The 131,625-nt window shown below is 60.9% G+C and overlaps 8 protein-coding genes across 14 annotated transcripts; 4 read left to right on the top strand and 4 right to left on the bottom strand.

Moving 5' to 3' along the window:
• The first annotated feature begins 29,361 nt into the window (after positions 1–29,361).
• On the top strand, positions 29,362–34,274 carry LOC132075601 (rac GTPase-activating protein 1-like). Its single transcript, XM_059476183.1, has 16 exons — positions 29,362–29,548; positions 29,673–29,875; positions 29,959–30,095; positions 30,277–30,355; positions 30,543–30,596; positions 31,202–31,279; positions 31,634–31,754; positions 31,979–32,169; positions 32,380–32,541; positions 32,690–32,785; positions 32,857–33,058; positions 33,135–33,240; positions 33,388–33,520; positions 33,595–33,700; positions 33,807–33,924; positions 33,998–34,274. The coding sequence occupies exons 1-16, from the start codon at positions 29,464–29,466 to the stop codon at positions 34,047–34,049; spliced, it is 1,923 nt and encodes a 640-aa protein (XP_059332166.1). The 5' UTR covers positions 29,362–29,463; the 3' UTR covers positions 34,050–34,274.
• Positions 34,275–34,961: 687 nt separating this feature from the next.
• On the bottom strand, positions 34,962–39,726 carry GMPPA (GDP-mannose pyrophosphorylase A). The gene is made up of 12 exons (XM_059476448.1): positions 39,614–39,726; positions 39,448–39,545; positions 39,258–39,361; positions 38,680–38,872; positions 38,459–38,518; positions 38,200–38,330; positions 37,332–37,466; positions 37,063–37,160; positions 36,882–36,928; positions 36,692–36,784; positions 36,432–36,600; positions 34,962–36,343 (listed from the first exon to the last, which is right to left on the bottom strand). Exons 1-12 carry the CDS (start codon positions 39,654–39,656, stop codon positions 36,243–36,245), a joined length of 1,272 nt encoding a protein of 423 aa, XP_059332431.1. The 5' UTR covers positions 39,657–39,726; the 3' UTR covers positions 34,962–36,242.
• A 1,023-nt stretch (positions 39,727–40,749) lies between these two features.
• SPEG (striated muscle enriched protein kinase) lies at positions 40,750–78,948 on the bottom strand. Its single transcript, XM_059475907.1, has 41 exons — positions 78,540–78,948; positions 66,522–66,611; positions 65,880–66,261; positions 63,320–64,842; positions 62,244–62,387; positions 61,280–61,462; positions 59,438–59,649; positions 59,091–59,179; positions 58,713–58,894; positions 56,373–56,633; positions 54,946–55,104; positions 54,620–54,809; positions 54,240–54,469; positions 53,939–54,058; positions 53,430–53,534; positions 53,109–53,315; positions 52,860–52,983; positions 52,306–52,478; positions 51,452–51,564; positions 51,099–51,267; positions 50,922–51,015; positions 50,368–50,568; positions 50,159–50,219; positions 49,881–49,958; positions 49,551–49,723; positions 49,419–49,445; positions 48,950–49,102; positions 48,688–48,730; positions 48,531–48,599; positions 46,200–48,396; positions 45,924–46,076; positions 45,734–45,850; positions 45,487–45,654; positions 45,109–45,231; positions 44,757–44,921; positions 43,902–44,574; positions 43,575–43,814; positions 43,279–43,502; positions 42,728–42,803; positions 42,323–42,472; positions 40,750–42,083 (listed from the first exon to the last, which is right to left on the bottom strand). Exons 1-41 carry the CDS (start codon positions 78,946–78,948, stop codon positions 41,876–41,878), a joined length of 10,458 nt encoding a protein of 3,485 aa, XP_059331890.1. The 3' UTR covers positions 40,750–41,875.
• A 2,396-nt stretch (positions 78,949–81,344) lies between these two features.
• Positions 81,345–86,779, bottom strand: DES (desmin). The gene is made up of 9 exons (XM_059476042.1): positions 86,166–86,779; positions 84,660–84,720; positions 84,389–84,484; positions 84,138–84,299; positions 83,926–84,051; positions 83,027–83,247; positions 82,844–82,893; positions 82,410–82,492; positions 81,345–82,288 (listed from the first exon to the last, which is right to left on the bottom strand). Exons 1-9 carry the CDS (start codon positions 86,714–86,716, stop codon positions 82,247–82,249), a joined length of 1,392 nt encoding a protein of 463 aa, XP_059332025.1. The 5' UTR covers positions 86,717–86,779; the 3' UTR covers positions 81,345–82,246.
• Positions 86,780–93,385: 6,606 nt separating this feature from the next.
• DNPEP (aspartyl aminopeptidase) lies at positions 93,386–98,507 on the top strand. The gene is made up of 15 exons (XM_059475959.1): positions 93,386–93,414; positions 93,545–93,620; positions 93,697–93,785; positions 93,859–93,972; positions 94,295–94,420; positions 94,559–94,689; positions 95,049–95,133; positions 95,566–95,673; positions 95,912–95,989; positions 96,320–96,403; positions 96,690–96,850; positions 96,997–97,036; positions 97,370–97,471; positions 97,829–97,996; positions 98,392–98,507. Exons 1-15 carry the CDS (start codon positions 93,409–93,411, stop codon positions 98,440–98,442), a joined length of 1,419 nt encoding a protein of 472 aa, XP_059331942.1. The 5' UTR covers positions 93,386–93,408; the 3' UTR covers positions 98,443–98,507.
• Positions 98,508–99,300: 793 nt separating this feature from the next.
• On the top strand, positions 99,301–110,400 carry PTPRN (protein tyrosine phosphatase receptor type N). Of its 2 annotated transcripts, none has more exons than XM_059475909.1 (23): positions 99,301–99,424; positions 101,081–101,131; positions 101,323–101,436; positions 101,672–101,777; positions 101,899–102,097; positions 102,255–102,579; positions 102,789–102,905; positions 103,023–103,102; positions 103,178–103,464; positions 103,921–104,007; positions 104,127–104,206; positions 104,430–104,494; positions 106,765–106,977; positions 107,139–107,348; positions 107,439–107,586; positions 107,751–107,824; positions 108,117–108,194; positions 108,327–108,446; positions 108,558–108,724; positions 109,792–109,845; positions 109,957–110,021; positions 110,110–110,183; positions 110,284–110,400. In XM_059475909.1, exons 1-23 carry the CDS (start codon positions 99,328–99,330, stop codon positions 110,353–110,355), a joined length of 2,883 nt encoding a protein of 960 aa, XP_059331892.1. In that variant the 5' UTR covers positions 99,301–99,327; the 3' UTR covers positions 110,356–110,400. The 2 variants fall into 2 exon arrangements, with proteins under 2 accessions (XP_059331892.1, XP_059331893.1); XM_059475910.1 differs by having other exon boundaries at positions 103,023–103,057.
• Positions 110,401–111,164: 764 nt separating this feature from the next.
• On the bottom strand, positions 111,165–116,763 carry DNAJB2 (DnaJ heat shock protein family (Hsp40) member B2). 6 transcript variants are annotated; one of them, XM_059476258.1, is made up of 10 exons: positions 116,520–116,763; positions 115,586–115,674; positions 114,388–114,497; positions 113,890–113,943; positions 113,627–113,743; positions 113,361–113,450; positions 113,132–113,237; positions 112,931–113,001; positions 112,483–112,704; positions 111,165–111,552 (listed from the first exon to the last, which is right to left on the bottom strand). In XM_059476258.1, the coding sequence occupies exons 2-10, from the start codon at positions 115,648–115,650 to the stop codon at positions 111,542–111,544; spliced, it is 846 nt and encodes a 281-aa protein (XP_059332241.1). In that variant the 5' UTR covers positions 115,651–115,674; positions 116,520–116,763; the 3' UTR covers positions 111,165–111,541. The 6 variants fall into 6 exon arrangements, with proteins under 6 accessions (XP_059332241.1, XP_059332240.1, XP_059332236.1 ...); XM_059476257.1 differs by having other exon boundaries at positions 113,627–113,746; positions 116,520–116,740; XM_059476253.1 differs by having other exon boundaries at positions 111,165–112,704; positions 113,627–113,746; positions 116,520–116,760.
• Positions 116,764–127,177: 10,414 nt separating this feature from the next.
• On the top strand, positions 127,178–130,963 carry LOC132075734 (tubulin alpha-4A chain-like). The gene is made up of 4 exons (XM_059476410.1): positions 127,178–127,218; positions 129,234–129,456; positions 129,591–129,739; positions 129,922–130,963. Exons 1-4 carry the CDS (start codon positions 127,216–127,218, stop codon positions 130,891–130,893), a joined length of 1,347 nt encoding a protein of 448 aa, XP_059332393.1. The 5' UTR covers positions 127,178–127,215; the 3' UTR covers positions 130,894–130,963.
• Positions 130,964–131,625: the final 662 nt, after the last annotated feature.

Consider the following 131,625-nt stretch of genomic DNA (forward strand, 5'->3'; position numbering starts at 1 on the left):
CTGTGCCAGCAGCGCCCACGGCGCTGAGAACGTGCCCAGCATGGCAACCTGGGGGCTGGGGGGTGCTGGGCAGGCAGGGGTGCCTGGGGCATTTGACCAGAGAGCAGTGGGGCTAAGCAGGGGGCAGAGTGGCATGAGGAGGGAAAGGATGTGCCCTGTGCCCTGTCACTGCACTGGGAGCCAGTGCCAGGCAGGGAAATGCCCCTCTGCAGGCAGGGCAGCGTAGGGTGTGAAGGGGCTAGAGAGGCAGCTGCAGAGGCTCATAGATCTGGAAGTTCTGTGCAGAGCCCTCAGCCCCTTCCCTACCTCCTTCAGAGTGGGGAGCCACCAGTGCCTTGAGGGGACACCTCAGGGCAGGCCAGGGGATCCAGCATGTGGCTAACAGGCCACCTGGCACAGTGAGCAGGCCATGCAGCTGAGCAGGCAGCACCATGCCAGGAGCATTTCCTCCCTCCCACTGGGAGGCGATTAAGCTCAGCCAAGCTCAGGCTGGCAGTGGCCATGCCCACACAGCTGCATGTGTGGCTGCAGCTGCCTCCTCCACTCCCGGTGCAGCCAGGTATTGCACCCTGCTGCACCACCGCCTGCTCCTGGGGCAAGGCCCCGCTGCTCCCAAGGCACAGGTCTGTGCCAGATCCCCTTGCACCCTGTACCACTCCCAGGGGCACATACTGAGGCCCACGAGGGTGGTGGCACCTGGTCCCCCACTGCCTGCCCTGGACACGCACCCACCACAACCACGGGTGTCTCCCCACAAACACCGGGCACCTTGGTGTGCAGGGCTATGGTTTTGTGAAATATGGCCCCTATAAATCCCGTCATGTGCGTGCCATAATTCTAAATATATTTTCAAATATAGTTCAATTATTTTTCCCATATATCATGGGGAAATTGCATTGGCGAGTGGCGGCACTAAGCAGGGAGCGCGTGGCGGGGCGGCATTAATAGGATTGTGCATGGTATTATGCATGAGGTCGTTCAGGACACAGTGGGGAACCTCCCGTGCTCCAGAGAGACGGGAAGGAATAAATCAGGCTATTAGCCCAGCACCTTGCTCAGGTCTGCAGGGGATTAATCTCTACAGCGTGTAGAGATCCCAGCTGGGCTCTCTCCCTGGGAAGTCTCCCTGGGCTGTTCTCAGAAGCTCTGTCCCACTCTCTGCCCAAAGCACCAGGGAGCAGAGGCAGTGCTCAACGTGCCAGACTCACCCAAGTGGATGTGACAATCTCTCTGGGGAGCCATTTACCATGACCACACGCAGGGCCGTCCCTGGGCTATGTTTGGAGACACTCTGGGAAAACCCTGAGTATCTTGGCCCTTCTCTGGAAAAGCCTCATCCTTGGCTCGAGCTCACAGCCCTCGTTCCAGCCCTGTGTGAGGCCCTAGCAGCCTCGTGCCCCACGCTGCAGGTGGGCACCATGGGCACTCTTGCTGCACCTCTCTGTGAGACAGCAGCTGGGCCAGCAGCACCTGAGAGAAGCCGCAGCCCTCAGGACAGGCGCGTATAATCAGCCAGGACAGTCACATTTCCTTCAGCTCGCCATGAATATTTATGCAATTTGTGCAGAGCTGCCAGAGCCAATCTGCTGAGCCAGAGGGGAGATGGCAGCCTGGGCCCCTGGGTCCCCTGGGGAGCTCCCTGGGGCTGGTCCCTCCTGTCTGGGCTGCTGCACACCCCTCCAGGACACCACTGCCAGCAGTGAGGTGGGATGTGAAGGTCCTGGGAGCAGTGTCCTTTGGAATGGATGTAAGGAACCTCTGTGTCCAAGGTGAGGCTGGAATCTGCTGTACTGGGTTTGCAGAGGGAACATTTGGACTAGCCACTAACCCCATGAACAGCACCAAAAGCAGGTCCTGGAAACTGGGCCTGTGGACTGCTCGCCTCCTGCCTGTTCATCTGGGAGACCCTGGAAGCATTAGCACCATGTGAGCTGCTGCCAGCTGAGGGGAGCCCAGCATGCAAGCAGCAGGAGAACTTGGTTCTGTCTCTCCAGGGTGTCTCTGTGTGAGGACAACTGGAATTCCTACAGAGGCCAGACATCCAGGGCTGCCTGTACTCTGGTAGCACACAGGATATTCATTCCCATGCACAGGGCTTGGACCTCTAAGAGCAATGAAGAGGTTCCTAGTGCTTGGCAGATGCCAGCCTGGTTCCTGGTGCTTGGCAGATGCCACCCTGGCTGGGTCCTGGGGTGTGCCTGTCCCTGCAGTGGTGCCCCAGAGCAGGCAGGGGGTGAGGGACCTGCAGGGCCAGGGCATGGGTGCTTCCCAGCAGCAGAGCTGGCACTGCCAGAGCAAGCAGCGAGTGCAGGTGAGGTTTACAGTAAAGGGAAAAACAAATTATTAATCATGAGAGCAGCCCCAGCCGGGCTGTCAGGGCCGCACGGGCTCATGAATATTCAGCATCGGGCTGAGCACTAAATCTCATTTAAATGTCAGGGACCATTAGGCAGACAGTGAGGGGGCTGGGATGGCAGCTCCCCACTCTGTGCCAAGCCCTGCATCAGACAGAGGGGCTGGGACTGGGGTGCTGGCACCCTGCTGGCATGGCTCACAATAGTGCTCTGTGTGTCCTTAGGCCAGCACCTGGGTGCTCCTTGGGGGTGTCTGAGACCCCCTGACACCTCTGTTTACCCCAAATATCTCCTGATTTCTGATGGGGGCTGAAAACCCACACCAAACACCCTACAGATGCTGTGAACTGCATGCTTGGTTCCCATCTGGCAGAGGAACAAACCCTAAAGGATCACCAAAGGATCACGTTCAGCCTGGCAGGACAGTTTCCTGGCCCCTGGCATCCCAGCCAATCCTCCTTACTCCTCAAAGCACACACAGGAGCAGCTCCACGTTCTTCCCTGGACACAGAGCTGGAGGGATGCCAGAGGGGCATGCAGAGGGATGTCTGGGAGGACTGAAGCCATGCCAGGGGGGTACAGGCAGCACACTTAGGGCTCTGCACTCTTGGAATTCTCCTTTGGAGCCCATTCTTGGTCAGTGCCCGGGCACCATCTCTGTTGAGCCACCTGCCATCCATGCTTGGGGTGGCTGGTGGCTCTCAATGGTGCCCACAGTGGGGCAATGGCAGGAGGCAGCAGCAGGCAGCAGGAAGGAGCAGGCACGCCTGGGCACTGCCTCCCTGTGCTGGCACTCACACTCTCTCCAGCTCAGCAGGGGCCTGGCAATTACACGGATACGTTTAAGCTCTTAATCCTACTGAAGATTATTCCAAGGTCGGGGCACCAGACAGGTCCCCATGCGCTGCAGGCTGTGGCGCATCCTTGCTGCCATCTGCCGGGACAGCCCAGCTCAGGGCATGCTGGCACCTGGCATACAGCGGCCCTTGACACGCCTGGGCCACCAGCATCCCTCCATCCATGGAGCTGGCCAAAGCCTTGAGCCTGCTGGCATCTCCTGAAGGCTGGACTGGGTGACCCTGCTGGCATCTCCTGAAGGCTGGGCTGGGTGACCCTGCTGCCAGGCTCTCCCAGGTGCCACTGGTACCTCCCCTGGCTCTCCAGCCTCCCAGCTCCATCAGCTACCTGGTTTTGTCTCATGGTGCTCCATGGGAAGCATGGGTGGCCTGAAGAAGAGATCACTCCAGCAGGGCACAGGAAACATCTTGGAATTGTCATGGATGTGGCTGGGGATCCAGAGCTGCTGTGTGCCCATCCAGGGTAACACTGAAGCTCAGAGCTGCAGAACAGTGCCTTAGCCTGGGTCTGAAGAACCTTGGCAGCCACAGAGATGGCTCACAAGCTCTAAAACTTTTATAAGTGCTGGCATTGGCAGGTGATGATCTGAGAGCAACAAGTGGCTCGAAGATGATGCAAGCCAACCTGGGAGCAGATCTGAAGCCCACTGCAGAGCACGGCCATTCACTGCAGCAGCTCATGCCCTGGGCCATGCTGGGTCTCCCCCAGACCCCTCCAGGTGAGCAGGGATGCTTTATGGGGCCATGGCCCCAGCCCCAGGCAGGCAGTGTGATTGATTATAACTAAAAGGAGGGAACATGCCCAAGACAGGCAATAGGTGCTCAGCCTGGGCAGTGGCACACGGGATTCCCCCTCCTGCCCTCTGCATTGCTCATTGGAAACCAGCACCCACTCCTCAGCATGGCCTCGGTTCCTCCCTGCCCGTGCTGACAGCTGATGGAGCCCTGCAGGACCTCGCATTTCCTCCCTGGGAAGATGTGTAAATGCTGCAATCCATCACTGTCCCATCTCCTGTGGCAGGCCAGCTGGCCAAGGACGGGGCTCTGGGATGGGTGTGGTGTCTGGCATTACCAGCTGGAGACAGTGGGACTCCCAGGAGTCTGGGAGAGAATGATGCATGCTGTGTCTTTGTGTGCTGTGTGTGACCACACTGCACCATTTGGATCCACAGCTGACATCAGGCTCACCCTGCTGGGCAGGGCAGAGCCCAGAGCAGCATTTTGTCCGATCATCACCTCCAGAACCCCAAAATCCCGTCAGCAAGGTGCTTCTCCAGCTTGGCACCCCATTCCTCCCGCTGCAGGGTGTGCTGGTGACCAGCGCTGGGCTGCCCTGCTCTCCCCTCCCAGCAGTGCAGCCACCCCACACAGCACACACAGACACAGCAGGGCACACACGCTGCACCCCCTCCTCCCACACGCCAGCCCTGCAGCTGCTGCGCCCCAAACCCCTGCACCTCCTCCTACCATTGCTTGGGAAGGTAGAAGAAAATATTAATGATTATTAGGAAGAGCTAAAACAGAATTGCAAATGTTATTTCTCTGGTAGATGGATGATAGCAGGATGGATGATAGATAGCTGGATGGATGGATCTCTTTCCCTCCAAGCTGTAACCCCCTTCCAATCACTCCCTCCGGAGCACTGCTGTCACCTTGTCTCTGCTCAGAAGGGCTTTTACTGGCTCACTGGGGGATGCACGAGAACAGGTTATTAATACATGGAGAGGGGGATGGAATCCATTTGACTTGAAAATAGCTGAGAAACTGAACGGCACTTCTAAAATCTGCTTTTAATCAGAAGGAAAAGAAGAGAAGTTTGAACAATTAGGGAGTAATGAAGAGCTTTGGAAAAAAAAAAAAAAAGCAGCTCTCTGAAGATTAGCTAAGATTTTTACAGCACTTCAAGCATTTAAAGAGCTATGCTGGTATTGAGCAAAACGATGCAAATATTCCCTGCGAAAATCAGAGGTGGTGGGATTGACAGTGAGTGCCAGAGCCTGGATGTCCACAAGCAGGCACAGCTCTGGTTTGCTGCAAGCAGCGATGCTGTGCTGTCTGCAAGGCATTCAGAGCAGGCCAGCAGCCGGTGACAGCAGCAGGTGACAGCAGCAGGGCTCACCTGTGCCCCTGCCCGTGAGGGCAGTGGGAGTGTGGCCAGGAAGCAGCCCCAGCTTGGCTGTGGGTGGTGGAATCTCAAGGAGAAGTGCAGCCACCACGCAAGGCTGGACCCATCCCAACCCTTGGCAAGAGCAGGAGGGGTGATTCCCTATGGGTTTGGCTCTTGTGAGTCCAAGGATGCCCAGCATGGGCAGGGACTGCTGACAGCACATCCCTGAAGGAGAGCACATGGAAAAGCTTCCTCAGGTGCTCCCTGAGGCTCAGAGAGGGGCTGGGCAGCCGTGACACGGGCATTCCCTGCCCCGAGCCAAGCCGGTCCGTCCGTCCCAGCCGAGCTGGCGGCTGCTCCGCGGTGCCAGTACCTGCCAAGGGCCCGTCACCAGGAGGTGAGCGCGGGGGCTGCACAGCCGTGCTCAGCAGCAGCTGGGTAATTTTCATGCTAAGTGAAAAGTAAAGTGCACAGACTCTTTATTAGAGCGAGCACGGTGCGGGGAACAATGAAGGCAGTGATGATCGTTAACTTTCTAATCGGAGGAGAAAAGTCCTCAATGCAATTTTTATGGTAATAACATCGACACTAAAGATAATTGCTCCCCGCGTCGCGCTTAGCGCCAGGAAACTGTTTGGGAAAAAAACATTAATTTGCAGGAACTGAGCCAAAGTTTCCTTAAGGCAGCTGTTCCCTGTGCCACCCCGTCCCCAGCCTATGCCGGCACTGGCCGCCGGCCGACCCCTTGCCCTTCCAGCTCTGCCTACCCCTCATCCCTTGTGCCAGCCGGGCTGGGTTTGCACCGTGCCGGTGCTGCCTTTCCCAGCATCGGCTCCTGGGGCTCAGCTCGGCAGGAAACGCTGGAGACGGTGCAGCCCATCTCTGCGGTGGTGGAAGAGGGCCAGGAACATTTTGGGTGATGTGATGGAGCAGCGCTCATGCCGCAGAGAAGGGAACGGGCAGGGCTGCCCCGTGCGCCGGGACCACCGCGAGCAGGGCGGAATGGGAGCTCGCCCTCCCTGGGGAATAATAAACACAGGAGGAATTACAGCCAGGTGACATTTTAACGAGCTGGCGTCCTGTGTGGCATTAATATTCCAGGGGCTGCAATTCCCTCGTGGGTGTTTGAGAGATGAAAAAAAAATCCCAGCCCAGTAAAATCAAATAAATAAATCTCTGCCTAAGCGTGGCGTCTCCCCCGCCCCCGGCGCGGAGCGGGTGGCACGCGGTGTGATTTCCCCTGTGATCCCCTGCCGCCGAGCAGGCAATCGGCTCATCTCCGAGCGTGGCGGCAGGATGGATGATTTATCCCGGCTCCCGGCGCCCCGGCTGGGGCGAGAGCGCGGGGCCGGGGATGATGCATTGGGCAGGAGCAGAGGTGGCGGCGGGGGGGAGGCAGGGGAGCAGGGTGGGCGCACAGGCCACCGCTCAATTCTAAATTAATTTTAATATTTGACAAATCAAATCTACTTAGGTGAGCCGTGGGCCATGCAAAGGAGATTTATGAGGGTTTGGGGCTGTGGGTTGCACGTGCAGCCCTCATTGGCCGCTGCCTGATGGGGCTCCAGCACTCACAGCGTCACCGGCTCCCCCTCCCCAGGAGCAGGGATGCACACAGTGAAACAGCACAGCAGAGGCCAGAAAAATGTCCCAGAATCTAAGTCCTGGTTATTAGGCTGGCAAGAGTGACAGACCCATTGCCTGCCCCAGCTCTAAACAGAGCTGGCAGCCAGGGCGCAGTCCTGGCTATAGCTGGATGTGGTACCTGATGCCCAGGATGTCCCTGGGAACTCCAGCTAACCTAGGGAAGAGCAGCCAGCTCCAGGCTGGTGGAGCAGTTTCCCATGGGCTGGGGGGATTTTAGGCCTGTGGAGGGAAGAGCCATGCGGGGAGCAGGTGGTGGTGTGCAGGCTGTGCAGAGCCATTTGCCTGCAGGACCATTTCAGTGCCAGCTACATCAGGCCCACAGATTCATGGGCCCTGGGAGGTGACAGGAAACCTGATAGGTTTTAAGACAGCAACATGCCCTGAATCTGCAAGGTGCCTGAGCACGCGAGGCAGGGAATCCAAAATGTTTACAGCCTCAAGGGACTGCGGAGCAGTGAAGGCAGGCTGGGCTGCCTGGGATGAGATTTCCACGCTGGGGACAGACTGCTGCCATCCCTAATGTGCTGCTGGAAATCTCTCCCTCCACATGGGCGTCCCCTCAGCAGCTCTGCAGAACTGGTAGGGGAGACTCAGGGAAGTCCACTGCCCCTGAGCTAAACCCTCTCCTGTGGCAAAGCCCCGGCATGGGGGCTCTCCTGGATTGCAGAGGTCTCTCACAGTGATGCTAGAGAGGGTCTTTAGTGCTTTCTGCCTCAGAGCCCCTCACACCTGTCTGTGGGTGAGGACCAGCCTGCACTTGTTTCTTCTTGCTGATTATTTGGCACAGTCGGGCAGCCATGCCCCAGTGCTCAGGCAGGGAGACCAGGGCTGCCCTCCACCAGCCCTCTCCTGCAGGATGCTATTACCGAGATGCAGACCAGCCCCATGTGTGGCTGCAGCCTCAAGCTGAAATATCTCAAGGGACCTGCAGCATATCCCTGTATTGAGGGACACACAGTGGTCCAGAGCCCGTGGCAGGGCAGGCAGCCTCTCCAGCTCCTCCAGCAGCAAACAGGCAAGGGGTGCACAAAGCTCAGGCCAGCCCAGAAGCCCAGGTGGCTCCATTTCCTGTTCTGCCTGAGCCTCCCCCAACTCCCACTCTAACAATGGCAGAGCCCTCAAGCTGCCCCAGGTCTGCCAGGGAACAGCCAAGGGCCAGAGATGTGAGGTAGAGCAGATCCAGCCTGTATGCAGGGATGACATGTACACCTACACCTTGCAAGCCTTACAGTATAAAACAGAGACCACAAAGGTCTCAGAAGACTTTAAGAAATCTCTGCAAGTTGCCTGGACCAGTAGGGACCAGCTTTCAGAGGTGATGGATGTAAGGAGAAGGCAGTTTCCAGCCCCTGCCTGGCCCTGTGCTTGGTCAGGCTCCCAGCTGGGCATGGGTGGCAGCTGCTGCATCCCAGCATGTCCCTGCACAGTGGGATGAAGAAGGATGGATGGAGGACCATGCCTCTGGGCTGTGAGCTTCATCCCCACAATGGCACACAGCTCCTGACAGCCCTCTCCAGCCCACCTTCATCCCTACAGCTGCCCCATCCACAGCAAACAGTGCCAGCCCTAGTGATGCACAGCCCATGGGAAAGTGGGCACTGTGTTACATCTCCAGCTCTTAGCAAAGCGTATGTTCCCATAAAATATCTACATTTGGATGCAGAGATTTTCGGGTTTGGAGAACGCTGTGCTGATAATTAAACATCTGCTCTGCATTTGTCTGTCTTCCTGCCACGATGTCGCTCCAGCCCTCATTCTCCCTTCCCTGTCCTCTGGCAATCAGTCTGGACAGCATTCCCTGCTCAGTGCTCTGTGCTGGCCCTGAGCCACAGCATGCTGGGCCATGGGTGCTGGAAGAGAGATGGCAGCTCTGGGCACCCTCGGAGCAAACAGCAGCTCCACTGCCAGCACCCACAGTCTCTGAGAGGCTGCAGAGTCAACAGCCTTCTCTGTGGCTTGCACCAGCCCAAACAGTTCCTCCGAGCCCCACCAAGCACTGCCAGCCAGTGCTTGTCCATGCACTGTCCCCTGGGCTGAGCAGGCGGCTGCCACCGCCATGCTGCAACAGGAGAGCATCAAAACAATCTCCAAATTGATCCCAGAGACTCTCCTGTGAGCCCCAGCCGTGTCCTGCTAGGAGCAAGCGTCTGCTCTAGTTACTGTCTCCTAGGAGAGCACCGAGGCCTTCAGGCTGTCACAGGAGGAGCAGACCCAAACATGACATCTCCATGGAGCCCAGGCATGGCAGGCAGGGCCACAGCACCACTGAGCAGATGGCACCAGGACCTGGATCGATGGGAGCTGGCTGGGGCCCAGGGGGGCTCTACCAGCTCCTCCAGGGCTGGGCTGGTGCTGGGACGAGCTCAGCAAGGGGCTGGGTCCCTTTCCTAGCTGTGGTACCTGACCCCAGCTGTGCCCCTGCCTCTGGCCAAATACCCAGCAGGGCTGAGCTGGGGCAGACATCCCTGCCCACACTGCCTGCCCTGAGGAGCTGATTCCTGCTTGCCCTGAGAGCTGCACTCCCTGCCCTGAGAGCTGCACTCCCTGCCCTGAGAGCTGCACTCCCTGCCCTGAGAGCTGCATCCTGCCTGCCCTGAGAGCTGCACTCCCTGCCCTGAGAGCCGCACTCCCTGCCCTGAGAGCTGCACTCCCTGCCTGATCAACAGTGGCAAGCTGGGGCACCTGCAGTGCTGTGCCACATGGGCACTGCCAGCAGCCACATGCCCACCTCTGCCCTGGGACCCAGAGCCCTGCAGGGTGCCAGCATCCTTGGGGACAGCACCCTGCTCAGGGTGGGGTTCCAGAGCCCAGCTGGGCACAAGGATGGGGAGGCTGTGTGGGGAGCACTGCAAAGCACCTGGTGCAGCACTCCAGCCTGTCCAGCAGCATGCCCCCCCTTCACCAGGGCTGCCCTTCCTGCCATCCCTTGTCCCCTACCTGCTCCCTGTCCTGCCTCCAGGCCCACACACTGTTTGTCACACTTGTCACCATGGCAAGGGAGAGATTAGCCGTAGACCCTCCGCTCCTGCCCCAAGCCACTGATTCATATTCATGAGACTTCAAAGCATCTCTCTGGCTCTCCTGCACCAAACCTAATCCTCTACTGCAGCACGGTGCCAGCAGCCCCAGCCCTCCCCGCTCTCAGCTCCAGGCTGGGAGCTGGCAGCCCCACAGCCCTCCTGCCCTGGCTGGCCAAGGCCATGCAGCCACACACCCATCAGGTCATAGGGAATGCTCTGCACCGTGGGGTGGCTGCCGTGGGAGCCACAAAAACAGGGGTTAGGAGCACAGAGACGATGGCTTTTGTGTCCTCACCTGCACCTGCCCATCCCTCCAGCCCTCAGGGCTGTCCCTGCAGTGCCCTGCCTGGACTGTCAGCCCAGCAGCTCCACCAGGAATCACCAGCCCAGTCCCTGCAGGGATTGCAGTCATACCAACAGTCCTCTGTAGGGGATGGTTGATACAGGTGCCCCACAGCCCCCTACAACCCTGCCACAGTCAGCCAGCAGGCCTTGGAGGAGCAGTGCTGAGGGCAGCTGGGTATTCAGAGCACAGCCTTGCTGGGCACTCTTCCTGTGCCCACCTGTGACAAATCCTGCAGCACTGTACCAGCAGAGGAGTGACAGGGAATGTGCTGGAAGCATTTGGAGGTGCAGGCAGGACCACAGTGAGCTCCCAGCCTGCCCCTGCAGAGTTGTGGGGCAGAGGATGGGAGGAAAAGGCACCCAGGAGTGTTCTCCCACACCCCATTGCAGTGTGGGGCCACCCCAGGGCCACCTGCAGGTACAGCTCAGTGCCCCACAGCAGGATCACATCGGGGCCAAACACAGGCAGCCCCACACACACAGCCAGTGGTACTGTGCCACCTGCAGGTGCTGGCAGCCCCGTGCCAGTCCTGGTGCTGGTGCAGGGAAGGTTCTGGTTCTGCGTGCAGGCCCTGGCCGTGGGCGGGCAGCGGGCGGCAGGTCCCCCACGGAGCCATCTCCTCCAGATGGCGAAGGCCATTAGAGCCGCTCTCATGCGCGTGGAGCCATAAAGTTTATGGGGCTCATCATTTAGCTGTAATGGAAATAGTTAAATCTGTCTCTCTTTAAGCAAACTCTGCCCTCGTGGGAGCGCTCGGCGCAGGCAGGCAGAAGCCTCCAGTGGCCAGCGGGCGCCTCCGCTCGCCATCCGTCACCCACACGCCTGGCACATCCAACCTGGCACTCCCTCCTGGGACATCCAACCCTGGCACTCCCACCTGGGACATCCAACCCTGACACTCCCACCTGGCACCTGGGACATCCAACCCTGGCACTCCCACTTAGGACATCCAACCCTGGCACTCCCACCTGGGACATTCAACCTGGCACTCCCACCTGGCACCTGGGACATCGCTTCCATGTCAGGATGGGCACAGGCAGTGATCCCTGCACTACCAGCCCCGGTGCCTCAGTTTCTCCTCAGTACAGACAATGCTAGAACCAAATTTGGGACGACCAGGCAAGATTGGGACTGCATAAATTCCCTGGGAGCAGAGGCTGAGAGGTAATGTGCAGAGAGGCGGGCAGAGAGGGCAGGGAGCTGCAAGAAGGATGGTGCCTGTCTGCTTCAGGCAGAGCACCTGCAGCTGTGTAGGGGTGAGGTGGATTTGGGCAATGCAGAGCTGCCCCGCAGGGCTTTGGCCCAGCAGCCCCAGCAGGACCCAGCCTGGAGCCTGCCAGAGCACTCTGCACAGGGCAGAAGAGCAGGTGATACACCAAAAGCCACTTTCCATTCCTCACAGGCACCCTCAGAGTGGGTAAGGAGGTATGATCCCAGCACAGCCCAGGTTGTGAGCCTTGCAGCAGGATCTGGTCAGGGAGAAGGGTTAGAGCAGCCCCTCAGTGCCTCAGCACCCCTCAGCCCTGGCCTGGGGGTGTGGGGCTGAGTGCCCAAATGCAAGCTGCCAGTGTGTTTATGGAGGGCCAGATTCACCCATGGGGTGGGTGGGGGTGCTGGCCTGGGATGGGGTGAGACCCTGGGGCTGCTGCCTCTGCTGGAGACACCCATACTTAGCCAAGGTGGTGCTAGGAGCTGCCCCCCAGCATGCAAAGCATGATTAATTACAGAGTAAGTCATTAATATTCACAGCTAATTAAAGATCCTTATCATGAATAATGGAAATCACTCTCCAAATTATGGGACAAAGTTGGAGGAGGGGGGAAAAAGCCCTTTGAGAGGGGTCTACAGAGGGGCAAAGCTCTTGGACAGGGGCATATAGGGTAGGGGTCACACCCTCCTTGTGGGATGCACGGGTCTGGCAGTGTCCTGCTTGGGGTGCAGTGGTGGGCAGAAGCCAAGGCAGTGGGCATTGGAGCTGGCAGAGGGCTCAGCCACACTGGAACAGGTTAGACACGCAACCCTGCCTGTGGGTCTCCAACCTGCCACCCCATCATGTGCAGGACCCAGTCTCGCACACTTTGTGCTGACCCAGTGTTGCACATCCCCTCCTGGAGCAGGGATTGTCCTAATCCTGTGTCACACAGTCTCCAAGCCAGCTGGCCCCAGCAGGGTGAAGCTGGGATGGGGCTGCCTGGTCCTGGAGGGGCAGGTGGGAAGGGAGGGCATCAGCACTTTGCCTGAGCTCCTGTTATACAAATGAAAGGTTTTTAGTGGGAAAGTCTCTGGGAGAGTAATACATCTCCCATATTGATCGCAGGCCAGGGACCAAGGCACGGCTTAAACAGTAATTGATTTCTAGCCGCCGAGATGTGTTGGGGAGCATTGATTTAACAGCACTGCAGACACACTGCTACTAATCTGATTAAAGTATTTAGCAGAAATGTTATTCTTTTAAAAAAAAACAGAGGGAGGTGACGGTGCTGCCTGGGGCTGAGGCAGGCCTGTGGAGCAGGGACAGCCCAGCACCCTGCCAGCGGGGAGCTGGGGACACCTCTGTGCCCGTGCCCTGGTGAGGGTGGCACTGCCCAGGCACACATCCCCAGCCAGTTGTGCTTGCAGCCATTCCTGACGGGGCTGCCAAGGATTCCTGTGAGCCTGGCAGGATGCAGGCAAGGCAGAGCCAAGGATGTGTGCTGGGAGTGTGGACAACACGTGGAGGAGCGCCAAGGCAGTGACCCTGCCAGTGCAGCCACCAGCTGTGCTGGGGACAGGGCAGCAGTGGAGGCAGCCTGCAGAGGCAGCCCTGGGTGCAGGCATGCTTGGCTGGTGAGGCAAACACATGGGCCACACCAGAGCTGCAGCAGCCAGGGAGGTGCAGGAGCCAAGGCCTAGCAGTGCCTGTACTTGGAGGAAATACTGAGCAAGGGGACCGTGCAGGAACCATGTGCACTGCTGGCCTACAGGCCATGCAGCACCCCCATGTTCAGCCTTCCCCACATTGTGCCCTGCCACAGCTGGTCAGGCCATCTCCAAGAGCTCTGGCACGCTGTCCCCTCCTGCCCCTGTCCTGTGGGTGGTGATGGATGCTGGCCTACTGAGAATGGAACTCCCCCATGCCATTCCCAGCCCTTGTGGAAAGGTACCAAATGAGCAGGTGGAAGGGTTCCTGCCACTCCCCATCACACTCATCAGCCCAGTTAATTAACAGGCGATGTCAAACAAATAAATTATTCCTGCTTCCTATTGATTCTAATTTACTGGCCCCTGGAGAACCCAGGATCGTTTATCCCACCTGTCACCCCTGTACAGCAGCTGCACTAACATCTGCCCTGCTCCCTTCACCTCTCCTGCCCATCTAGCTTCAGGGCAGAGCTGGGCACAGCCATGGGGCCCACAGTGCCCCACATCGCCTGTTGTACCCCAGAATGCAGCTGAAGCCAGGTCTGCTTCTTCTGCTGGGAATGGCAGAAACACTGCTGCCAGCAGACGGGAGAGAAGCTGTCTGTCCATTGTTGTGGCACCCCTGCTTGCCTGGGGTTCAGCATCATTTAGGGGTTCCCTGGCTCCTGCCAGCCCTTTCCCCTCCCCAGCAGCACCAGAAAAGGTGTGGGTGTGAGTTGTGGCTACCTGAGCATCCAGGCCCCCAGCCCAGGCCATGCCCACCGAGACAGCAGCCGGGTTTCCCCGTTGTCCCAGAGCGGGGCCCCTGCTGCCCAGTCATCAGCCCTTGATGCCTGTCTCCTCTGCAGGAGGCTGATCAAAGCCTGAGCCCCTCCCAGCTGCCACCCCTATGGATGCTGGATCAATAAATCAATGCCAGCTCAGCTGCTGACTGCACAGTAAGCTCGGTTGGGAGATCCTGGTGAGGAACCTCCTGGCATCCACCCCTGCCTGCTCCAGGGCCTCAGCCATGGCTGATGTCACACTGGGCTAGAGATGCACCACACCAATCCAGGCTCTCAGGCAGGATGGGGATGGCTGCCAGCCCTCAGCAGCCAATCCTGTCCTCTGCTGGGGCCTGGGCAGCACCCAGTGCCACGTCCTGCTCCTGCCCTGGCCAGGGCACCACTGCCCAGTGCTGCCTGCACTGTAGGCTGGAGGCTGCAAGAGCCTCTGGGCTCACAGGCACTGGTGCGGGTGACAGCATATATGCCTTTCTCTGGCCATAGGGTCATCAGCTGGCTCATCTGAGGGATGCTCTGGGCTGCAGCCTGCCAGCACACAGCAGCCCTGGCCTCGCCACAGCTCCCATAAATGACAGACCTGGGGCAGCTGGAGCCTGGCCAGGGTCATGGAATGGGGTTGTGGGTGCAGCCTGCCTACCTGCCCACCTGCCTGCCTGCTGCTCCAGGCACTGGTGCTTTCCAGCTCTGGATAAGCTGGATTTCCTTGGATTGGAGAGATTAAATTGATCCCGGCCAGATGCCAGTAGCAGGCTGCTTGCCACATGCCTGTAGTGCGAGCCTGCCTGGAGCATTCGCTGCTTGGATGGGGGTCACCTGGCATCTGGCTTGGGAGGGGACACACAGAGCACTGGAATCACTATTGGCAACCCTGCCATGTGTCTTGTGCTGTCTGTTCTTCCCCAAGCCCTTGGATATCTCCTCAGGGCCCTTCCCCTGCAGAAAGGGGAGCAGCAAGAGCCCTGCTGCTGTGCCAAGGGGAGGGTGAGGAGGTGCAGGGGGTGCTGCTGCCAGGCCCTGCTGCCAGTGTGGCCAAGGCCAGGGAGCCAGCAGGTGACTCACTCGCCCTGGGTCATTCATCCCAGGTGGCTGGCAGGAGCAGCCAGAGAGCCAGGGGGGCTTCAGCTGCTTCAGGATGTCTGCCCAGAGCCGGTCCATCATCCTGGCCTCCAGGATAAATCCGCATGCCTGCTCCCACAAAAGTGCTCCTCATGGATGCAACCGGGCTGTACCAACCCTGGGAGGTGCCAGCCTCCCACCCCTGACCCAGCCCTCAGTGTGAGGACCGTGGGGTGCCCGGTGGGGCAGGGACACAGCTCCCACCGAGCCGGATGTGCAGCTCCCACCGGGCCGGGTGTGCAGCTCCCACCGGGCCGGGTGTGCAGCTCCCACCGGGCCGGGTGTGCAGCTCTCACCTGGCTGGGTGTGCAGCTCCCACCGGGCCGGGTGTGCAGCTCTCACCGGGCCGGGTGTGCTCCCCCGGCAGCGCCTGTCGGAGGAGCGGCCCCGCAGCCGGGAGATGAGCTCCCTGCTCATCCTCATCGCATGTGACGGGAGCGAGATTTATGGCTCCGAGGCGCGATTTGTGCGCGGCTCCAGCACACCGTATTGATCACTGCTGGTGGCTCCTGCTGCTCCCTCACCCCCCAGCCCCTGCCTGTTAACCCTTGCGGACCCGCGGGCCCCGGGGGCCAGGCACCCTTCGGTGCTGCAGCAGCTGGTGCAGCAAGGAGCGCCCCGGGTCCAGGCTGGCGGGGATGCCAGGGCCCATCTCCTGGGAGAAAAGCAGAATTTTTCCTGGCTGGGGCTCAGAGCAGAGCAGGCAGGGGGAGTCTGGCTGGGTTGGCACCTAGGAGCACCCCTTGGAAAGGAGAAGGGCCAAGGGGGCAGAGAGGGGCTGGAGGAGCCAAGGGCACAGGGATGGCAGTCAGTGATAAGGGAGCGGTGCGGAGGGGATGAGGCACCGTGCCAAGGATTAGCGCTGAGCGGAGGGGGACGGCAGGTGGTGACAAAGGAGCGGGTCCCAGGGGACAGCGTGCGATGGCCATGGGCAGTGCCAAGGGCACACGGACAGCAGCGTGCAGCAGCAGTCCCAGGGCCAGCTGGGGGCTGATGCCAAGGGGATGGGGATGGGGCAGCCGGGGGGGGACGGGGATGGGGCTGCAGGTGGCTCTGCAGCAGCAGCAGGAAATGATGTGTGAAATGAAGAGTTCCTGCCCAGTGCCCAGAGGGAGCGTGCAGCATACTGAGCAGGGCCGGGGCTGGGGAGGGGGCTGCAGGGGGCGCACGGCTGAGGGGTCCCCAGCCCTGTGGGGACAGACAGAGGGGGCTGCTCTGCAGCACGGGGCTGCGTCCTTCCTACAGGAGGAGCGGGCAGGGGGCTCCTGGCATGGCGCTGCTGAGGAGCCGCTGTGGGGCTGGAGGCGGCGTGGGGCACACACAGCCGTGCCAGATCAAGCCCTCAGTGCTCCCCTGCTGCGCCGCCCCAGCGCCGTGTCCCCGCACCCCCTCCCTGCTCGCTGGTTTCCCGCTGCTCCGCGGAGATAATTAAATCCGCTATTTCGGCAGGTTCCGCATCCCCTGCCAGGCGGATCTGCAATCAGCCTCGAGAGGGCCGGGGGCCACCCACCTGCGCCCTCCGCCTCACCGCCCCCACGCTGGGGCACCTTGGCTGCCCCGACACCTCTGCCTGCCTCGGGTCCCTGCCTGCACCCTCGGGGACAGTCCTGGCTGCTGTGGCAAGGGTAACACACGCCTCTCCTGTGCTGTCATGTCTCCTCTCCAGCTCCAGGGTCACAGTCCCATGCCAGCTGCTCCTGAGAGGTGACTCCTGTCCCCAAGGCCAGCCTGGCCGCAAAGGGACGCTGCCACAGACCCTAAGGAGGGGCAGGAGCTGCTCCCCACCAGCTGCCCAATGCCTCCAGCTTCCCATTCTTCCCCAGTTCCGATGTTATCATCTTCCTGCAGCACCCGGGGAAGATGTAAATAATTCAGAGAGGTGAGCTGGGGCACAGGTGCTCCCGCAGGCACGGCTGGGTGGCAGAGATAGCGCTGCTGTCCCCCCCGGCTGCCCAGGGCCCGCTGGCACTGCCAGCTGGGAGGGAAGGGCTTGGGTTGTTCACGGAGGAGAAGCACTGAGCACGTCATTCTGAGAGAGTTGAGCAGAGTCAGGAGGTGAGCAGGGCTCCCAGGGCCCCACACCGTGCTGCCCCCCTGCCCAGCCCCACACCATCCCTGGCCTGCCCAGCTGTCTCTCCTGCCTCCCTTCTGCCCCCAATCCACTATGCAGGGTGCCACATTGATCCCTGAAGCTGGCAGCTCTGGCTGTAAATTTTGATCAATAATTTAAGGGGGTAAAACTATTAATAGAATATTAAACTATCTGCTCTTGTGTGATGCATGAAGGTGGGAGTGAAGCTGAGGCTACCTGGAAGACCTGCACAGATACCTCCTGCTCCAGCCAAAACCCCCACCAGGCCCTTTCCAGCGCAGAGGGGAGAGTGGCAAGCACTGCTGTAGCTAATTGTGGGCTGTGCCAGGAGAGGGAAGGGCGGCATCCATCAGATAGTGCATTATTGATGGACTCCCAGGCTGCTATTACCTGCCAGCCCTGCTATTACACACACCATCACTCAGAGCGGGGCTCGGCCACCACGCCCGCCCCTCGGCGTGCCTTGCACCCTGCTGGCCGAGAAAACCACTGGAAGCAGCTATAATTACACCAGGAGTGTTCCAGATGCAGCTCCACTACCTGTCCTGCTGGCTACACGATGCATTGGTGCCGTTCAGTGCTGCCTGAGTTTTCCTCTAGGTGTTGTGTGCCCAGCCCCACCAGCGCTGTGCAAATCCCACGGCACATATCTGCCCCACCCCAGTGCCGTCTCCACTTTTTGCAACCAGGTTGGCCCCACACAGCCTGGCTGAGCCACGAGAGGAGGCAGCCCTGCCATCCTGGAGGGGGAGCCGGCTGTCACCAAGCAGGTGCTGCCCTTGGGAGCCGCCGTGCTGTGCTGCCGAGAGCCCAGCGCAGCCTGACTCATTCCGGGAGGATTAGCCCCTGATCCCCGCTGCCCGGAGCCAGGGAGGGCAGCTCCAGGAAGCGTGGAAGGGAAATCAGGGAGATTAACCTTGTTCCCCAGTGGGATGGAAAATGGAGGCACATCTGCTCATCTGGATGGAAGGAACAGCTGCCTTATGGGGGAGCAGATAAAAATAGGCTGACATTTACCTGCCAGCCCCAAGCAGGGCAGGCAGAGGGCACCACGACCAGCCTGTGTCCACAGAGGATGCAGGCATCCGCTCGAGTGCCAGGCACTCGTCACCCTCTGTCCTGCTCAGGCTGCAGTGTCACAGACACATTTTATGAAAAATCCTTTTGTTAGGATTTTTTCTCCTGAGAAGCTGAGAGGCCTCAGGAACAAAATGTAAACAATGATTATCTGCTGCTGTGGAATGCAACAGGTGGATCTTTGAATAGTCCATGTTGGATGTTTCTAATTAATGGCCAATCACAGTCAGCTGGCTCGGACTGTCTGAGAGTCACGAGCTTTTGTCATTCCACTCCTTTCAAGCCTTCTGATGAAATCCTTTCCTCTATTGTTTTCGTATAGTTTTAATATAATATATATCATAAAATAATAAATCAGCCATCAGAAACATGGAGTCAGATTCTCGTCTCTTCCCTTACTCTGGGACCCCTGCAAACACCACACTGCAGAGACAGCCTGGGGCATTCAGCAGTGTGGCTGTGACAGCAGGACAGTGTCACAGGGCAGCACCAGTGATGGGGAGTCCTGCCAAGGCAGGAGTGCCTCTGGGCACACACAAGCACGGATGCTGGGCAATGGCACACAGGTTGTGAGAAGGGGATTTGGTGTGTTCAGGGCTGCCTGTGTGTGGAGGTGGGCAGCAGGGCAGCTGGCAGTGAGCTGTGGCATGGGAAGGGCAGTGAGCTCAGACTGGTCTGGGGCCTGAGCCTGGGGCCAGTTGGGTGCTATTGCTCCTGGAGGGGTGGTGGTGAGAAGGGCAGGCAGAGCTGAGATCCACAGTAGAGGTGCTCAGGCAGATGCTCGAGGATGTCGAAAGAAACCTTTTACCTGGGCATCCTTCCCTGCAAGCAGCAGGAGGAAACCTTTTCACCTGTCCAAAGCGCTGCAGTCTGGGCTGCCAAGAAGGGCTGATGGCACTCTCTGCTCTCCTACGCACCCAGGGGATGCTACAGCTGCTCTGAGCACCTCTGCACTTACCTGTAGCAGCTTTGCTTTCCCATGCACAGATCAGAGCTGGGCATCCTTCTACAATGGCTTTAACATTTCCAAGCAGTGCTGGAAGCATTTCCTTGGGATGACACTTGCCTCTTCACAGGCATCTCCAAGCAGCAGGGCCCAGCCATAGTCACAGAGGTCAGGCTGCCTCCTCCAATACTGCCAGATTGGCATCACACCTCTGACAGGGTTTACCATGAGTGCCTGCCCAAGCCAAGGCACCGTCCAGCCCAGCCACAGTGATCCCAGCCGAGGCACCAAGAAGCCAGTGCAGGGGTGGGAAGGGTTAATGCTGAGAGAGCAGAGCCTCCCCTTCCTCCCCCTGCGCTGTGTTTTACAGGCCGGAGCTATTACCAGGAAATGTTCCCATCAGCACCATTGATCCCCTTGTTTACAGCCCAGTAATCCTCCGATGTTGACTCAGGAGCAAAGAGGAAAGAAGGGAAGGGAAGGGATGGTTCCCACTGGGGCATTGCCCCTGCCCTGCCTGCGTCCCACCCAAGCCTGCCTGACGCCCTGGGCTCACCCAGCCACACCCGCTGGGCACCAGAGTCTCTCAGCCCGTGGGAAGGCTGTGGAGGGTGGCACAGTGGCGGGAGTCCTGTGGGAGCAGCCACGGCCCCCATGGCTCACCCAGGTCCCCCCTGCCCAGCCCTGCCCTCCTGCACACGGCTGTGTCCCCGCTAGCTGCCTGACACCTGCTGGAAGGGCCCAGTGTGACAGCCCCGCTTTGTTCTCATTAGGGCGATGAGCAGAGGCGTCATGCTAGATTAGAGACCCTCCCAGCTCACAGCCCTGCATGTGCCAAGCTGGAGCAGCTGCCAGCAGGGACAGCCAGTGGCAGTGGGCACTCCTGCTCTGCCGGGAGAGGCTGCAGCCCCCAGGGTGCCCGCCGGGCAGTGGGATGGCAGGGCTGGCAGGATCATTGGTGTGGGCACTGGCCTGGCAGAGTCCTGCCCGCTACTCCCCTGTGTGTCAGCTGTCCCCAGCCCAGGAGGGCTCAGAGCCCTGGGCCAGGGCTGTAGCTCTCCCTAACCCTCGGCCCTACTGAGATCCCACAAACCTATGCCAAGAGCACTTGTGTGGTGTCCATCAGTGGGACTTCCATGAGCTTTTTACCTCTTCTGGCTCTGATAACACCAGGGGCTCAGCTACCTCCCTGTGCCCACATCCCAGGTATGTCCCCATGCTGACTGGAAGGGCAGGATTGTGCCTTCCTCTGCTCACTTACTCTACTGCCTGGATTCATCTCCTGGTACCTGCTCTGCCAGGAGGGAATATGCTTTGTTCCCTACTAAAACCCTCCAGGCCCGGATTTACCTCCCCTCCCTTTGCAAGCCCTCAGGAGCCTGGCTCTCCCCCAGAGCCCACGGCAGAGGTGAGGAGCCAGGCTTGCCAGACAGGCTGGTGAAGGCCGCGGGTCACAGCCTGCCTCTGCTGGGGCTGATCCAGTTTATGCCAATCCCAAGGCTGGGCCCCCAGCCCACCCTTTCTCAGTGCCTCTCAGCCTGGCTTCACAGCACAAGCACTGCCAGAGCCCCCCCCAGCCCAGCCTCGTGCACCCCATCTCTGCATGGGCTCTGCCCCAGCCCCAGCAAACCCAAGGTCTTACAGTCCACCAGAACTGGTGCCTGACATCTTTCCCTTTCCCTGATCCCTAGTCACTGGGGACTGGGATCTCCTTATCAGCACCACAGCAGTGCACTAGGCTGTAGTGCCAGCCCAGGGGCCATGCCTAGCCCTCCCTGCCCCCAGCATGTCCCACTCACTGTCTGGAAGTCGCTGCTGTTGCAGTCCCCCTTGGCGAACGTGCAGCGGACGAGCATCTCGCCCAGCTCCAGCTGGTGGCCCGCACGCTCATAAAACTCCTCCAGGTGGAAGGGATGGCTCTTCTCCTCCTCACTCGTGGCCAGCGTCCCCAGCAGAGCCTCCAGCCTGCTCCTCTCGGGGCTCTCTGGCACCAGGGGCCGGCCAGCGCTATCCAGGAGCCCCAGCATCTCCCCTGCCCAGTACAGGTCGTGGCTGGAGAGCTGCGAGAGGCGGACAGGGTTGAGGTTGCAGATGGTGACGGCGGGGAAGATCTTGTTGTGCTCCGTCTCCTCCTCCAGCTGGGTGCTGTGGGGGTACTGGAAGTACAAGCCCACACAGTTGGCATAGGCGTGGATCAGGAGGGCCAGCGAGCCCAGGAAGGCCAGCAGCCACAGCAAGTTGCGGGCGGTGTAGCGCCGGTGCCGGAAGATGTGATGGATGCCGTGGAGGGTGGAACGGCTGGCAAACTCCTCCAGGCTGCACGGGGGCTGCCGTGGGGCTGGGGCACTGCGTGCCGGCTGCCTGTCCCGGCAGTGCCCCGCGGGAAGGGCTGCAGAGGGCCAGGGGTGAGCCCAGATGCGTGCGGGAGGCCGCTGAGCCTCCTCCAGCCACATGCTGCCGGCCGGCTCTGCTCTCCGCGCCGAGCCCGAGGTGCCGGAGCAGGTTCCAGGCGTGGGGGACCGTGCCGGCCCCGGGCGGGGCGGCTGCGATGTGCGGCACAGCCGGGCGGGACCGGTGCCGCCCGCACCCTGCCCCGAGCGGGAAGCTCGCTGAGTGCCGAGATCGCAGATGTACTTAGCGATCACCACATCCTGCAGGAGCTGCAGCCAGCGCCAGAAACATCCTGCAAAGCTCAGGGCACTCTCACTGCCTGTCCCCCGGGATTGTGGGCAATTACTTGGAGTTCTGCTTCCACTTCCACCCCCTCCGTGCACTTAGTGTGGGTTCCCCAGGGAAGGGGGAGACAGGCAAATTCCTCATTTTCCCCCGCCAGGACATGTAGATGCCACCTGGGCAGGGCTGCATGGCCCTGGGCTCAGGAAAGATGCCTGGCCAAGCTTGTGTTGGGGGTCAGCCTGCCTTTGGCATGGAGATGTGGGAGAGCCCCAAGCTCTGCACCAGCTCTGAAGCACAGCTCATCAAGCTGGCCAAGGGGCCAAGATGTCAGGTGTCCCTCTTGCCACAGCTCCTGTGCCCTTGGACTCAAACACCTCCTCTGGGATCCCCAAAAGCTGAAAGAGCACAGGCAAAAGTGAGGGGTGGCAGAGCACATGGGAGCAGTGACACAGACCTCAGGGGCATGCCAGGTGCTGGCACCACCTGCATGCCACTACAGGACAATGCCAGGCTCTCTAGTATGGTGCTACCTCAAGGCCAGGACGTCTGACATGGTGGAGAGGCCAGCCCCACTCAGCATCCCTCACCTTCACAGTGCACAGGAAGATGCAAAATCTTTTATGAGGCCAGCGCTGAAACTGAAAGAAACAGTTGCTTGTGAGTGCTGAGAAGCCTTGTGTACCCAAAAGCTTGTGTCCCTTTCTGAACAATCTCAGTTGCTCTGGTAAAAGATGCTGCTTTCTCTTACTGGGCTCGCCATTCAGGACCTGTGTGAGCAGATCCCCCAGCCCCAGTTTGCTGTCAGGAGCAGAGCAGAGGCGCAGAGCAGAGCTGTGTCTGTGAGGCCAGGGAGGGCACACCAGCTGGGACAGCAGGCTGTGCTCTCCAGCCTCCCAGGAGAGGTGGTGGGGAAATCAGAGGTAAGGATGCTCAGATTCAGGGAAGAGGAGTTTCCCAGGCCCAGTGGGGCTGGAGGGGAGCCGGAGAACTGGGCTCTCTCCTGCAATGTTTGGCCCTGGCTGGGCACCCACAGAGCCTCAGAGTGCAGCAAAAGGCACTGCAGGACGCTGGCGGTGTCTGTAGCCATGGGCAGGCAACACTGGCCCTGCCCAGCTGTGCTCCCCTGGCCTGTGCTCCCCAGCACAGCTTTAAATCCATTAGCTTTGCATAATTAGATTTTTCTCAATTACCAGATTATGATAATTAACAGCTCATTTGTAGGAGGCAGTGCCTAATCCCGGCATCATGCCTGGCTGGATGCCAGCCTGGCTCTTGGCTGCTGGTACTGGGACAGTGGGCAGCAAAGCAAACACCAGGACAGAGCAGCCTCAGGAACGCTCCCAGGACCCCCCAAAACCTCTCAACCACTGCTGACCTCGACCTCCCCTTCACTGTCTGGGCAGCACAGCCTGCATGGAGGGATTGGTTCCTAAAAACAAGGGGAGTGAGAGCCCAGGCAGGGACAGCATCCTCTGGCAAAGGGAATCAGCAGGGTTTTAGAAATGGCTCAGTTGCCCACATGGCTCCAAAGATGCAGAAAACATCTAGAAAACATCCTGCAATGCCTCCTCCTACAAGCAGCCACCAAGGCAAAACATGGGAGAGGTTAGCATTGTGGGCTGGGCTGGCACGGCTGCAGTCATTAGGAGTCTCATTAATGAACTTTCCTAGTCAATAATGTTGTGATGAAGGACAGGAGAGCAGGGAGGCAGCTGCTGGTAAGGTACCAATCTTCATCACAGGAAGGCAGGGTAGTTCAGGCAATTACTGCCCATCAACAGAGCTTCATCCCTGGTAACATAATAGAGCAAATATTAAGAGAAAAATGCTGCTGAGGACCTCGAGGGCAAGGGAACAGGGAGCAATAAAGATATGCTTGGAGCTCACACAGAATAAATCTACCCAGTCCATCTTCATAGCATTTTTTTGGGTAAAATTGCTAAATAAATAGATAGTGAAGAGACAAGAGGTATGAAATATCAGGCTTTTATTAAAGCATTTGATATAGCATCTCAGGAAACTAATTCCAGTTGGTGGGGACAGCCATCCCCGACTTGGGCTGGGTGCAGCTGAGGAGGTGAGGCAGATGGGGTGGCCCTGGGCACAAGGGGAGCATGGTGCATCCTGTGCCACCAGAGATGGCAGTGCCAGCAGGGCAGCCCCTCTTCTCCCATCCTGGTGAATGTGCTGCAGCTTCTGCTCCATGCTCTGCCTCCAGGGGTGGCTGTGACAGGAGCACCAGTGTTACACATGGATAATCCGGATGCATCCCTATGGAACAGTGCCCATAGCCAGCCCAGTGTCCCCATTGCACTGGTTTGGGGCCACCATGTCCCCATGCCTGAGGCTGCTTCAGGGCTCATCCGCCCCTGCCATGGGCTCTGCTTGCAGAGCTCTGGCTGGGAGGAGGCACTGAGCGTGGGTAGCAGTCATGCCCAGCCAGGCATGACTGGATGGGATGTCTCAAGCTGTTCCCATGTGCCTACTAAGCGTGGCATTTCTGCTGCTCTGCAATGAGCCTCTCTAGGCAGGGGCTCTGGTCCTGCCTCTCCCCCCAGCATGGGCTGCAATTTTGGCTCATGCAGGCAATAAATCAGCCTGCTTGCCCTGAGGTGGCTGTGTGGCCCCTGCTGCTCCAGCTCACATTTCCCAGCCTCAAATTACTCCAGGCTGCCATAGAGCTGGATGATTTTGTGCCGCTCCTTCAAACACCTCCTGCTCTGTTTGTGTTGCCAGATTTTGCCAAAGCCCCTGGAGTATGTGCGTGTCCAGGCACAGCGTATTCCAGCACACGATCCCAACTGGCAGCTCTTCTGGGGAGCAGAGCTGCACCAGCCCCGACTGCTCAACACCTCAGGGAGTAAGATGAGCCTCAGCAAGGCAGCTTCATTCAACCACAATGGCATTTGCTTCTAGACTAGATCAGGGTCAGAGGTCTCCTGCCAAATTTTGACATGTTTTTCTCAGTGGGGGAGCAGCCCAGAGTGTGTTTTTTGCTGGAAACCACCTGGAGCTTTTTTCTTTAAGATAGTTTTTCTCAATGGGGTTCCTTTGATGCTCACACTGGGAGCGCCACATGCAGCAGTTACACTCCCAGCTGGAGTCTCCTCTCCCCTCACTGACGATGGGAGGCAATGGCAAGCTCTCTGATGGAAAAAGCCCTGCCACGGGCAGCGAGTGAGGGAATCCTTCCACTGGCAGCACTCACAAAGTGTTGGGGATCATGAGATGCTGGGGTAAGCTTGCAGAGAAAGGGCTCATGACAGCACAGCTCACCTCAGTGTCAGGCTGCCCCATAAGAAAAGCACTAAATCCATGAAACTAGTCAGACATCTCAAGTGGGTGTGATGAACAAAGCACAGTGATTCAGGGGCCAAGCAGAGAGAGGAGATCTGTGTTTGTGCAGCATCAGCAGATTTCCTCACAGCCCCCATTTTTGGGGCAGCAGAGGAAGCTACTAAATGAGGCGAATCCACAGTGGTCCCAGCAGGATCTGCTCCCTTGCATGCTATCTCCTCTCTCTACAGCCTGGCTTCTTCCCACACCAGCCTCTTTCCAGCTCCTTGCACTGGTGCTAATCCCCTAATCTGTGCAAAGCAATAATTTTCTGCATGGCACAGTGGCTGCTTTTAGATCTGCACCCCTCCTCCTCCAACAGCCAGTTCTCTTATCAGGAGCAGGTATCAGGTGAGCCAGGCACCATCTACTTCCGATAAACCCATGTTTTATTTTGCCCTATTTCCATTTATCTCCGAGCTCGTAATTATCCCTCATCTGGCGGCGCATTGTGCTGCCTTGCGTGCCGAGGCGCGGAGGTGACGCCTGCTCTGCCGGGCAGCCCTGAGCCAGAGCCTCCTGCCAGCGGGGTGCAGGGACCCCGTGGGATGGTACAGGGGGATGGGACCTGCCCACCATGCTGGCTGCAGAGCTGTGCTTCCCTTTCTCTGTTCCTGAGCTGCGTTGCCTTTAATCTCGCGCAGCGGTGGAGATGGATTTTCTCCCCGTGAGCCAGATGTGTTGCACGGAGCATAAACACCCGCGACAGTTGTTGTGCTCCTCGGTGTGAAGGCATCAGATGTCTGCATTAAAACAAAGCTCTCCACTTAATTACTCAGGCTGATAATTCAGCGCGTGGAGGCGGCTCTGGCTGAGAGCAGAGGGCTGGATCACAGCTGGGACTGGAGAGCCTTGGAGTGCACATTAATCCTGGCTCTTGCAGCCCTGATTAACGGTGCTGGAAACCTGCCCGCCCCATTCATTCCCAGGGGAAGGGTCTGTCACTGCCCCACCAGAGAGGGCCCAGAGTTGTGCCCAAGAGGCCCTGCTGGCCCTTCAGTAGCCAAGACACCGCCTTCCCAGTGTCTTCAGGGTGAGGTGGCTGAGGATGTGAGGCACCATTGCTCTGAGGGTACTGTGCTGCCCTGGGAACACCCACCCACTACCTCTGAAGGCCACAGGAGCTGGGTCCAGGACAGTGAAGTTCAGGCAGGACCCGAGGATCACCTTGTGCAGGAACTGCTGCCAGAGCACAGCTGGAGAGAGCTGGAGACAGACCACGGCCGGGCTTAGAGAAAGTCAGGAAGACCATGCAAGGCTTTCTCTTTGCAGCCAAGGCTGCTTGCTCCTGCTAACCTGAATTTCTCCTTCCAGGTCCAGCAAACACCTTCTGCAAGTTATCTTTGCTCCCCTCAATGATCACCAGGGCCTAGGGGGACTCCTGGGGGAGTCCTTCCCTCAACCATGTGCCCCTGGCCCATGAGCACCCACCTGGCTCTGCCAGTCTGTCTGGATGTGATGCTCCCTTGGACCTCTCTCCCTCCTGCCTATTCCCCAGCCCAGCCCCTCCCTCCTTCCCTCTCATCATCCCTCTCTCTCAGTGCCTGAACATCCCTCTCCCAGCAGAGAGAACCCCAACCCCAGAGCACCCCGTGGATCTGCCTGTGGGGTCCTGCCTCTCCAGGGAGACTGATTTCTTCCAGCCCAGCTCCAGCCCTCTTATCTCTCCTCCCAGGTGTGCATGCTTTGCTCTGTGGCTGGGCTGAGTGGGAGTGACAGACGGCATCCTGCCAGGGCCGAGCACCCATGCTGGTGTGGGCACGCAGGGCACAGGGGCACAAAGCAGCAGCAGGCAGCTGCAGGCAGCACCTCCCAGCGGGGCTCCAGGAGTTAAATTGTCATGTATTCAGGGCCACGCGCTGGCCAGGAATTACGCTTTTATCGGCATGCGGTGCTGCCGCCACTTGAATTGGGACTGGGAACTCTATTTCCGAGCTCACCCAAATTATTCTCCAAGAGATAAAGCGCGGTGCAGAGTAGCGCCAGCGCTTCATTAACATTCCCCAACCCATTCAGCTTTAAACGAAGATTGCCTGCCTTGGAAAATGATAAAATTGAACATGTGAAGCAGGGCATTATGTTCCATCAGCCGATATTATTTCCCACGCAGGGGCCGAGTGGAGACACAAACAGCTATTTATGCAGTACCTGGCCAAGCCAGGGTGGCTTAGGAGGGGGTAGCAGGCGGTGATGGGGACACAGGATAGGTGGCAAGTGCCCCCCACCCATCCCTGCGCATAGGAGGGGATGTCTGCTTGTTGCCAAGGCCACTCTGCCCTTCTGAGGGTTCTTGTGCCCAGGGTCAAGGTGGTCCAGGACCACAGACCTGCTCCATGCATTCAGTATGGAAAAGGGTTCAGGGGTGTGTGTGTGTGTTCTCATGGGCAGCACTGGCAAGGCTGGGGTATCTCCACCTGCTGCCCTGCTCCAGGAATGCATGTCCCCTGCTAGGGCTGAGCAGGCCCAGTGCTGGCTGCATATGCAGGATGGGGTCTTACCCCCTTGGCTGGGTGCTGGGCCAGTGGGATTGAGGAGCATCCACAGGGAGGGAGCACGTGCCTCCCCAGAGGCAGGCAGGGAGGGCTGAGTGGGCAGGAAGGGCTGAGCAGGCAGGCCCCCGGGGTTGCAATTGGATTTTGCTCGGCCATGCTGAGCCTATCGATCCAGTAGTAATTAAAGTCGCTCCAAAACCTGACTCATATTCAACCTTGGGAGGAAGGAGCTTTGCAGAGAGGCACCCTCTGTTCCCCATGGTCTGGCACAGGATGGAGCAAAGCCTTGCCAGGGTGCTCCCAGCCTGTCGCAGCCCCCAGTGGTCTCTGTCCCAAAGGGGGACCGTGCCTTGGCACTGTCTGGAGCCCAGGCAGCAGCACCCATCCAGCAGCATCGTGGCCAGTGTCCCCAGTGCCACATAACCTTGGTCACAAATGCTGATTAGGTTCAGCCCTTGGAGTGACACGAGCCCTATAGTTATTGTAGAGATCCCAGCTATTTTCTCACTGAGTGCCTGAGACACATCCCTGGCATGCAATAGTACTCTCCCATACCCCTTTCTTGTCACTATCTAGGCTCTCATTGAGGGACTGGCATAGACAGAGGAGCCTGCTGAGCCCACAGCCACTCCCAAGAGTCACCGAGGTGCTGGGATGGACCTGGTGCTGTGCTGTGTGTCCACAGGGTGCAAAACCTCTTCTCCAGCTCAGTGTCAGCTGGGGGGAGTGAAGGCCCGAGAGGATTCTGCGAGCTGTTCATGAATATTTCTGTGTGTGTGTGTGTGTGTGTGTGTGTGTGTGCAGGGACTTGCACGCCCAGCCCTGCCGCCTGCCCCGCTGCTATTCCCGGTATTCGTAGCAGGTCGGGACAGGCACCGGGGAGGGGGAGCTGCCTTTCACCGGCGCCCCCCGCACCCTGCCCCGACTCTCCTGCGAGAAAGCAGCGCCGCCAGGGCCCGGGGCTGCGGCAGGGAGGGGCACGGGCCGGGGGCAGCCCTGGCACCGCCGGGCAAGGGACCCCGGGCAGAGCACGGGCAAGGCGTGCAGCGACGGGGCTGTGCTGCGGGGAGGTGGCTCCATCTGCAGGACACGGGCCAGGCCGGGAGAGCCGGCGCGGGGGATCCCCGCCCGCCGCTCGGTGTGCGGGACACAGCGCGGGGGACAGCGGACAAGGACATCGGCTCCTCTGGCATACCCGCGCCGGTCCCGGGATGCGGGCGTGGCAAAGCGGTGCCCCCTCCAGCATCCCTGTACCCCCAGCGCCTCTCACGCCCCCTGGTCCCCCCGATGCCGCTGCACGCCCCGAGCTCCCCGCACCCACTGCCTGTGCACCCCTTAAGTGCTCTCATCAGGTACACCCAGAGCCTGGGCATCCCCTGCCCCCAAAGGCAACCCTCACCCTGCCCCGCAGCCCTGCAGCCAGTGCTGCGCCCGCACCCCGGGGCATCCCCCGCCTTGGGATCCCGGGAATGCTGCCCCAGGCCGGTGGGTGGGAGCCCTGTGGCGGCGGGAGGCGGAGGCGGGGCCGGGACGGGCTCCACCCCGGACCCCGGCCCACATAGGCCGGCCGGGAGGGCCCCTCGCCCCCTCGCCTGCGCCGTCCCGAGGCCCCACGGGGTATCCCGGCGGAAAGCGTGGGGCCGGAGCTGCGGCTGGAGACGTGCAAAGGGGGTGCCGGCTGCGGGGCCCCGATCCCGGCCCGGGCGGCGGGATGCTGCGGCAGCGTTGCGGGCAGCTCCTGGCCCGGCTGGAGCACGGGCTGCAGCTCCTGGAGCTCGGCGGCAGCGTGGAGGAAGGTGGGTGTGTGTAACCCTTCGTCCCGGGGCACACCGGCACCCTCGTCTCTGCCGCCGGGGCGGTCTGGGGAAGCTGGGGGCTGGCCCCCCGTCCCGAGTGACCACCCGCCGCTGTTGTGCCCAGACTGCATCCGGATCGCTCGGTGCTTTGAGGCGACACGCCAGAGATGCTGCCGGCTGGAGCAGGACGGGCGCCGTGCCCGCGAGCAGCTGGCCCGTGTGGAGGCCGAGCGGGCAGCGCTGGAGGTGAAGCTCAAGCACGCCCGAAACCAGGTGGAGGTGGAGATGAAGAAGCGGCACCGGGCAGAGGCTGAGCTGGAGAAGCAGGTCGGGGACTGGCCGCAGGGGAACCATGCGGGGCTGGCTGGGGGGCCCTCAGCCTGCTCACCACCACCCCGTTTCACTTGCAGGAGCGAAAACTTCAGCTGGTCCTCGAGTTGCTGATGCGGGAACCATGGGGCAGCGAGGCACTGAGCAGGGAGCAGTGCTCTGTTCTCAGTGCCCTGGCTGGCCGGCGCCTTGGGGCAGCCTTGGCACCGGGCAGGAGGTGAGCAGGTCCTCACCCCAAGCCCTCGGGCAGCCCTGGGGTCGGCTGTGCCCCTCTCCCCCTCATCCCTGCTGGGCTTGAGGAGCTGGCTGGGCAAGGAAGTGCCTGGACTCTGCAGAGGCATCAGCTGTGGGCTCCCAGCAGTGAGGGGGGAATTGCTCCAGCTGAACTCACTCTGCAGGTCATCTGCAGTGGACGAGTCGTGCCAGTCCCTCCTGTCCCACTCGGATATCAGCTATGACCGCACTGAGGATGACGTGGTAAGAAGTGTTTGGCTGTCAGTCTCAGGGCTTACCCCAATAGTGAGGGGGTCCTTTTGCCCCACTTCTGCAGTGGCACAGCTCCTTTGTATATCCATGGTTAGGGGTGGGCTGCTATCAGAGCTGGAGATGAATGCTGGGGATGCCCCTGGCCTGATGCAGCCCCAGACTCCCTGCTGCCTTTCAGGATGTTGATATGACACTGGTGCGGACCCTGAAGCGCAAAGCTCCGGACAGGCAGGTATGAGGAGATGCTGGGATGTGGCAGTTTTGAGGGCTGGTGTTGAGGTGGTATCTGTGCCTCTGTGTGGGTGAGGATCCCCCAGCTCTGATCACGCTCCCTCAATGTGCCCTTTGGGTCCCTCAGTGTGCATCCCAGGCTGGGGTGCTGGCCCTGTGCCATGCAAGGTGAGGACACCCAGATACTCCTCCGTCCCAGTACAGGAGGCTGCAAGGAGTCTGGCAGGGAATTTAATTTATTGATGCTGTGCTGGGAGCATCGTCTCTCGGCAAACCTCCCACGATCAATAGAAACTCCATTACGCTCCACCGTCACCCAGCTGGGCTCCTCAATAATTCATCACCATGTGCGGGCATCCCGCACCCCGCTCTGCTCACACCTCTGCATTGCAGGCCTGACCTGGCTTTCCCCAACCCCAGCGCTGGCTCTCACCTGGTGGGGAAGCCTCAGTCCCCACCCTGCCTGGTGTGGGGTAGGCAGTGCTTGGGGAGTAGCTGAGACTGGGACTTTTTGCTAGGCTGAGGCCACTTGGCTTGGGTACTCTGGGGAGTATGTCAGGGAGGGGAGCATCTCTGCCTGCTCTTCACACTGTCTTCTGTTTCCAGCGTGTGTCCCTGGCCCCTCAGGTGGGCCCTGTGGTGATGGCAAAGCGGCACCGTTCTTCTGTGGTACCCCATAATGCCGTGAGTAGAGACCCCAGCGTGCCCTGGGCAGGGATGGGGTGCAGGGGCTTTCCCAGTGCCAGAAGGCAATGCTGCAGCCCTCAGCCCTGTGGATGCTGTGGGGACAGAGCTCAGCTGTCTCCTCTGGGTGCCTGTGTCCTTCAGCCTGTATCACCTTGGTCCCAGTGGGGACAGCATCCCTGGCTATGCTGGACCACTGTCCTGAAGCCTGCATCCCCCTGTTCCCATGGTGGCAGCATCACTGGCTATGCAGGAGCACAGGGATGGGGATCAGGTGGACCAGTGATCATGTGGGAGATGTTGGAGAACTGTGGGGCTGCAGTCACATGTCTTATTGGTGTCCCATTCTGGCAGGTGAGTGTCCTCTCTGTGCCCCCTCCTGCTGAGGTCCCAGGCCCTGCTGACAACCTCCTGCCTGCTGTTCTGGTGCCTCAACGCTGCTCTCGCCAGGGACATCGTGTCTCTGCACATGCAGGTCACAGGAAGGGCTGAGGAGGGGTTTGATGGGTGGTATGGGACCAGCCTCAAGGTGCTGCTGTCACAGGAGAGGGAGGGGATCTGTTGGGGATGCTTGTCCCCACCATGGAGGTACTGGGGCCCTCTGGACATGCCAGATGCCACTCTCTCGTGCAGAGATTCCCTGGGAGGTGGGAAGCCTCCTCACATCCTAGCTGGTAGATGGAGTGGCTTGCCTTTCAGGTGTCCCCCCACAGCCTCCTCCCTCTGCAGAGCTGACCACAGTTTGGGGCACCAGTGAAGATCCGGTTTCCCGTGCTGCGGGGCAGGAGAGGCACACTGAGGGCAGCTCAGTGGGACAGCCAGCACCAGCCCCCTTCCCCTCACCCCCACGGAGTCTCCCAGCAGTCCAGCACAAGTTCACCTCCAAAACGGTGCGTGACCCAGCCTCTCTCTCCTCTGGGGAGGTGGGCAGGGGGGACAGTTATGAGGTGGGAGGGCAAAGCTGTCCTACATTCCCCAACCCCTTAGCTCCACCTGCCAGGGAATGGATGGAGACAGTGGGACCTGGCTGGGGGAAGTTAAAGGAGTGTTACTGGGTATCTGCAAGAAGGGGAGCCCCTGATCCTGTTCCCCCTCTCCAGGTGATCCGCCCTGAGCCGTGTGGTGTCTGTGGTTCCCGTATCCGCTTTGGGAAGACTGCCATCAAGTGCTGCCAGTGCCAGCTGCTGCTGCACACCAAGTGTCGGGAGCAGTGCCCCAGCCTCTGCACGCCCAGGCCTCAGCACCACACCTGGCCCCAGGAGGTGAGGGGGCATCACACCAGTGCTTGGGGGGCCTCTCCACATCCTTATGAGGCTTCAGGGCTACTGGCCCTAGGATGCTGAGCCTCTGCCCACCGTGGCTGCAGGCCTGGCTGGTGGGCACAGCGCAGGTTGGCATTGTTCTCCCCAGGGTGTGCTGGCTGACTTCGCGCCCTCCACGCCGCCCCTGGTGCCCACGCTGGTGGTGCAGTGTGTGACCGAGGTGGAGAAACGAGGCTTGACAGAGGTAGGGGCTGGGATGGTGAAGGTGGCAGTGCTGTGGTTCCCAGGGGCTGAGCCCTTCTCCTTGTGCCCCAGACAGGGCTGTACCGGGTGCCAGGTGCCGAGCAGCTGGTGCGGGAGTGGAAGCAGAAGCTGCTGCGGGCCGGGGGAGCGCTGCCTGCCCTCGGCACTGTGACTGACATCCACGTGGTGTGCGGGGTGCTCAAGGACTTTCTGCGGGGACTCAAGGAACCGCTGGTCACCTTCAGCCTCCGCCCTGCCTTCCTGAAGGCTGCTGGTGAGCAGGGGTCCCAAGGTGAGGGAGGGGAAAGGGACTGCTTCTCCCCTGACACTGCTCCCTGGCACCGCCACAGACATCCCGGATGATGCTGCCAGTGACACAGCCCTGCGCCATGTGGTGAGCAAGCTGCCCCCAGCCAACAGGGATACCCTGGCCTTCCTCATGCTGCACCTGCTCAGGTGAGTGTCTCATCCAGGCACAGGTCTGTCCCCATCTCCCCATCTCTCTGCCCCTCACCCAGGCTTTGTGACTTAGAGCAGGGAAGCTGCGGATGAGGAGCCCCTGAGCTGGGCAGCATGCACACACCCTCTGTTCCCCCATTGTAGGGTGTCACACAGCCCTGACTGCAAGATGGATGTGCTCAACCTGTCCCGTGTGTTTGGCCCTACACTGGTGGGATACAGCTCAGCCAACCCCACACCACATGCCATCATGGAGGACACGCCTCGGCAGTGCAAGGTGAGGGGGCCCTGAGGTGTGGGGTGCACCCTGGGCACTGCCAGTGTCCCCATCCTACACCTTTCTCTGCCCAGGTGGTGGCTCAACTCCTTTCACTGCCACCCAGCTTCTGGAGAGGCTTTGTGGAGACAGAGCAGGAGAACCTGGTGCCAGTGGCAGTCCTGGGAGGTAGTGAACGTGGTGAGCACAGGAGCCCCAGCCCCCATCCATCATGGCCTTCGGCTTCCTTGAAAGGTGTTGGTGTCCATGGCTGGGGTGAGATAGCTGTCCCCAATCTGTCCTGCAGGACCCTTCTTCCAGCCCATTGGCTCTCCGGAGCGCAGGTCAGACCAGCTGAGCCCAGCTGGCACCTGCTGCCTCCCCAGCACCCTGAGGAGCTGCGTGGGCAAGGCCAGCCGGCCCCCGTGAGTGCTGTCGGGCGTGGGTGGGGCCCAGGGGAGCTCGCTTTGTACCCCTGACTCATCTCTCCCCACGCAGGCAGGGGCCAACCCCGAGGAAGGTGGGCCGGTTCTTCCCTTCTCTTGTGTAGCCTGCAGCAGTGGCTCCCTCGGGACACGGAGCTGGCACTGGAGGAGGAGCAAACGCTGCAGGACCAGACAGCTGCCTGTGGGGTGACAGTGCCGGGCTCAATGCTCTGCTCTGCTTCCCTGGGGACTGGGGAGCAGAGCTGGCTCTGTCCAGCTGTGGTGGCAGGGACACTACACTAGTGCTTGTACTTTGAATCAGGTTTGTATTAAATCTTTGCAGCAAAACACACCTGGCTGTGGCTGCTGTCTGTCCTGCCCTGCTGCTGCAGGGTTGGGCTCACTGGAGCCTGGCTGTGCAGCAGACAGGAGCTGAGCAATGCTCCACAGAACCCGTGCTTTGGGAGGGCAGGCAGAGCCCCCTCCCACCCTGCTGAAGCCCTATTCTCCTGCTCTGGAGCCCTGGATGTGGGAGGCCCCTCTTTGAGCCCAGATTACTTGGCCTCAAGTAATTGGAGCTGCTGCCGCTCAGGGCAGGACAACCTTAAAGTGTTTCCAGACTTCCTGGCACCTCGGTGGAGGCCTCTTTAACTCCTTCCTCCCCTCCAACTCAGGCAGTGCTAGAGGTGCACAAAGCCCAAGCAGGGCTGGGCTGCACAGCTCCTTCCCTCCAAGAGGGGGAAGCAGGATCATGCTGTAACGGAGCAATGTCCCAGGCAGGGCTTGTCCCCCAGATAACTCTGCAGAAGGGGCAGCCAGGCAGAGGGAGTTTAGGGAAAAGAGGCATTACACAACAGGGATAAGAAATGCCCCTGTGCCACATCAAGCAGCCAATAAACCTTTGTCCCTACTGGAAGCCAGACCAGATGGGGCACATGAGAGAAAATTCATGTGCAACCCTGAAAGCAAGTACTTTGGCTCAGTTTTCTCCAGTGCAGGAGTGTACACCAGAGAGCAAGGAAATTAACACATCCAAGGCAGAGGCAAAACTGAAGGAGTTTAATGTTATTAAAGCAAAGGAAACAGCTAATCCCTGCCCAGGACAACAGGAGAACTGGCACAGGAAGGCACAGGGCTAGGAGCAAGGATTTACTCCAAATCCATCAAACTGGGATGGTACTGGATGGATGGAGAATACCTAATACAGTGCCTTGCTGAAAATGAGAGGCATGATGATGGGGCCCTTGGTGGAGTGCAGGGCTTTAGCACAGAGTTCAAAACCAGGGAGGTAAAAGGACAAAGGGCAGCATTGGTTACTGTAGACAATCTATGCCAGGCTCAGGAGGAAACTGCCTTCCATAAAATCAGGTTTTTGAGGCAAGTTGAGTTCTAAATCTGTGCCACTTGCTCATATGTAAGTTGATTGCTCTGGTGCCCAGAGGATGTGGCTAGTGACAAGGGGAGATATGCAGTGAGCCCCCCCAAGCTCCAGCCATGCTGGTGTGAAGGAGGCTGTTGGCCCACCAGGGTAGCAGGGGCTTGCTGCCCTCACTCTGAACCCTGCCTAGGCAGCAGGCACAGGTCTCAGCCTGACAAGAGCAGGCTTGGTAGGGCTGGCAGCTCTCCTGGCACGCACTGAGCCCAGGGGGCAGAGGTGGTACTGGGGGAAGGGGGTGTTCTTGCAGCTCCCCCCAGGGCCAGCAGGCCCCCAGTCCGACCCAGCCCTCATGTGTATGTGCCAGTGCCCTTAGGACAGCCTGGCACTGCTGTTTTCCCAGCAACAGGCAGGAGCCCAGCTCAGGCTGTTGCAATCATGCTGAAATCGTGAGCCTCAATCTGTTACTGTGGGGTGAGCTGCCTACACATGACAGGCACATTCAAAGCTCCCAGGTCTTAGAGATGGGCCAAGACCTTCCAGGGAGTTGCAGACAGCAAATAGTGTAGGGATAGCCTGGTGAGGAGTGGCATGGTGGTGCTGGTAGTGCCCTTTGGTGGAGAAATACACAAAGTTGGACCCAAGACACTGCAGGCAGCAAGTACTCCCTGCATACACACACAGGCTTGTACCAGGGCAACGTACTGTCCCTAAAGCCTTCACCCTGGCCCAGGGCTGGTCCCTGGGCTGCAAGAGAAGCAGCATGCAAGGCTGATGCTCATCAGCTTTAATGTCTGTCTGGAGCAGTAGTCAGGCACTTGCAGGGCTCCTGGCCTGCACCTACCCTTCTGGGGGTGCTGAGAACCTCCCAGGATGTGAGGCCTCAGTGCAGGCTCTTGTTGTGGGGCACAGCAGGGAGTAGGGGGCTGGTGCTGCCCATGACTCACAGGATAATCTGGTTTTTGTAGCTTCGGCTCAGCTCCTTGTGAGGAAGGACAATGGAGTTGAGAATAACGACCTCAGCCGGGATGGTGACACTGCAGCCTGGGAGGGGAAGGCAAAGGCTTTAGCTGGAAGGGAGCAGCTGCCTCGGTGAGCAGGCCCAGGGTGATTCCGCACAGCAGCAACATACCCAGGATTGTGATGGACGGCGTGAGGCGCCCGTCCCGGAACAGGGTCTCGCTGTCGATCTTGGCATAGGGATCGTTGGGGTTGGGGTCGCTGGGCGTCCCCTCCACCCGCGCCCAGCGCCCAATCGTGCTGTCCCAGCCCACAATGGTATTCAGGACACAGGTGTGGTCCTGCGGTGAAGGAGAGGGGAATGCAGGGTGCTGCTGGCTCCCTGCACGGGGAGGGGGTCAGCACCGACTCCCTCAGGCAAACCCCACTTACATGGAGCGAGGCGCCGTGCAGGACGATGGACTCTCGCACGCGCACCCCGGCGCCCACCGTCACACCCTCCCCTATGGAGACGTTGGGGCCCAGCTGTGAGGACAGAGGCAGGTGATGAGGACAAGCACAGTGATGCCCTTGGCACCCCTGAGCCTGTCCCAGCCCCAGGGTCCCCCCAGCCTGCACTCACCACTGCAGTGCTGTCGATGGAGGCTGTCGGGTGGATGTACACGTTCCCTGCAACACAAGGCAGTGGATTCAGGGGAGGCAGCCCACAGGAGCCCCTGCCTCTCAGATAAAGGGAGGTCCCACTCGTGGGTCCCACTGCCTCCCCAGGCAGCCCCAAAAGTGTTAGTGTGTCAGAATGGTACCTCGGATGACAGGGCCTCCAGGTTTGTTCTGGGCCAGTCTCTCTGGGTGGCTTTTGCTGTACTGGTTCAGGTAAAGGCGGCTGGCATAGATAGCAGAGCTGGAGGAGGAAAAGCAGAAGATTGTTATTGTCACTCTGGTGCTACCAGGGCAGAGGAGGATCCAAAATCAGCACCACCCACCCGCCCCCACGGCTCTGCCTGAGCACCCTGCACTCCCAGCTCTGGTACAGATCACTCAATGCTCCTGCTACAGCAGCTCCAGCACTTACCCAGCTGACTTGATCTGGCTCCAGAAGCCATCAGTTTTGTAGACATAGAGTTTGCCACTCCCAGCCAGGGCAGTGAAAACGTCCTGCTCTAGTCGGATCACTTCTGCACGCTGCCAGCCATTGGAATTTTCCTCTCTGGAAGCAAAAGCCATGTTAGACACTCACCCCAGCCATGGCCTCACCCAAGGACCCCAGCAGACCTACCCTCCCCAAATTCAGGGACTCTGACAATCCCAGATTCCCACCTAGCCACGTGCTTCTTCTCGAAAGTGGGGAGAAGGCCGGCTGCCAGGCTGGGTTGGGACAGCCCCACTGAGCCCCAGAGCAGCAGAGGGACAGCCAAAATAAGCTCTGAGCCAGAAGCTGATGGTGCAAGAGCCCCACCTAGTCCAGGTGGGTGTATGATCCTGTCCCCAGTCCAGAGCCTGCACAGCTGGATTTTAACTTGGGTGGTGGCAGAGGGGTGAGGTGACAGGCTGGCTGGTGCAAAGAGCTGGAGAGGGGAGGAGAGCATTCCCAGGTGAAAGGATTGCTCAGCCTCTAGTCTAGAGCTGAATGAGAATGGGGTGGGAAGAGACGAAGGGAGAGGGAAAGTCTCAAGCTGACCAGGAGCAGAGCAGAGGAAACAGCAGCCTAGAGAAGGGAGGGAAAGCATGCATTACCACTAGGATCAATCCAGCCCAGAGAGCAGCGAGTGCAGACACAGAGGGAGACTTACCCAAGGTAAGGACAGCTGGTGCAGGACCAGGAAACAAGTGAGTGATGGCAGAGGAGGAGAAAAGATAGAGAAAGTATGGAGGATGAGCGTGCTGCTGCAGCCCCAGGAAGCAGGGGGTGGGAGGGACACAGAGCAGGGTGAGGCACTCACAGTGCTAGCTCCTGTTGGTTCCTCTGGAAGACTTCACCAATGTGCTGGAAGATTGCAGGTGTGAAGAGGTAGATGCCACAGTTAATAATCTCACTGACAAACGTGCTGGGCTTCTCCACATAGTGCTGAACCTGGAGGGGAGGGAAGAGACATGAATCCCAGGGTGCAGCCCCTCCATCTGGCACCACACCCTCTGTGGCACCACAGACACAGCACCTGCCACCCACACTGAGCTCCACTCCCCAAGGCCCTCCAGTACCTCCTGTGTGCTTGCATTTGCCACAATACAGCCATAATTCAGTGCCTGTGTCCTGTTGGCCTAGGAAACAAGGACAGTGTTAGCAGTGGTGGAGCAGGAGGCACAGGGAGGCAGAGCAGATGAAACCCAGACCTCTGGGACCCACCCACCACAGGAGCTGCTGGCTTCTAAGCCCACGGCAGAGCACTGCAGCTCTTCTGCTCCCCAGCACTGCCACTCACTGTGGTACCCAGAATGACAAAGCTGTGCATGTCCCCATGCTGCTGCCGAAACTCCAGCATCTCCTGTAAGGGGAACTCTGAGCACACGTCTGCGTTGAGGACAAAGAAGGCCTCAGCACCACCTGACAGGATCTGGTCTCTGAAGTGATAGATGCCACCACCTGTGCCCAGGGCTGCGTACTCCTGCAGATACCTACAAGCCAAGCAGGAAAAAGGGAGGGCTTAGGGAAGCAGGTGTCTAGTGGTACCAACCAGCAGCAGGGCTGGGAAGGATTGGAGAGACATAATCCTGCCATCCAGTGATGGGTTTCATGCAGGCATTGCACAGAAGGAGACTCTGGCAGCTTAGAGCTGTGCTAGAGAGGCATCTCTGGAGCAGGAACCATTCAGGGCAGGGAACAAGGCAAAGGTGGTGGAACTAATGGGGGAGTCAGGCTGTGCTCATCCACGGTGGGACAGAGCCCACCTGACCAACGCCAAAGCGCTGACTGGGGGCTGCCAGGCTGGGGCAAGCAGGTGAGGGCTGAGCCAGGCTGTGCCACCGTGGGTGCCCCAGGGGTGAGAGAGCTCCTGCCCACCTGATGGGAACCTTGAACTCCTGCTGCGCCGATACGAGAAAGCGGCTGAGGGCCTCGTTGGGCTGGTAGAAGCCCATGAGCAGGATCTCCTTCATGCCGGGCACCTGGGGAGGGACGGAGGAAGGGATCAGAAAGGAAAGGAATGGCACTTCTCTCTTGGTTCTACAGTCCCAGCCCCCGAGTTCCGTACCTTGGCGCAGGCCTCGATGTGGTGCTGCACCATGGGCACTCCGGCCACGGGGAACAGCGGCTTGGGCACCTCGAAGGACAGCGGCCGGAACCGGGTCCCTGCGGAGCACAGCGGGGTCGGCCGGGCACTGCGCCGGCGGGGCACCCCGCGGGCCCGGCGCACTTACCCTTCTGCGGGCCCCCGATGAGGATGACGGCCTTGAGCGGCATCGCGGCTCCGCTCCGCTCCGGCGGTTCCGCACGGAGCCCCAGCTCCACCACCGAGCCCCGCGGCCCGGCCCGGCCCGGCCCCGCCGCCACTTCCGCGCACGTGGCTGGGACACGTCAGCGCCGCGCCGGGCCCTGCGCCGCCGCCCGCCCGCCGCCAGGGGGCGGCCGCGCTCGCTGTGAGGCGCCGGGGCCTGCGGGGCGGCTGTGCCGGGCGGGGGCGATGGTCAGTGAGGGGCCGTGGTCAGTGTGGGGATGGTGGTCAGTGAGGGGCCATGGTCAGTGTGGGGATGATGGTCAGTGCGGGGGCGGTGGTCAGTGCGAGGGCCATGGTCAGTGCGGGGGCCATGCTCAGTGCGGGGTGCCATGATCCATTCGGGTGTGCGGGTAGCGGCTGTGGCCGTGTGCGGCTGTGCAGGGCAGCGTGAGGGTGCAGGGCAGGTGCTGCGGCTGTGTGTGTGCCCCAGCGCTTCGGCGCGACCTGCGGGGACACCACGAGCTCTGACACGCCCTTGGACACAGGCGTGCGGCAGGCACAGGTCTGCAGCCACGTGTGTGTGTGTGTGTGTGTGTGTGTGTGTGTGTGTGTGTGTGTGTGTGTGTGTGTGTGTGTGTGTGTGTGTCGGGAGCATGTGACTGCCCGCAGGCACCGGGCGGTACGCGTGTGCCCCTGCCCGCCGAGGCCGGCACAGCACCGAGGGGCTGGGGGGACAGCGGGCTGTAACCGGAGCGGTCCCTGCCGGCACGGCACGGCCTCTTATGGGTAGCGGATATTTATAGCCAGGCATCAGGTCCCTCAGCGGCACCTGCCGTGCCCGCAGCAGGAGCCCTGCCCTGCTGTCCCGCTGTCCCAGCCACCATCGGGGCCTCTGGCACTCCGTATATTCACTCCATGACGTGAGGGCCATGTGAATCAGCCCCGTTGTGCTCGCCCCAGTGCTTCACAGCTTCTCTTTTTCACCAGGTTTCCAACATGGAAGTCCAGCCTCAATGGAATCCTTTCTGGACTCAGGTCCTTAGGTTTTGGGGCATGGACCCTCCCGAGATACCAGGGCCTGCACTTCACACTCATTCCCTCCCAGGAAGGCACTGAAACTGGAGGGGCTGCTCAGAGTCTTTATTGCTGCTCTGGCATGTTGCTTGCTCCAAACCATGGGGACATTGGCAACTCCAGAGCCCGGCAGAGAGGAGGGGACAGGAATGGGGACTGGAATGAGCAGACGCCTTCTCCCCAAAATCAATAAATAAAGCCCTATCACTACAGCAGCATGAGGAAGGTGAGTGCCCAGCCGCTGTTCCTGTGCCCCTGCTCAGGGCACCCCACATCGTGCCACCGGCCAGGGAGGGCTGAGGAGAGGGCACAGGGCAGGGCAAGGCACCTTGGGGTCAGGTGAGGGGTCTGGGACAGGCAGGTGGGCTGGTACTGGGGTACAGAGCAAGGTCTGGAGCTGGGTGGGCAGAGCACGAGCAGCGTGGGCCTGAGCAGACACAGGAGATGTGCATGGCACCTGGGTGCCCCCCTGCAAAGAGGGAGGGCCTGCCAGTCCCCCACCCTGGCATGGAGCACAGCCGACAGCCCCAGGGAAGGCACCGGCATCGGTCCTGGAGCCACAAACCCACTTGCCAGGACCAGGGCTGGGAGGAGCAGAAGGTGGGGGGCTGGCAGCCCCCCCTCCCAGCTGTAAGGACTGGGGCTGTGCTGGCTGGCAGGGGATTGTGAGCAAGCCCCTCTCTGCAGGAACCGCTGGAGCAACCTCCGTCTTCTGGTGCTGGTGTGCAAACCAGGGGGAGCACGAGGACTGGCACACCGTGGCCAGGGACAGCTGCGGGCTGCAGTGTAAGGCACACGGCTGATGGGACCCATGTGGCCAGGGCTGGCTAGCAAACTGGCAGCTCTTCCCCTCCCACCCGGGGCTTCCCGTGCCTCTCTATCTGCATCCCATTCTTCCCCCGACCCTCTGCCACATTCTCTGTTCCTTGCAGCAAGGCTTCCCACCACCCTCCCACTGCCGGACCCCACTGCTGGTCTGGCTGCGGCAGCGCCTCCTCTTCATCAGCACTGCCAAAATGACGCCGCTGGCCACCATCACCCCTGACAGCAGCACGTGAGGTCCATGGACTCATACTGGCGCGTCCCGGCTCCTCCTCAGCCGCCCCGTACTGCGGCCCATGGAATGTTCCTCTGGCTCCCCGGCCCCTGGTGGCCGCGGCCAGGGCAGCAGTTACTGTGGCCCTGGTGGCTGGCCGCCCTGGTAGGAGCGCAGTAAGACCTTGTGCTTTGTGACGGCTTCGCCGCGGCGCCTCTGGTGATCCACCAGGAATTCCTTGAGGCGGTTGGTGGTGAAAGTCAGGGTCTGGCGGCGCAGCTTCATCAGGTAGGCGTCCTGGAGCCAGGCATTGGCGAAGCAGTCCTTCACCGTGGGGCGGCTCCTGGGGCAGAGCCAGCTCTGCATCAGGGACTGCCAGGGGTGCCCTCTGCTTCTCCACCCCCCAAAGCCAGCCACCACCCTTGCCCTGCAAAACCCGGGGGTCCCAGCCCTCTCCAAGAGCAGTGATGGACTCCAGGCTCCCACTGAGGATATCTGGAGGGGTCCCATGTGGCAGGGGCTGGCTCAGTCACACACACAGTCCTGTGCCATGTGTCCTCCCTGGCTGGGCTGGGCACTCACCAGGGGTGGACAGTGAGGACCTTGCGGATGAAGAGGGCAGCAGTCTGCGAGACGTTGGGGTACAGCTTGAAGGCATCAAAGCGCCCTGCCAGGATGCGGTTCTCCGTCTCTATGGGGTCCAGTTCAAAGAATGGGGACCGCCCGCTGAGCCTGTGGTGATGGAGGGGGTGATGGGCTGGGGGGACAGCGATGGGAGGGTACTTGCTGTCCCACTTCCCCCCCATCCCTGGTTTGAAAAGCCACAGCTACCCAGGGTGTCTTCATCTCCCCATGTCCAGCTGGGAAGGGTCTAGTGGATAACAGCATCCCTCAGCCCTCCGTTAGCTTGGTGTCCTCTGTGGTGCCGAGCCCTGGGTGGGGCTGACTACACTTCAATGTTCTCATCCCCCTGACCCTTTGTCTTACATGATGTAGGTGAGGACGCCAACACCCCAGACATCTGCTGCAGAGCCCACCGGGTCTCCCTTCACCACCTCTGGCGCTGTGGGCAGGGGAGCAGGTCTGTCATATACACAGAGACACCGGCCCCAGCATCCCAGCACACATAGCATCCACAGTATCCCCAGCACTTACAGAAGTCCCAGATCCCCAGGATCCCAAACACCCACAGCATTCCCAACACCCATACAGCCAAGCACCCCCAGCAGCCACAGCACTCCACTACTGCACCCTCCAACACCCTCCCGACACTGCAGCACCCTGACAGAGCCCAGTCAGCCTCCAAGGATACCCCAACTGCCCCACAGCACCCAGATTCTCCCACTGACCCCAGCGATGCTAAAGAAATTCACAGACACACCCAGCACCCCAAAGGCCTCCCACCACCCCCAAGGACACAGTTCCTCCCCATTCCCAAGTCCCCCAGAGCATAGGCATACATGCACCCCTTTGGCAATAAGCATGCCCCAGTTCTGTCCCTGTCCTCCAGGCCACTACACCCGTGGTGCCCCACTCACACATGTACTCCAGGGTGCCAGCACGCCGCCCCAGCTGCCGCAGCACAAGTGGGTTGTAGGTCTGGGCACTGCCAAAATCGATGATCTTGAGGGCATTTGAGCCTGAGACGATAATGTTGTCTGGCTTGATGTCGAGGTGCACAATGCGGCGGCCGTGCAGGTACTCGAGGCCCTGCAGCAGCTGCAGTACGTAGCTCACCACATCATCCTCCGAGTAGCGGAACCTGGAGGCAGGTGCCATCAGCAGGTAGCCCCATACCAGCCACTGTCCCCAGTGGCCCTGTGCCCCCCTGTACCTGTCCACAATGCTGTAGAGGATCTCCTTGCCAGCACAGTTCTCGCAGATGAGCACCAGGTAGCGGGGGGTGATGTACGCCTCGTGCAGGGCCATGATGCGCTCATGGTGCAGCGCCTTGAGGATCTCATACTCCTGCAGCACGCTCTGCTTCCGCTCCGCCTCGTAGGGCACAATCTTGGCCATGAAGTGCTTCCCTGTGGCATTCTCCTTGCAGAGCCGGATCACCCCGAAACGGCCTCTGCGGCACAGGGCAGGATTCAGCATCCCTGGTGTGGGGTGCTGCAAGAACACCCCTGGCAGAGCATCTTGTCCTACCGCTACTCACCGTGCTTTCTCATCCAAGAAGGTGTATGGCTTCTGGGGGACACCCTGCCGCAGTGATGTGCTGTCTTTTGCCCCTGGGACCCCACTAGCAGCTGGGGGCTCCTTGGAGGGTGGGGGAGTGGTGGTGGCCTCCTGCGCAGGGGGTGATGTGGGGGGCATGGAGATGAAGGAGGTTACCATGTAGGGAGGCATCTTCCGTGAAGGCGTGGTGTTGGGGATGGGAGATGGTGTGGGGGCTGAGCTGGGCGTGGTTGACACTGGGGAAACGGCGGGGGTCTTGGAAGGAGACGGAGCCTGGGGCGGGGGGGAAGTGTCCATGGGGGGTGCAGGGGAGCCCGGAGTGGGGGTGTCTGTATGGGGAGAGGCAGCAGTCCGAGGAGGGGTGAACATCAGCTCAGGAGGCACATAGACAGTGATGTTGGGTGGAAGCTCAAGATCTGGTGGCACTCCCTCTTCATGGGGGGCAGGAGGTGGAAGGACCCCTGTGGGGGCACCCTCCTGTTCTGCTGCAGCTGCCTTCTGTACCACTCCCTTGTGCTTGCGTGGCGGTGTGGTGGGAGGGGCCCCTGCAGCCACAGGCTCCACGTGCTTCTCGGGTGTCTGGGTTGACCGGCTGGAAGCCACCTTCTCAGGAATGGGGACAGAAACATCCTTGGCTGGGGCAGCTCCGGCATCTACAGGGAGCAAAGGGAGGTGTGAGCCAGGTGGGGGTAAGCTAGGAGTGGGCTGTAAGTGGCACCTCATTTCCCAGAGCCCTGAGGGGAAGATGCCATGGGACTCAAGGATCCCCAAAGCACCCCAGAGGCCACAAGCAGCCCCATAGCCACCCCACGCCCATGGGACAGGGCTTGCTCACCTGCTGCCTCAAGATGCACCTTTACTGAGGGGTTGCTGTAGGGTCCCTGCCCAGCCTTGTTGACACAGGCCACACGAAACTTGGCAGTGCTCCCTGGAGGCAGCTCAGTCACATTGAAGTAGCAGTCAGTGATACCAGTGCTGACAATCTTCCACTCGTGCTCCCCTGCCAAAGCAGAAGTAAGATAAGGGGAGGGCAGACCAGGGACAGGGGCAGCCCACTGTCCCCTGCCGTTGATTTGGCCAAGCCACAGGGGACAGCGAGGATATTGGGCACTTTTTTCCTAGGTGCCCCTCCGTGAGCCCATATTCCTGGCTGTGGCTCCCAGGGGATGGGAGGCAGCCCCACATACCTTCCAGTCTGCGCTCCAGTGTGTAGGTGCAGGGGGCTTTGCTCTCAGCAGGCTTCCAGAGCACCAGCACCGTGTTCTTGTACTTCTGGGGGATCTCCGGGGTGCCTGGCCGCCCAGGGAGCCCTGCAAGGGTACACACAGGGTGGGCTGGCTGTCCAGTCAGGGGCAGAGCAGAGCTGCTGCAGTGAGAGGGCATAACAACACATGGGTTCAGAGACGTTGGAAACACTCATGTAAAACCAGCCTGTCCTATTTCAAAAGCTCCAGTCTCTTGCACGCCCCAAGAGAGCAGTACTCTAGTGACCTGCACCAACTGATCCCCAGCCATGTGCCCGACTTGTGCCCTTCCTGTCTCCCGAGGACCCCCAGCCTCCTTACGTGCCACAGCCAGCGTGCAGGAGCTGATGGCTGTGCCCAGGATGTTGGCAGCTGCACACTCGTACAGCCCTGCATCCTTCCTGGAGACCTTAGCAATGGTGAGCATCTGACGTCCGTCCTTGCAGGAGACGACGTTCAGCCCACTGTCGGGCTGCAGGGACCTCTTGTCTGTAGGGGGAGAAGAGGAGTGGGATGATACGGTGTCTGTCAGAGCCCACCCACCGAGGCAGTGCGGGCAGCGCCCCACCTTTCATCCAGAGGATCCGTGGGGTTGGGCTGCCAGCAGGAAGGCAGCAGAGGGTCAGTGCCTCGCCCTCCAGCAGCACCTGGTCCTTCAGCTTGATGTGGAAAATAGGGGGGAAATCTGGAAAGCAGAGTAGGGGGTTAGGCTGGGGTGGGGATACACACCCGCCATCCCGTCCTGGGGCTGCACCTACCCGATTCACTGGGTGTGTGTGGCCGGCCGGCGGCGAGTCCCTCCTCCCGCAGAAGGCTGGAGGGGATGCTGGGCTGTGAGGCCATCTTCTCCTTCTTGCCCCGGGAGAGCCCCCAGCGCTCCCAGCGGGACCTCTTCTGAGTGTCACCCCCACCTGTGGGCACCCAGGGCAGGTGAGAGCGGGGCCAGGCCAGGGCGGCCACGCCTGCCGTACCCACAGCGACTGAGCCGTGGGCTGCCCGCAGGAGAGCCCCGCGGGATCGCCCTCATCGCTCACCTTTGACAGAGGCAGCGGAGCCGGTGCTGGCCTCGGAGCGCAGGGACTCGGAGGAGGGCGCCGGGGCAGGGGCAGGCCCCGGCCGCAAGCTCTCACCCTCGGAGCTGGCGCGACGGAGCTGCCGGGAGCCCTCGCCCTCCGGCCGTTCATCCGACACGCTGCGGAGCCGCGCCGAGACCCGCTCCATGGTGGCACTGATCTTCCTCCGCACGGCCACCGCCGGTGACTCGCTCTCCCCACCACCCCCCGGCTCTGACTTGAGGCTCTCTGAGTCCCTCCGCTCCCTGGAGCTGGCCAGAGCCATGCTCCAGGAGAAGCGGCGCCCACCAGGTGGGGGGGTCTCAGTGCCTCCGTCCTCCCCCATGCTCTTCTTCCTCTCAGCCGGCGGGGTCCGCTTGAGGAGTATGGACATCCTCCGAAAGAAGCCCCCGTCCTTCTCCACCTCATGCAGGTCCTGCACCGACTTGGACTTGGCTGCCAGCCCGGTGGGCCGCTCCCTGCGCAGCTCCAGGGGCACGCCGGCTGGTGTAGGACGGTAGATGCCCTCGTCAGAGGCTGGGGGGCCGGCCAGGTGCCGGTCCTCGGAGCGGGAGCGGGTGAGGCGCTTCAGCCCCCGGGTGAGGGATGATTCGCGGCTCCGCTTGAACTTGGCCTCAAAGACCTCCTCCGAATCGATGTCCTGGATGACCAAGGAGCTGGAGGAGCCGGTGGGTTTCACCTCCCTCCTTGCTGCTGGTGCTGGTGTAGGGGGCTTTGCAGGGCTGGCTGGTGGGGTCTCCTTGATGGTTGGTGGAGGCTCGTTGGTGGTTGGTGGGAGCTCCTCTGTGGCTGTCTCCTCACCTTGAATACCTCCCATGACTTGCATCATCTTAGCATAGGAAGATTTTATGTGGGTTAGGGGAACAGGGGTTGTGGACTTTGGTGGGGTGGGAGCTCCTGTCCTGGCAGCCCCCTCCCCACTGGCTCCAGCAGCCTTGGTGGGTGTCTTGTCCTCCTGTCCCCTGTCCGTGGGCTTCTTCCCTGTGGTGGTGGCAGCCTTGCTGGCCCCAGGTGGGCCATGTTCCTCAGGGATGCGCCTCCTCCCTGAGGCGGCCTTTGCAGGGCCGGCCTGGGGAGCAGCGATCTCTGCTGGAGGGGGTGTTGGTGTGCTTGGGGTGTCTGGTGACGCTGTGGGCCGAGCATCAGAGAGGGCAGAGAGAGAGGGGGACTCCTTGAGCCGTTGGGCCTCCAGGCAGGCCACTGGGATCTCCAGGGGTGCACCAGAACGTCGGTGCCGGACGACAGGCTCGGCATCCCCGTGGCTGAAGGAGCTGCTCTTCTGCAGCCGGCACTCAGCGGGGAGGAGGCGCGGCGAGGTGGCTTCGCTGGAGGCTGCCCGCACCAGCCGTGGCACTGCTGGAGGCTCCAGGCGGGCTGACCGTGAGACTTTCTTATCAGGGCTGACCCCCAGGGTCTCCAGGAGGGGACCCCGCAGGCCACTGACCTTGCTGTCCCCAGAGCTTCCCCGCAGCAGCCGCTGGCGCATCAGCTCCAGGCGCTGGGCATGATCATCCTCCCCCCAGACCATCTTTCTCCTTGGCAACTCCATGGAGGCTGCCTTGGCTAGGGCCCCACGAGGGTCCCGGGCTGCCACAGCCCCCTCCTCAGTCCCTGGGAGCTGTTGAAGCAGCAGGGCGCTGTCAGCAGAGCTGCCCCTCTTCAGCTCTCCCCGACGGGCACTCCCTGGGGACTCCAGGCTGGAGCCCTTCCTCATGGCTTTGCGAGGATACTCCGGCCGCTTCTGGGCTTCGGCGGCTTCCTCATCAGAGGAACCAGCTGCCTCCACCTCTGCACATGGTCGTCGTGGCCCAGCACTCCTTGGCCGCTTCCCTAGGGCCACCCCAGGCTTCCCTGTGCCCTGGCTCTGCCACTCCATGGCAGAGGCATCCCCCTCCGGCAGCAGCCCTTCGGATGTCCCAATGGTCTCATCGTCTGTGGGGATCTCATTGAGGGACATGCGGGAGCCAGAGAACTCCACCTGGTGTGGCATGGGGATGAAGGGCAGCTCATCCAGGTCATCTGAGTCTGAGGAGGATGACAGCGCTGGTGACTCCTTGAGATGCCGGGGCACAGCGATGGAGAGGTGGTTGGACGTGTCCTCCAGCAGCTCTGGGATCGGCCGCAGCACCATGTTGCACTTGTAGCTGATCTGTGAGCGCTGCAGCCAGCAGAGAGGGCTGGGTCAGGCTCAGGTGCGTGGCATGGCATCATCCTGCCATTACACATCCCCCCATCCTGCCCAAGACACAGTCCCACCTGCCCCCTCCCTGCCTCCCCAGCCCCTGCCTTCACCTGCCATTTCCGACGGGAGATGAAGAGCTTGAGGTGGTCGGTGCTGATGACCTTTCCTTTTGCCAGTGTCTGTGGGGTGAGGGAAGAACGGTGTCCCTTGGAGCCTGCAGCAGGCTCAGGGAATCCCATGGCCTCTTAGTTCTGAGCCCAGGCTCACCTTAAACCAGGGATGCTCCAGGGTCTGTTCTGCATTGGGTCTCCTGTGAACCGACACCATTGGGTAAGAACACCCAGGATCACAGGCTTTGGCCAGGGGAAAAAGGGCAGGAGAGTCTGGCTGCCCATGGTGCATCCCAGCAGAGCTGTGCAGCTAGCCTTGCCCTTGGGTACCCTGATGCATGGGGGTCCCCACCCTCCCTTGAGCACAAAGCTCATGCTGAAGGTGCAGGGGATGGGGAAGGGGACCCTGCAGTACTCACAGCTTGTCGTTGACCAGCACTTTGATGACAAAGCCCTTGGCTTCCCGGGTGAGCCCCTGGAACATCCTCTCCTCAAAGGCCACGTTGTAGTTGCGGATGTTCATCAGTGTTGTCTTGTCATTCTCCCCCACGAAGGGGGAGATCCCTGTCAAGCTGCCATGGAGGAGACACTGTCACTGGGCCATGTGGCCATGAAAAACAGCATGGAAAATACAGAGAACTGAGGACATGACCCCAGACCCCATCTCTGCAGTCATGGGGACAGCATGGGAAACAGCATGGAAAGTATGGAGACTGAGGACAGGACCTCAGACCACAGCCCTGGTGCCATGGGGAGGGCAGAGGTAGGAGCAGCTGGAAAGGAGGCTGAGTCTGTAAGGAGTCATGTGCATGGTCACAGCCTCAGCTCTGCAACTGGTGAAGGGGTGGAAAGGGTGTCCCTTCTGTGAAGACACACCAGGGCACTTACCAGAGGTATGCGATAACCCCCACAGGCCTGCAGAGAGGAGAGCACAGTTACTGCACATCACAAGCCCTCCAGGGTGCCCAGTCTCTCCTGGCATAGCAGGGAGCCCACCGACCACCCAAGGGCCACCCTTACCAGATGTCGGTGACGCTGGAGACAGGGGTCTGGTTGACAATCTCAGGGCCCACGAACTCAGGGGTGCCATACTTGCAGTACTGTGGCTCCTCAGACGTCAGCTCCTGTGCATTGCCGAAGTCACAGATCCGGATCTGCTCGCTGCTCAAATCTGCCATCAGGAGGTTTTCTGGCTACAGGACAGTGCAGAGCAAAGGGGAGCTTGGCAGGACGCAGGGGCTTTACCCAGGGCATGAATGTTCCCTCTCAGAGGACCACTCTCACCCAGTGCACCAGGAGCCCTTCACTAGAAGCACCGGGCAGGAGGAGTCTGTAAAGACTCTCACTCACTTTGATGTCCAGGTGCAGGACACTGTGCTGGTGCAGGTAGCAGATCCCTTCCAGGACCTGCCGCATGTAGGAGCGGACCTGCAAGAGATGGGGTGAGGAGAGTGGGCAGCCTAAACAGGAGTCAGCCACACACTGACCCTGTGCAGAGGAGAATGTGGGCTGTGGCCCCCTTAGTAGCCTGATACAATGAGTACTACACATATCTAGGCTGGGACAGACACTACTGTCCCCAGGATCCCTCTCTTCCACATCACTTTGCTCCCACAGTGTTCACTCACCTCTGACTCACATACTGAAGGCTTCCTCACCATCCTGTCCAGCAGCTCTTCTTCAGAGCAGCTGGGCCCCAGTCAAGGAGCATAAAAATTCCGTGCTCCATTGTGCCCCACACCCAGCTCCTCTGCACCCACTCTGCCCACCTGTCCCATGCAAAGGCCTCCCCTCCTCCCCTCTGCTGTGCACCCATGGAGCAGTGCCCAGAGGATACAGCTCCATGACCATGATGACGGCATTCTTCTTCTCAAAGGCATCGTGGAAGAAGACAATGCGCTCATGGTCCAGCTGAGAGAGAATGTGCAGCTCCCGCCGCGCCGACTGCTTGGCCTTGGTCCTCCCGGGGATGAACTTGGCGGCGAAATCCAGCCGGGTGCTCTTCTCTGTCACCCTCCTCAGATAGGAGAAAGCCCCCCTGCAATTCAGCAGCAGGGGTAAGGGAGGATAAGAACGTGCGTGAGCAGGAGACCTCCCCCTTCCCTGAGCAGCTGGCACAGGCACCCACTCTGCAAGGAGCTGCTTGCAGCCTCAGCTGCCTCTGTTACAGAGGCACAGAGAGCCCAAGCCTGGCTTTTCTCTGACCATGCCAGGTCCCCAGCCTAAGCTGGCACAGGAGCATCCCCTGACAGCTGAGAGGAGCCCCAGCACACCAGGATCAGGCATATAATGGAGCTTAGTGCCCTATGTTGGCGCCCCAGGGTGCAGCCTGGCTCCAGTGCCCCCATCCCTGCAGTGCCCAGGGTGCCCCATCATGCCAGGCCCACCTACCTCCCGATCTCCTCGTGCACATCATAGTAGTCAGTCAGGCGTCGTGCCTTGTGCAGCGCATCCTCCTCCATGCTGGCATCAGCAGTGGGCTGGGCTGGGAGAAGGAAAGGCGCTGGCAAGGGGCAAGCCAGACATCCAGACTCTACCCCCAGGGGCTGGGGAGCCAGTCAGCCGTACCTGCCCGCACCACCAGCTCTGCTTTGCAGGAGACCTCCCCAGCCAGATTCTTGGCTGTGCAGGTGTAGACGCCACTGTCAGGCTCGGCAGCACCCAGCACCACCAGTGAGCACTCATTGTCCTCATACACGAAGCTCAGGTGGCTGCTCTCCTCCAGCAGCTCCCCATCCTGGGGGAAACAGGGGTATTGGGGGCGTCCTGTCCCACCCCTGACCAACTCCCACCACCCTTTCCCCATGGGCAGGGCATGGGACACATCCTTTATCACCAGTGCAACAACCCCAGTGATGCTGTGAAATTTGTGGGTCTCGTGGGAATATGGTTCAGGAAGGGGATGGGGACTCCCAGCCCACCTTGTACCACATGATGTCCGGCAGTGGTTTCCCCTCCACCACCACAGCGAATCGTGGTGTCTCCCCTTCCTGGGCATCAATGTCCTCCATGATGGACTCAAAGCGTGGTGCCTCTGCCAAGAGATGGGGCATGGGGCACCATGGGGCAGTGCCAGTCCCCTGCCAGTGGCACAGAGCATACAGCTGTGAGGTGCTGCAAGTAGGGGTAGAGGCATGGAGTGACATGGGGCAGTGCCACTCCAATGCACATGGAAGTGGGAGGGCAAACCACTAATGGCATGTGTCTGCAGCAGTATTCAGCAATTCCCCTTTGGAGTGGCGCACTGTGGGGCAGTGCCACCCTCAGGACACAGGCATGGGGCACTGTGGTAATGCATCTCTCGTTACATATGGATGTGGGGCACTGTGGGGCACTGTGGAGGTGTCCCTTATGGTTCTTGCCTGTAGGGCACTGGGAGCAGTGCCTCCCAATTACATGCAGGGATGGGACACCCTGCAGCAGTGCCACCCATGGCATCCATGGCTAAGGGACACCATGAGGCACTGCCTCCCCATGTACACAGTTATAGGACACCTCTGCCCAGGTCAGACATGGGTATGGGACACCGAGCAGCAGTGCCAATGCATGGTTCATGGTTTATCATCCCCATGATTGCCACCCTACAGGTCAGCATTGCCACAACATACGAGTGTGAAGGACTGAGGACCAGTGTCACTCTGTGGGCCAGTGCCCCCATGGCATACAGGCATGGGGCACCATGGGGCAATGGCCCCCCCAGCCTATGGGCTTGGAGCAGCACCATAGGGTGGCACCCCCCAGCAGAGAGACACCCTCCCCGTGCAGGGGCACGTACCTGCGAGGCGGAGGCGCAGGGTGCAGTGGGCAGTGCCGTGGCGGTTGCTCACCTCACAGGCCAGCAGCCCCCCAGCCCCCCGGCCCACACGCAGCAGCCGCAGGCAGTGCTGGTCGTCATCTGGCATCATCATCTCACACGTGCCCTCCAGTTCCCCCAGCACCTGCCCAGCCCTGCAAGCACAGCGGCTGTCACATCATAGCTCCACAGGCAGAACCGCTGCCCCGTTGACAGATCCCACCCCACAGCCCAGGACCACCTCCTTACCCACAGTCAGCCCCAGTTCCCACCCCACAGCCTCCACAAGGGCTCACATTCTGTTGCTAATTCTGCCTCCCCAATGCCTCTTGCCCCTTAATACCCTACAGATAGCACCCCACAACTCCTCAGAGCCCTGGACATCATCCCTGTGTGCATACCCAGACCAGCCCCAGGGAAGGAGCCCCCCACCCACACACAGTGGGATGCATGGAGAGGTGGAAATCCCTCTATGTGCATCCTGTGGGGCGATGCTAGGCACGGGGCAGGCAACAAGGCACAGTGCCGTGTCGTACCTCTTCCAGGTGACAGTGGCCTCCACATGGTTGAGGGTGATGATGATGGACGCTGGCTGGCCTTCTACCACATACACCACATCTGGTTTGTCCAGGATGACTGGGGCCTCCTCCAGGTAGGGACCTGCCAAATGCATTTTCACCAACCCCTGCCCACTCCATGCCACCCAGCCCTGGGCAGCTTGTCACCCAACAAGGGACAGAGACCTCTAGCCCAGCTACCCACTCCCTCCCCACTGCCCTTCTCACCCCGGTCCAGGAGCTGCACGGGCCCCACAGGTGGGGAGGGCTTGCTGTTGCTCTTGGGAGTGGCAGTGACGACACGGAAGAGGTATTGGGCACCCTTGGTCAGCCTGTGCACTGTGTAGGTGGTGTCCTGCACATCAGTCACCAGCACCACCCACTGCATCGTGCCCAGCACTTGCATTTGCACCACGTAGGTCACCGAGTTAGGGTCTGAAAGGGGAGAGGGTCAGTGCATGGAGCTCCCTGGCATGGAGCTACTTCATGCACCCCATCATGGCACTGCCCACGCCCTGCCAGCTTCCTGCCCATAGCCTGCCCCCTTACCTATGGCAGCGTCCAGCCACTTGGGCTTGTTCCAGGTCAGCGTGATGGCTCTGCCAGTCACTGAGGCCACAGTGGGGGGCCCGTCTGGGGGGGTTGGCACCACATCTGCAGGGGGAGGTGGGCAGGGATGTAAGCATAGGAACTGCCCCAGCTTATCAGGGCATCTGCCTCACGCTCTGGGAGATACTGACTGCGGGGATGGATGAGACCAGTAATTCTTTCTGGCTTCCTGGTGTGGACTCAGCCTGCCAGACCCTGCAGGACTGGCACTGCCAGCAAGCTTCATGCAGAACCTAGTGGTCCAGGGATGGCTCCTGACCACACAAGATGAGAACTGCACTGCTGGCCCCACTTTTATGTTGGATTAGAGAACTCCTGAGGTCCTCTCCATCCAACCTAAGCTGCCCTGTGATCCTATTCCTCTAGGACCTCATGACAATCCTGGGTCACAGCCTGGCAGGGTGGCTGCAAGTGGCCACACATCCCAGGTGGTGTCTGCTCCTGCTTACCGGTGACATAGAGGTGTGCATAGCACGTGGCCTTCCCCACTTTGTTGGCAATGACACTTTTGTAGACACCAGCGTGTGCGTGGCTCACAGCCGTGAATACCAGACGATGGATGTCTTTATCTGGTGGAGAACAGGGGGACACAGGTAAGACCCTACCAGCTAATAAGCAGCACAGAGCTCCCCTTCCTGCCTCATGGGGTGAAAAGGTCTGGGGGGTGATGCCTCCTATAAAGGTATTCCCCTTTCTCCCACCCCATGTAGAGGGACCCCAGGGGGTGGGGAAGGCAACGAGGAGTCCTACATTGCATCATCTTGCGGTCATCGGTGCTGTCAATTCGGGAGCCATTGTGGTACCAGGTGATGGAGGGGTAGGGCATCCCGGCCACCTGGCACTCCAGCACGGCCTCTTTCGACTCCACCACGTCCAGGTTGTGCAGTGGCTTCAGGAAATCAGGCATGGTGAAGCACTCTGTCTCTGTCTCCACCTGCTCTGGCTCCTCTGGGATGGATGGCATCTTCTCCAGCTTAGAGCTGCAAGAGCCCACAGATGCTCACAATGGGAGCATGGTGCAATGCCCCCAGCTCAGCCCAGCCCTAGGCTTTGCATAAGCCTGTTGGATACCAGCTCCCAGAGGGGAGCGAGCAGGGGGAAGCAGGTTTCAGTGACCATCCAGCTCTTACATCTGGGAGGCTGCAGATGGCCGTGGCTCCTCCACATAGAGCTCAGCAGAGCACTCCACATGGCCATGGATGTTCCTGGCAGTTGCCTTGTATTGCCCTTCATCTTCACTGCCCACGTGCACAATGACCAGTGAGTGCAGCCCTCCGTCCTGCTGAATCCGCACGTTCTCCCCCTCCTGCACTGGCAGGCCTGTGCAGAAACACACACCACCATCAGGAGCAGCATCCCCTCCAGCCTCAGCCAGCTGCAGCCTTTGGGTGCAGCCCCAAGGGAGATGAGGTCTCCCTGCAGGGCCCTTGGCAAGCCCTCTGAGCTTGGGGGTTACCAAAGTGAGTCCAAGTAACCGTCGGAGGGGGAGTCCCACTGATCATGCAGACAAAGCGCGCTGTCCGCCCTTCCACCACGTCCACATCCTCCAGCTTGCGGGTGAAGAGTGGCTGCACAGAGGGCTGCACCGTCAGCCGGGCACTGCAGGTCAGCTCATCTGCGAGGAGAGCAGGCCCTGTGAGCCCCACAGCACGTGCCTGTGCAGGGCAGGAGCAGCCTGTGACACCCCCTGGCTGCAGCCCAGCACCCAGTATGCTGTGGGTGAGCATACCCCACACATGGTGTGGGCTGAGCCTGGGTGTGTGGGGTTCCAGGCTCTGTCCCTGTGCAGGGCAGGGGGCACAAATGTGTGCAAGGTCCCCATGCCCAGGGCTAGGGCTCTGATGGCAGCAGACTCCTCTTTCCCTTCTGCACAGCAGTACAGTTGCCAGAGCAAGGTGGGGTGGGAGGATGCCCTGTCCTCCTCGCAGGGCAGGAGATCACAGCTGGCCTATCCCCTTGGGAATGGGGAAGCAATGCTTGAGCAGGTAGTGCCAGCACATGCAGCATCCAAGGAGCAGCATGGGGACACGAGCAGGCTTGATGCTCCAGGTGAGGGGATTTCCAGCAGGGACCACTTTGCCATGATGGTATTGTCACCCACCCTGGGTAAGGATGGGCAACACCATTCTCAGGCACTCCCTCACCTGCCTGAGCCCCAAACTGCTGCTGCCTTCAAAGCCCCATGGGAATACAGCGCCTTCATGGAGGATTGCACAAGCACCAACCACAGGGTGCAGGGATTGCTGCTTCTCCCTGCAATGCCCTCCCAGCCCTGCTGCCTAGATGGGCAGGAGAGTGGATTCTGTGTGGGTCAGAGCTGTGGGCAGCATGCATAGGCACAGCTGTGCCAGAGCCATGGGACAGAGGCCCATGCAGCTCTTGCTGAGCTGTCATCAGTGATGGTTTGGTGGGAGAGGCTGGGAAGCTCTGACTCCTTGCCCATTTCCCCACCACCTCCCAAGCCAGCAGAGACACTTCAGTACTGGAGCAGCATGCCCACAAGCTCTGAAGCCAGGGGACAGGGACAGCTGGACTCCAGGTCTCCACTGGGTGCACCCATGGAACAAATGCATCTTCCCATGTCTCAGGGAGCCACATGCATGCTGGCAGAGGAGCTGAGTGGAGTGGGGTGGGACAGAGCTGCAGGGCTCAGGGTACTGGAGTCCAAGAACTGACACACACCAGGTTTCCCTGAGAAATCTTCCCAGCACCTGGGGCACCACCCACTCCCTATCCCCCTGTCTCCCTGTACCCTATCTCCAGCACTCACAGCTACATCCCTGGGAACAAGAGCCCTGAGCCCAAGGTAGGGGGGTCTTTCCCCCTGCTAGGGTCAAGCCCTGAGTGAGAAACCCCTGGGGGAGCTGCATGCCCACCGCTTACCTTTGGCAGTGCTGAGCTTGCAGGTGTAGATTCCGCTGTCATCTTCATGCACAGAGGTGAGCAGCAGCTTGCACTTGCGCCCATCAAAATGCATCTTGCATTTGAGCAGTGCAGGCTGGAGCAGCCGGCCCCGGGACAGCCAGTCCACGTCCATGTCTGGCGGGCCGGCCACCATGCACTCAAAGACCGCCAGCTCCCCCGCCCCGACCACCAAGTCCTGCAGGGGAACCACGATGGCCAGGGACTGGCACTCGGGGCGAGCTGCCCGGGGAGGGGGGAGAGAGAGAAAGAAAGAGAGAGATGCATCTCAGCAACTGAAAAGCAACCATGAGAGGTAGCAGGGATGGAGTGGGAGTACATGCAGGGCAGTGGTTCATGCGGGGAGGGGGCCTGGTGCAGCGGGCAGGAAGTGCAGCAGGGAAGGGTGGGATGGGAGGCGAGATGTGGAAAGCAGAGCTGAGCAGGGAGGGGGCTGGGGGTGAGGGGAGGTGTCCGTGCCAGGAACACACCACACAGCGCTTTACCAAACAGATTTTATTAGAGCTACAAAAAAAAAAGGGTCACGGCCTCGCAGCCCGCCCCCCCATCAAGCCCCCTCCCTGGGAAGATGAGACCCACAGCCAGGGGATGCTCCTGAGGGACCCAAGCCCTGGGGCTACAAGGGACGTGTCTTGGCGGCCAAGCTGGCACCTGAGTGGCCACCGTGAGCCAAAGGGGCCAATGATCTCCCTCCCGCCTGCACCTCACGCAGGGTGTTCCCCTGTGGTGTCCCTGGGGTCTCCTGTCTCCCGTGCCCCAAGGTGACTGTCACAGAGCTGCCACCGCCCTGCAGCTCCTTCCCTACAGCCCTGGCCGGCACGGCGGCAACCGCAGGCTCAGCTCCCTGCTCCCTTTCCCTGGGCAGCAAGAGAGAGGCAGCAGAACACACAGACAGGGACAAACGGATGGAGCAAGAGACAAGACAGCATCATATGGGCACCCTGGCCCGGCTGAGGGGCGCCTGCTGCTCCCCTGCTGCTCCCCCCGCCCGCCTCAGTGCCGCCTGCCCCGGCCATCTGGCGAGCCCCGGCCCGCAGTTGAGGCCCGCGCGTCCCCGCGGTGCGTCCAGGACGAGGCGGCGGATGGAGAAGGAGGTAATAACACAAGGTGAGGTCCACTGCCTAAGAGGTGTCCAACTAAGAGCCCCGCAGCCGCGGCTCTGAGAGATGCACCCCCTTATCGTACTCCCCCTGCGTACAGACAAAAACCGCAGTCAGCAAGCGGAAGGGTTAGTGCAGCGGCACGGACACACATACCAGCGCCAGCACGAGGGGTGCAAGTGGGCAGCAAGGCACGGAGCCATCTGCTGAGCCCCCCAAGAAGGGATGGGGTTCGACATCACCCCTCCAGCCCGGCTCCTGCCCGTCGTGGGACACTGGGACAGCTTCCGCTCCCGCCCCGTGCCGCCGCGCTTTGCTGGGGGCTGGGAGCGCTGTCCCGGCAGGCAGCGTGCAAGCAGCGCAGCCAAGGCCGGGCTGGGATCGGCACAGCTCAGGGGGCTCAAGCAGCCATCAGCGGGGAGGGCTGGGGGAGCAGGGCACACACAGCAAAGGGCAAGAGGAGGGCAGCAGCATCACTCATCCCTACAGGCCCCTTCCCTGGCCTTGGGGATACCAGGCCAGGTAGAGCCTGGCTATCAGTTCCAACTCCCCCCTCACCCCCTCAAAACTGCACACATACTTTGGGGTCCTAGGAGGATCACAGCAGGGCTGGGGAGCGATAGCGAGGAAAGGGGAGTGGACAGTGAAGTCCCGTGAGTATGGGACATTGCTGGAAATGGGCAGGGAGGGACCCCCTGCAATTGCCCTGTGCCTGGCACAGAGCTTTCAGGTAGCCTGGGGCAAGGAGGGAGCAAGCTGCAGGGCATGAGGACATGTTTCCTACAGAGCCCCCAAGGCCAAAAGCCCTCCCTGGTGAGCCAGGGGCAGCACTTCACCCCATAAGTGTGTGTGTGGGGTGAAGCTGGGCTGTGAGAAGCAGTTGGGTCTGGGTCAGATCAGTGGGGCTCTGGAACAGCAGGCAACAGGTGGGACCCAGGGCTGCACATCTGGGTCCCATATGGAGGAGACAGCAAGGCAGACTGCCTTCTGCTGCAGGGCCAGCCTCTGCGGACAGCCCCAGGCACGCAGCTCCACTTTCCTGTTCCCCACCTGTGCCACCACAGGGGGAGATGGCTTGTCCCCTTCTTATGTCACACCACCAAGTGGGGGGCCTGCAGTGGTGCCTTCCCCACAGCTCATGCAGGGCACTAGAGCCAGCTGGATTCTCACATTCTTGGGTGACATACTCAGGGAGTTTTACCTCTGACCTCCAGCTTGGCCTCGCACTGCTTGGTGCCATACTCGTTGACGGCCTTGCAGGTGTAGAAGCCGGTGTCGGTGTGCTCCGCCGCCAGGATGTGCAGCGTGAAGAGCCCCCGCACGCCCTCTGCCTCCTCCGCGTGGTGCCGGCGCCCATACTTCACCGGCTGCCTGTTTCTCAGCCTGCTCCAGACAGAGGCAGAGCATCGCGGTCACACCTGGCCCTGCACACACAGCCTGCCTGTCCCCAGAAAAACCCTTCTCCAACACTCCTTGCTCAGGATCAGAGCTCCATGCAACCATCCCCAAATGGAGGGGTCACTGTTCCTGTCCCCTCCTTTTCTGCCCAGCTGTGATCCCAGAGAGCAGCAGGACTCACCAGTAAATGATGGGCTTGGGCTCCCCACGGACGCGGACACTCATGCTAACATCCTGCCCCTCCAGCACCGACTGGTCCGACAAGGATACCTGGGGAAAGAGGGGTCAGAAAGCAGCAAGCACCATCTGCACCCCACCACTGCACCCAGGGCTGTCTGTCTGTCCCCTATCACAACAGGAGTACCAGGGAAGATGGTGGGGTGGAGCCTGCCCAGGTGCTGGCAGGACCCCACATCAGACCAAGGGCTAGGAAGCTCTGACTCAGCACCTCCAGGCACCGAGGACCATGGTACCGGAGTCACAGGGCACTGCACCCCTCTACCAGTCCTGGGGGATTTGCTATCTCACCTCGAAGGTGGGTGAAGCCTTGAAGGTGGTCTCAGGGGAGCCGCGCGCAGCCCCATGCTCGGCTCTTGGCTGCAGCTTCATGGCCGGTCGGTGCTGGGGGGTGCCGGACTCTGGGAACTCCTCCAGTGGGCTCAGGTACTCCTCGTCCGATGTGATGGGGCTGACCTGGCCGACGGCGGGGGGCAAGCTCCCATGCCGCTCCACAGCGGGTGCTAGCACAGGAGAGGCTGGATAAGGAGCTGGCAGAAACCGGGGCCGGACAGGCGGGGTAGGGCACCCCTTTCCTCTACCCTGCATTACAGGCGTGGACACGCACCCCGCGGCCCATCCCGGCTCGGCAGGGGCCGGCAGCGAAGGGGTGCGTGGCCGCGCCGGGGGAGGGGGTGAGCAGCAAGCACGCCGCGGGATGATAAGGGGACGCGATATTCCGCAAGGCGACAGCAGGGCTCAAGTGGCTCTTACGCAGCAGCCCGCGCTCCCATCCTTAAGCCGCCCGGATTCCCGGGATGGCTGTCCCTGCCCGGGCCGGCACGGCTGAAGGTGACATTGGCAGCTGCGCTCCCTCCTGCAGCCCGCCCGCCATCGAGGGCCGCACTGGGGGACTCGCGGGGTGCGGGCCACGGGGGCCGGCGGGGACGGGATGGGGAGCGGCGACCGGCACGGGGGACCGACAGAGCCCAGTCGCCACCATGGGGATTCCGGCCCCCTCCGGCCGCCCGCTCTCAAACTCCCTGCCCTGCGCCGGGAGTGGCGGGCGGCCTTCCCGGTACGGGGCAAGGGCTGTGTCCCCGCGGGTCCGTGCTACCCGCAGGCAGCTTCCAATGGAGAGCTGCGAGCCTGAGCCCGACTTCCCCCTGTCCGCACCCTCCCCTCGCCCCCGAAGCACCCCGCACTCACCGGGGCCACGGCGGCCCCGCGAGCCGCGCCGCGCCACGCCGTCGAACCACCCTCGCTCGGTGCCCGCGGCGCTGCCGGTGCCGGGCGCTCCCGCCCGCAGCGCCGTCGGCCCGCTGAGCCCTCCCCGCCCCAGCGCCGGCCGGCCCCCGGGGCTGGGCCAGCAGCTGGGGGAGGGCCCGCGGCGGGTCGGGGTCTGCGGGCCCCTCCCGGCCCCCACCGCTGTGCCCTGCCCGGCCGCGGCTGCCCCTGGGTGCCCTGTCCCGCCTAACCACGGAGCGGGGGAGTTTGGGGTCCTTCCAGCCGTCGGGCGGCTCTGAGCCTCTGCCGGCCGCCCAGAAACACTCTCTTGGAATGGGGAGGGCTTTGGGGCCGCAGCTGGCTGGGTATCCCCATGGCCAGCGCCGGGGGTTCTCCCCGGCCAGCAGCTCGGTGGGCGGGCAGGGTGTCTGTCCCCACAGGTTTGTGGGGCGGGGGTCTCCCCGCGGCTAGCGGAGTGGAGCACAGGGATATACCCACAATTTGCGGGGCGGGGAGCCGGCTGGGATATCCCCATGGTGCACATGCTGGAGGCAGCAGTACCCACAGGGTTTGCAGGCTGGGGACCGGGGTACCCACATGGTCTGCGGGTTGCAGAGCAGGCTGAGGTACCCCCATGTGTAGCGGGACACGGGGCAGGTGTGGGGGCCGGACACCGGGCTGCTTGCTGGGCGCCAGGGGATGCTCACAGCCTGACCCCGCTCCCCCCACGGCAGGATCCTGCCATGGCTGCCGGGAGCACGTCAGCTGCTTTGGTTCAGACCGAGCCTTGTAGGGTAAGGAAGCCGGTTTCTTCCCAGTGACAGCAGCGGCAGAGCTGGCATCCTGCCTGCCGCGGCGCCAGCCCTCGCTCCCTCCCTGTCTGCCTCCCTCCTTGCCTCCCGGGGTCCCTCCGGCCGCGCTACTCACCGGGCCGCACGCTGAGGATGGCGCTGCAGCAGGTGGCGCCCACCTCGTTGGCCGCGGTGACCGTGTAGAGCCCGGCGTCCGCCACCCGGGCGCTACGCACCAGCAGCGTGTGGCGCTCGCCCTCCGCCTTGATGGGGCGCGTCGTGCTGCTCCGCAGCGGGACCCCGTCCTTCCTCCAGGACACTGCCGGCAGAGGCGCGGGTCACGCGTGGGCAGCAGAGCCCGAGCTTTCCCGGGGCCCGCGCAGGGGCCCGGGGAGGCCAGGCGCTCCTTTGCCTGGCCTGAGAACCCATTTGCTATGGGGAGCAGCCCCGGGATCCCACGGCCCTCCGACGGAGAGACCGTGGCTGGTCCCTATCTGCTTCCTGACATCCTCCGGCTCTCCAGCGGAGGCTGGAAGAGGGAATTAGAGCGGCTTGGCTTCTGCCTGGCTTTGGCGACTGGCACCGGTCCTGGATGCCCAGCTGCCCCCGCGCACTTCCGGGATACAGCGTGCCCGGAGGCCATCAGCCCTAAGCTCCTGGCCCCGGGAAACCACAGGGTTTGAAGACACCCTGGTGTCTTCAAGACATGACGAAGAAACCATCAGGGTTGGAAGATACCCTGATGATCTTCTGGTTCCAACACGATCCCCCCCCCACCTCCACCATGGGCAGGGACGCCACCCACTAGATCAGGTTGCGTCACTCACAGCGCTCAGTAGCCCTTCTCCCACTTTCCCAACAGCCCTGCCCAGCACTGGGGGACAGCAGGCACCCTGTCCTCTGACCCCTGTCCTGGCAGGCAGCACTCAAGCACTTCACTCCTGTCTGAGAAGGGGTGCTCCCAGGGCGGGCACATCACCTCTCCTGAGACACCCAGCTCAGCCTGGGTGTCCCACTCACGCCTCACAGGTGGGACATGGGCATGCAGAGAGTCCCTTTGCCACACCGTGACCTTGACACCCCGCTCCAGGGCAGCTCACCTTCTGGCTGGGGATTGGCCGTGACAATGCACTTGAGCAGCACCTCTGCCCCCACGACAACGGACATGTCCTGGATGGGGATCTCAAAGATGGGGGCTTCCAGGGGGTCTTCACCCGCTGAGACATAGGAGTCATCTGAGGACTCTGCGCAGGGAGAGAGGGGCCCCGTGGCTGTCAGCAGGGTGAACTGGGTGGGTGCTGTGCCATGTGGGGCTGCATGCAGGCAGAGCATGGGTCTCCCAACCCACTGCTCAACCCTCTCTGGGGCGTGAGCAGGTACTCAGGCCATGCAGTGGATGGAATGGACACATCAGGATCCACCATGGCTCAGAGCAGGCACTGGGGACAAGACAGGGGACCGGGAAGGGGCAGGAAGCATACAGCTTGTTGTACATCCCCATAGGGCATAAGAAATGAGGTGACAGTGGGGTGTGGAAGAAGGAGGGTCATATAGCCTGCTGCATCCCCCACCCTGAACTTCCCCCAGTCCCTCATGGGATGGTGCCTGCTGCACCCCAATACATCAGCAAGCACCTCCCAGCTCCCTCCCCTCTCATGGCCCCAGCACACGGACAAAAGTCCTGGGGCTGTGCCAGGAGCCTCAGACACATGGGCCTGACACTTCTCTGGCTAGAGCAGAGCCTAAAAGCTGCCAGCCCAGGTATAGTCCGGTCTAACATGCTGGGATGGGCAGGACACCTCTCGCCCAGCCAAGCCACCTTCCCCTGGGGAAGCTTGGGCTGCATGCCCTGCCTGGACCACCGAGCATGGCCCAGACAGGACAAGTTGCAGTGGGTCCTTTGTGTCCCAGACCACAATTCAGTGTGCTGTATCTTTCCTGTGCCAGACAAGAGGTATGGAGAAGATAGCAAGCGTTGTAACCTCAAGGCCCAGCAAACTGGCAGCCAGGCTGGTCTGTCTTATGGCACTGCTTGGTGCCAACTACCCCAGAGTCTCATCCCTCCACCCCTGGGCTCACCACACCTCCCAGGGGCAGGATGAAGGTTCCCCAACCCACCCAGGGGCTGGCCAGGCCAGCACTGTGCCTGCAGGAGGGCAGAAGGCCATGCCCATACCTAGCTCTGGAGAGGTGGGCCTGGCTCGGCGTCCCTTCCCCTTGCTCCGTGTGCTCCTGCCTTCTTGAGCCATCCGGCCACTCTCTTTCTTCTCTGACATTTTCATCTGCCTTCTCTCCACATCCCTGCCCACACCGTGCTGTCCTGCCCAGCTTCGCTCCAGACGAGCTTCCTGCTCCATGCCTGGCTTTGCCCAGGGCAGGAACCGCACTTCTGAGGGCGTCTCTGGCCGCCGGTACAGTCCGTGGGGCACGGCCAGCCGGGCAGCCAGAGCCTCGTTCAGTGCCCCGGGGCCACGGGCGGGGCCTCCATCGGGGTACAGACTGCCTTCGGCGGGCCCCGCCTGCGAGAGGGCCACCCTTCCCTGCGGACTGGCTTGTTTCAATGGCCACTGCTCCTTCTTCTTCACTTCCCCAACGCCTTCTTGCTGCAGGCCCCTCCTGGCATCCTCCGCTGAGCTGGGCTGTCCAGTCGCCCCACCTCCCCCCACCGGGGCTCTCTTCCCGCGCTGCCCCCCCGGCAGCGGCTCCCCGTCAGGTCCCACCAAGGCCACGCTGGAAAGCGCCAGGTGCTGGATGACGTGTGTGCTCTCTGCCGGCGGGCAGCTCTTGGGGGGCAGTGCCTTGCGTCCGCCGGCGCCCTGAGAGGAGGGGGCGCGGGGGGTGCGGGGGGCGCGGGGTGCGGGGGGCTCGCTGGCCGCTGGGGGTGAGGGTGCCGGGGGCGACCCGGCTTTGCAGAGCTCCTGGGAGCGCCGCAGCTGCTGCTTGGAGACCGTCCGCTTGATGCGGCTCAGCTCCTCCGCAAACTTGTGCTCGATGGCGTAGACGCGGTTGGCGAACTTGCCTCGCTCGTCGAAGGAGGCGGCTTTCTGCCGGAAGGCCAGGCGCCGGCACGCTGCCGTGCTGCCCGGCTCCCAGCGGCCGCCGTCCCGCAGCTCCTCCCGCGAGCCGCCCGGAGTGCTGGCGCGGCGGGGCCCGCTGCTGGGCTGTTCCAGGGAGCGCGTCTTGCGCAGCGGCAGGTGGGGCCGCGCGGGAAAGGGACTGTCCTGCTCCAGGCTCCTCTGCCGCTCCTCAAAGTACTGCAGCCGCTCGAAGATCCTGGAGCCGGCACGCACCAGCTTGGGCGATGCCCGCACGGAGATGCGGCCGGAGGTGTCGCTCATGGGTGTCTGCGGGCGGGAGTCCTGTGTGCTTCCCTGTGAGTACCCAGAGGACTTGGGCTTCTTGATCTTCTCCTCGTACTCCTCAGGAACGATGTCCTGGTACTCTACCGGCACCGAGGACTTCTTGCGGGGGGTCACGGGTGTGAAGGAGGGGACGCCAGGGCCACGGGCAGCGGGCTGGGATGCGGCGCCAGCGGGCAGTTGCAGACCTGTGCCAGCACGAGGAGATGGCGAGCGGACGATGGGTGGCTTGGCAGTCAGTGGCAGAGCAGCGGGGGATCTTGGGGCCTCTGCACCAGGCTTTGGAGAGACAGGGCCTCTGTGGAGGTCATCTCTCCGGTAGCCTCCCTGGGGGATGCTGCTGCAAGGGCAGAGACAGAGGAGCATGACTTAGAGACCACCCTTGTACCTGCTTGGCTGCATTCCAGCTTCCAGTCTGAACCACAGTGTCCAATGGGGCATGGCAAAGGGGTCAAACAGTCAGGGCAGCCTGGGGAGACCCAAGGGGTCCCAGCAATGGCGTCTGGTCACCCTCAGACCACTGGGAGCTGGCTGGGTGAGGTGAGAGTCCTGGGCTGCTGGGACCCCTTGCCCAGGGGTACTCATGTGGAACAGCAGGGTGATGCTGGGTTACCCAGTGAGTCCCTCCCCGGGGCCACCATGCAGACAGGACCAGGGGCTGGGGGGTGACTCAGTTTGCTGGGATGTCCTGGTGTGCTGAGGCAGTGCAGCCTGGCCAGAAGGGGTCCCCAAGGCTGCAAGCCCTGCCTGTGCACATGCTGCTGTGGGCACATCTTCCTATCCCACTGCCCCCAGAGGGGCTCAGCAAACGCAGAGTGGAAATCATAAGGTGGAGATGAGGTTCTGGTGGAAGAAGCAGCCTTAAACAAAAAAAAGAGCAAGATGGAGGTCAAAGGAGCAGGCCTGCAGGTATGGGAACCAAAGGCGGCAGGGAGGGACGGGGGCTCTGAGCACATCAGCAGGATCTGGGGAGGCAGCACCCCTGCACCATGAGCAGATGCCTATGTGTGTCCCAGGCTACTGTGCACCTCCAGTTCCCCACACTGTGGGCTGCACCCCACCATGGTGGGGTGGAAGAGGAAAATGCCCATGGTATAGTCTGCAGGTGGGGTACTGCACCTCAAACAGTGGCACAGGAGATACACCCAGCCTCAACCTGGCCACAGCAGAAAGGGACCCCACTCTACATCACCCCCAGGCTGCATTGCTCCCACCTTCTCACCGAGAACAGGCTGCCTACTGCTCAGAGTCCCCACTCCTCGTCGGGGAAGGTGAAGGCAAAGAAAGGCCGGGTGGAGGGAAGGAGATGGCTGCAGGGGTTGGAAGGAGATGGCCCCAGCGCGATGTCCCCTCCGTGTGCTCCCGCTGGCTACTTACACGTGGAGCGAGAGCGCCCGTCCTCGGTACAGGCTGAAGGCGCTGCCGTACGGGTCGCTGGCCACCGACAGGCTATCCTCTGACCCCCAGCTCGTGCCCACCAGATTAGCCCGTGATGCCCGCACCAGCGGCTCCACGCCCAGGTGCCGCACCTCGGCGCCACGCGGGGCCGGCGTGTTTGCTTGCCTTGGGGTTCCCTGCGGCTGCGGCCAAGCAGCGGGACGGAGGTAGGGTCCCCGTGCAGAGAGGCTGGCATCCGTCTCCTTCTCCACCACGGTCTGCTGGCTGCCTGACCAGCTGGAGCGCTCCTCTGCCTGTGACAGGGCCAGCACCGAGGTTGGCGTTGTGTTCATGGAGGCGTCCATGAGGGTGTCAGACCCACCTGAGAGAAGAGGTATGAGCCAAGACTGGGTGCCTGTGGGACAAGCTCAGCCTCCTCCTCAGAGAGGGCTGAACCACTGTGAGGTGTCCCAGCATGTCCTGAGCAGCACCCTGCTGCCTCAAGCCCTCCCCGCTTTGTATGGGTGGATCACATCTCCCTCTCCATGGACACCCCTAGAGCCTGGCCAGCAGAGGCCTTGTGGGGAGTCATGGCCAGCAGCCAGTGTCAGGGCTCAGTGCCAGCCAGGTGTCCCTGCTCACCTGTGGGGGTGCTGAAGGCCGTCTCATCCTGGAGATCACTGCGCTGTGTCACCTGGGGGTCGCCGGATTCATCCTCACCTGTCTCCGAGTCTGGGGTGGGAGGGGAGAGTAGGGAGTGAGGGTACAGACAGACAGACAGCAGACCACACTGGTACTGCCTGTTTCAGACCCATTGGCTCCAGGAGCACGACAGCAGTGCCCAGGCAGCTCCAGGGCAGGAGGAATGCCTGTGACCTGCAGGGACAAGCTGCCAGGAGGGAAAGGCAGGACTAGGAGCGGGAAAGTCCAGCAGGGCAAGGGCAGGCAGGAACAGTGTTAGATGATGGGAGGAAGGGAGGCAGTGCCAGCAGTGCGAACACAGCTGGCAGAGGTGGCACGGGGACAAAAAAGCAGAGCAAGGGGACAGTGGAAGTGACAGAGCAGGGTGGCAGGCTGGGGCACAGGGTCCACTATAGGGACAGTGATGGCATTGGGAAGGCGTCTTCCTACCGTAGCTTTGTTTCCTGCAGGAGCGGAAAACTTCGCTTCCATAGGGGCAGCAAGAGAGAGAGAGACATCAACACCCGGTTATCGGCCCGGCCTGCGGAGACGCGGGGGCAGCCGGGGGGGGCCTTGTCCCCAGCCCTTCCCCACCACGTCTCCACTCTGCATCACAGTCACTGCACACCGCTCCAGCGCTGCACACAGACCCTCTCCTCGCACACACCGTCCCACCGGTGAGTGCACAGCACCATTCCCTCCCCATGCCACAGCCACATCCCGCCCAGCAGGACAGCCACCCCTATCCCTGGAGCTGTGCCCTCACCACTGCAGTATCCATGCATCCCTCTGTGCCTGCAAGGCATCTCAGCCTGGGGCTGACCCTCCCAGTCTGTGCCCAGCTGGGCACTCCTGGGGGTGCTGGGGCACACGGACATGTGTCCATGTGACACAGCCTCCCCTGGCATGTACAAGTCCATCCTCTGCCCCACCAGAGCAAGTGCTGTACAACACAGCTGTGCTCCACAGCACAACAGCGGTTGATAAAGCCAAAATTCTCAGGGCAGGGCATCACTAAGAGCTGCCCCCCACCAGGCAGGATGTGGCAAGGCCATTTCAATATCACCCTAATGTGCCATTCCAGAAAAAATAGTGCCATGCTTCCAGGGAAGGACTGACTTTCCTCCTTGCCACTGCCCAAGCCCTCACAAGCTGCAGCAAACAACTCCTGCAGTGAGAAACACATTCCCAGACCCACCACTGCTCCTGTCCATTGCACTCTCAAGGTGTGTGGGGAGCCACACTGCTTCCCCCCACTCCAAGCTACCCCTCTGCAGCCCAGCACTCGACCAACTGCTTCGTGCCCTGCTAGTGCATCAGATTCCCAATCCTAGCCACAACAGTCTGGCAGCCCCTGAGCAAGGAGAGCTGCAGGCCCAGTAGCAGACCAGCTGCATGGGGGACACTGTGAGCTCCTGGCTGACTGGGACCCTATTTTGTGGCTGGTAAGATGCAATTCAGCCCTGCCCAGCCTCTGCTTGCTGCATGGTGGTGGGCTTCATCCTGGCACACTCGGGGCAGCGGGGGGAGTCAGGTCCTGGTAACTCAACGCACCATGCGTGAAGCGCCCGAAGCGCCGCGAGTGGCCGGTCTTCTGCAAAGGAAAAGAGAACAGAGCATTACCCGTGGCACGGTGATAGATACCTGCCCTGCACTCACACTGCTGCCACACCACACACACACACACACACACACACACACACCCCATCCCAGCACACGCAGTTCCACTCACACCCACAACCTCTCACACGCACTCTGGCATGACAAATGTCGCCCCACTCACGCCCTCCCACAGGCAGGGCACACCTGGCAGCGCTGACATGCACCCCCGCTGCACACCCACGGCCCCACAGGCACATGCCCCCACGCACACGCAGAGATGGATGGCTGTAGGTGGGCACGTGCGGCGCATGCCCAGCCACGCACGCTCACACACCTGAGCGCACGCGCGTACACAGGGTCCCCTCGGTGATGGCACTGTGCCCCCCAGCCCTCTGCTCCAGCCCAAGCTCGAGAGTGACAGTGGGGCACCCCAGATGCCCCAGAACTGCTGCCTGCAGCTGGCATAGCCTGCAGAGAAGTCTTTGCCTGGGCTGCTGCCCAAGCACTCTACAGCCCCTTCAAAGCCACCCAGCCAGCATGGGGATTTGGCCAGCAAAATGTCTTCCAGGCACTGGCCCAGACTCCACCATGGCCACTGTCCCAGCACGGGGACAGCATCCTTCTTCCCCTGCCGAGGCCATGCCAGTTGAGAGAGGCTGCCTGGCAGCAGGGCACCAGCCTGTCGGTGCAGGGGCTGTGCTCACCCATGCCGTCTGTGCGGGCAGGTGGGAACTGAGCACGGGCTGGAAGCACCAGGAGCTCCGTGCCAACTTGGCTGCCCTCTGTGCTGCAGCCCAGGCCTGGGCACCTGCGTGCCTGGGAAGGGACCAGCTGAGGGCAGCCTGTCTGCCAGACCCAGTGTGCACTGACGCCATATCCCAGGAAAGCAGAGGGACGGGGTGATCTCCAAGGCAGGCAGGAGTGGGAATGTGGAGTGCAGACAGGCAGGCTTGGGCTGCCAGGACTGAGCATCCTTCCCAGCCAGTCTGGGTGACAGGGTCTCCGCAGGACACTGATGGCCCATGCCCTGTCTCCTTGGCAGTGGGGAGCCCAGGGCTGGACACCCCGCTGTCTCAAAGCCCTTTGCTCCACCAGCCCCTCCTGCCCCACCATCCCTCCACCTCCAAAGCAGGTCACAGACAGCCAGACCCCAGGGACAGCCAGACACCAGGGATGGACAGCCAAGCATGGCAAGCAGCTAGTTGCCCTTGAAGGGCAGCAGGCTCATTTCACAATGCCCAAAGCTGCTACCACTGCTGTGGCAGCCCCTGCACATGGGCAGCACTCAGGTTCTCACCAACCCCCTGCCTGCATGCAGTGCTGGCCAGAGGGCAGCGGCTGCACGAGACACATTTGTATTCAGGCTGAGCCAGGCTTCACCTCCCCTTCTCGGCTGACTCTGCTGGTTCTGGCTGGCAGCCCATCTTCCAGGCCAGGGAAAGATGAGTGATTAACTGCACCATCGGCAGATAATTCCCCCATTAAAAAATGAAAATGCAATTGAGTGCCATTATTGGCTACTCTCGTGGCTTCCCCAGGGACAGGCGCCATCGGCTCCCCCTCAGATATGGTGAGTGTACCCAGAGAGCTGGGCTGCATTGCCCAGAGCTGCAGAGGGGCTGAGCCCCTTCCCCTTCATCTCTCAACAGGTCCCTACAGGATCAGGGCACCCTGAGGGATCAGGGCACCTTGCAGGATCAGGGCACCCCACAGACTGGACCGACCTCAAGCACAGCACCCACCTGCAGCCCAGTAGGGAGCAAGTAAGTGCTGGGTGATGCAGGGCCAGCCCCAGGCCAGGAGATGGAAAGGGGGCAGAAACAGCTTAGGGCTTGGTGTGGGATCAGAGTCTGCACAAAGGGGACAGACAGAGAGTGGGGGTAATCCTCCTGTGTGGGATTTCATTTGCATGTTGGGAAAAGGGGTGGAGGAGTCCCAGGAGCACACACTGTGCCACCCAGCCTGGAGCAGAGAGAGGAGCTGGCTGGGATCCACACCCAGCTTTGGCCCTGCGCTACGAGGCAGCTGGGTGAGACCTGGAGGTGTTTCCTTCCCCTGTGCCAAGCATGGATCCACCTGGCCAGGCTGGGGGTCTGTGCTGGCCCAGGCATGGGGCATCCCTCACCATGGCCATGGGGCCTGCAGGGAGAGAAGGATCTCCTGGGACTGTGGAGCTTGTCACCACCTAGCACGTGGAGCCCAGCACCACATGGCACTGCTGCCTATTGTGTGAGACAGGCAGACAGGGAGCAGGGATGGAATGAGGTGGGCAGGGAGTGAGTAACTTGCCTGGTGCAGAGGGACGGCGCTGTGGCTGTTGTGATACCCCTCCCGTGCTCAGCCAGCGCTGCAGGACCCTGCCCTGCCACACGGGCAAGCCCCTGGCCTTGCTGCTCCCAAATGCAGATGGGGCAGCCAGGCTGTGCGAACCAGCCTGCCCCACAGGGACCCTCAGCACCTGCTCTCCCTGGGGACCTGTGTCCCATCGTGCATCTCCCACCCCGGGAAGGTGCTGTGCCTGTCAGCCCCTTCCCGGTCCCCTCTGGGCCACCAGGCACAGTGACAGCGGGGATGCTGTGCGTCCGCATCGGGCCGGTGTGCCCGGGGGATGGGGGCGGGGGGTTGCTGGAAGTGTGCTCCCCATCCTCGCCGCCCCGCGGAGGCCAAGTGACGTCCTTGTTGCTCGCTCGGCAGCGGAGCTCGGCGGGCCCGCGAAGGAAGGAGCCGTGCCTGTGCCAGGCATGCTCCTGACGCGGAGGGGATGACGCATGCAAAGCCTCCTCTCGGGCTCCGTGACCACCGCCGCCGGGGCTGGGAGCCATGCAGCAGCCTCCATTTGCTCCAGAGGGCACACAGGGAACGGAGGGTGGTGCGGAGAGCCCCGAGGGGGTCCCGGCCCGGTGTTGGCACGGGAGGCGCCGAGCCCCTGCCCTCTGCCCCTCCTGCCCGGGCCGGCGAGGCCAGGCGAGCAGCCGGCAGCTCTGCAAGCGGGGCTGAAGCTGGCGCTGTGCAAAGCCCTGGGGAGCCCCGGGGGGCAGCGGAAGGGCTGGAGGGACACTCCCATCCCCATCCTTATTCGCATCCCAATTCCCGTCTCCATCAGCATCCATTCCCATCCCCAGCCGCTCTCGGCGCTGCCCCATTCTCCCGGCACCCGCCGGCACGGCAGCCTGGAGCCCTTACCTGGAATCGCTTCTTCACCCAGATCTTCTTCATGCTTCTGCAGAGCCCTGCCGGCCCGGTGACACGGACTCAGGCCCGGCAGGACGGCAGCCCGCTCCCGGCGGGGTCCCCGCTGTCAGCACGCCGCGGCAGCCAGCGATGCTCCGAGCATCCTTCACCGCCGGCAGCCAGAGCGGCGGAGGGAGAGGAAGGGGCTCGCCAGGTTGGGCTCTCGGGAGGGCTGGAGCTGTGAGCATGAAGCATCACTGGCGTGCTCCTCCCTCCATCCTTCCCCCGCCTGCCTCCGCCTCCGCCTCCCCGCCAGCCCTGGCACACAGTGACAGCGGTGGGGGACAGGCAGGGCACAGGTGGTGGGGGGCGAGGGCCACCGTCGTAGAGGGGAGGGAGGGATGGGGCGTGTCTGAGGCGGGTACGTGGTTTCTCCACCTCTGGCTTTGTCTGCATGGCAGGCAGGGGTCCGAGCCCCCTGCCAGGCGGTGCAGCTGTACCACTGTCCCCTGTCACCTGTCCATCCTGCCCCACTGCCCAGGACAGGGGTTGCACTCCTCTCTCAGGACACAGCCCCCCACTACAGCCCCCACATGCACACCAGCTGGGATGGAATCAACACAGCACAGCAGCACCCTGTGTGCTGTCCCCAAAGTGCTCTCAAACAGGGCAGACCCAGTGCCACAGCAGGCACAAGCCTGCACCCAGCAGCAGGTTTGCAGTGTGCCATGGCACTGCCCAGCCAGGATACAGGCTCACCATCACTCTGCCAGCCTCTGCTCAGTGCCCCACATCCCCCAGGCATCGGGAATGCAGAAGGATCCCCTTGCCAAGACACAGGTGTGGGTCACAGCCCAACTGTACATGGACAGGAGCTAATATGGGCACAGTGCTTCACATCAATTCCCCTGTTGGCAAAACACACAGCCTCCAGTGCCAGTGCTGCTGCCAGGAGAAACCTTGTACCCTGCGTCCCGGGTGCCTCAGGACCCACATGGGTGTGCAGGGCTGGGCTGCTCAGCCCTGTCACAGCACCATTGCTTTGTGGCTGAGACAAGCTGGAGCTGGGAAGGTAGGCTGCTGTCCCTGTCCCTGTGGCATGACACACATGAGACCTCCCTTCCTGCAGGGGTGAGGACCCACAGCACAGCCTAGAGCAGGACTCTGTGCCAGGACCCAGCTGGGATGGGGCTCCTGGGATGTGGGCAGAAGCTGTGGGTGGCAGTCCCCGCTGAGGCTGGCCAGGGACATTAGGACCTATAAGTGCTCCTGGGGCTGGCACAGCCCTGGCACACCTTTCCCAGCTGACCATCCTGAGCCCTGCTGCCTGTCCCAGTTTTCTGGGTGATGCTACAAATAAGCCAGAGGGGCAGTCCCAGCCTCACAGCCCCAGCAGGTCCTGTCCTGCATGCCATGCCCCTCACAGCTCTTGGTGCCCCATAGCTCGATACCTTCCCTCACCGACTCACCAAGCCCTGCAGCATTCACCAGCCCCCTTCCCAGGCCCTTGGAGAGGCTGCCAAGCTCCTGGCCTCACCTCTGTTTGAGCTGCCCCTTCCCACTGCAGAGCATCCTTGGGACGCTGCGGGAGGCCTCCCCACCCGGCGCTTGTCCCCACGCTGCTCACCTGTCCCCTGGGGAGCCAGCTGCTCCACAAGGAGCTGCTCACAGGCATCACGCTCCCCATGGTGCCTGGCAGCTCTGGGTAGCTTTTCTCTGCTTCCCCTCCCAGCTCATGACTCCAAACGTGAGGCTTTTCATGGCTCCATAATAAGTTGCAAATTACCCAGCACAAAAGGAGCTGTTTATACAACATTTCTGTCAGTCCCACAATCCGAGTGATGCTGCGGGGTTTCCGTGGAGACCCTGCACGTCAGACAAGTCCTACAAACACTACAGCTGGCATTAAGGGAATCTCCTGTCAGAGACAGAGGTCTCTGCTGCCCCCCACCAGCCCAGGGTAGGGACAGAAATGAGTACCCTTGAGCCAGATCTAGGTAAAGAGCTGAACTGTGGGGCTCATGTGTGCCAGGGTACCTGCACCCAGGGCTTCCCTGACAGGTACTCTCACCCTATCTGTGTCCTGCTGCAGACACACAGCCTGTGCATGCTTTTCACACTCAAGTGGGATTAAAACACTCATCAGGGATGCTGGGAAGAAGCACCAAGGCTCGGACGTTTCACACAGTGGTACCAGGGTGAGGGTGCTGCCACCAAAGCACCCACAAGGACAGTCTCAGGGAGGACCACCTTTGTCCAGCCAAAACACAGTCACTTGTATATCCTCCAGCTATCCTACATCTGCTCCCCATTGATCACAGCTCCTGGCTGGCTGGGCACACAGCTGTTCCCAGCAACTGTGACTCTGTAGCTATCCCTCAGCAAAAGCTTCACGAGCGACTCTGCGCTGTCCCAGAGATGCTGAACCTCTGGGAATAGCTGGGTCACCTCCAAGAGGCTGTGCCTATTGCAGGCACCAAAAGTCACTGCAGAAGGTGTCCTACAGTAGGTGATGGTCACCTGCAGCTAGGGCTGCCCTTCTGCCCTGCCCCAGCTCCTCTGCAGGTCAGGGACCAGGACAGAGAATGGCAGCCAGTGCAGTGTGGCATGGACAAGAAGCAGACCTGGAGCAGGTGGTCCCACTGCCACCCAGCTCCAGCTCTGCCTGCTGGACACACATCAGCCCCAAGCAAAGCAGACAGCAAACACTCGCTCAGACTGCAGCACTGATCCCACCTTTCCAAGAACCACAGCCCTCCATACCTTGCTGGCCTCCCAACTGCCCTGCACAGGTCCTGACCAGTCCCACAGCTCTGTCCTGGCATCAGTCCCCTGCCCTGGTCCCAGGCAGCAGCCCCTTGTCTCAGTGCCTGAATAATTGATGGTGGTGTGTGCATGCGGCGTCGCGAGTAGGAGGAGGTCTGGCCATGAATCTTTCATGCGTTTGCACCTCCTGGAGTGCTGGGGATGGTCGGCAGGAGCTGGGGATGTGCTGGGAGCCTGGGAAGGTGGCACCTTCCCTAGCTCTGTCCCCAGGGAAGATAACTACAGCAGAGGGATGTCCCTTGTCACTCGGCAGGGCAGTGCCACAGAATCCCTGTGAGCCTGTGGAGGGGCAGTGCTGTGCTGTCCCCCTCTCCCATGGGCTGGGACACCCCGGTGCCCTCTCCAGCTTTGCCTCCCTTTGCTGCCACAAGAAGGATGCCTGAGCTCACAGTGCTCACTGCAGGCAGAGAGCGCAGGGATGCAAGGCAGCAATGTGACCTTGGGTGTCTGGGCATGGAGCGGGATGGCACAAGGCATTCCATCCCTGGCCTGCCAGCCTCTGCCATACCCCACAGCTGGGAGAGGGGCTGCAGGCTGTGGGGGAAAGCAGGTAAGAGTGCAGGCAGCACGGTGGAAGCAACCAGCAACCTGGTGTCAGGAGGCAGGAAGGGCAATGGCAGTGATGGCAGCCCTGGAAGGAGGAAGAGGCTGCCGTCCCCTCCTGCAGTCCTGAATATTGGTGCTATATTTACCCAGCTGCAGGCCTGGGTTTCAGCCTCTTGCCTGTAACACAAGCCCTGCAGGCTGCCAGAATCCGAGGGGATGGCACATTCCTCAGCAAAAATAACCCTCCAGCAGCAGGCGAGAGGGCAGGGGTGGAGGTGACTGACTGGACAGCTGCACCCAGCACCCCGCTCACCACCGGGGGCAGACACCGCTCTGACAGACCCTGCATGGCAGTCTGGCACGTGTGGGCACCACACCAGACCCCTGCCCAGGTGGATGGGGGCAGAGGTGGGAGCCACTCTGGGGCAGCTGGCATTAAACACAGGCACGGAGCTGCAAGCTGTGAGACTAAAATTAGGCACTGAGATAAATGGCCAGAGATGCTGAGCCACCAGGGACACTGTCAGCACAGCCATCCCCAGTGGGCTCCATTGCCACTGCCATGCACCATCAGCTGAAAAATTATGCCAACGTCCCCCCACTGTAATTCCTCGCACAGCAAGGGTTTGTGCAGGGCCACCACACACAGGAAGTCTCTGTGCCCTTTCCTGCCCCAAATCCAGGCAGGTTCAGGCTGTTTCCTGGACAGAGGGAAGGCTCCAAGACAGTTTGATTGCTGAGTGCAGGTGGAGGCAAATGGAGCAAGGCCCTGCACTGGGAACCCAAGATGGACACAGCCAACCTTGAAATGAGAGGCAGCCTGGGTGGGGAGGATCAGGCAGCGCTGGCACAGTGAACGAGGGCTGGGCTCTAAAAGGAGATTAGCTCGGGTTCTTTAGAGGTGATTTAATCCAGTTTGCAGGGAAAAAATTCAGGAGATGCAGCTGAGAGGTGATAAAGGCTTTAGCAAGTCCAGGAGCAATGGAGCTGTGGCAGGGGCCAGGGCTCTCTGGAAGGATCTGGAGGCTCCCTGGGTGAACCTGGGAAGCCCCTGGAGCGGCCTGGTGCTGGTGTGAGGAGGGTCAATGTACTCTGCCTGCACCTATGGGGCTGTGGCACTAGGGAGGGCCTGCAGCAGGACAGGGACAGTGCAGTGGGGCATGGTGGGGACAGCGTGGGACAGTGGGGATGTGTGCCCCTGGCAGCACCTGCATCAGCCTGGCCAGCCCCACACACGCTCTCCCCACTCCCCTCAGTGAGCACTGACGCACTCGGGGAACCTGGGAGAAGAGCAGGAGAAATCATTAGTGGGGTGGAGCGACAGATTCAGGGCAAGAGATTACAGAAGCTAAATCGGGCTTGTGTGAGCGAGGGGGACTGCTGAGCTGGTGCAGGAGGAGCTCCCCAGGTTGAGTACAGAGACTGGCAGCCTGGAGCCCTCCCAGGCCACCAGCAGAGACCTGAGCCACCCTGGGGAGAGCCAGCGCTGGCCCCACAGAGATCTTCAGCCTGGCAGTACACCAGGGAGAAAAGGGGCTCTGTGCCCACCAGAGAGGGGCAGATGGAGCAAGGACACCACAACACCTCCAGACACAAAGAACCAGGACCCCAAGTTCAGAGAAAAAGCTGATCTTGCCAATGGAGCAAGGGCATTCCAATACCTCCAGACACAGGGCCCTGGGATGCCAAGTCCAGAGAAAGACTTTATCCTGCCTGGGGACCCTGCACACATCCCTCTTGCCCTAGAAGTGGCTGATGACCTAGCTCAGTGCCCCAGGAACAAGGATGGGGTGTCCCTTCCCAGTACAAGGATTGCAGAGCTCTGAGTGGAACTTCCGTGATCCCTGCAGACCTGTCCAGCACCTGGCAGGATGGGGCACTCTCTTGGCACTGCCACAGCACACGACAAAGACAGCTCTGTGCCACCACAGTGACAAAGCCACACCAAGGGCCGTCCTGCTCCTTGCTCAACCCAGTGCCCCAAAGCCTGCACAGCTCCAGAGGTGTCTCTGGCCCAGGGATGCCTTTTTGGGAGGCTGTTTGCTCAATGGTGGTGCATCCATGGCCAAGAGCCTGCTGGGAGGAGTGCCCAAGGCAGGGTGACATTCACACTGCAGGTTAGGAAATCCTGGCTGCTCAGTCCCTCCCTCAGCTGCCCCAGAAAGGCGGTGGTGAGGGCTGGCTGCTGGGAATTGGGAGCAGGGAAGAGTGCGTCAGCACAACGGGAACGGGCACCTGGGGAAATCAGACTGTGCTGCTGCTGGGCAGCACCACTGGGGCCCAGGCTGCTGTGGCCATGGAGGGGTGCAGCTGCACACCAGAGCATGGAAACAGGGTGACCCAGCTGCTGTGTGCCCAGGACAGGCTGCCCTCCCCAGGGCAGTGCACATCTCCCATTCTGCACACACTTCACCCCACACCCAACTGCACCAAAGGTGCACGGTCCCCAAGGGACCACTGTGTGATGCACAGTGACTCCACACAGGCTCACTGCAGGGCAGAATCCCTGCTGCACACTCCTCTGCTCCTCCCGCTACTCTGCCAGGCTCCTGACCTGCACATAAACCTTCCTCCATCCTCCAAACACCACTTCTCCACACTCCTGCCTCAGTGCTCCCCTTCAGCATTGTGACGGCTCCTCCTGACCTGCCACAGTCATCCAGCTCCCTGCTCAAGGTGCAGCACCTCTGGTGTGCCTCCTGTGCTGCAGAGTCCCAGTGCAGCTCCTTTCCTGGAGCCTCAGGGCTCAGTGCTGCTTCCCTCACTCCCATCCTCGCTGTCCCATGCAGACAGCACATCTCACATCTCAGAGCAGCGCCACCCGCCTCCACACTGCCCAACACTCAGGCCTTCAGTGTCCCAGGGAGGAGACATCCATCCTCCACGAGGAAGAATTTGTTCACCAAAAGGGTTGTCAAGTACTGGAACAGAGTGACCAGGGAAGTGGTGGAGTCACCATCACTGCATATTTAGAAAACACGTAAATGCGGCACTTAGGGACATGGTTTACCAGTAGGCTTGGCAGTGCTGGGTTAAGGGTTGGATTGATAATCTTAGAGGTCTTTTCCAACATAAATAACTCTATGATAGCATGATTCCACGGGGATGAGGCAGAGGGGGCTGAGCCCCAAACCTGCAGGATGAAGCCCACCCATGCAGGGCAGCAGTGCCCATGCACTCCCTCTCTGACTGCTGCACCCAGGGGTGATGGTGATGAGCAGGGGGGCTGCCACTGGGATGAGCAAACGCTTGTTAATTTGCCTTGGCTAATTAACTACCCGGTCTCGCACATCGAAGAGACACAGGCTCCGCCTACTTGCCAGCCCCACCTCTCACATTAGGCTCCTCCTCCTGCTAGCCCCATTGCCGTTCCAGTTCACCCGGCGCATTTCCAAAGCCTGGTAAAGCTGTTATGGTGACCCTACGGGAGTTCTGCCCGTGGGCAGCTGGTGGGGGGTGCTGAGGACCGTGTTGGTGGCTCTGGTGGGTGGTACCACCAGTACCATGTGCCAAATCCCCATATCTCTCTCTCTCTCTTCTCTCTTTTCTCTCTCTCTCCTCCTGCCCCGAGCAGGCTTGGCATCACATGCTCCCAACACCTCTGTGCCCAGGCCTGGCACCCAGCCTGGCCTGGCAGGGGGTACTGTAGCCACATGCTCGCTCCAGGCTGGAGAGCCACCACAGCGGGGTGGGCACAGCAAAGCCCAGCAGCCCTGCCTGGCCCCAGGGCATGCACTGCAGCAAGAGCCTGCAAACAGTGCTGCCACTCTCAGCAAACCTGTGCCCAGGTCTGTGCCAGCACTGGTGCGGTGCTGGTGGCCACGTCACCCTTACCTTCCATGTCAATGATGGCCAGCACAGCGCTGGTCATGGCCTCTCCCTGCTCATTCTCGGCGACGCACGTGTACACACCGGCATCCTCCTTCTTGCTGTCGCGGATCCAGAGGGTGCCATACTCCTCCCCACCCTGCGCCAGCTGCTCCTCGTTTCGGTACCAGCGGAGGCTGGGCCGGGGGTTGCCCACCACCACCACTCGCAGCCGGATGTCACAGCCGGTGCCGATCGCTGCATTCTTCAGTTTCCTCACAAAGCTCGGCGCTGCCGGGCGAGCTGAGCCCTCCTGGGCCGGCCCCGGCTCCGCCGTGACCTTGGCGCGCTTCGGGGGGATGCCGGGGCTCGGCGGGGCTGCCCGGGGCTCCCCCGCAGCCCTGCCGGTGCCGCTGCGCCCCTGTGCCCGGTGCATGGTCTGCAGCTCCCCCAGCACCACCCGCCGCCCCTGTCACCCCAGACCCGCACGTTGTGCCCTTCTTCTCCCCCTGCCTGCACTCTGGGGGTGCCTGACTGGGGCGCTGGGGCAGTGGCGACCCCCAGCCCGAATGCCCTCCGGTGCGGTGCCTCCCCCCACAGGCTGCAGCCCCAGAGGTCGCAGCACCGTGGGCAAGCGAGGGACTATATTTAGGCTGGGACTCGGGTTCCTGCTCGCCCCGCCGCCCCTCACCGAGCACCCTGTGCAGCGTGGCGCTCACACCCCTCGCCCTGCGGCAGCCCCAGCCCGCCCAGCGCCTCGGCACCTGCTCCTCGCCGGCCCGGTGCGAGTCCCGCGGGTGCTGCCCGCTCGCCGCGCCGTCCCCGCGCTGGGGCCGTGGCGTCCCCCCCTCCCCTGGCCCGTCCCGCAGCCCCCGGCGAGCTGCGCTCCCTCTGCCCCCTCTCCTCAAGTGGCAGCTGCCTCTGATATGTCACATTCCTTGGCCGGGCTCCCCCTCTCCGCGCCTGCTGCCCCGTCCCTGCAGCCCAGCTCCACTTGCAAAGATAGAAAAGGGCCAGCACCTTTCCATATTAGCTGAGAGGCTCGGGGGGGACCCAGCCTTCCTCCCCCGCTTCCCCTTCGCCGGCGGTGTCATTGGATCGGGGCACAGAGGGACCCTGACGGCATGTGGAGGGAAAGGACACCGTCATGCTTCCTGCAACGCAAGGCCCGCGGCAGGAGCCAGCCCTCAGGGCCCCTCAGCTCCGATCCCAGCAAGCAGCAGAGCTGGGGCTCCCAGCATCCCTGACCGCCACAATCTTCCCTGCCCGGAAGGAAGGCTGCAAACACAGCAGGACTCCATTTCTCTCACTGGGCCCCTGCCTCTGCCCTGGGCAGTGTGGCTCCCGCCAGCCCTGCTGGAGCTGCTCGGCCTTGGGGCATCCTGTGGGAGCCACCACACGGCGGGCTCCGGGCAGCGAGCAGTCAGGCACGGTCTGTGCCAGGTGCTGCCAGGCCATCCTGGGCATGGCAGGGCTTCCCCATCTCCTGGAGCCTCGGCAGCCTCGGCACCCGGCCCCAGCCGCCGCGCCAGGGGCTGTAAATCTGCGTGAGCAGGAGGCCAGCCACACGACACGGTGCTTCCCAGATGCAGGCCAGCCCCGGCTGCTCTGGCACAGCCCACTGCCACCAGCCCAAGGGTGCCAGCATCAGTGGAGCATCACTGGCAAGGAGGAAATCCCAGGATTTCCCAAATGGGATGGCTGGGGCACAATGGACTGGGATGGGATGCCTTGCTAGAACCACAGCCTGGCTGCAGAGTGGCGGAGCCAGCCCCAGAAGGGGCCTGGGGGCCTCTTGCTGCTCTGCAGGCAAAGGAATGTTTGTCCCCAGCCTGCCCCCAGGGGCTGAACTCTGGCACAGCCAGCCTGGGCCGGCAGGGAGGGAGGTGTCATCCCAACCCATGCAACCTGGGGACTGTCCACGATGTCACAGGGCCACCTGCTGGAGACATCCCTTGAGATCCAACACCTCCCAGCTGGGCTTTGCCGCGCTGGCCTCTCCATCAGGGACGCCCCCAGACCACTCCCCACTGCTGGCGGTAGCTCACGCCTTGTCCCTAAAACATTACCCCGCGCCAAGCCCACTACCCCCCTGGCATCTGCTGCTGGCAGAGTTCTGTGGACCCTCCAATATCTCCCAGGGCAGAGCAATCCTGAATTGCTCTCCCACATGGGATGCTCAGCTCTGGGCTCCACTGCAGCATCCCCCATTGCTGGGATGAAGGAGCTGAAACCAAGATGCCCATAACCTGAGCACAGGGAGAGGGGCTTGTGTTGGGATGAAGAGAGCATACTGTGTTGGCAGGCTGGGGTTGGATGCTGAGCCTGGGATGCAAGCACAGGGTGCTGGGTCTGATGCTCACAGGGTGGAGGACACTTAGGAATGAGGATGGCTCTGCTTGCAGGTTGGTGACACTTGGAGGGGCTTGGAAAAGTCCCAGGAAGATGTGGATTTGGGTTGGTTCTAAGCGGGGGTATAAAGGAGGTAGCTGTGCAGCTGAGAGCCACCAGGACATGGTATGTGACCCTGGGTGTGTGAGGGAGATACAGAACCATCACCCCAGAGCCCCTTCAAACCTGCTCAGGGCTTAGCTGTCACTGTTCCCTGTCCCAGCAGGACTTTCCCACCCAGTGCAATTGGGAAACCCGTCACCTCAGGCAGCAAAATGCTCGAGAACCTTCAGTGAGAGCAACACACACCTTTTGGGGGGCCCAGCAGCCTAGGGAGCAGACAGCCCAAAGAGCTGCTGGCTCATCCATCCACCTGCCCTTGTGATGCCTCCCCACCACCCCAGCCCCTCTCTGTCCCAGAGATGCACTGAGACCACAGGGTGATGCTCCGCTGTTTATTTCAGCCGCCTGAAGAGTCTCATACACGTGGTGGGGTGGGGGTGCGTGGGGCAAGGGTTGGGGATGCCTGCCCTGGCCCCCCGGGCCTCTCTCCGGCTCCTCTCATCCTCTCCCCCCTCTCTCCCATTCACTCACTCCTCCTCTCTCCTGTGTCCACCTACGGGTACCCTCTCGGCTGATGAGCCTGGCCCCACGGTGCAGCCTCCTGCTGCTGGGGGTCCCCGCCACGGGGAGGGGCGGGCACTGCCCTCCTCTGCCCCACGGGGCTGCCTCTGGGGCCGGGGGGAGCGAAGGGCCGAGCCCCCCTGGGCTGGGGGGACACGCAGGCTGGGTCCCCCTCTCTGAGCTGGGCAGAGAAGAGGGGGCTCAGCCCAGACCATGCCTAGCTTCTCCCCATCCCTAGCATCGCCGCCGTGCACCTGGAGAAATGCCAGCTCCGGGGCGGCCGGCGGTGCTGGAGTGGGAAGGGGTCCCCAGTCGAGTGGGATGAGCCCCAAGCCTGTGCCCAGGGTGGGAAGGGGACTCTGGGGGGATCCAGAACCCGCTGCTGGGACCGTCCGGCTCTCCGTGGAGCTGGCCCAGGCCACCACCTGCTCCCCCCAGCCCCTGCCACCTGTCCCGTCCCTCCCTCCTGCCGCCCCCCGGCCCCGGCCTGATCCTGACGCTGGCGTTGCTGCTGCGAAGCTGCGAAAGCAGAGCGAGCCTTTAAAAGCCGGAGGAGAGAGCCCAGGGGGTGCGGGGGGCCCAGAGGCAGCTGCATGGGGGAGACTCCTCAGGCAGGGTCGGGGGAGCGCCGAGAGGCGAGCTGGGGGGCAGGAGGGGGGCATGGCCGAGGGACGGAGGCAGGGACAGAAGGTGCCGGTGGGCTGCTGGAGCAGCCTCCTCTACAGCACTTCATGCTGCTGCTGAGTCGCCTCGCTCACCACCTGCGGAAGAGAGGCACCGTGAGACGCCACGCCGTGTCACAGCAGAGCCCCGAGCGCGGGAACAGGCGCCGTCCTCGGTCCCCTCCCTCCCCAGCACCCTCCAGAGCCACCCCGTGCTCACCTCCCCGTCACGGGTCTCGATGGTTTTGATCATCACGGTCTTTTTGGTGTGCACCTCGGAGCCCCGTTGCTCTGGGCTGGTCTCTGCAGGAGGAGGACACAGAGGATGGCACCACAGGGACGTGTGGCATAGGGACAGAGGATGGCACCACAGGGACGTGTGGCATAGGGACAGAGGATGGCACCACAGGGACGTGTGGCATGGGAACACAGTCATGGGGCTGGGGTCACCGAGGAGCTTCAGCAGCCTTGGTTTAATCCCCCCTCAGTTCACAGCAACACCCTAACAAGTGCCCCATAGGAGGGCTCTGTGTGGCACCTGTGTGTCCCCAGCCTGCCAGCCTGGCTACAACCCCCCAGGAGAGACATTTGCCCCAAAAGTGGGGAACACGGGGGACGTTTCCTAGGTCCCCTTCCTCATGGAGTGAGACTCACCTCGGAAATTGAGTGCAGAAGCGAAGGTCTGGTGCATGGGAATGCTGATCCTGTGGGAACACAGAGGGGAAAGCTTAGTTCCAGCCAGCCCTAACCCTCAGATGTGTCCTCATAAAGTTGGACCCCCAAAAAAACGCTGACCCTGCCCGTTCCCCCAGTACGTCCCACCCCCCTTGCACTCACCGGTTCTCCTCTCCCTCCAGCAGCTTGCGGTACGTGGCGATCTCCACATCCAGGGCCATCTTGACATTGAGCAGGTCCTGGTACTCGCGCAGGTGCCGGGCCATCTCATCCTTCAGGTGCCGGATCTCCTCCTCCAGGCGGGCAATGGTGTCCTGGTACCCGCCGGCCTCCCCTGCAAAGCGCTCCTCCATCTCCCGCATCTGCCGCATCAGCGAGTCATTCTGGGGACATGGGGGTGCTCAGTGAGACAGGGGAGCCAGAGGAGACAGGGGTGGGAGCTGGGGATGCCAGGGCATCCTGGGGAGAGCCCTGGGCAGCCCTGGGCTGGGTTCAGCTGGTGTGGGACCGTGATGAGTGACTGTAACCCTTCACCTGCCCAGTGCCAGGCATCAGGCACTCATGGGGGCAAGCTGGGCATGTACTGGGCAACCCCAGCGCTCTGGTGCCCAGGTCCCCCAGCAAAGCCATCCTACTCCAGCACAGAGGGCACAGAGAGCTGCAGAAGCACTGGATGGCTGCCTGGGGGTGGCACTGGTGCCTGCTGGCTGGCTCCTGCGACCATGACTGTGCCAGAATGGGACTGTTGTGCTCTGTTTGTTTGCAACCACCTTTCCAGCCTGCAACCAGACACCCTGAGCCCTTTGCCCGCCTGCAGCCTCCCAGGCTGGGTCACATTTTACAATCTGCACTTTGATTCCAGGACTCTGCCAAAATACTTTGCAGGAGCCCCGGCTACTGCTGGGGGAGGTGCAGCCCAAATGTGGGGTACAAGGCCCCCTGCAGCAGCAACTCAGAGAGCTGGGAAGAGCCCCCCCACCCCAGAGATGTCCCTGAGTAGCCTTGGAGCAGCAGGTCCCTGCAGGGAAGCTGGGGATTTCTCAGTGCTGCCCTTAGCTCACCGTGCCCTTGAGGGCATCAATCTCGCAGGTGTAGGACTGGATCTGGTGCCGGTACTCCAGCATCTCCTGTTTGGCCTGCCTCAGCGCATCGTTGTTCTTGTTGGCCGCCTGTGTCAGGTCAGACACCTGGGGACAGAGCACCTGGGTCAGTGGGGATGGCCAAGGTGGAGCCCCCTGTGCTGGGGCCAGCCCGAGCCCGCTGTCTCCCTCACCTTGGACTTGTACCACTCCTCGGCCTCAGCGATGTTCTTGGCAGCAATGCTCTCATACTGAGCACGGATGTCCCGCAGCGCGGCCGTCAAATCAGGCTTGGAGATGTCCATCTCCACCTGGATGTGCTGCTCCTGCAGCTGTGCCTGCAGCTCCCGGATTTCCTGCGGGGACAAGGTGACATCTCAGGGCACCCACTCCATTTTCACTGCCCTGTGAGTGCCATTGGAAAAGGGTGCCACTTCTGACCTACCTCTTCATGCACCTTCTTGAGGAAGGCGATCTCCTCCTGCAGGGACTCGATCCGTCTTTCCAGATCAATGCGTGCTAGTGTGGCTGCATCCACATCCTGGGAGGGACACAGGATGAGGGATAGTGAGGGGTGGCAGGGAGAGCACGAGGGCTGGAAGGTGCATAGCTGTGTCCAGGACCATTCCCTGGTGCTGGGGCCAGGCTGCTGGGGGGAGATGGGGGTGGAAAGGAGGGTAGGGTTCCCATGCCACCCTAAGGGGACAGGTACTCACAGCTCTGAATGCAGCGAGGTTGTTCTCAGCCTCCTCCTTCAGTTGGATCTCCTCTTGCAGCCTGTAGGCAGAGAAGGGAGGCTAGGGGGTCTGGAGGGAGCTCCCTCCCTCTGTGTTGATGTCCCCCCGAGCTGTCCTTAAGCCCAGCAAGGCCCAGTAGGAAGAAAACAGATTGTCCTGTGTTCCCGGCAGGCAGCAGGGGACTGGCGGGGGGCCAGGGGCTCTTCCTCCCATTCCCTATTATAGTCAACGCCAGAGAGATCACAAAGACATGAGGTCAGCTCAGTGCCACGCACACTGCCCAGCCCTTATAGGGGAGAGTGACCAGCAGCTGGGGGGACAGAGCGCAGGATCCAACACAGGCAGTCCAAGAGATGGCCACCAGCTGAGCTATCCCAGGGAGAGCAGCAGCACAGACAGGTTTCAGCAATGCTCTGGGATGGGATCTGAGGTGGGGACTGCTGTGGGGGAGGCTCAGTCAGGGCTGGAGATCCAGGCTTGTGTCAAGGAAGGGAACAGTACCTCAGGCTGCACGTCAGTGGAAAGGCAGCAGGGAGGAGATGGAGGCGCCCAGGTGGTGCTGGCACATGGGGTGGCAGAAACCCAACACCCGTTTGTTCTGGGCCCTGCTCCTCCCCTGTCACTGAGAGTTCCTCCATGCCACCCCCCCCCAGCTCCCCAGCATCAGGGAGGACCCCAGCGCTGGCTGTCTGTGGTGGTGGCTGGGGTTACAGAAAGGGGCAGCAGGCTGTGCCACCCCGAGGGAATGGTGTCCCCAGGGCACAGGGTCCAGGAGGGAAGGTGTAGACCATCACCAGAACACATAGCTCCCCTTGAGTATCTGCCCCTACTGCCAGGTTCCCCATGCTCATCAGTCCCTGGGGGTTCCCGCAGCCTGGCCACCCTTGTGAATAATCCCCACTCTCTTCCCTAGCACCAGCCAAGTCCACAGTATCTCTGGGGTGTCCCACTGCTCACAGGGCACCATGGACACCCAGGGCAGGCCTGGAGCATCCCTGGCCTGTGAAAGTGCAGCTGCTTCCACCCCTCCCTCCTTCACGTCTGGAGCTGATAGAGCCCCTTCCCTGGGTTACCTGTCTCCTCACTTCTGCCTGTCTGACTGCATCTGTCTGTCCATCCATCCCACAGAGCTCAGCTCACCCATGGGCCCAGCAGCCCTCCCCTGTGTGAGCAGAGATGGGGACCCCGGGGTGAGGTGCACTTTGATCTCCCAGTCCTGTGGTTACAGCCTGGCTTCAGGCTCACTGCAAGGGAGAGCACAGGGGACACCCCTGCTCTGGGAGCCACTCTCCCCTCTGGGCACTGCCCAGACAGTGGTCAAGGGGGACAGAGAACTGGGGTCATGGTGGGCTCTGGGCACAAGGCACGAGGGTGGCAGACAGCACCTGAAGAGCTGCCTGGGCAAGCCCTGCTCCCACCCACCCCTAGGGATGGAGAGGCACTGATGGATGCCCACAGGGACTCTCCAGGGCTCCCCCTACTCACTTCTGCTTGAGCTTCTGCAGGTCGTCGAGCAGGTTGTCACGCTCAACCTCCACACGCGCCCTCTGGCTGGTGAGCACGTCGATCTGGCGCCGCAGCTCCCGCAGCTCCTCCTCGTACATCTCGGCCACGCGGGTGGGCTCCTTGCCCCGCAGGCGGTTCACCTCGGCCACCATGAGCGCGTTCTGCTGCTCCAAGAAGCGCACCTTCTCGATGTAGTTGGCGAATCGGTCATTGAGCTCCTGCAGCTCCACCTTCTCGTTGGTGCGGGTCTGGAGGAACTCCTGGTTCATGGCATCGGCCAGGCTGAAGTCCAGCAGCTCCCCGGAGCCCTGGTAGGCGCTTTGGTAGGTGCGCAGCGGCGTCACGCGGGTGGTGCGGAAGGTGGACAGGCTGGGCACGGCCGAGGTGCGCGACACCTGGTACACGCGGGAGGTGACGGAGCTGCCGCTGCTGCCCTTGCTCCCGAAGGAGGCTCGGGGGAACACCGGGGAGCCGCCGAAGGTGCGGCGGTAGGAAGAGACCCGCTGGCTGGAGGAGTACGACTGGCTCATGGTGGCGGCGTGGGGAGGCGAGGCCGGAGCAGGGAGCAGGCAGAGGGCTGGCGAGCGGCCGGCACAGCTCGGAGAGGCGTCGGGAGGGGACGGCGCGCCGCTATTTGTATCCTGCGGACATCCCCGCCCCTCCTGCCGCCGGGCAGCTGCGGGATGCTGCCGGGGGGAGAGGGCCGGCAGCCCCCGCCCACTGCCCCTCACCTGCACACGCCCCCGCCGACGAGGAGCCCTGGGCACCCCCGGAGCTCCCCGGGAGGCCTCGACACCGGCCCCCACTGCTCTTCTTGCCCCGACCCTGGGGGTGCGAGGGGAGGAAGTGGGGCAGACTGGTGGTGAACCCCCTATGAGGATGTAGTGGCACCCAAAGGGGGCCCGGACAGACAGACAGACAGACAGAGAGCCAGCCTAGGCTGACGCCATGAAGGGAAAGAAGGGAACCTTCACAGCATCACTTGACCCTCTTGAGCCAAACCTCATGCCAGGTAGCCATGATCCCCAAATTGGTCTTGAGCACCCCAAACGGCCCCGATGATGCCCTGACCCACTCCCTGCCAAAAGCACCAGGCTCAGGTCTCCATGTGGGGCCAGACTCCCATCCAGAGAGTGATCAAGGAAGGGCCTGGAGAGGGGTTGATGTGGGGGCAGCCCTGCCCTGAGTGTGCTTGTACTGACCCACCACCTAAACCCTCTTTCTGACATGGGGGGCTGAGCACTGGCCAGGGTCTGGGTGCTTTTGGAGTGCTGCTGAGTGACCCCGAGCAGGTGCTGGGTCCGAGCCCCAGTGACGGTGACGTCAGCCCCTGTCCTCGCTCCGGCACATTCCCAAAGCAGCAGGCACTCAACCAAAATAGCCTTCCCAGCTCATACTCGTGGGGTGTGGGACACACAAACGTGGTATTTATAGTGGGGGAGGCACTCTGTTAACCCTTCTTGCTCCAGGCGTGTGGAGAGCACAGCTGGATGGGGACCTTGCCTGGAGCAGCCCTAGCCCCTCTCTGATCCCCATCACCCTAAAAGCAGAACGTCGTCCCCAGGTTATTCCAAGGCACAGCAGGCTCTGCCCTGTCTCCTCAGTCTCCCCCTTGGCCAGGAAGTACACTGGGGAGCAGACAGCCCAGCCCAGCTCCCCAGAAACTCCCAGAATGGGGAATTTCTAAGTTCATGTGAAAAGCCCCACTGCAGCTTCCTGGACAAGCGGTGGGTCAGGTCAGGGACCCTTAGGGCCTGCACAAACCCACAACAGCTGAAAAGAACATCCTGAGGGAGGGTGCCTGTGCTGGGGGAAACCCTCCTGAGGGCTCCCCTTGCCTGGGCAGCACCCCCTCCTTCCCAGACCTCCAGCACACCTAGTGACCCCCAGCTCTGCCCAAGCTGGGCTGTTCTGGCTGACGTCAGCTGGCTCAGCCCCAGTGCCTTTGTCCCTGAAGGCCCTGCTGGAGGGGACTGCTGTGCCACTGGGCACAGGGTGACTCAGCAGCAGGACAGCACTCAGCCCTGCCTGGCCCTGCACCCCCAGCCTTCTGTCCTGGCTGTAACACAGAAGCCAAGCAATGCCACGGCTCACCCATGGCAGCATCAGGCGAAGGCCCGGGCTCGTTCATGGAAGCATTCTCTACTGCCCTGGCTCTGGGAGGAACTCCCCCCTGCTGCCTCCCTGCTCCATGTCACTTGGGCAGCCAGCTAAAGTCTGGGTGGGTGCCACAGACATGCAGGTGCTCAGTGCCCTGCATCCCTCCTACTCCTGCAAGCCCCCATCCCTGGAGCCTCTCCCAGCCTCCCATTGCAGAGTGATGTAGCGTCTTCCCAGAGAGTACAAGCTGCCTGGAGGAGCCTGCCTTTAAAAGGGAAGGTATTTCCAGATGAGGTTGTTTCATCCCAGCTCAGGGAGAGAATGGAAGAAAGGGGGGGCTTGTGGGGGGAGAGTAGATGGAAAAACAGACAGCATCCTTCCTCCTTCTGGCCCCATTCCGAGTATGCCCTGCACATCCCAGAGCGCCGCACGTGTGCCCTGCCCGTGCCGCAAGTTCCAGCAAGCGGCCCTTGGCTGGAGTGCTGAGGGGCAGGTGGGTGCCCTGTGAGGGGGACTCAGGGCATCTGGGACAGCGCAGCACCAGGAACAGAGTTCAGCTGTCCCTTTCCATGACCCCACCCCGCTGCTGTGCCAGCTGGGACTGTGGGGAGCATGGACTCCTCAGGGATAGTGTCCAGAAGTGCCTGGCACACTGCCCTGGTAGGTTTCAGGTAATGGAAAGGTGATGCAAATCCCACCTCAGGCCTGGGTAGCCCTTGTTCCCATCCTCATCCCACAGAGCAGGTGGGGGCAGGGTTGGGGTGCTCCAGGGAGGGGAAATGCACTCTTGGGCACTGCTGCTTGGAGGGGAAGCAGCGCAGAGGGGTTAACTGGGAGTATCCTCCTGACCCTGCCCTGTTTGAAGTGGCCCTTCCTCAGCTGTGGTGACAGCCTTCCGGCATGGCTCTGAGCAAGCAGGGGCCCCACATCTTGCAGAGGGCAAACAAGCTTCTTAGGAAATCCCCGTCATCTTGGGGGACCCAGCATGCCAGGAAGGAGGGATGAAGAGCAGGACCAGAGACCCTGCCTGAGTCCCACGGAAAAGGTACCAAACACTCTGTGCCAGCTACAGACCCAGAGGCTGCAGAAAGTGAGGAGGCTGAGGAGGCCAGAAGAGCAGGGCTGCCTCCTGTCCTGTCCAGCCCATGCAGCCTCTCCACAGCTCCATCCCAGGCCGGGCTGACCCAGACCAGTGGAGCCTGGGAAGTGGCTCCTGAACCCCCGCACTGGCCTGGTCCCAGTTTCCATCAAATCTTGGATGAGATTGCTGCCGGGAAGGCGTTTGGAGCTGGAATGTCAAACAACTCCCTCTGGTCATGACATCCCTGTGAGCAAAGCCAGCTGCATCCTGCAGCTGCCCCTCCCTCCTGGCCCTCCCTCCCTGCCATTCCCCCAGGATTTAAACCCAGCACAGCCTCCTTGGGCTGTGGGTGTCTTGGGGCTTGAAGATAGACAGGATGTGGGGACAGGGTGCTGGCCCCTCCTTGTCCCTGTGCCCTGCCACCAGGACCCAATGCCCCCTTATGCCTGGCCTTAGCTTAAGGGTGAGTTGAGAAATGGGAATGAGAATGGGAATGAAGCAGCGGGGGTGTCCATTCCCCTCCCTCCTGACCCCTGGCTGTCTTCCTTCATCCCGCTCCTTTTACAGCCATGAGCCTCCCAGGCGCCTTTACCCTAAGAGGGAAGGAGTGTATGGCCCATTCCCCAGTGCTGACGGATCCATGGTGCATGCTGTTGTCTAAATAGGAGATGGTTCTCCCTCCCTGCCTGGACCAAGGCCCAGCCTGGCCTGATGGGGTCCCAGGAGCTGGTGGGTAAAGTCTCCAGTCCCCCCACACCCGCTGTTCATCCCAGCTGCCCCCATGCCTTTGCCCATTCCAGAGCTCAGGACCAGGGGGTGCACAGACTGTCTGTTTGCTCCTGGTCCCCACCCCCATGTCCCCAGGTGATGGGGATGCTGAGGACATTGTCCTGTCTGCAAGTGGCAGAGAATGCTGGGGGTGCCTGCATGCCCCCACGGCAAGCATGGATGCCAGGGGTGTCCAGATGCAACCTGTATAGATGCTGGGAGGTGTTTGATCACCTCCCTCGGTCTTTGTATGTCCTCTGGGCAAGTTGTTGCCCCCATGTGTGACGAGCATGCTGGGGGTGAGCTGTTGCCCTGTGTAGGTGATGGGCGAGACCAGCTACTTCCATGTCCATGCAGATGCTTGACTCATACCCCTGCTCCATCACTCATCTAGAGCTGGCCCTGTGGTCCATGGGGATGTTGGGGATGTTCCCCCATCCCTGCTGCCTAGGGGCAGGCTAAAGGGTGTCCTGCCCTCATGGTCCATGGGGACATTCATCTGCCCAGTGCTGTGGAGATACCAAAGTTGCCCTTGTGATCCACGTGGCCGTGGGGATGACGGAGTGGCTGAGTGTCCATGGGGATGCTGCAGGCCTCGATAGCGTCAGCCATGCCAGTGAGATGAGGTAGCAGCACCCGCTGCATCGCTGGCGGCTCACGTAAGGCATGGCGGCTGCTTGCCCAGCCTCCAGCAATTCCTGGGCGCTGATTTCACTTTCCCATGCTCAGACACGTGAGCCGGGATGCGGGGGACCGCCTCGATGGATGCCATCCCTTTGCTCATCCTGGCAGGGCTGGCAAGGGGGGGTCCAGCAGCCTGGCAGGCACTGGGAGAAGGGGGTGGCACTTCCTGGAGCTCTGCTGTGTTTACAGTCTCTGTCCTGGGCCATATTTCCATTAACCCCTTCCAGCAGGGAGGGCTAAGAACTGCCTGCCCATCCCCAGAGCCTGCTGCCAGCATGGAACACTTCTCTTACAAAGCCTGCCCAGAACCCCACCTGGGCTGCCAGGGGACACAGGAAGGACCGTGGCGCCCTGTCCCTGCTGGCCCTTCCCTGCCAGGCACCCCTGGGCACACACGAGCCCAGCAGCAGGGTGCATACATGTGGAGGAGGAGCTGATGCCGTTTTGGAAGGGCTGCCTGTGGCTCCCCGCTGCTCTGGATGATCCGTGGGGCAGCACGGGATGGGGGACAGCAGCACTGTCTTTCCAGAAGCACGGTGATGGGGTAGGGGGCAACCATAGCAGGTGCTGTGCAGCCCTTGGCACCCAGCCCGGAGTGAGTCAGAGCCCACCCGGATATAGCCATCAGGAGCTTTTTCTGGAAGTCCCGCTGTGCCGGGAATAGCTGTGGCACGCCGAGGCACTGCCCTTTGCTCACAGCAGCGGGGCTGGACAGAGGCCACACCCGGCCCTGCCAGTCACGGCTGCGCTGACAGCCCCGAGGCAGGCACGCCCTGCCCCCGCACACACACCCCTCGGGAACCATCCACCCTGAGCACCCGCTGGGTACCCATCCCCTCTGGGCATCCACCGCTGGGGAGCCAGGGCTCTAAATGTCCTCAGGTGTCCCTCAGGCACAGCCTGGGAACCATTCAAGAACTTCTGGCCCTGAGCTGAGTTCTGGCAGCAGGGGGGTGATGCTGGCAGGAGGAGCGTGGGGATGGCTGCCTGGCACACAAGTGCCTTTGACACACGTATCCCAGCTCTGGGCTGGAGTGCTGGGTGCTCCCAGCCTGTCTCCAGCCTGGCCTGGGGGGGGGTCTGGCCCTGTGTTGTGCTGTGGTTGACATGGAGACCCTCCAGCTGTCTGTTTGCAGGGTGCCAGGCAGTGGGAGAGCTCGTTCTCATTTGGTGGTGGGGAGAGGCAGGTGCTGGGGGCTGGGAGCATAAATCCAGAGCTGTCAGGAGCTCTCAGCACGACAGGTCACAGGGTCAGGGGCAGCAGGACCACCAGTTTCCAGTCCTCAGAACACAGACAGCATCTCCAGCTCACAGGGTGCCCACATGGGTGACTCAGGAGCTGGGAATCCAGCTGGCACCCAACACCTGGGCCCCATGCAGCACTCACAGGCTGCCACGTCCATATCCCAAGGCCACATACCCATTGCTAGGAAGGAAGGACCCTGCTGGGAAATGATGCACGAAGACTGATGAAACCCAAAACCTTGCTGCTGCACCCAGCCCATGAAGGGAACCCAGACAAGGGTGGGAGGCACCCTAATCCATGCAAGACCAAGGGGTCCTATCCCTTGGGAGTGCTCCTGGGGCTGACAGGCAGTTTGGGTGCTGCCCTGCCACCATGCCAATGCTCAGAACCCAGTGCATTGCTGTTGTTTAGAGACATTTGCCTCCAACATGGGACCACGGGTTTGTGCCCTGTTTCATGTGGGGGCCAGGCAGTGCCAAGGCAGGGGAGTAACAACGATGGGGGGCTGCAGCTTGGCTGTGACCCACCCCACTCCAAATATACCTAGCCTTAGAGCAAGTGTGTTTTCCTGTGCACCTGCACCCCTCTGCAGGCAGGCCAACCCCATTCTGGGGCAGTCCCTGCTCCCCCAGTTAGCCCTACAACTGTGGCACACTGGAGCAGGATGGGTGACCATCGTTGTGGAGCCTGTCTCTGCCCCTTGCTTCCCATCCCAGTCCCTCCTGGCTGTGTCCCTCTTCCACCCACCCTTAATTCAGCTGTACCCCAGCCTTGTCAGGCTCTGTGTTTGCCTGGCCTGGGCCAGAGTACGGGGTGAGGGGTGCAGGCTGAGAGTGCAAAGTGCATGGCAGGGAGTACAGTGTGGGAGGTGCAGGGTGTGGATCGCGGGGCGCAGGATGCACATTGCCGATTGCGGGGTGTGGATTGCGGGCTGCAGGGCTGGGTGCAGATTGTGGGGTGCAGGGTGCGGATTGTGGGGTGCGGATTGCGGGGTGCAGGGTGCGGATTGTGGGGTGCAGGGGGTGAATGCGGGGTGCAGGGTGCAGATTGCGGGATGCAGGGCCGGGTGCAGATTGCAGGATGCAGGGTGCAGATTGCGGGGTTCAGGGTGCGGATTGCGGGGTTCAGGGTGTGGATTGCAGGGTTCAGGGTGCGGATTGCAGGGTGCAGAGTGTGGATTGCGGGGTGTGGATTACAGGGTGCAGGGTGTGGATTGCCGGGTTCAGGGCGCGGATTGCGGGGTGGGGATTGCAGGGGGCAGAGTTCGGAGTCCGGGCGCAGGCCGCGCGTTCCTCCAGGCCAGCAGGGGGCGCTGTTCGGGCCGGCGCGGGGCGGTGGCGGCCATGCAGGTAGCGGGCGGGCGGCGGGCGCGGGACGGGGTCGGGTCGGTGCCGCCCGGGACGGGGTCCCCGGTCCCGCGGGGGTCCCTGCCCGGGGCGGGGTTTTGCCGGCAATGTGCGGTGACGGCGGTGCCCACAGGCGGCGGCGCAGGGCTCGAAGGCGGCGGCGCAGGAACTGGTGAAGTTCGTGAACCGCAGTCCGTCTCCGTACCACGGTGAGCGCCCGCCCGCTCCCCTCCCCGGCCCTGTTCCTCTTCCCGCGGGCGGCCCTGACGGCTCTTTTCCCCTCAGTGGTGGCCGAATGCCGCAGCCGGCTACTGCAGGCCGGCTTCCAGGAGCTGAAGGAGACGGAGCACTGGGACGTGCGGCCGGCGCAGAAGGTGGGCCCGGCTGGGACGGGGCAGCGGGAGCCGGGGTGGACGGGGCGTCTCACCTCTGCCCCTCTGCCTCCAGTACTTCATCACCAGGAACTACTCCACCCTCATCGCCTTTGCCGTCGGCGGCCAGTTCCAGCCCGGGAATGGGTTCAGCCTGCTAGGAGCCCACACCGACAGCCCCTGCCTCAGGGTAAGGTCACCCGGCTGGCTGCTGAGTCTTTCTCTGGGTTCCTCCAGTTTCATGCCCCAAGCAGAAACTATCCTGACTACCTCTGTGCCCTGCAGCATCATTGTTGGGTCCCTGCACCTTCCAAATGTGTCATCCAGAGCAGCCCCTGCATTGCTCTGCCTGCTGCTGTCTCCTCTGTGTCCCTGGTCCTGAAAACCCCTCACAGCACCCTGTGCTGGCAGCATCAGCAGTGAGGCTCTGGGCATGAGCTGCCCAGTTCCCACCAGCTGCCCGTTCCCCAGCGCTTCATGGTGCCAGCAGTGACACCTCTGCTGCTGCCCAGGTGAAGCGTCGCTCAAAGCGGGGACAGGTGGGCATAGTGCAAGTAGGAGTGGAGACCTATGGAGGGGGCATCTGGAACACCTGGTTCGACCGTGACCTCACCGTGGCCGGGAGGGTGATCATAAAGGTGAGTCTGATTTAGGGCACGCATGGTTGGATAGCTGTGTGTCTCTGGCACTGGGTCACTGACGCCCACGCAGAGTGGGACCTGCTGCAGCCTCTCAGTTCTGCAGGCCTGGCCCCAGAAGGCCTCCTTGTGTTTCAGGACCAAGCCACGGGGCGCCTGGAGCAGCGCCTGGTACATGTGGAGCGGCCCATCCTCCGCATTCCTCACCTGGCCATCCATCTGCAGCGCAGCATCAATGAGAGCTTTGGGCCCAACACCGAGCACCACCTGTAAGGCCTGGCTCAGCCCCGACTCCTGGCCAGCCCTTGGGAGGGCTGGGACCCAGCTAGAGCAAAGCCCCACTTTAGCTCTCCCTTTGGCAGCCACTCATTGCAGTGGGGAGATCTGCAGTGGCTTTTAGCCCCACAGAGTACTTCCAGGAGATGCTTCCAAGCATTTGGGAAAGGACACTGGAGTGTCCTGAGGTGGCACAATAGATTTGTGTTTAAAATGTGCATTCTTCTTCCATTTGGCATATCAGTCATTCCCTGGAGGAGCAAGGCAAACACACCAGGAAGGGTTGGCAGTGTGTGACCCAAGCAGGTGAGGTGAGCAAAGCTCTGGGAGCTAATGTTGCTGACCCCCACAGGGTTCCCATTCTGGCCACTGCAGTGCAGGAGGAGCTGGAAAAGGAGGTGCTTATGGAGTCCACACCTTGCAGTGCTGCGTCCCAGGTGAGCTGTGTGCCAGGGATCAGCAGGGACACTTGCAAGGACCTCATACTTGCCACCTTTGATTTTGAGTCCTCAGGGACCTGCCACCAGGTTCCGCTTCTCCCTGTGGACTGCTGGTAACCTTCCACTCTGCCTCACAGTTGGGCACACAGCACATCTGTTCAGCCATCTCTCTCTCTTCTCACCCTTGCCTGCAGCCAGTGTGGAAGGGTGCATCTCCCTGGGGAGGGAGGGAGGGCAGGGCAGGGAGGGGGGCTAACACAGGGGCATAGAGCTGTCCTGGCTGAGGTGGGGGCTTGAACATGGGAGATGTTAGTAGGAGAGAGGACTTTGCCAACATAAGCAGGATCAGGGACAGCTTTGCAAAAGGAAACCAGGAGTTTCTCCTGCCATCCACTGCCTGCCCTGCCCACAGTTCTGCTTTCTTCCCAGACAGAGCGGCACAGCCCTGTTCTGCTTTCCCTGATCTGCCCCCAGCTGGGGGTGAAGCCAGAGCAGATTGTGGAGATGGAGCTATGCCTGGCAGATACACAGCCAGCGGTGAGTAAGGGCAGGAACCTCCATCTGTCTGCACACAGCCTGCAGGCTGGCACTACACAGGTCTTACCGTGTTACCTGCTGCATGTCCTTTGCCTGGGGCATGCCAGGCTGGGAGCTGAATGGAACTAGAGGGAGCTGCTCCTGAGGGGCAGAGATAAGGGTACCAGAATGGGAATCCAGTGGCAGGTACTTTTTGGTGACCCAGAGCTTGTGCCCCACTCCTCTTGGCTCTCTGCAGACGCTGGGTGGTGCCTTCGATGAGTTCATCTTCTCCCCACGTCTGGACAACCTGCACAGCTGCTACTGCGCCTTGCAGGTGAGAGGGGAAACAACCTGGAGACTGCAGCGTGGCCCCCGTGCACCCCAGCTCAGCTTTGGGCTGGCCAAAGGCTCTGCAGGGAGTTGTGTTCTCATGGAATGGGTCTAGATTGTTGGAGGACCTGGGGTTGGGTGCCCCCTTTGCTGGGTGTGTGGGATTCCCAGCAGCTCCCAGGGGTGACTCTTGCTGTCACTGGGCAATATGTGTGCCCACAAATCCTTCCTCCATGCTTTGAACTCTCCTGGGAGATTTCCTGATGGCTCAGTCCTGAGATTCCCAGGCTGGAGTGGCACTCATGCTGGTGTCCATTCCCCCCTAATCCTGCAGGCCTTGATTGACTCATGTGCAGCACCCTCGTCCCTCTCCGAGGAGCCCAATGTGCGTCTCATCGCGCTTTATGACAACGAGGAGGTGAGCAAGGGGCACAGCCGTGGGGTGGCTGGCACCAGAAGGTGCTCCATGTTCTCTGCTCTTCCCCAGCCATGCCTAGCATTGGAGAGAGCATCCTAGCAGGAGAGAGATCCCACAGCCCAGTGGAGGAAGCAGGGATTTGCTTACAGCCACGTGGAGCATGGCCCAGGCAGGGGTGGGAAGCGCTGGTGTGGCAGGAAGTTGCTTGGCTGTCCTTAGGGAGCAGCCTGACACTCCTGTGGCCCCTGTGGTGCTGCAGGCTTGTGCTGATGGTGATCCTTGGCAGGTAGGGTCAGAGAGTGCACAGGGTGCAGAGTCCTTGCTAACGGAGCTGGTGTTGCGCCGGATCTCTGCGTCGCCGCACAACCTGACAGCCTTTGAGGAGGCAGTGGCCAAGTCCTACATGATCAGTGCTGATATGGCCCATGCTGTGCACCCCAATTATGTGTGAGTAGTCTGAGCCGTGCTACAGGCCTGACAGCCTGCCCTGCCACCTGTGGGATGTATCCCCATCACTCCCCAGGTGGTACAGACAGGACAGTCCTTGTTGCAGCAGGGTATGAGTAAGAGTGTGAAACACTTCTCTTTTGCAGGGACAAGCATGAGGAGAATCATCGTCCAGCCTTCCACAAGGTGAGGGCAGCCCTCTGCTTGGCTCTAGGATGGTTGCTGTCTGTCTGTCCTGCAGTGCTGCTGCCCAGCATTCAAATGGAAAACATTTATCCTGCAATGGGATTTGACTATGCCACATGTCTGATGTTAATCACTTGGGATCCCAGTCTTGTCCATAGAGCTCCTCCCTGCTCTGAGCTGGGGCTGTCCCCATGGAAACACTGTCCCCATCCCCAATGGGCTCACCCAGGAAAGGGAGAATGGATGATATGTTGGGCATTGCCTGGGCATGGGTGTTTCCAGGGCCACTGACTGTTCCTAGGTCCCATCACAGGCCTGCCTTCCTTTGTGCAGGGCCCTGTCATCAAGGTGAACAGCAACCAGCGCTACGCCTCCACAGCTGTCACTGAAGCTGTGATCCGGGACATTGCTGCCCGCGTGGGTGTCCCTCTGCAGGTGAGCCGGACTGGGTGAGCCCTCCTTGAACATCAGGAGTTTGGGCTGCAGCCCTGCCCCTGGGTTCATCAGAGGGGGCCTGTGCCCAAGCTCCACCCCTGTTACCATGTCTGACCCCACTGGGGTCTCTGTGCTGCCTGTTGCTGTGAGGCTCCAGCCCCAGGACTGCCTCAGGGAGCAGGCTGGTGAGCAGAATGGAGCCTGGCCTGAGCGTATCCTATCTCTGGAGCGTTCTTTGAACCCTGGCATGGGTTGATGCTGCTTCCCTGCCCCAGGTCACCTCCCTTCAGGGCTGAGGGCCCATGTGGGAGGCCATGGGGTAGCGTGTGGAGCTGCTGAGGTCTTGCCCCCATGCAGGAGTTCATGGTGCGCAATGACACACCCTGCGGCACCACCATCGGCCCCATCCTGGCCTCCCGCCTGGGGCTGCGCGTGCTGGACATTGGCTGCCCCCAGCTGGCCATGCATTCCATCCGGGAGATGTGCTGCACCTCGGGGGTGCTTCAGAGCATCACCCTCTTCAAGGTGAGCCCTGTGTCCCCCATCCTGAGCTAAAGTTCACTCCCTGCTCCTCTACATCTCCCACATCCCCATGTCCCCAACCAATCCCTGCGTTGGGGCTGAACCCAGCCATCCCACAGAGCTCCCCAGCTCTCTGGAGCAGCTCAGGTACTGGCTGCTTCCGGAGGTGCCCCCTCTCATGCCAGCCTTCCCCAGTGACTGCCATCCCTAAGTAGTTCCTATGGCAACTGGTGCTAGCCTTGAGTCATCGATGAGTTACTATGGCAACGTGGTGCTGCTCTCTGCAAGTAGCTGCCTGCTATGACGCTGTGACTGGGAGATGCTGCCTGCCCCCACTGCCTGTCCCCCCACCCTGCACCGCCTTGCTCAGCCCACCCTGACAGCCTCTCTTCTTCCAGGGCTTCTTCGAGCTCCTGCCAGCGGTCAGCAGCAGCCTGGTGGTCGACTGAACATGGTGGGGAGGGCGTAGCAGTGGGTTTAGTCCTGGGGCCATTAAAGCATTTCTGTCTCACCAGCGAGTGGTCCATGACTGTGGCTGGGGCTGATGTATGTGGCTCCCCCTGGGGACTCCCATCGCTCGCACCTGTGCTCTCCTCTGGAACCGTGAGCAAGGTCCATCCACAATCCCTTGTCGAGGGGTGCTGGGGGTCCCAGCTAAGGGGCCGGAGGACAGGGCTCAGCTTTTACTCAGGGAGAGCTGGTGGGAGGATGTCCGGTCTGGTGCAGCGCTGGGGCCGCCCCTTTCCCCAGGAATGAGCCTGCGGCCGTGTGCGCACGGATCTGCCGGCGCCAGACCCGGAGCTGCTCGCCGGGGCCGGTTCAGGGGGTCCCTGCCCGGGCCGGGGGCTGCCTTCTGCCCGCGGCCGATGCCCGGGCGGTGCCGCCGGGCGGGGCACGAGGGTGCGGCTCCGCGCTCGCCGCTCATTGGGCGGCTCTCAGGGGCGTGTCCCAGACGGGAGCCAGTGTGACCGCAGGGCAGGGAAGGGGCGGGCGCTGATTGGCGGGGGCGCTGCTGGCGCTGTGGCACACCCCCGGGGAGGCGTGGCTCGCCCCCCGGGGACGCGGCGATTGGCGGGGCGCTCGGCCGCCTCTCCCCGGAGCGAGGTGTGATTGGCCCCGCCGGACAGCGCGGGGCGTGAGCGCGGCGCTGAGGGCAGCCGCGCGGGTTTCTGATTGGCCGCTGCGTAGGGGGGGCGGGGCGCCGCGGCAGCGCGCAGCGCGGCATTGGCGGGGCGGTGGCGGCGGGCGGGGCGCGCGGCGCGGCGGGGCGCGGGTTGGCGGCGGCGGCGGGGGCGCGGCCGGCGGGTGCGCCATGGTGCGGCCGTGAGCGGAGCATGGGGCGGCGGCTCCTCCGGGCGCTCCTCTGCCTCCTCCTCCTGGCCGGCCGCGGGCAGCTGCGTGACGGCGCCGCCGCCGCCACCGCCGCACACGGTGAGACCGCGACCCCGGGCAGGGCGGCTTTACCCCGGGCTGCGCGAGGGCCGGAAGGAGATTCCCGGGGAGTGGCGGGGCTGGGACTCCGCGGCCGGCGCGGTCGCCGCCGCTGTAGGGTGCTGTCACGGCGTGCAGCGGTGACGCCGGCCCCTGGCGGATAGCGGGACCGGGCGGCCCGGGACCGGCACCGCGGGTGCGCCATTGGCACCGGGGACGCCGCTCTCCCGGGACTGCCGGGCCGGTGGGTGTGCTAAACCCGGGGCACCCCGCCGGCTGTAGAGGTGCCGCCCCGCCGGGCCCGAGAGCCAGCAGCTACGGGACGGGAGCAGAACGGTGATTGCTCATGCCCGGGCCAAAGCCGGTGCCGGGGCTGCCGCAGGGTTGGGGAGCCCGGGCCAGCGGCCCTGAGCGTGGCTTGCTCCGAGACCGTGCCGCCCTTTAGCCGCCCTCCGCCTCTAAGTGCGGCCGCCCGGGCCGGTGCACCCGCTCTTCTCCAGGTCGGTCCGTGTGGGCCGTGCTTGGAGCTTTCGGGGACCCGAGTGTCGCTGTCGATAGCAGGGCTGCAGCCCACCGGCACGGCACGGCACGGCACGGCCCGGGCTCCGCTGACTCACTACCGGGCGCCCGAGGCTGCTGCGCCCCTCGTCCTCCAGCGGCCCGGGAGTGCCGGGGTGGATCCGGCTGGACCGCGGGGTCCGCTGCCCCCGGGAGCAAGCAGGGAATGGTGCCGGTGCCGTGACGGCTGCGGCCGAGCACTCCCCTGGCCGGGGGAGCCTCCCGGAGCCGGGGCCACCGCCCCTCCCGGCGGAGCGCGGCGTCTCGGCGGGAGAACGCGGCGCCGCTTCAGCACCGCGGACAGCGCCGGCCCTGCCGCCCTGCTCGGCCCCGCTGCCGCCGTCCCCGGGGTCTCCCCCGGCCGTGGGTCCCGTGCCCCGCACAGGCAAGGCCTCCGCCCCGGGGGACGCCGGCCGGGGGTGCCGGGGTTCCGAGGACCCTCATCCCCACTAGCCCCCTTCCCCGCGGCGGGCTTGACGGGCCCCTCCCTCCCCTCCCCCCGGTTGTTTTCTCGTTCATTCCTTGCCATCCGGGGCTGAGTCATCGCCTGCTGCCGTCTCGCTGCTGACGGTCTTGGACCGAAACGGGGGGGGAGAGGAAGGGGGAAGCCGCCCCCTGCCCAAGTGCTGCCCGCCGAAGGGGTTGGAGAGGTACACACCGCACACCCCCAAGAGCACTACATCCGTGCTTTGGGGTCCGCCTGTCAGGGAGAGTGGATTCCCGTGTCACTGGGTTGCATCCCTTCCTCGTAGTACCACATGTAGGAGGGCAGCAGATGTGGTTTTGCAGGTCTCTGCTGCCTCAGTCTTACCTTCCTAACTGCCATCACCCCAAAAAAACTCCAGGCCTTCCCCACTCTCCAGAGCCAAGGGCATACTTTCTACACAGCCCCCATCTTGTCTCTGAGGGGCAGAACAGACTGGCACCGAGCCTCTGCCATGGGCTACAAAGCTGTGTCCCCTCCCACCATCGCCACATTGGGTTCCTGTGCTGCTTTTCTGGAGCGTAGGGATCCCCCAAGCAGCTGGTGATGAGCAGATTCCATTGGAGTCCCCCTTGAATGCTGTGCTGACTGGTCTGTCTGTCTGTCTGTCCCAGGCTGCCTGTTTGACCGAAGGCTGTGCTCCCCGCAGGAGGTGTGTGTGCAGGGTAAGTGGCGAGCAGGGGTGCAGGGATCCCCTCTCCCTTCCCATGTGTGTGTGAAGGGTACAGGGATGCCCTGCAGGGGTGCCTAGGGTGCAGTGCAAGGAGGCATGGCAGGAGGAAGGTGGGGCTGTGCCTGGAGAGCCTCACATCGGGGTGTTTGTTCATCCGGTCCCGCTCTCTTCCTTCTCTGGCAGATGGGCTGTTTGGGCAATGCCAGGTGGGCTCCGTGCAGGACAGACCCTACTTTCAGGTCACATCTCCCGTGCTCCAGCGCCTGCAGGATGTCTTGCGGCATCTCATGGCACAAGGTGAGCGGGGGAGCGTGGGGGAAGTCCCTGGGATCCTGCAGGGAGGGGATGTCGGGTAGAATTTCCTATTGGCACTAGAGCTGTCTGTGGTCCTGCTGGCCCAGGGTGGGCTGAGGAGGCGTGGGGTCAAACCCCGGCCATGGGACACAGGGTCAGAATACCAGGACGGCATCCCCTGCACTCACACCACGGTCCCCAGGCTGCCTCCATGTCTCACAGCCTCCTCCCATGGCAGGGCTGTCGTGGCAGGACGGCATCACCCAGTATGTGATCTCTCAGGAGATGGAGCGCATCCCCCGCCTCCGCCTGCCGCCCTCGCTGGAGCCGGTGGCCAGGGACAGGTAGGAGAGCGCCGGCAGAGCTCAATGGAGCAGCGAGGGCTTTGTTCCCCAGATCGGGGGGGATAGGGGAGGGACGTGTCCCTTTACCCGGTGAGTTACCCCAGCGCTGTTTGCCTTCGAGGTTCCTGCCTCTCCGCAGCGAGCCCCGGCGAGCCCCGCTGGCCCCGGACCCCGGCCTGCCCGCAGCTCAGCATCCGGAGCAGCCCCCAGCGCTGCTGCTTTCCCCGCTGGTGCAGCGGTACCTGGAGCACGTCCTGCTGCCCTCCCCACCCCAGCTGGCCTACGAGGAGGCTCTGCTCAATCCCTACTCCTACCACAAGGTAAGCTGGGGGTGAGCGCCTTCTCCTGGGCAGAAAAGTAGAGATTGGCAGGGAGCTGCTGCACTCCCAGCACTTTGCTGCAGGTGCTGGGGTACCCCCTGCCTCCACCGTGGGGTGACAGGGGACCTGTGAGGTTTGCCGTGTGTTTTGGTTGCAGTTCGGCTATCAGGATGGTGCTCACCAGCATCCCAGCGGCTCAGCCAGGCAGAGCTCTGAGACCTCCTCGCTGCTGGGCCGGGTCCCTGCCCAGGCCCTCTTTGGGGCTGGCCCTGTGCCCTCCTATGGCGGGCAGCCAGGAATGGATGGGGGGCATCTTTTCCAGGACTTGGGCATGCTTTCCCTGCCCAGAGAGAAAGCTGGCCGCCCGGACATTGCCAGCACCAGGCTCCAGCACAGCTTGCGGCTCCCCAGTGACTACAGAAACGTAGAGGAGAGGGAGCAGCAAGCACCCCTGGCTGCCCAGCCACCCTCTGCACAGACGGGTACCTTGTTCTCCAGCCAGGCACAATCCTTGTCCCTGTCCTGTGCCCACAGCCACGAGTTCCTCGTGGCTCACACTTTCCCTCCTCTTTGGGTTTATGCCCATGGGCAGAATGTCCCTGCAACCCCACCTGCTCCATCTGCTTCATCCCTGGCCCCTGGTCTCCCTGCAGATGCAGAGCACCCAACCAGATGCTATGTCCTCTTGCAGATGCTGCCCTGAAGAGACTGGCTTCTCTCCTGGCCAGCTATGGCCTGGGACTGCCAGAACTGAGTCCCCAGCAGATAAGCAGCCTATCCACCCTCCTCCAGCTGCTCCAGAGCTCTGGTGAGCTGGGTGCAGGGATGGGACAAGCAGGGGCTGGCAGCAGATGCCCTGTTTCAGGGTAGGGAGTGTTGCCTTTTGGGGTGGGTGTTGCAGGATCTCTGTCTCTCTCCTTTCCAGGTGTTACTGGCCCTGAAGTGCCCACAGCAAAACGGGTGGGTTTGCAGCAGGGTGATGCTGGAGGAGGTGCCATGGCACAGGTGGGATGAGGGGGAGGAGACATTTCCCCAAGGCTCTCCTCAGAGATTCCAGCTTCTCCTTTTTTCTCCCTTCAGGTGATGGAGGGGAACATGCAGCATGGAGAGGAGCCAGTGCCCCCTTCTTCTGCAGTGCCAACCCCCAAAATCCCAGCCAGCAGCTCCCCAGGGGATGGAACGAAGGGCAAGGCAGCACCCTCACCAGCTCCCCGGGCTGAGCCACAGCAGGGACACAGTGGGGATGCACTCAGCCCCGGGAAGAACATTGTGGTGGAGAAGAAGAGCTACACAGAGATGAAGGACAGTGGGGCACAACAGGGCATGCGGCCGCTAGACGAGTATGGCTACATCATCACAGACCAGAAGTGAGAGCTGGGGATCATGCAAGGGGGTCTGCATGTGTCAAGGGTCTGTATCTCCCCACCAACAGCTGTCACAGCTTCACATGCTTGGCTGAACCTGTTGGTTCTTTGGTAGGGCCGGGTTTCTATGGGGTCAGCTCCCACTGATCCATTCTCTACCCACAGCCCTTGTTCCACCCCAAAGCCTTCCTCTCCCAGCCCACACCAAGGCCAGAGCTCACTGTTGCAGGATGGAAGGCTGGGAGTGTGTGTGCACGAATGTCTCTGCACACTCGTGTGCAAGGGGGGTCAGCTCACCCCCACCCACAATCACCACAGTGTCACCTCCTGCCCAACCTGACATCTGCTGTGTGCTTGGGACTCCCTGAGCCTGCCTGTCCCTGCTCCCTGACTGTGGGGAGCACAGGGCTGTCCCCTCACCCCTGCCCCCTGCTCCTCACTGTGACACTGTCCCCACAGGCCCCTGGGGCTGGCTGCTGGTGTGCAGCTGCTGGAGCTCCTGGCCAAGCACCTCCACCTCTCCACCGCCAGCTTCATCAACATCAGGTGAGGTCCTGGTGCCACGGGGACAGGAGGGACTGGGCTGTGGCAAGGGTGGGTAGGGGGTCTGCATTTCCAGCTCTCACACTCTGAGAGCTCTCACACTCTCTCCCTGTCCCTGGCAGCGTTGTGGGTCCTGCACTTACCTTCCGCATCCGACAGAACCCCCAGAACTTCTCCCTGGCAGATGTGGCCAGCCAGACTGGTGAGCTGGGCAGCATCCCCCTGATCTCGTTCCCCTCTTCCCCTCCCAGCTGTGGGGTGCCCTTCCAGGCACCAGGGGGCGAGGGCTCCTGCTGTCCATCCCCCCTGCCTTGGCTGCAGTGGGGAGCTGCAGGGGCAGCTGTCAGAGCTATCCCCTGGCTCTGTTTCTGGGGGCTCTCGTGTGGAGGGGAGCATGCCTCTGACCATCTCCTCCCTGTCCACAGAGCAAGTGAAGGGAGAGCTGGAGCACGAGCTGGGCCTCAAGATTGTGCAAACAGGAGTGGGAGAGGTAGGAGTGAGCAAGGATTCCATCCTTGGGGCTGAGGGGGGCAGGGATAGGGCAGTGGGGATGCTGCCACTGGGTACAAGCCAGGGGCCCCCAGCCCTGGGGTACAGGCGCCTTTGTGAGTGAGTTGTCCCTGCCACTCTGTGGGGCAGCTGGAGAGTAGAGGAGACTGGGCAGTGTTTGGGATGCTGTGCTGGAGATAGACTCCAGTCCTGTGTTGGAGGACTCCTGTTGGACACTGCTCCACTCCTGTCTGTCCATCATCCCCCTCCACTGCCTGGCAGCCCCATCCTGCCCGAGGCTCTCAACTCCTTCCCAAACAAAAGCTCCACAGTGTTTAAAGGTGGTTTGAGAGGGGTTCCCATAGGCTTTTCTTCCCCCCAAGACCAGAGGGGTGCAGGCTGTATCCCTCAAGGCTCATCCTCACCCTGCCTCCCTCCAGCCTGCACACCCATCTCAGCTGTGGCCTGGGCACCCGAGCACTGGGATGTTCCCAGGGCACCCCACAAACCATAGCTAGGCAGGCAAAATGCCATCATGTCCCCAGAGAATGGCAAAGCAGCTGGAGGCAGGGATGGAACAGGAGCCATCTGTTTGGAGAGGGGTTCCCCCTCCCCATGCTCCTCTGAGGAACCACAGGAACAGTCTCCTGGGGCAGGGAACCGGGGCTGGAGACAAGGACCAAGCCTGGCTCCTGTGTTTGCAGCCTGAGGAGGAAAAATGGTGTTGCACATCCCCAGCCCAGTGTCCCCATTTCTCACTTCTTGTCATGTGTCTGTAGTTGTGAGCAGGGAGGAAGGAAGGAGGGAAAGAAGGGGGAACTTTGCAGGAGGCCATGAAGAAGGGGTGGCCTGGCCACTGAGGCAACCTGTGTCTATCTGCAATATGCAGAGTGTGTCCATGGCAATGCCTTTTGATGAGGCAGGGGGCAGGAACTGGGGTAGATGTCAGAGATGACAAAGATGGAGCTCAGAGGAAGCTGAGGCAGCTTTGCAAACCCCCTTTTGCACTGACCTTCCCAGTTCTAACCAACTTGTGCTTTTCCTTCATTCCCTCCCGACTCTGGACTTGGTGGGGCTGGTGCAAGATTTGAGGAAGAGGGATGTAGGGAGGCAGGGAGACAGCAGGGCCTGGGCAGGCCTTGGGAGAGAAATCCCTTCTGTCCCCCCTGGCTCTGTGGACACCTCCAGGGGCTGCAGGGCTGCTGGGAGGTGCTGGGGCTGCTGGGTGCCCTGGCTGCAGGACTGGCTGCACCCTGTTGGCAGCTGGGTGCTGGGGGGCAGTGGCTGCAGGGACACCCAGGCTGGGGACATCCCCAGGCGATGACGAAGATGATGATGATGTAGTTGATGATGGTGCAGTGTTCCCTCGGTAACCTCATCAGGCTCACAGCCAATGGGAGGCCGTGGCAGTGAGGTAATGCAGGGCTCTGGCAGCTCATTGGGCACAGGAGGTTTGAATTGGTGATGGCCCAGGATCCCTGTGCTGCCCTAGCTGGACCTAGGCAGTCATGGCATTGACAGGAACGTCTTGTCCAGCAAGGCCTGAGCAACATCCTGTGCCAGCATGGGGCTGGCATGGGTTGGGGTGTCTCCCACAGACACAGGGAAGGAGCCCTAGAGACACTACCAGCAAGGTAGCAGGGGCTGCTCTGTGTCCAAACAAATGAGGGCAACAGGGAGAACTTGTCCCCTGGCTGCTACAGCTGGGATGGTACCAGCAGTGCTGGCATATTGCCCGCCCTGCCTCCCTCAGGGTCCTGCTGTGGAGCAGTGGCTGCAGGGGACAGGCAGCCTCAGTTGGGCAAGTCCCTGGAAGTGGCACAGTCTCAGTGCTGCAGTTGCCTCTCCTACACCGTTAACTCCTGAATTCAGCCCTTGTTGATCTCCAGCTGGGCAGAAGGTGGTCATGGAACCAGAGTACTAAAGGGCTATTGCTTGCCTTGTAGAAGGGCAGTCCAGGCTGGGTTTGCCTCAGGCAGCAGCCCTGAGTGCTGGAGGCAGAAGTCACTGCTACCTGGGCTTGGCTAAGCTCCTGCAGCTCCAGGGACACCATTGTAGCAGTTCCCCATGTGACACAGAGATGGGTGCACTCTGCCTCACCCCAGTGACACCAGCTCTGCCCCTGCTGAGGGTGCTGGGAGAATCAGCACCCTCAGGAAGGGGAAGGAAGAACCCTTGCTCTGTTTTAACCCCCAGCAACCCCAGATGTGCAGCAGAATAGGGTCTCTGTCCCCCAGCCCCACACTAACTAACCTTTGGCTTGGTCCCCAGCGCAATGAGGCTGCTGCCTACTCGCGCCCATCCCGCTTCGGGGACGGCTTCCACTCGGTGCTGCTGACCTTCATCGCCCTGGCCTGCGTGGCAGTCCTTGCCATCGCCGTGTCCGCCGCCCTCTGCCTCCGGCGCCACGCCAAGCAGCGGGAGAAGGAGCGCCTGGCTGCCCTGGGGCCCGAGGGTGCTGCTGACACCACCTTCGAGTACCAGGTAGGGCCCGTGGCATGCGGGACCCCGCGGGATGTGGGACCCCGCGGGATGTGGGACCCCGTGAGATGCATTTCTGCCGCGTGTCAGCATCACTCGGGGTGCACAGAGCTGCCCTGTGGTGGCACAGTGGCCGAGGGACAGGGCTCTTGCTGCCTTCCCAGGAGCTGTGCCGCCAGCACATGGCCGCCAAGTCTCTCTTCGGCCGCGCTGATGCTCCAGCAGCACCAGCAGAGACTTCGAGGGTGAGCAGTGTCTCGTCCCAGTTCAGCGACGCCCCACAGCCCAGCCCCAGCTCCCACAGCAGCACGCCCTCCTGGTGCGAGGAGCCTGTCCAGTCCAACATGGACATCTCCACTGGACACATGATCCTGGTGAGCCAGCCGGGAGGGAGGGAGCCAGCCCCCTCCCCAGCCCTGCCTCTGCCCCTCTGCTGCTGGGCTGACTTCCACCCTCTGCCCCAGGCCTACATGGAGGACCACCTCCGCAACCAGGACCGGCTGGCCAAGGAGTGGCAGGCGCTCTGTGCCTACCAAGCTGAGCCCAGCGTCTGCTCCATCGCCCAGAGTGAAGCCAACCTGAAGAAGAACCGCAATCCTGACTATGTGCCCTGTGAGCATCCCAGCCACCCTGCCCCACGGATCAGCCCCAGGCACCAGCTGTCCTGCTGGAGCAGGGCGTGAGGCATGGGGACGCTCAGGGCCGTGGCTGGTTGCAGCATTAGTGTGCCTGCAGCTCCTCTAGCCACTCACCAAGTCTCCTGGCCTGTTCCCTAGATGATCACGTGAGGATCAAGCTGAAAGCTGAGAGCAACCCATCCCGCAGTGACTTCATCAATGCCAGTCCAATCGTGAGTGATCACTCCTGCCCTGCCACCCTGCTCCTTGGTGTGTCCAGCCCAGGTGAGGTTTTCACTCTGGGATGGAGCTGGACTGAAGTTACATCCCTCAGGGCTATAGATGGGAGCTTTGTGCCTGCCCCATTCCTCAAACTATTGTTAAATCCTATTTTCATCCTGGCTGGGGCACCTGAATCTCCCTTCCCAGCCTTCCTATCACCCCTGGAGTATTTCTCTACTCCTTCAAGTGTCACCAACCCTTGGCTGAAGAGCATGAAGTGTGATACCCCCTTTCCTGCTCCAGATTGAGCATGACCCACGGATGCCAGCGTACATTGCCACGCAGGGGCCGCTGTCCCACACCATTGCTGACTTCTGGCAGGTGAGTGTCACACAGCTGTGCCAGCACATCGGGGTCCCTTTGTGTGCTGCCCACAAACTGGGTCACAGGGGCTTTACTGCCCTCCCCCCTGGGCTGTCCCCCAGCAGTGAAACCCCCTTGCCTTGCCCACAGATGGTGTGGGAACATGGCTGCACTGTCATTGTCATGCTGAGCCCCCTGGCCGAGGACAGTGTCAAGCAGTGTGACCGCTACTGGCCAGATGAAGGCTCCTCCCTTTACCACATTTATGAGGCAAGTGTGGCAGGCGGCCTGGGGCATGGACCATCTTCTGGTCCCCGTCCCCCTGAGTATCAGTGCAGCACTTGCCTGGCACTGATGCTCAAGCTCTGCCTCGCTTGGCAGGTGAACCTGGTGTCAGAGCACATCTGGTGCGAGGATTTCCTGGTGCGCAGCTTCTACCTGAAGAACGTGCAGTCGCAGGAGACCCGCACCCTGACGCAGTTCCACTTCCTCAGCTGGCCGGCGGAGGGCATCCCCACCACCACCCGGCCCCTCCTCGACTTCCGCAGGTGAGCGCCCACCTGGCACCGTGCCAGCCCTTGGGGAGCCGGCGTGATCCCAAATGCAGGCACTGATGGACCAGGTGAGGACATCGCTGCCACGATGATGGGGATCGGGGCCATGGCATGGACCAGGTGCAAGACTAGGAGCTGCCATGGATGAGGGGAGAGCAGAAAATATAGGTTTTGGCCAACTTGGGATGAGGCTCAACAGAGTTTGGTGGGTAAGAAACCTCTGGCTGACATTGCCAGGGCTCTCCAGCCTTTACACGGAGGGTAGGAAAAGTGCTCTTCCCCTGAGCTGGCATGGAGGGCAACATTGACTGGCACCTTCCCCAGCCATGGGTGCAAGAAATCCCCAGAGCCAGCCTTAAACTGGCTGTGACCCATTGCTCCCAATGCTCTATAGCCAGTGGTGGATCCCTAGCTAGCCCAGGGCAAGGGCTGCAGGACTGGGACTGCTCCCAGGAGACTTGCCTGCCCAGGTCTTTAGGTCCCTGGTGGTGGTGGGCTCTTGGCAGGCACAGGCTGCTCACTGTCCCTGGGTTGTGTGGGGCAAGAGACCTAGCCTAGGGCAGAGGGGGTGTCTCTGAGCATGTTGCCCTCCTCTCAGTCCCGCTCACGCTCTCTCTCTCTCTCTGTCTGTCTCTGTCTCTCTCTCGCAGCTGCCGGCGTCATTTTTGTGATTTGCAGCTAGTAATCTGGCTCCAGTTGCATAGTCACAAAAGTGATCGTTGGCAGCCGTGCCTGCTGCATGGAGCATGCCAGGAGCCCCAGCGGCGCCTGGCCCAGCCTCACACCCCACCGGACCAGAGCCGCTCCCGGGGGTCCTGCCACTGCTCCCCTCCCCAGGCTGGCACCTGAGAAACTCAACTCCTTTCCCTGCCCACTTTCCACTCGTGGTCCCCATCCCATGTCCAGCACCAATGTGGAGGCAGGAGGAGCCATGAGCGGGACCCCCAGGGCCACATCATGGTGTGCTGTTGCCCTGCCCCACCCAGCACAGCAAGGGACACCTAGCACAGCCTTGACCCGGGCACAGCAGGGCACTGACCTGTTCCCTCTTATCCTTGCAGGAAGGTGAACAAGTGCTACCGGGGTCGCTCCTGCCCTATTATCGTGCACTGCAGGTACTGCAGGGGATGGAGGGGCGTTTGGGGGTGACTGAAGGCTAGGACCTGCTGCCCAGGACCAGTCCCACTGCAACCAGCTCCCCTGGACCAAGCATCTGTGTTTTGCAGTGACGGCGCAGGCAGGACTGGGACGTACATCCTTGTCGACATGGTCCTGAACCGAATGGCCAAAGGTAGGTGCAGGGAAGCACCATTTCTGCCCTCTCCCTGAGCCTGGCCTGTGAACTCCCCTCCTAGCACCCCTCTCTCCCTCTGCCCCAGGGGTGAAGGAGATAGACATAGCTGCTACTCTGGAGCACATCCGAGATCAGCGGCCCGGTATGGTGCAGACCAAGGTACGCCCCAAACTGGGGATCCTCTCCCTGCACATCAGCATACATAACCCCTGGGGCTGAGGTGGCAGGGACCCTCACGTCTCCTGCTGTGCTCCTGCAGGACCAGTTTGAGTTTGCACTGACAGCTGTGGCCGAGGAAGTGAACGCCATCCTGAAGGCACTGCCGCAGTGATGGCAAGGAGCCCTCCCTCCCCTCCCCTCCCCTCCCCTCCCCTCCCCTCCCCTCCCCTCCCCTCCCCTCCCCTCCCCTCCCCTCCCCTCCCCTCCCCTCCCCTCCCCTCCCCTCCCCTCCCCTCCCCTCCCCTCCCCTCCTGTCTGCTCCCTGCCCTGCGCTTCACACTCTCCTCACCGGCCTCTGGGCCGCTCTCCCTGTAAAATGGTGTCTGTGCTTCTGGCTCTGCTCCCCGTGCCCCCAGGCGCCCCTTCCCATCTCCCCAAGGACATTGACCTCAGGCCCTCTGTGTGCAGGAACCCCATCACACCCACTGTCACCTCACAGGGGACAGGGCTTGGTGGCCCTTATGCCCTGTGGAGGGGGACACCAGGTGGTGCTGCTGGGAACTGGCAGGGGGACTCCCCAACCTGTCAGTTCTGTTAGCTCTCTTCCTGTACCCATGTGGGGGGTAGAAGTGGGACCAGGGGTCCTCCACAGTTGGGGGGAGCATGGGGTGCAGGGGGGCCTGGCCCAGCCCCACTCCAGGTCCCCTTTGTGTGCTCCCTGCCTAGTCACTCAAGCAGAAGAAAAATTTCTAGAGAACTATAATTTTGTATCTTGATGTGAATAAAGTTCGTGTGTCACGTTCGTGCAGCTGCAGCCAGGCCTGGCCTCTGACTGTGTGTATTGGGATGGCACAGGGAGGAAATGGGACGTTCATCCACCTCTATCCCTGCACTCTGCAACTGCCAGACAAGCACGGCTCACCTGCAGGCAAAGACGAGAACCCTGCGTCTCCAGCCCAGAAAGACCCCACAGGCAGAAGCTACTGCAAACAGGTTTATTGACAGCTGTTAGCAGAAGGGGGGTAGAGAGGGGGGCTACAGCGAGGAGGGGGGCAGAGCCCAGCCCTGCTGGCTGAGCCCAGCCATGCTGCCCCTCGCTGCATACAGCCAGCAGCCTAATCTACAGCAACCCCCGTCACCACCCTCTCCACCACCCTGCGGTGCCCGGGGCCTCTCCCCCCAGCCCCGGGATTGCTTGGCCACAAGCCCTGTCGTGCCCCCCCTCACCGCATCCCACGGAGCCAGAGGGTGCTGGGGAAGGGGGTGGCAGGGGGTGGCCGTGCAGGGAGAAAGCGGAGTCCTGGCTGGGAGAACCTTCGTGGGCCAGTGGGCGTGCGCGGTCCCCGGGCGCAGCAGCCTCAGAACACACCTGGGGAGACAAGCGGAGGGGGTACACAACGGCACCTGTGAAATCCTCCTCGGCCAAGGGCTGGGGAGAGGCAAGGAAGGAGGGAGGAAGGTCCCAGGCGGAGGAGGAAGACAGCCAAGGCAGAACTACGGGCAATGAAGAGGGAAGGAACACTTGTGAACAGCACGGAGGGTCACTGCTGCTGTGGGAAGCAAGGAGGGAACAGTGCCCTGGAGGGTGTGCAAGGCATACGGAAGGGAGTGACCAGGCAAAGTCTGCAAGGAGACAGAGGAGCAGGGAGTACAGGCAGGAGCAACAGCATCCAGAGGGAAGAGACAAGACACAAGGCACCAAGCAGAGGCTATGTGCACAGCCCTCCTTGCAAGGAGGGGAGCTCAACTCAGCCCTCCCTGCAGCCTGGGCAGGGGCAGGCTGCAGCCAGGGAGGCACCCGCTGGACACCCTGCCTGCCTGCAGGGCTGTCAGGGAGAGAGGGGTGGGCACAGCCAGAGCATGCCTGCCCATGGGCCCCCCACACTTCCAGCAGACAGGGCAAGAAGCTGCCCCTCTTCCTGGGACCCCATCAAGGGGGCTCCTCTTCAAGCCACTACCTCCAAGTCTGGGAGCCTCCAACACTGGGATGCCACTAGCCATCCGCTCACCTGAGCAAGGAGGCAGGGCAGAAGAGACCCCCTCCCTTGCTAGGGGAGGCAGGAGCTAGGTTCCGAGCAGTGAAACTCCAGCCCTGCTTTCCTCTCCCTGTCTCACGCTCAGAGCAGGGGGCAGTGCCACAGCTTCACTTTGGGGGCAGGTTCGTGCCCCACTGCAGCAGAACTGCTGGCCCCCCGTGGCTCCTGCTCCAGCCCCCCCCGGGCACTGCGGGCTCTGCGGGCGGAGGACGGGCTGCTGTGGCTGCCCCCCGGTGCCAACAGGGAGCCGGGGCTGTGCCCACCTGCTTGGTGGTGCCCCGCAGCTTCCATCTCAGAGAGGCTGTAGGCCATGGCCAGCTGCAAGTCCTCATCCTCATCCTCGCTGTCCGTGTAGAGGCAGACAGGTGAGGAGCTTGAGGTCTGGTGGGGGGCCGGTGCTGGCGGTGAGGGGGGCCGTGGCCTGGGGAAGGCGTGCTGCTCCCGCCGGCTCAGCTCCAGCCCCAGCGCCATGTCATCAGGAACACCTGTGGGGACAGGGGCAGGGCTGGGGGACTCATCCACTCCAGTTCTCCAAAGATGGAGGGGGGCTCTGGCACCTCCAACCCACCCCACCAATCCTTCAGTGCAGAGCTCCAAACCAGGGCCAACCAAGGCTCAGTCCAAAACAAAGCCCGGATGCAGCACCTCCCAGACATTCCAAAGGGAAAGGGTGGAGACCTCAACAACTCAGTCTGCAGTGCCCCTTCTCACCATCAATGTGGATCGACTTCAGCTGCCCATCCTCCTCCACTTCCACCCGCTCCCGCCCATTCTCAACAATCCTGCAGACAGACAGACAGATGGACTGTCAAGGGCCATGCAGCCCATGCAGCACAGCAGGAAGCTGCAGGGTCAGAGGCCGGCTGATGGAGGGAAGTCTGTGGGAGCAAGGTGGGCTGGCACTGCTCTCACCTCTTGGTGGTGATACGCCTGCCGTTAACAAAGGTGGTGGAGGTGGAAACAGAGCGGAAGCCCAGTCCTGCGTCTGGACCAGAGCTGAAGGATGAGGCGAAGAAATCTAGAGAAGGGAACAACAAGGTTGGTGTCAGGGTGGGCGGCAGGAGTGCAGGGGACAGACTCTGTGCAGGGGAACATGGTGCTCTGGGACTCCCCTGCTGGGAGGAACGGCAGCATCTCCTACCTGAGGATCCTGGGAAGGGGGAAAAGAAGTGGCCTCCCCCATGGTGCCGGGGGCCAGGTCCTCGCAGCTCAGAGAAGGGCATCATGTCATCTGAAAGGCAGGGATCCCCCCCATCAGCATTACCCCATCAGCTTGGTGAACCAGAAGCAGAGCACTGACATAGGAATCCTCTGCCAGGGCCAGCCGTGAGCTCTATGCCCAGGCTCAGCAGCTGCCCCACAGACACACAGATGCCCAAGAGCCAGCCTCCCCTGCCCCACACACACCAAAGAATTCAGCAAAGGGGTCTCGTCCGCCAAAGAATTCCCGGAAGACGTCATGAGCACTGCGGAAGGTGAAAGTGAATTCGGGGGCCCCTGCACTGGCCCTGGAGCTGCCTGCTCCTGCTGGAGAGAAGACACTCAGTGTTAAATGGAGCCCTGGGTGACATCTCCCCTGAAGGGTGGGGAGCCCTGGTGGCACTGAGCCACCCTGGGTCTACAGGCAGGGATGTATCCAGAGCTGCACTCACCCCCAGGGCCCTGCTCACCTGCTCCCATGAGTCCATCCTTGCCATAGCGGTCGTAGATGTCACGCTTCTGCTCTGCAAGAAGAAAGGGGGCTGTGAGGAAGCTGCCTGCCAGGTGGGGACAGGAGCACTGACACTTCTCCCAACCAATGGAGGTACAGAACAGCAGGGAGCAAGAGGAGGTGGTTGGCACAAGCTCCAGCACTGAACTCAAAACCAAGTAAGACCACTTTGCAAGAATGCAAAAGCTTCAGGCCCACTGGGGAGAGCCCATTGTGGATGTCAACAGCTCAGCATCTCTCCCAAGGCTGTTTTGGGAAACATGTGAAGAAGTAACCAAGCCCCAAAAGCTGTGTGGTAAAGCTCTAGGGACCACTGCCTCCTGGAGACAGCCAGGGATGCAGCCTGGGCAAGCCCAGGAGCAGGACATGCCGGTGTGAACAGTCCCAAGGGCAGACACACACACACACACACACACACACACACACACACACACAAGACATCACTGTGGTCTCTTACTGTCCGACAGTACTTCATATGCCTCGGCGATCTCCTTGAACCTCTGCTCAGCATACTCCTTGTTGTCTGGGTTCTTGTCCGGGTGCCATTTCAGAGCAGCCTTCCTGTACCTGCACACAGGGCCAGTGATGGGCACGCAGCAACCTTTGGCCTCTAGGGCCAGCAACCCTCACCTGAGCATGCACCTCCTAGCCTGGGCAGGGGCACCCCAAGCTGCTTCCCCCAACACCCTACAGCCTCAGGCACTGAACAGGAGCTCCTGGACTAGTTCTTCCTCCCAGCAGTATGTGTTTTCATATATGAATATATATACACACATATAGATAGATATATACATGTTTATGCATACACACACAGACTAAACAAACAAACCAGAAATTACCCCAGAACTGCAGCACAACCACAGCAGAGCAACATGTGTCCACCTCAGCTGCCCTCATCAATGGCTCTGGACAATGCTCACAGGTTTGTTCTGGAGCCTTCATGGGCTCCACTGTGAGTGTGCATGGACCAGGGCTTGCTAGGGGCCCCCTGGGGCCAGGAGAGCGCCAGCAGCTCTCTCCTCCCCACTGCAGCTAGCTAGGGTTAACGCATGCTTCTCAGCTTCTCCCACTCCCCATTGGGAAGCCCCCCACGGGGACCTCTGCCACCTGTTGGCAAGCCAGCAATCTGCTGGCATTCCCCTCAGGCGATGCCTCACCCCAGTGAGAGCAGCAGCACCTGGGCAGGGCACCAGGCAGGAGTTGCAGACACTCAGGAGGCTCTGTCAGCTCCCCAGCAGTACCTGAGGCACAGCACCCACCTGCCCACATCCCTAAAAGGGGACTGCTCTTCACTCTGTGACCGCCAGTCCCCTGACTTTGATGCCAGCAGAGTCCCTGTGTCCCAACTATCTGCCATCCCTGCACCCTCTGGCAGAAAGAGAAAGGGGAGCCTCCAAACACCACCAAGACTTGCCTCCAGCCCCAGGCTGACAGCAGGGAGAGAGGAACCAAACCCCACCAAAAGATGTCTTTGTATGGCAGCAAAGCCCAACCCCGCTCTGGCATCCATACAAAGGAAACAATGGCTGAATTGTCACCTCTGGAGCTGGGCCCTGTCCCCACTGCCCCGAAGGGAGTCCTTGCCTCGCTGCCACCAGGTGGGGGTGCTCGGGGGACTCCGCCCCACAGGCAGAAGCACACTGCCACACACTTACGCCTTCTTGATGTCCTCGGCAGAGGCATTGCGGCTCACCCCCAGCGCTTCGTAGTAGTCGACCATGACGTGAGCTGTCCCACGGGGTCACTGCAGGGGGAGAAGGCAAAGTCAGGAATCCACAGGCACAGCCCGGTAGTGCTGGGAGTGGGACAGCAAAGGCAGGCTGCTCACCCTCTCTAGCGCCTCGGCCACCCCACTGCCTCCCGAGAGCAATCAGTGCCACAAGCCATGCCCAGCTCCCCAGCACCCTGCCCGCCCCTCGGCCCCCCGGGAGCACCGACAGCCCCGGCCGGGGACCCTTTGCTGCTGACGCACCGCCGTCCCGCTGGGTCACCCCGGCTTGCCCAGGCGGGGAGAACGGGGGAAGGGTCTCCGCTGCCGATCCCTGCCCGCTCCCCCGGGGCTCAGTGGCGGGGCGGGGGGCGGCGGGAGGCCGCAACTGCTAAGGTGCTTAGCGGCTGGAGCGGATTAAGGGCTCAGCGGGGACCGTCCCCGGGCACGCCGGGACACTTCCACCGGCCGGCCCGCTCCGGGTGGGGGACAGGAGCAGAATGCGGCCGCTGCAGCCCCCCGCGACCCCCCGCGGTACCGTCCCGCCCCCGGTACTCGCCCCCGGCCCGTGAGTCCCAGCTGACGGGAGGGCGGTGCTGGCGCAGGCACCGGCACCGCCGCGGCACTGGGCCCGCCCCCCGGCCCGGCCGTAAACACGGCGCTGCCGGGGCCACCCGCCGCTGCTGGAAGTTTCCGCACCCCGCCCCGTCGCCACCGGCGAGCGGCCCTGGGCCGCGGCCAGCGGATCTGGGGCACCGGGAGGGGCGGTGGTGGCAGCACGGCAAGGGACGGCGCCGGCCCCGTTCCCCCCGTGCGCCACGGGCCGCCTCTCCCCGGTGGCCGCTTGCGCCCCGCTCCCTCCGTCCCGGCCCGGGGCCCACCTGAGCGCCGCCGCAGAGCCCTCCCCGCCCGCCCGGGCCGCCCGCGGCCGGTGTCGCGCGTCCCCCGCGCCCGGGCCACCGCGGGCCTGGAGGCGGCTCCGCTGCGTGACGGGCGGCGGCCGCAGCCAACCGCGGGCCCTGACGTCACGCCCTCGCCGTTCGCCGGGTGACGTAATGGGAGGCGCGTGCGGGCCGGCAGCGCGGCCGCTGCGCCGGTCGAGCCCCCCTCAGCTCCCTCAGCCCCGGTCTGGCCTCGTGCCGGTCTCCGTCCCCGCCGGCTCCTCCGCTCCCAGGGCCGCGCTGGGCCCCGGACAGCGCCAGCAAGGTGCGGTGGCAGCGGCCTGTCCCGCCGGTGCCGGTGCTGACAGCGCACCGCGCCGGGGCACGGCTGCAGCCCGGGGCAGCGCCCGGCGCCGCGTGCCGCTGGCTGCCCGCCCGCCGAGTCAGCTGCCCGGCCGGTCCCGCCGGCAAGGAGGAGCCGGCCGGGGGGGACAGCCGAGGTGACTCAGCGCTTTGTCGGGGCGGGGGACATGACGGGGCGCAGCTTGCCGGAGTGGCAGGCACAGCTCTCTGCCAGCAGCCCGGGCCGGCTGGCACCGCTGTGGCACCGCTGTGGCATCGGCAGCCCGGAGCTGCAGGCCACCCGCGCACCAGGGTGCCCGGGCCCCGTAGAATGCACCGGGAGCTGCGTTGTTGGCTTTTCTCGCTCACGGCCCCGGCCCGGACAGCTGCTGCAGAGGAGCTGTGTTCACCCATTCTCAGGGTCCTGGGCGGTCTCGGTCAGCTGCACCTCTGAATGTGTCCTCGCCACGGGGATTTATGATTCCCTCTTGTGGCCTGGATGGGAGAAGCAGAGAGCTTGATCTTTCTGCAGGGTCAGAGATTTTTGGATCCACTGCCACACCTACACCACAGCTGGAAGCTTCATCGCCTCCCAGACATTCCTAGCTGGGAAGCCTGGCAGAATGAGGAGGCCTGAGACAGGCCATTCCCAGCACTCCTCAGGGACAAGTGCCAGGACAGATATCCCCGAGAAAAGCCTTCCCCAGCCATGAGTCGTGCGCCTGGGGTGGATGAAATGCCAAGGGCATCATCTCATGTGCCAAAGGCATTTCTCCCTCCAAGGGATGGGAGACCGTCCCCTGCCATCAGACGGCAATTTCCTTGATGATTTCCTTGAACAACAGCCTGAAGTACTTCCTGCCCCCGGGGATTTTTTCCCTGGATTCCATTGCCGCACTGTCCTCCTGTACCTGTTTGTCCACGAGCAGGGAGCGGCTCCCTGGGGGCTGCCTGTGGCCAGGGCCCCTCCCCGGCTGCCGGGGCTCTGGTTTGGCCCATCGGCCCTGCAGTGGGTGCAGAGCCGGCATGGGCACTAGATGGAGCCAGAGGCTGCTTCACAGGGATCCCATCCTGCCGCTGGGAGGGCGAGGAGGAGCCGAGTCTTCGCGCCTTGCTCTCCTTTCCCTGGCTTTTGCGGCTGATGTGAGGATAAGGAGGCTCCCGTGATGACAGATCTCAGCTCACTCTGTGCGCACCGGTGGGGAGGCCTCTGTGCCGGGATAGGAGAGAGCTCCGTATGCTAGCTGTGAATCTGAAGCTGGGGGAGCACGTTGCTGATGCCTTCATGGCAAAATTTTCCCTCGCACCTTGAGGATTTGGAGTGAGGTGGACTGACACCTCCCCACTATTCTTAGGGGAGGCAGTGGAGAGCTGGGCAGTAGCCCAGCATAGCACTGGGAGGAGAGAAGGTGTGTATCAGCCACACCTCATCCCAGACCTGCCACACTCCCTCTTCTACTCCAAATTAAAGAAGCCCATTACCCACTGGTGCCTCACACCTTCAGCTGCAGCACCCTGTCCTCTTTACCTGCCCTTCCCTCCTAGGTCTGCCTGAAGTCCTGATGCTCACGTCAGCTTCGAATCAAGCACAGGCATCTTGAGTGTGTCTCAAGAAAACCTTTATTTCTTAACAAATTTTGAGTATTGCTGTGTTGCAAGCTTGTTTTCAGCTTTTCAGGGTCTCAAAAATGCTCATGAAATACTCTTGAGACTTTCTGAGGAAAGAGGTTTTGGGTGAGCAAAGCAGGATGCCAACGGACCAAATGTTTTTATCCTGGTTACCCAATCTCTCAGGAAGCCAACAGAATTGCATCATAAACCCATGATATATTATTACACAAACCACAAATTAAGCTATATATTTTTTTTCAGCACTGCACAACATTTCAGCTTTTGATTTCCACATGAAAATACAAGGCCTTTCACAGCCTTAACAAAACTGGCAATTATGTACTGAAAAATTGTATTCTTGGCAATTTTTGAGCTAAGAGGTGTTCAGCAAGTCGTGTGCCTGCTGCTCCCCTCATCACATGCAGCCAACTCCCTTCCTCTTCTCCCCATTCCCCATTCTCCCTTCTCTTCTCCCCTATTCCTTGCAGTGGAGCTGCAGCAGGGAAGGAGCAGGAGCCAAAGCCACTAGGATGGAGTTGAGAGGGTTTGAGCAGAGTCAGACAGGCTCGTGGGTGCCATTTCTGTGCCACCTTCCTCTGCCTGCCTGCTTCTAGGACAGATGGTGATGCTGGCCATCTCTTAGCATGGCCCAAAAAAGGGGTCAGTGGGAGCTCCAGGGCTTGCTCACCCCTAAAAGGGCTGCAGTAGACTGGGGACCCCCAAGCACAGGGGGCTGGTGAAGACATTGCTTGAGGAATTTTTAAAATCCCCATTGGTTCTTTTACTCCCATTTTTAAAATCCACATTGGTTCTTTTACTCACAGTCCTGCTGTCTCATCCAAAAAGCCCTGTCCACCCTGCCTAACTTCCCTGCACATCTAATTTCTTCACACCTTCATGTTTTTCATGTTCTGCATGTTTGTCTTGGAGGCCAGGCTCTCAGCCACCTGCCCATCTCCTTGTCCACTCTGTTCTCATTTCAGCTGGCTGTTTTAGAATTGTACCTTCTGGAGACTGGGGACAATCCAGGCAGGCAAAGTCATGCAGCTGCTCTTGGTTTGCATGGCAGAACAGAGAAGTAAGAAACAGCAAAGTCAGGGTGACTTTGGTTCAAGCAGGGCGATGACTTTGAGGCAGATTTAGCAATGTGACAGAGCCAGGCTGTGTGTCCCAGGCTCTGCCTTGCAGGGATGCTTGCGCGTGCTGACACTGGGGATGCTGCCCCAGCCAAAACCCAGGCAAAACTGAGGTGCTTGCAGATTTTAAATCAACAGAGTCAGAGGCTGGCAGAGATGCCAGAAGCCCATGACTGAACAGGTTATCCGTGATGAGCAGGCACACAGGCCCAGGGAGCAGCTCAGCCTCATGGCAGCAGGGATTTGCCCACATCCCTGGCGTGTGGTTGCTGACAGGTTGGGCTGGATAACCCTGTGGGGCACAGGAGCAGAACACCCCAAACTCATCCACAGGGAAGCTGGGAGCTGCATGGGCTGGATCAGATCCCAGGGGAAGGGAGATGAAAGGTAATGAATAGACTGACACCACACACCCCCTCCATATGCTAGGGAACCCTCCAGCTGCAGAGGGAGCAGAAGCTGCGCCTCACCCTGGACAGGAAGGGATTCTGTTGGGAAGCAAAACCTGATTTTGCTTATGCACACCAACATGTCCATGCCCACATCCTCCCAAGCTCCGCATCCCTGGTGTTCATCTGGCTTGGCCAGGATTTTCTGCAGTGCCTGGTAGGACTGGGGTCACAGGCTGGCTGGTACTCACTGTGCCCTCCAGCTCCATGCCCAGCCTTGGCCCATTGTCTTCACCTAGGCATGGCTCAAAGGCAAACAGTGAGCCAAGCAGGGACAGGTAAAAAAGGACATGGAGCAAATGCATTTGCATGAGAAGAAAACGAGAAAGAGGAAAAAAGAATGCCAGAAAGCAGCTTTCTGTGGTTTTCCACAGCCCTTGGTGCCTAACTACCTGTGCAAGAGTGGAACCTTGGAGACAGTGCTGTGGATGCAAAGAGAAGTCTGCAGTTTGGATGCCATCTGTAACATACCCACTGTAACACATTACCTGCTGAAATCGACATTTGCAGTTCATCAGGCCCACACTGAGAGCATTAGTGAGCCTAACCGAGGGTCTTGCTGAGCTGCTGATGGCAATTTTTAACTGAGCTGGGAAAACTGGGGTAACTCCAAAGGACTGAAGAACAGAAATCACTCCAGTCATTAAAAAAAAAAAAAAAAAAAAAAATGGTTGACCCAGAAAACTCTAGATTACTGATAATACCAGAAAGAAATTACAGAATAATTATTTTTATTCTATCAGCAGAGAATACTGAAAAATGTATTTACTACTGATATCCGTGTCTCAGGTAAGGAAAGTGTTGCTTTGCAAACTTGTCATCACCTTCAGCATGATTATATGTCTGGCTGATTCAGATCAACACCGCTGGTATGACACCCTCACCTGGAAGCTGCCACGAGATAATGCTAACAGTATTTGCATAAATCGTGGCATTGCTGCTAAGAGGGGTGAAACAATCAGTTTTCCGTGTCCACAGATGAAGGAAGGTCAGAGCTGCTGCCAATGGTCTTTCCAGATCTACTTTTTGTGTTGCCCCTATATTTATTTTATTTGAATATTTATCTTGGCATGCCAAGCCAGCGTGTTTTGCACCAGAGGCATCAAAGGTGTGCTTGTTAGCCAGGAGCAGTGGGGATCCCCAGGGCTGATTGCAAGGGCCACCGTGATAAGAAGTGTTTACTAAAAAAAATTTGGGATAATGCTAAGCTTGGTAGGGTAGTAGCTATTGAAGGGGACAAATCTCAGAGGTGGTTAAGAATTGTCTGATTAAAAGACCACATTACAGCAAAATTACTTGAAGTAATTACTTTGAGAATTTTAGGAAGGGGCAGTCTTGTCACTTATTACTCTGCACATCCTCTGGCCACCCTGACACGTGATCAGCAGCAGTGTGGGATTCATTTCAAGACCCTTGATCAAACCGTGGAAGCCAGGGGAGCCTGGCAGGAGTCCCAGCAGCTCTTTGTTGATGATTCACTGTTGCAAACCAGCACTTGGGTTCCTGCCTCGCCGGCACCACGCCCTCCTCACAGCAAGTTACATCCCAGCCTTTCTTCCTGAGCAGACCTGTCATCTCAATAACTGAAACCAGGAGTGTTTGGCAAGTGGGTCTTCCGTGTTAATCAGCACCTAATAAAGCTGCTTAGGGTGCCCCAACATAGGCAGGAGTGCTTGGTGCCCAGCCCTTGCCAGACTCTGCATCCTCCTGCCTGGGAGGTGGCAAAGCTCTCCAGAATGTGCCCAGTGCCAGGCTATCAAGTGGCAGAACAAGAGCCAGGCTGTCCAGGCCACTCCATCACAGGGGAGGGCACAGCAGCCCTAGTTGTGCTCAGGGTGCCTGGAGGTGGCTTGTCCTCACGAGGAGGGACACATTAAGCATGAAAATTCAGCAATTGGTGCTCCGAGACTGTAACAGGGAAATTCTGCCAAATAGCTGTTATTTCACATGCACAGCCTGCCATCACCTGGCTTAACTCTGCTAGGAGGCTCTCAGATACCAGTTTAAGCCAGGTATCCTCAAGATGGCCATTGAGCTCAAGGTGTCAGCCCAGTGACTTGAGGCCACTGGCTCCCAGCCCCAGGCTCTGGGAGGAGCAGGAGGACAGCCCTTGTTTCACAATATCACACTCTCTCTGCACGCATCAGCTCCCGGGAGGAGTGCTCTGGGAGCCATTACCCAGCAGAGTTATTAAATGCATCTTTTATCACATTAACTGTTTCCCTCTGACATCCAACAGTGCTTGGCCAGCTGCCAGCACCTCCTTTCCACTTTTAACAGCCCTACAGCCATCCCCAGTACTCCAGGCTAGTTTCTCCAGGCCCAGCTCTTGCCCTGGGGCCAACAAGCTGTTTGCATTATTATACAACTCACTTCCACGTGTCAGTGTAAAACAAAACACCTTCCAGACATCTCTCCAGCCACGGGATGCTCAACTGCTCTCCAAAGGCCAGGGCACAGTGGGGCCGTTGTAAAGAAGCTTCTGTGACAGGAATTATTTATTTCCTTTCCCAGTGGGTGCAGGACTGGCTCACCTGGCTGAGGTTTATGTACCCCAGAGGAGAGGGTACACCTGCAGAGCTGCCCCATGTGAATCTGCCATGTCCCCTGTGCTGCCCGGGGGCTCACTGCTGTCCCACAGGCAAGGCATGAGCTCCTGGGAGCAGGGGAAGTGGTGGCTGCTTCTTGCCCCATCACTGCCAGCTCATGTCTCTGGCATTGCGACAGAGCTGGCCACAGCTTTGTTGCTGTTCTGAGAACTTGTAGGACAGGAAGGCCTAAAGGGCTGGGCATGAAGACATCACCATGCCTACATTTCTGTCTGGTGTATGGAGAGCCCCTTCAGCCTTCTGGGGTAACCCATATCCCTCCAGGAGCTCCTACCATCACACAACTTTGCACAATTCATTGCACTTCTATTTCCAGGTATTCCTGCACTGCTTGTGCCATCACCAGCTCTGAGAGCTGATGGAGAAGATGAAAAGCATCACTGACACCTCCACAGAAGCCCATCGGCATGGCACACGGGTATTCCCTGAGAATATGGGCCCACTCAGCCACTCAGTCCCTCTGCCACCCACCTGGAGGCAGATTGTTCACATCAGGCATGCTCAGACCTCTGACATGAAGTCACTGCAATTAGCCAGGTGAGGGTTTATTTTGCTGCAGTGGGTGTGTAGCTGCCTTTCCCAGGACATGAAGAAAGGCAGGTGACACCGCAGCCAGGGCAGCTGGCTCTGAGCCAGGCAGGCTGCTCCCCCAGGGCCTGCCCTGCCTGAGAAAGAGCTCGTTCCAGCTTGTCCCACAGCCCCTTTTAGCCTGGCAGGCTGGGGCTTGGCTTGCCGGGCTGCCTGTGTCCCGGGAGTGCCTCCCGCTCCTGCCCTGTGATTCAGGGTTTAGGACTGTAGCGAGGTCTAGAATTAGCTTCATTGTTTCTGTGCTGGGGCACACGCTCTGGGCAATGCAGCACGCCTTGCACAATTGACTTCATTATATCTGAACCAGCAATTATGCTGCTGCTGCTCAGCTGCAGCAGAAAACTTCTGTCCGATCACTACTGTGCCCTACATCCCAGAAGGTCTCTGGAAGTAAATGCCATGTGTGGGTTGCTGAAGATGTTCAGTGAGGCCTTTATTGAAGCTCTTCTTGGTCTTCTGATTCTCCCCATTCTTTACTTGCAGGCTGTGACATCTGGCCTTCCTTCTTTCTCATCTCTGGATTGGCTCTACCTACTCCAGATGAAGGATGAGGCCCTCAGAGGGCCCTCTCTGACCTAGACAAGGCATGCATATCTTAAGGAACGGCAGAGGGAACATCTTCTGCCCATGCTGTGCTAGACTTTTTCAGGGTGGCAAAGTATGTCCCAAGTGCTGCCATAGTAGAATCTCAACAGCACTGGGACATATGCTGCTGGGCCATCAGCAGGAGCCATCTGTGCTTTAGGGACCCTGCACAATGCTCAGTGGGACTCTGCTGAAGCAGTTGGCATCACAAGGGCCTTGCTGGAACTCACATCTGCAACATGCAGTCGAGCTCCATGCTTTCAGCAGACTTATTGGTTGCACCAGCCAACCTTGTCCAGCCTGTGCCACTGCTGGAGAGCAAACTGCACAGGGCACTGATGGGCTGGAGGTACATCCTGGCTTCTCCACCTCCCCACCTGCTAAGAGGATTAAGGGCAGAGCAAGGACAGAGGAGGGGTAAGCAGGGCAAGCATGGATACAACCTCTTTGGGAAGCTCCTGGCTGAGATTAGAGACACAGACAGGAGCCCTGCTCCTGAAGCACCTCTCACCATCTGGTCTTTGCTTTAAAGTGGGGGGCACAGTGGGCTTCCTTGCCAAACCCACAGCACAGCTGTGCTCTGTTCTACATTCCCAAGAAGAACATGTCCCCAAACTGCCCCATTACACTGTTTGTTCTGCCTGGAGCAGGCAGGGTGGAACTGAGGTCTGAAAACTGGAACAATAGTTTGGGCTTTCCTCAGCAAAGAGAGCAGGGAACTGGGGTGTGGATGGGAGGTACCAGGCTGGGCTCTGAACTCATCTCCTCCCCAGTTTCAGCTCTGGGTTCTTTAGGTGTGGCAGTCTTTAACATACTTCTGGGAGACAGCTATAGAGAGAGAGGCTTTGTTTGGGTAACTGCAAGCTCTGCTCAGAGGTGTTCCTGCACCAGCAGGTACCTGCCAAGAGCTGGCTGGTTTCTGACAGTGGCAAGCAGGGGCTTCCCTGGCAGCAGGCAGGGCTCTGCCCCTCAGGTATCTTCAGTGTTTTCCCCATCCTTCACTAAAGAGATGGTTGAATTCTGACTATATAGCCTAGAATTTTCCTTGCTTTGCTATTTGCATCTCTCTGGTTGCTGATGCAGGATCTAACTATGTTCTGAGCATCGATGAAAATGTTTCCTGAGCAATTCTTGTAATCATGTGGCTTCTGATGTTGTCTGAAAACATTTGCAAGGCTTTCTTAGATGTGTGGGTAAGATCCCTGCAAGAGAGGGGTTGCCTCAGGACAAATCCAGCCAGAGTGAGCTCAGCCTCTGCTGTGTGCTTTCAGGCTGCTGCTACCAGCATCTGGCAGAGCAGTTAGGCACTGACAAGATGCAGCTGATTGGTGCTCCCTGGATTTAGCCAGATGTTCTTAAGCATTTCAAAAAAGCTTAGACATCTGTTTGGGCATTTCAGATCAGAGGCACGTGGGGATGCGCAGCTCCCAATGACTCACGGCTCTCTTGTCAGTTGTTCCCACTCTGATTGCCCAACTAAACAGCCTCTGAGTGGGCATTTTCACTGTGAACACGCATTTGCAGCATTGACAAATCAGGAACATTTCACTCTCAACTCTCCACCACCATGGTACATAAACTGATCCATGATTTTGCACCCCTGAGTACCACCAAATTGTTATATGAATCTTCAGAATTTGGGTGAACTGCACAGCCTGACATGCTGCTGGCTGCCTAGCTCTGCTTCCAAGCACGCTGAAGGTATTCATGCTATAAATGCCCCGGAATTAATTGGCACCGTGGAATTAAGGAGGGTTCCAGGACACACCCAGTGAGAAGTGACTCCCTGGCATCCACTACGTGTTACAATGAACACCTTGGTGAAGATTTTTACAGGGAAAACGATACCATCACTCCTTTTCACTCCAATTAACTTCTGGGGCTCAAATTTTGATGCCTCAGTGCTACCGATTACTCTCTCACTCTCATGGACTGTCTGCATCAGCATGGTCTGTGTTATCTAGTGATCTCTGAGGTCACTCAAAGGACATTTATGCCACAGGGAGGCATTTCCAGAGTTATCCAGTCACCACAGAATCCTCTGCAGGTTCAGCAGCACTTACTACCTGGGGCATTTCTGTGGGGAAAAAAAAAAAACCACAAAACCAAAAAACACAAAATTCAATATTTTCCCATCAACTTGATTAAACCCACTCTGATCCTCTGGCTCAGCCATTTCAGCAGGTCTCAAAAATGTGTTGCTTAGACACCAGCACAGGCTTTGCAGCAGTGCTCTTGCAATCAGTCACTTTTCACATGCTCATCAGTGAAGGTGACACTTTCCAGGTGACTCAGGCACAAAGAAAGGCTATTGTGGGTGGATGATTTAGGTCCAGCTTTCAACTTTCAGATCAAGCTGAGAGATGACAGCACTTTTCAGTGAAAAATCATTAAGTCAGAATGCTGAGGCAGATGCAGGGCTGGTTCTGCACCACAGTGGATGCTTTGAGTATTTTGGAAGGGATAGGACACATTATTCATTGTAGTAAGGCCAGACATCAGTGAAGTCACTGTAGATTCCAATAAAACCCCTCCAAGGTGCTCCAAGCTCTCCCTGCACCCTCACTATTCATTTCATAAAGCTTTGTGAGATCAGATCAAACCAGTGAAGGTAATGCAGAGCCAGGATGGAGAAGCAGCCCTGTGGCAGGCAGGGCTTTCAACACAGCCCTGGGGCACAACTGTGCTTGAGGGGCTTGACACAAAGGACAGGATTGAGTTTTCCTGCTTTTTTTCTCAGTGATCTCCAAAGAGGTTAGGAAAGTTTGGGCTCGTCTCTGGAGGGTTTCCTCCACCAGTATTTCCTTCAGAAATTCTCCCAGGTGTTTTTCAAGAAGCCTTGGGTGGCTTCTTGAGACCTGGCTCACTGCTTGCTCAAGGATCACATCAGCACCTAAGCCTACCAGGAGGGGGGACCTGGGCCAAGCTCTTTGCTGGTTTTCCCGCTTCAACCCCCGAAGTCTCTCCTGGTTGTGCCTGGATGGTGCCTTTCACCAGCAGGACACCAAGCTGGAAGGTGCCCTCTCTGTTCTTCAGCAGCACCCCTCTGCCAAGACTGGCAAGCACAGCAGGAACAGCACTTATGCCCCACTGCCCTTTCTTCGGGGGGACCACCGGGTGCCCCACTCAGGGGATGCTGCTCCCCGAATGTCCCACCAGTGCACCCGCCAGACAGGACAGCCCCATTTATGCAAATCTATGCAAATGTTCACAATGCACGCAAATCTATGAAAGCGCTTGGGGCCGTCTCGGGCGGGGCGGCCCGCCCCGGAGCGCCGGTGCCGCCCCCGGTATAAGGCGGCGGCGGCGGGGCCGTCCCGGAGCGCGGAGCTGCGGCAGTTCGGGGACAGGCGGCTCGTGCGGCAGCGGCGGCATCATGGTGAGTGCCAGCCCCGGCTGCTCCCTGCCCCCGGTCCCGCCGGTGCTCCCCGCAGCGGGCCGGGCTCTCCGCGCCTTCCCGGAGGGCTCTGCCCGGAGCCCAGCAATGCGGGCAGCTGGCCACGGGAGCGCCCGCTGTGCTCGCCCTGCCTTTGCCTGGCTTCAGCCTCTTCCTGCGCTGCTCCCTGCCCTGCTCTCAGCAGCCTCCCTTCTTTAGGCATCCCCTTGTACCCGTGGCAAGGAGGCCACCAGCGAGTCCCCCGGCTGCGGACACGCCGCGTCTCATCCCTCTGCAACTTTGAGTAGTGTCGGCTCCTGCCCGTGTCCCGCGGTGCCAACCCCGGTGCGGGGAGTCTGCCAGCCCCCCACGCTGCCGGCCCGCAGCTGAGCTCCGGCAGTAAGCTGTGGCTTCCTTCACCCACTGCCCTGCTCCAAGGGTGGGCATCACGGTGGGTGGGCTTCCAGGCTGCCCTGCCGCCGTGGTTCTGCGGCCATCTCTGGCTCATGAGCTCTCCAGCTGCCCTGGAGAGCATCTCAGCCCCAAGGTTTCCCGGGCACCCTGCCTGCTGTCCCACGCTCCCAGCCCTTCCTGTGCCAGACTTTGCCGTGGAGAAGGCAGAGTCTACTGGCTGGAGAGCAGCAGTGCTGTGTCCTGGTGCTGCTGGGGTCTGCCCAGCCTGGTGTCAGCACTGGGTCCCACGGAGCAGGTCCTGGCTGCTGCTTGTTGTTGGGCTGAAGTGCAGTGAGCAGCATAACCCTCTGCCACCCCCATGCTAAATCACAGGGTCCTTTGCCAGGGAGCACTCCTCTCTCATCTCCTCTTCCTTGAGGTGCTTGCATCTGTGCCAAATGTTTTCTGTGCCCTTCTGTAGAGGATCTTGGAAGACTTACCTCAGGCCTTAAGTCCTCAGGTCTTACCCTTGGCTCCTTGTGTTACACAACATTTATGGACCTGCTGGGAGGGATAGGTGGGGTATTGCTTTGCTCTTCTTGTACCTCAGCTTTGGGAAAGGTGAAGACATGGCCTTCTGCCTCTTACCATGGCTATCAAGGGCTTATTTTTTTGCCATCCTTCACTGTCACTGCTGGCTCTGAAAGGCAGCACTGAGAGCACTTTAGATGCAGAGAGCCAGGACATGCTGCATCCTGTGCAACTTTGTGGGACAGCAGCCATTGCCCTGCTCCTGTAAAATGGCTGGTTCCACCAGCTTCCTGCCAGCTGACTCATACTGGGGCACCACGGCTCTGGGAATCCGCCTTGATTTGGATGCTCCTCTGACTCAGTTGTGCCTGATGACACATCCAAATCCTTGGCAACAGCAGGTCTAAGACTGAATACTTTCATTCTTACCAAAAGAACTGCAGGCTCTGGGGTGCCTCATCTGAAGAGAGTGAGGTGGTAGAGTCCACCATCACCTGGCTTCTCCTGGGGAACCCTTGAAGCTGTGAGCTAGGAGACCCTCCCACCTCAGCCTTTCTGTTGACTTAAAAAGTGCAGCTAACGCTTCCTCCCCCTCTAGAGCTAATTTAGGGAAGCTGAGCCTCAGAGCATGGCAAACATTCATGTTTGTAAATCCCCCCTCTTGCTGGGCACCCATCCTCAGTGCCCTCAGTTCCCAGTGTCCTGATGGTGCTCAGCCATCTCAGCCTCCAGCTCTGTTGTTGGAATAGCAACAGGGCCTGTGCCAGATGCTTCAGGGCCTCAGTCCTTAAGCCACATGGATGTTTGGGCAATGGAGAAGATGCTCACAGGATGCTATCCAGGGCTGTGGGTGAGGCCAGTGCAGGGGATGGGTGGCTTGATATCCTGGGCTGCTGCAGATGGGTCTGCATCTCCTTGAGCCCCTGAGGTGGTCAGTGCAGTGATGAGAGGCAGAGCACTAGACTTGGGAGAAAGCAGAAAACAGAAATGGACACAGGCACCCCGGCACGAGGGCAGTGTGGCTTGCCCCAGTGCTTCCAGGGCTGTGCACTTCCTGCAGTGATTGCATTTCTGACCCTGCCTCCCCTCCGCAGCGCGAGTGCATCTCCGTGCATGTCGGCCAGGCCGGCGTCCAGATGGGCAACACGTGCTGGGAGCTGTACTGCCTGGAGCACGGCATCCAGCCCGACGGGCAGATGCCCAGCGACAAAACCATCGGCGGCGGGGACGACTCCTTCACCACCTTCTTCTGTGAGACTGGTGCTGGCAAGCATGTGCCACGGGCCATCTTTGTGGACCTGGAGCCCACAGTGATTGGTTAGTGCACCCCAACTGGGCTCTGATAGTGGTCATTATTTTGGGCAACAGCCCACTGCAGGACATTCCCAAGAGCGCTCCTGCTACCCTTCCCCAGATCCAGTTAGCAAATCAATTTTGCCACTCTCTCCTAGATGAGATTCGGGGAGGAGTCTACCGGCAGCTCTTCCACCCTGAACAGATGATAACTGGCAAGGAGGATGCTGCCAACAACTACGCCCGTGGGCACTACACCATTGGCAAGGAGATCATTGATCAAGTGCTGGACAGGATCCGTAAGCTGGTGAGTGACTGCAGAGAGGGGATGTGTCTCCCTGGACTGGGGTCCAGCATCATTTGGGGGCGGGAGCGTGGCGTGAGCTCTGCTGCACCTTGGGAGGAATCTGCAGCTACACAAACAAAAGTCTGAAACTTCCATCCAGCCAAGTCAGAGCTTGAGGGAACCTTACTTGTCTCTCTCCACAGGCTGACCAGTGCACAGGCCTCCAGGGCTTCCTGGTGTTTCGTAGTTTTGGAGGTGGCACTGGCTCTGGATTCACATCCCTGTTGATGGAGCGACTCTCCGTTGATTACGGCAAGAAGTCCAAGCTGGAATTCTCCATCTACCCAGCACCACAAGTCTCCACTGCTGTGGTGGAGCCCTACAACTCCATTCTCACCACCCACAGTACATTGGAGCACTCGGACTGTGCTTTCATGGTGGACAACGAGGCCATCTACGACATCTGCCGCCGCAACCTGGACATCGAGCGCCCAACCTACACCAACTTGAACAGACTCATCAGCCAGGTTGTGTCATCCATCACGGCATCACTACGGTTTGATGGAGCCCTGAATGTGGATCTGACCGAGTTCCAGACCAACCTGGTGCCCTACCCTCGCATTCACTTCCCCCTGGCCACCTACGCTCCTGTGGTTTCTGCTGAGAGAGCTTATCACGAGCAGCTGTCAGTCGCTGAAATCACCAACTCGTGCTTCGAGCCGGCTAACCAGATGGTGAAGTGTGACCCTCGCCATGGCAAGTACATGGCGTGCTGCCTGCTGTACCGCGGGGACGTGGTGCCCAAGGACGTCAACGCCGCCATCGCCACCATCAAGACCAAGCGCAGCATCCAGTTTGTGGACTGGTGCCCCACGGGCTTCAAGGTGGGCATCAACTACCAGCCCCCCACGGTGGTGCCAGGGGGGGACCTGGCCAAGGTGCAGCGCGCCGTCTGCATGCTCAGCAACACCACGGCCATCGCCGAGGCCTGGGCTCGCCTGGACCACAAGTTTGACCTGATGTACGCCAAGCGCGCCTTCGTGCACTGGTACGTGGGCGAGGGCATGGAGGAAGGGGAGTTCTCTGAGGCACGGGAAGACATGGCCGCTCTGGAGAAGGATTACGAGGAAGTGGGCCTGGACTCCTACGAGGATGATGATGAGGGTGAGGAGTAGAGAAGCTACAGGCCTAAAAAGGACCATGCTTCCTGCCCCTGTTGTCTGCAGAAACCCTTTGCAATAAACCATTTCAGATCTTCCCTGTGTCCCAGTATCCCCCCCAGCTGTATCGGTTTCTTGCCAGGTCAGGTGTGTGGTGAGTGCTTCAGCCCTGCTACTGGTGCTGCTATGCTTCCTCCCAGCTCTTCTCCAGCTGCAGATCTTCCCTTGTGTGAGAGCCCCATAGCAGAGGGATCTGTCCAGGACACATGGCAGGCTCTAGGAAGGTGCTGGAGCACGTCCACCAAAGGGATCTGCAGGAGTGCTGCTGATGTGATAGAAGTACCAAACTTAGGCATGGGGTCCTCTGTCTGGGAGTACCTCTGCCCTCAGCCTGCCCTTCTCTGCCAGTGCTCTGCCTTCCCCCTGGGGCATGTGGCCCCACTCTACCCGGCCCAGATCATCTTCTGCATTTGTCCCCATTCTGAGTCCTGTCACTGCCCTGCCTGCTGGTAAGGAATCCCAGCATCAGCTCCTAGCTCCAGCTGCAAACTGGAGATTTCTGTTACCCATTATCCAGTGTGCTGTTTCCAGAGATTAATTTTCCCCGCTTACCACTAATGCTCCAGCTATATCGACCCACGGGGGCTGTCCTCCCCTGCCCTCCTCCTCCCAGCATGCACCCGTGTCAGCTGGAGGGGAGAGTGGGGGCCAGCCCTGGCTGCTGGAGCACAGCCAGGCACTCATCCC

The sequence above is a fragment of the Ammospiza nelsoni genome, chromosome 7, assembly GCF_027579445.1.
Source record: "Ammospiza nelsoni isolate bAmmNel1 chromosome 7, bAmmNel1.pri, whole genome shotgun sequence".
Taxonomy (NCBI): Eukaryota; Metazoa; Chordata; class Aves; order Passeriformes; family Passerellidae; genus Ammospiza; species Ammospiza nelsoni.

Excerpts from the sequence above, each read along its gene's own strand:
- DES (XM_059476042.1), bottom strand. The coding sequence starts at position 86,716 with ATGAGCCAGTCGTACTCCTCCAGCCAGCGGGTCTCTTCCTACCGCCGC. Across the intron at positions 84,721-86,165 it reads CTGCAGAAGCTCAAGCAGAA|GCTGCAAGAGGAGATCCAAC; the intron begins GTGAGTAGGGGG and ends CTCTGCCTACAG. Across the intron at positions 82,894-83,026 it reads CTGGAGGGAGAGGAGAACCG|GATCAGCATTCCCATGCACC; the intron begins GTGAGTGCAAGG and ends GTGTTCCCACAG.
- DNAJB2 (XM_059476253.1), bottom strand. The coding sequence starts at position 115,650 with ATGGTCGACTACTACGAAGCGCTGGGGGTGAGCCGCAATGCCTCTGCC. Across the intron at positions 113,238-113,360 it reads CCCCTTCCCAGGATCCTCAG|ATTTCTTCGCCTCATCCTTC; the intron begins GTAGGAGATGCT and ends TCCCTTCTCTAG. Across the intron at positions 113,002-113,131 it reads AGGCGTATCACCACCAAGAG|GATTGTTGAGAATGGGCGGG; the intron begins GTGAGAGCAGTG and ends GTCTGTCTGCAG.
- PTPRN (XM_059475909.1), top strand. The coding sequence starts at position 99,328 with ATGGGGCGGCGGCTCCTCCGGGCGCTCCTCTGCCTCCTCCTCCTGGCC. Across the intron at positions 104,495-106,764 it reads TGCAAACAGGAGTGGGAGAG|CGCAATGAGGCTGCTGCCTA; the intron begins GTAGGAGTGAGC and ends CTTGGTCCCCAG. Across the intron at positions 106,978-107,138 it reads ACACCACCTTCGAGTACCAG|GAGCTGTGCCGCCAGCACAT; the intron begins GTAGGGCCCGTG and ends CTGCCTTCCCAG.
- SPEG (XM_059475907.1), bottom strand. The coding sequence starts at position 78,948 with ATGCACCGGGCACAGGGGCGCAGCGGCACCGGCAGGGCTGCGGGGGAG. Across the intron at positions 50,220-50,367 it reads GTCATCATGGTCATGGAGCT|CTGCTCTGAAGAAGAGCTGC; the intron begins GTATCCTCTGGG and ends ACTGGGGCCCAG. Across the intron at positions 49,446-49,550 it reads TCCAGCGTCACCGACATCTG|GCCTGTGGGGGTTATCGCAT; the intron begins GTAAGGGTGGCC and ends TCCTCTCTGCAG.
- DNPEP (XM_059475959.1), top strand. Across the intron at positions 96,851-96,996 it reads GCTGTGCACCCCAATTATGT|GGACAAGCATGAGGAGAATC; the intron begins GTGAGTAGTCTG and ends TCTCTTTTGCAG. Across the intron at positions 97,997-98,391 it reads AGAGCATCACCCTCTTCAAG|GGCTTCTTCGAGCTCCTGCC; the intron begins GTGAGCCCTGTG and ends CTCTTCTTCCAG.
- LOC132075601 (XM_059476183.1), top strand. The coding sequence starts at position 29,464 with ATGCTGCGGCAGCGTTGCGGGCAGCTCCTGGCCCGGCTGGAGCACGGG. Across the intron at positions 32,170-32,379 it reads ACAAGTTCACCTCCAAAACG|GTGATCCGCCCTGAGCCGTG; the intron begins GTGCGTGACCCA and ends CCCCCTCTCCAG. Across the intron at positions 32,542-32,689 it reads ACCACACCTGGCCCCAGGAG|GGTGTGCTGGCTGACTTCGC; the intron begins GTGAGGGGGCAT and ends TGTTCTCCCCAG.
- GMPPA (XM_059476448.1), bottom strand. The coding sequence starts at position 39,656 with ATGCCGCTCAAGGCCGTCATCCTCATCGGGGGCCCGCAGAAGG. Across the intron at positions 38,519-38,679 it reads TTGTCATTCTGGGTACCACA|GCCAACAGGACACAGGCACT; the intron begins GTGAGTGGCAGT and ends CTTGTTTCCTAG. Across the intron at positions 36,785-36,881 it reads CCATCGACAGCACTGCAGTG|CTGGGCCCCAACGTCTCCAT; the intron begins GTGAGTGCAGGC and ends CTGTCCTCACAG.
- LOC132075734 (XM_059476410.1), top strand. Across the intron at positions 129,457-129,590 it reads CCTGGAGCCCACAGTGATTG|ATGAGATTCGGGGAGGAGTC; the intron begins GTTAGTGCACCC and ends ACTCTCTCCTAG. Across the intron at positions 129,740-129,921 it reads TGGACAGGATCCGTAAGCTG|GCTGACCAGTGCACAGGCCT; the intron begins GTGAGTGACTGC and ends CTCTCTCCACAG.